At 36.4% G+C, this 144,179-nt stretch overlaps 1 protein-coding gene across 4 annotated transcripts; it reads right to left on the bottom strand.

Moving 5' to 3' along the window:
• Positions 1 to 30,372: 30,372 nt before the first annotated feature.
• On the bottom strand, positions 30,373 to 123,852 carry LEPR (leptin receptor; the record flags this gene model as incomplete). 4 transcript variants are annotated; one of them, XM_082613092.1, is made up of 20 exons in its annotated part: positions 123,558 to 123,852; positions 123,203 to 123,247; positions 96,776 to 96,835; positions 91,562 to 91,891; positions 89,528 to 89,651; positions 74,782 to 74,990; positions 70,743 to 70,888; positions 68,812 to 68,956; positions 66,445 to 66,735; positions 66,168 to 66,285; positions 63,479 to 63,678; positions 60,736 to 60,884; positions 59,549 to 59,708; positions 59,349 to 59,431; positions 56,310 to 56,526; positions 55,306 to 55,488; positions 53,781 to 53,876; positions 52,293 to 52,395; positions 51,279 to 51,354; positions 30,373 to 31,200 (listed from the first exon to the last, which is right to left on the bottom strand). In XM_082613092.1, exons 3-20 carry the CDS (start codon positions 96,813 to 96,815, stop codon positions 30,373 to 30,375), a joined length of 3,498 nt encoding a protein of 1,165 aa, XP_082469218.1. In that variant the 5' UTR covers positions 96,816 to 96,835; positions 123,203 to 123,247; positions 123,558 to 123,852. The 4 variants fall into 4 exon arrangements, with proteins under 4 accessions (XP_082469218.1, XP_082469216.1, XP_082469215.1 ...); XM_082613090.1 differs by lacking the exon at positions 30,373 to 31,200 and adding an exon at positions 31,966 to 34,229 and having other exon boundaries at positions 96,776 to 96,851; positions 123,558 to 123,848; XM_082613089.1 differs by lacking the exon at positions 30,373 to 31,200 and adding an exon at positions 31,966 to 34,229 and having other exon boundaries at positions 123,558 to 123,848.
• Positions 123,853 to 144,179: the final 20,327 nt, after the last annotated feature.

The following is a 144,179-nucleotide window of genomic DNA, read 5'->3' as shown; positions in this document are numbered from 1 at the left end:
ACAACTTAGCTAGTTTGGTTTCGGATGGTCTCTCTGAGGTGAGGAAATCAATTTGAGCAGAGATCTGCCTGAAGTGAGGCAGTGACCCACGAACACACTGGAGCATTTCGGGTTCACAGGTCCTAAGTGAGAACCAGGATGTCAGTGTTCTGACAGTCTGACTCTCAATATGTTCTTATCCAGGTTAATTTATCTGACCTCTTGACAAGGATCTTTGTGGGTCCTCCTTATTTATGTTTTTCTTTAGCTTTCTTTAGGAAGAGCAAAAAAATATTCATGCAGCCCATTTTAACATATATTACTGCCATGTTGGAAGAAATGTAATGTTTTTCTTTCTACAAAGACACTAACTTATGAATTTCCATTTCTTTTCTGCTGAGAGGATACAAACATTTCTTTGCCTTTCCTCTGCCTTACTCCCCTCTTTTCCACATTTCTCTTTGCCCCAGAAGGCTGACCTGTATGGACTGCAGCAACAGGGCTCCAAGTCCTCTTTCTCAGGATGGGTTTGACTGGTTGAAGCTCTGAGAGGAAACTGGAGGGAGATGAGGAGAGCCATGCTGATGTGGTTATTCCCTGGATCTCTCACTGAGGGGAGCTGCAAGGCCTCCAGTTTTCTGTGTCCCTCGGCCAACCCCACTGCTCCTCTCAAAGTGGCTGATTCTCTTTCTCTCTCTGTCTCTCCCTCTCATGTTCTTGGGTGGGAGCTCCATCCCCTCATCTCTTGGGACCCAGGACAGTAACAATTTTTTTGTTATTTTCTTGGCATCCTTTTGAAAAAGGAGACCAAAGTCTTAGAGAAATAGGTGGGTTGGAATGGATATATGATGGGCGACCTGCTCAGGATCTCTTATCATACCCTCCTCAGAGGACTTGAGGACCCTCAATTCACTATCCAAGTCCTTGTGAAGAGGCACCTGCATCCTTGTAGAGCTCGGTGGTGACTCCTGTGAGACTGGAAATGACCATGCAGTATGATGCCATGAAATTGGGTTCCTGGCTTCAATGGGAAAAATAGATATGAGTGTGGTAGAGGCCAGGAGATGACACTTAAGAAAAACAATAAAGTGGCACAAAGGCTACTGTAAGCCACTGGACAGAGAGTTAATCCGAGTATTTAACAGTAGCCTTAAACTAGAAAATGAGGAAAGAAGATAGCTAGGAAAATAAAGAACAAAAGAATGAAGATTTAAGCATGACAATCTATGTCTTGTTCATTGAATCTGGGGAAAAAGATTTATATATTTCATGCAGTCATCTGCATGTTTGAAGGTTTGAGGGTCTAGGGTGAGACCTGTCATCTTAAAGGAGACCATAGGTTTCCAGAAGATTCCCAAGAATCCCCAGCTTGAAGTCTGGTAGGAAGCACCACAGTTGCAGCTGTCATGGTGGCAGTTAGCTCTACAATTGTCCCCCTGAGTGGAGCAGCTCCAAGGCCTTCCACTTGGCCTTTCCCACCATAATAGCTCTCACTCCTTGGGTCGGAGAACAAACATGGTGATTCTGACAGTTACAGAGAAAGTCTATGCCCACTCCATAATCTGGGACTGGGAAAAGAAATAACGTAAATCTGAGGCTCAGGCCAAGACTCCCCCATCACTGATCTCCATAAACTCTAATCCATGGAACACTGTGATGTTTCTGATCTCTGGGAATCAGTGTAAATTCACAGCGAGTATCTAATAACATTTGGAAGATCTGGGTATTTACCTGTCTGCAGTGCACCATTAACTTAGTAAATGGCTGCAGCTTCTCTTTGTCAAGGGTCTTTGGTTCTGTAAACTGGCTTAATTCTAGCAACCTGGTAAGAAGCCGTGAATTTCCACTATGGGTCCCCATGTCTTCTCAGCAAACCCCCAAAGTTTCATCCTATATATGTCAAGCAACATCTTACTAGGGTGCCCATCCATTTCATTTCTAGAGACTGTTATCAGTTAGCCATCACCACAGATCCTTGTGGTTAAAACAATCCTGCAATTCTGCTTTCCCTATCAAATTAGTAGGTCTGACATCACAGAAGAGGAAAGAATGTTCTTTGGTTAAAGGTCTGAGGGTAAACCCAGTCATGGTCTGGAACATGAGAAATATCTGAGGTTTGTTAGGGATACCCACCATTTGAGTTTGTTGATTTCAAGGGAGAGCTTGGGAATTTGTGGTAAGGTTTAAGGTTTACATTGCAGTGCCTATGGATATAAAAAATTTGCAAGGTAATCCTTTAATATTGTATGCAGAAATTTCTCCTTGTGAGTTAGTCAGCATTTGTATTATTGTTTAATTCAGTCAATTTACCCACATGCTTACCAATTTGTTTGCTGAAGAATACATCTTGTATCTCACTCTGTCCTTATGGATTCCATTTCTTTCTTTCTTTCTTTCTTTTTTAAAATATACATTTATTTATTTGTTTGTTTGTTTGTTTGTTTGTTTTTAGCTGCGTTGGGTGTTCATTGGTGCCCACAGGCTTTCTCCAGTTGCTGCGAGCAGGGGCTGCTCTTCGGTGCAGTGCACAGGCTTCTCATTGTGGTGGCATCCCCCGTTGCAGAGCACAGACTCTAGTCACATGGGCTTCAGTAACTGTAGCTTGTGGGTTCAGTAGTTGTGGCTTGTGAGCTCTAGACCACAGGCTCAGCAGTTGTGGCACACGGGCTTAGTCTCTCCACGGCATGTGGGATCTTCCAGGACCAGGGCTCAAACCAGCGTCTCCTGCATTGGCAGGCAGACTCCCAACCACTGCGTCACCAGGGAAGCCCCATTTCTTTCTTAGCAATGTTATTGGGTGGCTCTTTTAACAAAGATCTGTCAGTGGTAAACTCTAGCTGCACTGTTCTTTTCTCTCATGACTTCACAGATATTATTCTATTTTGGTTCCCACTGTTGCTTTTGAGAAGTCTATTTACAGTTTAATTGTTCTTCCTTCGTAGATTGTCATTTTTTCTCTGGTTTCTTTTAGTATCTTTTCTTTGTGTTCATGGTTTGGAAGTTTCATCATATGTCTGGGTATGGATATAGTTTTATTTACAATTTGGCCTTGTGATTCCTGGGTTTTAAGATTCATGTTTTTCTCTAATTCTGAGCCATTGTCTGTCAGACAACCCTTTGAATAGTACTGTTCTTTTATTCTCTTCATTATCTCTTCCTAGAATTCCTATTACACACCTTTTCTCTTCACCCCCATATCTTTTAACTTCTCTTTCATATATTCTTTTTCTTTATTTTTAGGGGCAGCATTCTGGGTAAATGCATGAGCTTTATCTCCTAGCTCACTAAATCTCTCTTTGATTGTATTTATTCTGTTGTTGAATTTTCCATTACTTTTAAAATTGTAATGACTATTGTTTTACTTTCTGGAAGTTAATTTGGTTCTTTTTAGAATCCACATGTTTGATTAGTAATAATGATTTTCTGTGTCACTTTTCATTTTTTATTTTATATCTTTAGTTATTATCAGCATGCTAATTTTAAAGTTCTTATGTATCTAACCTGGTTTTCATTGGGTATTATAACTTATTCCCATAGTGCATGGTTTATTCTTTTGATTGTGAGCTTCTCTTTAGTGAAAGTTATCTGTGGGAATCAGGTGTAGCTCAGTTGAAGGCAATTGCTCCTGCTGTGTACCTTAGATTTACCAGTGGCACTCACTACTTTTTAATTTCAATAACTATATATTTTATTTCTGTAAGTTGTACTTGTGTGTTTTTCAGACCTGCCTGATCTTTGTTAATATCTCTTTCTTATCTCATATATTTTATTCCTTTGTTACTTCAATTAAGTTACTCTCATCCATCTTAGAGTCTGATAATTCCAATTTCTTAAATTCTTGAAAGGTCTAATTGTGATGTTTTTCTTCTCTCTCTTATTCATGGATGGTTGTGTCCTCATGTGTTTCATAATTTTGGACTGTGAGTTCATGTCTGGATGATTTAAATCTATGTAATCCTGTGTAGTCTGGATTGAAGATGTATCCCTCTAGAGTAGTTTTGAATTTGCTTTTGGCAAAAGCTGTAAGGATATTACACAGGACCACATGTATATTAACATCTTGACTTGTTGGTTATAGACCTTGCAAAGGGTGTAAATTTATTTCCCAAACTTGTGCCAGGACAGAACTCTGGTTATAAATTCTCAGGGAAGATTTTTTTCCTACTCATATCCCAGGACAAAATAGACAAGGTTAATGTTATTCCCCCTTGCTAAAAGCAAAATTTTATCTAATATTTTCACTGGTGGTGGAGTCCTTCAAGGAAGGACTAATCTTAGTTCTAAATCTATGTCTCCCAAAGACTTGACATCTCATTTGCCCCTAAGATGCTACTAAAACATCAAACTCCTGTGTTAGACCAGCAAACAGTGCAGAGAATCAACAGCAGAAGTTCAGGTGCTTACAGTTCTGGTTTTCAGTTCCTATTTGTTTTAAGCCCACGAAAATATGCCTTCATTTTTGTGGGATTATCCAAGCATTTAAAAAGATATTTATCATAATTAATGTGTATTTCTAGTTTTTTTAATAAGAAGAATGTTTAACTTATTTAACCTACTCTAATGCTGGGAGAAGAGACCTCCTTCTGCAGTATATAGAATATAATTCTAATATTAACCCTCTAGGCTATGGCTCTTTGTACGCAGCACTTTATCACCACCAACAAAACATGGCTCTTTTAAATGAAGTTCTAGCTTTCCAGACTCTTGTTTTGTCCATAGTCTTAAAAGACTATTATTTTGGCCACAGTCTTAAAAATTTTATTTGGAAAGTCAAATCTGAAAAGTGACCTCTTTGAGCTGTATATATCTTCCCCATTCCCTGGACTAATGAACTTTAGCCCATGACTTAGTGTTAATAGGAACATGGCTGTGGAACAAGGAAATCAGGAAATTACTGGGAAGAAAAAGTATGTCAGGTAATAGTTCACAATATACTGGCTAATAAGGCTTATCTTTTCCAGTATCTTCTTTTTTAAATATGGTTCTCTTTCTTTCAACATTTTATTATAAAAATTTCAAATAGAAAGTTAAAAGAATGATATAATGCACACCTACAAATCTACCACCTGGATTCAATAATTGTTTACATTTTTCTACATTTTAAATGATATGTATGCATAAAGAGATTATATATGTATGTATTTGTATATATACTTACATACAATCATTTGAAAGTAAGTTGTAGACATTTTGTACCTCACCTAAGAATGAAGACATTTTCCTACATAACCTAAGAAGGTTGAACAGTAATTCCCAGATACCATCTAATTTCCAGTCCATTTGTAAATGTCCAAGTGTGTATTATAGCTTTCCCCACACCCTTAACAGTTTTCGATAAAGAGAACACTCTTGGCTGATACTGGATGTTTTTAGTATGACAAAGCTTTGGAAGAAGGGGATGGTTATTTCATTATTTGTACAAAAAGCCCTTGAAAAGAAGGATATAATCTAAATAAATATTCTTCATTTCCCAGTATATGAGAATATTGGAGCTGCAAGAGTCACTTTATCAACCTCAGTTTTTCAGGTCAAATATAAATCTCCCAAACTCAACAAATTTTTATATGCTATAATGTTTCCTATTTAGAATGTTAGTTGGTTCCAACTGCACATAAACTTTTTAATCTTTGCAGAACTGATATTATTACAGAAAATGAATAGTTATACTTTCAATTTAGGCTTTCAAAAACTACCTGTGATAGTCACCTTAGGACTGAGGGCATGGGCACTGAATCTGCCTCTCTTTGTTTCCCAGCCATGATTCATGAATATACACCTAGCTAGCCAGCTCCTAAGGTAGCCACAAGGGGTGTAAGTGAGTTGGTCTAGAAAGCTGATGCATACCCTAGCTGTAATAATGCAGACAACACAAATATACAAAAACACCATCTAGGCCTGATTCACATCAAGCCATTCAGAGCTACAGTTTAGCTCCAGCTAACATTTTGCCATTACTATAAAGCCAATGGCTTCATTTTTCAATTTGTAAATTCCCTGGCATATGCTTCCCAGTGCTTAAGATGCTAGTCTTTAACTGGGTAAGATTTCAAAAGTAATGATCATAATATGTTAGCTATTTAAAACAGGATTAATGGGCTTCTCTGGTGGCGCAGTGGTTGAGAGTCTGCCTGCCGGGTTCGTGCCCTGGTCCGGGAGGATCCCACATGCCACGGAGTGGCTGGGCCCGTGAGTCATGGCTCCTGGGCCTGTGCATCCGGAGCCTGTGCTCTGCAACGGGAGAGGCCACAACAGTAAGAGACCCACGTATTGCAAAAAACAAACAAACAAACAAACAAACAGGATTAACATTACATGTCTGCAAGGAATTTTTATTTTTAGAAAACTAATTTTCTCCTATGGAATGTTTTAAAACCATATAGTTTTCTAGCTGTAAGTGTGCATATTTCTGATGAAGTTAAGGCTGATATGGCTGACCTGCATTTCTATACTTCCAGGTACTACACGGCATGAATCTCTTCCTTCCCAGCCTGATTTTTCTCTCTAAATATTCTCTCTCTTCTGCTATGCTATACTCTCCATGGCCAAAACACCTGTTAATTCCCTTACTCTCCAGCAGGCTTGGCCTACACATCTGGTGGAGCTATTGAATCTATCTGCAAATCTCAGATGGGGGGCCTCCCTGGTGGCGCAAGTGGTTGGGAGTCCGCCTGCCGATGCAGGGGATACGGGTTCGTGCCCCGGTCTGGGGGGGTCCCATGTGCCGCGGAGCGGCTGGGCCCGTGGGCCATGGCCGCTGGGCCTGCGCGTCCGGAGCCTGTGCTCCGCAGCGGGGGAGGCCGCGACGGTGAGAGGCCCGCATACCGCAAAAAGGAAAAAAAAAAAAAAAAAAAAAAAAAAAAAAATCTCAGCTGGGAGCGGTTTCTCGGCTCAGTCTTCATGACCAGAGCACGCAGGGCAGATAGGCTTGTACCAGAAAATGCTGAGAACATATTGCTGAAGTTACTGAAAGGGGAATTTAGGGAATCTGAGGCAGTTAATTTGCTACAAGGACTCTAATGGGTCAGATGCCCTGGAGAAAATGATGAACACTTCTCAATTCAAGTGCCCTCTACTGCAGATCCAATACCTCAGAGCTGAGAAAGTATAGCTGCCTCCTGTGCACCTCTCATCCACTTCACCAGGCTTTCATTTCCTTTCGGCATTTTCCTATTTAAATGACCTCATTTGTTAGATACAATTATCCTTTCCTCTGATGTTTTGATGATATTAGGAAGCGTAAAAATGTGATAATTCTATGTGACACAGAGAGCTTTAGAGCACACAGCACTCAAAGTGATCTTCTACTTTTAAGCTTCCTCCCAACCCTACCCCAGGGAAGAAACAACAAGTAATTCTTTCCACACTGATACCCAACAACTGTATCAGTGGTGGGTGCGTGACTAAAGGCGACATGCATCCAAGCAGAAGAACTGCCTAATAGGAGTGCTGGAAATTAGTGAAAGCAATCAAACTATCTCCCTCTGTTATTCAGAGAGTAGAATACAGAGAAGAGCTTGAATCTACACATATTCAGAAAAAGAGATGCCTGAAAGACAACCTGCCCTGGAGTTGGGACAGAGATCATGAAATTAGCCTCTCCTGGAGCTGCCTCGGTCGCTGACAGGCTTCTGGTTCTGGTGCCAGCTCCAATCTTAATCTGAAGTAGTTGGCCAGATAGGTGGGTGCTCAAGGACCATCACAGGGAAATCAAAAGGGGCAGACTAAGAGCCCAGGTGCTCAGTACTAAGGTAACTAAGAATGTAATTTTTCAAAATTAAATCTAAAGTATCTCCATTCATTCAAATAATATTAGTTTTGCAAAGATGAAAGATTTTACATACAGTTGGAGCCAACTAAAGTAGTAAGTAGGAAAGATTCTTGCATATAAAAACTTCTTGAGTTTGGGAGATTTACATTAGGTCTGAAATAGTAAGGTTGATAAAGTGATTCTTTTGTAGCTCCATTATTCCCAGAATAATTGGGAAACATACCATAGAAGATCTATCTGGTTAAGGTTATTTCCTTAAAATAAACACTTATTTCCTTAAATTCTCCTAATTATTCTTTGAAATCAAAGAGCTTATCTCACTCAGAGATATACAACACCTTAAAGTAATTAGATAATGTCCAAGACTAAATAAAGTATTACATAAAGCAGAAGTGGGGAATCTGCTTTAAACAGGAGGGTAGACTAGAGATTCTCAAACAAATAGACATCCCACTGCAAAACACTTAATGCTGGACAAAAAGTTAGTGAAATCCTCAAGGTCTTAAAACTTGACCAGGGAGCTGAAACAAGAAAAATAAGAAAATCAAAATCCAGTTATTAAATTTAGCAAATAAAAATATAGAACACCCAGTTAAATATGAATTTTAGGTGAAAAAAATTATTTCATGGGACATGCTTGTACTAAAAAATTATCCATTGTTCATCCTAAATTCATATATAACCGAGTGACCTGTATTTTATCTGACAACACTGTCCCAGGACCAAATGGTTACTGCTTATATGCTACTGGGCTGAGGCTTTGTATTTGCAAACAGTGGGGGCTAAACCTGGGAGCTTCACACAAAGCTAGGACTCTCTTTCTGTCCAAGGGAACCAACAGGGAAATATGTCTGTCTCTCCTACATCTCTGATTAGAAAAAAAATGCATAGCCCTAGTAAGTCTCCCCATGAGAACATGGACTGGAATTCAATTTGTATTTACAGTTTGGTGGGTGAAATTAAAGTTCTAAAACCTTGGTAGAGCCCTTGACTCAGAAGACGATGCAAATTCGCTCTGAGGGAAAGCATGTTTAACTCAGATCTCTTATAGTTTCCAAAAATAAAGTTCAATCAAAAATGATTCCACAGGGCTTCCCTGGTGGCGCAGTGGTTGAGAGTCTGCCTGCTGATGCAGGGGACACGGGTTCGTGCCCCGGTCTGGGAGGATCCCACGTGCCGCGGAGCAGCTGGGCCCATGAGCCATGGCCACTGGGCCTGCATGTTCAGAGCCTGTGCTCCGCAATGGGAGAGGCCACAGCAGTGAGAGGCCCGCGTACCACGAAAAAAAAAAAAAGATTCCACAATTTTAAAAAACATGCAACAGTAAACAAGCCACTATGAGTTAGAGTTAACAGAAATAACAATAGATTTAGATGACCTAGGACTTCAAATATTGACATTATCAGCTACGGACTATAAGGTAATTACTAATAAGCTACATTAAAAATAGATATTGAGATTTTTAAAATAAGCATAAAACAAGATACAATAAAAATGCCTAGAAGATTTGAAAGAGAATTCAAGTTATAAAATAATGTCATTGAAATTTAAAATTCAATAAATATTTGATACAATAAGGCTAGGCTACTCTAACAAAAAGATCCAACAATAATTCAATGCCTTAAAGGAGACTAAAGTTTACTTTCTTCCCACATAATAGTCTGAGGGAATGTTCAAGGTAAAAGTTGAGCCTCTATTTCATTTGACCATTCAGGGATATACTATCCTCCAGGTCCTTGTTTTCATCTATAGTTGTCATGGGCTCCAGATAGCTAGAAGGGAGAAGAGAAAATGGAGGAGTTATGAATAGGCCTTACATTTCCATCCTGGAAGTGGTACACTTCTATTCTGTTCATGTTTTATTGACAAGAACTTAGACCTAAGTGTGCTCCTTGGTAATTCCTCCTCTCACCCCTCCCCAACCCACTGACCCCAGGCATACATTGTCCTACTTTCTGTAACCATAAATTACTTTGAATTTTCCAGAATTTTAAATAAATAAAATTATATGGTATATACCCTTTTTTTTTTTTTGGTGGTGGTGGTGGTGGTGGGGTTGGGGTCTGGTTTTTTTCACTCAATAAAATTATGTTAAGATTCATCCATGTTAGGATGCTAATAGAGATCATCATACAAAGTGAAGTAAGTCGGAAAGAGAAAGACAAATACCATATGATACACTTATATGTGGAATCTAAAATATGACACAAATGAACCTATCTACAAAACAGAAATAGAATCACAGATATAGAGAAAAGACATGTGGTTGCAAAGGGGGAGGGAGTTGGGGGGAGGGATGGAATGGGATGTCAGGGTTAGCAGATATAAGCTGTTATGTATGGAATGGATAAACAGCAAGGTCCTACTGTATAGCACAGGCAACTATATTCAGTATCCCATGACAAACCATAATGGAAAAGAATATTTTAAAAAAGAATGTGTATATATATATATATATATATATATATATATATATATATATATATATATATGTATGTATAACTGAATCACTGGTGTACAGCAGAAATTAACACAATATAGTAAATCAACTATACTTCAATAAAAAAGATATATCCATGTTACTGTATATATTACAGACGTTGGTATATATTAAAAACGTTAGTGCACAAATCTTTGTATGAACACGTGCTTTTATTTCTCTGGGTGAAATGGCTAGATCATATGTGAGGTGTATATAACATTTTAAGAATGTTAAAGCAACCTTGCAGGTTTGGAATAAATCTCACTTGGATATGATATATAATTCCTTTATATATTGTTGAAATAATTAGGTAAAATTTTATTAGAAATTTTTGAATTTACATTCAGGAAGGATGTTATTCTGTAGTTTTATTTAGTCGTAAGGTCTTTTTCTTGATTTTGGCATCAGGGAAAACTGGTTTTATTGCTTTCATGAGTAGGGAAAAAATTCCCTCTACTTTCATTTTTCCTGAGGAATTTCTGTAGAATTAGTATTATTTTTTCCTTAAATATTTAGTAGGATTCACTGGTGAAGTTAAGTGGGCCAGGAATTCTCTTTGTGTGAAGATTTTTAACTACAAATTTAATTTCTTTAAGAGTTATTACGATGTTTAAATTACCTATTTCTACTTGAGTGATCTTTGGTAGTTTGGGTCATTCAAGGAATTTGTCCATATCATCTAAGTATTGATTTTACTGAGAAAAGAATGTTTATAATATTCCCTTATTTTCCTTTTGATATCTGCTGAAACTGTTGGATATCAATCATCTCTGTCATTCCTGATTTTGGTAACTGTGTCTTCACCTTTTTTTCCTGCTCAGTCTGGCTAGATTTTATCAATATTATTGGTCTTCTTAAAGAACCACTTTTTTGTTTTTCTTTCTTGTTTTTAGGCCTTCTATGTCATTGTTTTCTGCTTAGGTCTTTATTACCTTTTTGCCTTAAAATATACCGTGTCTGATATTATTATAGGCACTTCAGTTTTCTTTTAATTAGTGTTAGTGTCATATAACTTGTTTCATCATTTTACTTTTAGCTTATTTGTATCTTTATGTTTAAAATAGGTTGCTTTGATCAGGTGTAGCTCTTACATATTTCATCTTGATAAAAGAAACTATCAGAAAAAACCTACTGAAAATATTATATTTAACAGTAAATTGTTGAAAGATCCCCCTGGTATTGGTAATGAGATAAAGATGCTTCTTCTCACCACTTCTATTCAACATTATAATGGAGGAGCTAGCCAGTGAAATAAAACAAGAAAAAGAAATAAATGGATTAAGAATGTATGAGAACAGGGCTTCCCTCGTGGTGCAGTGGTTAAGAATCCACCTGCCAATGCAGGGGACATGGGTTCGAGCCCTGGTCCAGGAAGATCCCACATGCTGCGTAGCAACTAAGCCCATGCTCCACAACTACTGAGCCTGCACTCTAGAGCCCACAAACCACAACTGCAGAGCCCACGTCCCACATCTACTGAAGCCCACACACCTGGAGCCCATGCTCCACAACAAGAGAAGCCACTGCAATGAGAAGCCTGTGCACCACAACAAAGAGTAACCCCCACTCACTGCAAATAGGGAAAGCCCACATGCAGCAATGAAGACCCAATGCAGCCAAAAATAAATAAATAAAATTTTAAAAAAGAATGTATGAGAACAAATAAAACTGTCATTATTCACAAATTAAGTCATTGTGGATGTAGAAAATCCAAAAGGACCTACAGACCTTTTATTGATTAGAATTAATCAATACATTTATAAACACTATAAGGTTTGTATACAAAACCAAATGTATTCCTATATACTGACAATACTAATAGGAAATAAATACTTTTAAATTTTATCACTTGTAATAGCATCAAAAAAGCAACAAACATCTAGTAATAAATCTAAGAAAATTATATATGAACCTCCACACTGAAAAAAAAACATTATTGAGTCAAATTAAAGGAAATCTAAATGAATGAAGAGCTATACCATGTTCATGCATTGGAATATCTGATACTTCTGAAATATAAAGTCAAGGAAATTCCTCTCAAAATTTTTGACACATTGATTTGGGAAATTAACCAACTGATTGCAGTAAGTCCCCTACATATGAACCAGTTCCATTCCAAGAGTGCATTTGTAAGTCCAATTTGTTCATTAGTCCAACAAAGTTAGCCTAGGTACCCAACTAACACAATCAAATATATTGTACTGTACTGTAATAGGTTTATAATACTTCTCACACAAATAATACATAAAAAACAAACAAACACAAAAAATAAAACATTTTTAATCTTACAGTACAGCACCTTGAAAAGTACAGTAGTACAGTACAACAGCCGGCATACAGGGGCTGGCATTGAGACAGCAAGCAAGAAGAGTTACTGACTGGAGGAGGAAGAGGAGGTGGGAGGTGGTAGAGCTGAAGGATCATCAGCAATAGGAGATGGAGGGCAAGCTGCAATTTCACTCATGCCTGATGTATGTTGATGGAACGCATGTTCGCATCTTTGAAAGTTCACAACTTGAAGATTCATAGGTAGGGGACCTACTGTATAGGATTTGTATGGAAATATAAAGGACTAAGATCAGCCCATGCAATCTGAGAAAGAACAAAGCTGAGGGACATATTATCAGATATCAAGATTTATGGTAAAGCTACAGTCATGAAACAATATGGATACTGGCACGAGGGCAGACAGAAAATAATGGAACAGAATGGTGTCCAGATACAAGCCCACACATAATATGTTTAGGACAAAGTGATACTATAATTCAGTGAGGGAAATGATAGTTTCTTCAATAAATGGACCTGAGTCTATTATACCATGGGAAAAAAATAGAGATTGTGGTAAGCAGAGTACTAAGGATGGTCTCCCATGATTTCTACTCCCTGGTATCCATGCCTTTGTAAATTCCCTTCCCCTTGACTGTTGGCAGGACCTGTAACTTGATTTTAATCAATAGAATATGGCAAAGGTTAAGGGATTTTTTAGAGGTTATTAAGTTCTCTAATCAGTGGACTTTAAATTAACCAAAGGGCAGATAATCCTGAGTGGACCTCACCTAACCAAGAGAGCCCTTTACAATAGGATCTAGGGGTGAGCAACCCAAACAAGCCAAATATCCCCCTCTCCCTAGCTGACTTTGAAGAAAGAAGCTGCCATGATTCAAAGCTGCAAGAAAATTAATTCCGCTGTTGTATTAGCTTGGAAGAGGACATCGAACCTCAGATGAGCCCCTAACCCAGTTTACACCTTGATTGTAGCTTTCTGAGTGGAAGATCCAGCTAAGCAATTTCAAGGACTGCTGACTCATGGAAACTATGAGATAATAAAATATATGTTGTTTTAAGCTACTATATTTATGGTGATTTGTACACAGCAATAAAAAACTAATACAGAGAATTTAAACTGATACCCTACAAAGAAAACAAACAAGAAAAACCAAAAAAAAAAAAAACTAACTCTAGATGGATTGTGAAAATAAGTAGAAGAATATAACGATGATCCTAGGATAGGTTAAAAGTTCTTAAACAGAACTCCAAAAATGCTAACCATTGAGAAAAATAATAAATTGTACTATATTACAATTATGTTTGCAAATTCACATATGTGACAAAATATTCACATCCAGAATATATTTTAAAAATTTTACAAATCAATTGAAAACAAAAGCAAATGACCAAGTAGAACAAATAGGCAGAAGACTTAGTCAAATACTTTTACAAAACAGATTATCTGAATGACCAAAACATATAAGAAAAGATGCTTAATCTCATTTCTCATCAGAGAAATGCAAAACATTGGTCTACCATACTATTACGCATTCACCCAGATGCCTGAAATAAACAGACAATTGCCATCATCTAATGAGATATCATGGAAGCCTGGATTAGAATGGTGGTAGAGGGACTTGAAAACCATTACAGATTCAAAAATATTCCCTGACAGCCTTCCCATGAATTTACAGTGCCTTGAAATATCAGACTTTGAGGCCGTAGACAAAATATTTAGTAAAAAGATTTCCATAAAGATAGGCCATCAATATTCATTTAATGTACTCTGGTGTCTTGTTTTATAAGTATATCATTTTGCTTTAAAATATATACATATAAAACTACCTCTATTTATATACACACACACACCCCCACACACACAGACACATATTTCTCTCCGTCATGTACCCCAGTGTGTTGCCAAAATAGTCTGTCTGAAATTGCAAGCAATTCTCAACCAATCTGAGACTCTTAAGACTAAATATTCTGCTTATGTTTTGCTGGACCACACAAGTAGTATGAATTTTGACCCCAAATCCATGTGATGGGAAATCTGAGGACAGAAATCTGAGGGGGACAGAAACCTGAGGTAGGAATACTCAGAGCAGCTTTTCTTTTTCCTTTTCTTTTTTTCGACTCAGTCCTTAGCAATGGCTGAGATAAAAACGTAAGCCCCACCATGTTTCTCTGCTGAGCACGATTTTATCCTGTTCACCTCTGAGGTCCTTAACTCATGGGAAGGTCTCTCCACTCTTTTTCTCCCTAGATGTTGCCCTTTCAAAACTAGGTTAAAGGTCATGGAGATCAGTTGACTCCAAAGCTAGCATACTCTTCTGGGGTTTTCTTACTATCTCTTCAGTGTAACCATACATTAAAATGATGTTTTAATCTAGCATTTTTTTTTAGCTATGCTATATTGGAAGAGATTTCTCTGAACATCTAGTTTACTGTATTGATGAATAAAGAGAGCTTTTATGTTATTTTTGAGAAGGAGATACATATATACAAATAATAGTAATTTGCTAATAGACAGTTGTTTCCAGCTGATAAAATAAGAAAATTAAAGCAATATCTTGATGTTCTTTAAAGTGTTCCATGATTTCCAAATGTTCTACACCTGAAAAAATTTGATAAAAACTGAGATAAAAGAGAAAAAACAATGTTAACAATTATTGTCAACAAGGCTAGTTCTTTACAGTATGAACATATACTCTGTTGTTGAAACTGAGACACTTATAAGATTGAAAGGCGTCTCATATATACATAAAGGGAGAGTAGGCCAGGCACAATGAGATGGATAATCACCTTATTTATAACTCCACATCTAAAGCACAAAGTTTAGCTCACCTATCACATTTCTATTCTCTAGTATCAAAGGTGAATTCTGGGAAGAGTTTAATATTATAGGTATGAATTATTTGTCTTTATTATTTAGGAAGATAAAAGTAATATTTTGCTCTCAACATTTAAAAATTGACAGATAATCTTGGGCAACTAAATACTGCAGTGATGACATTTTTCAGTATTTTTATCTTAACTCTGAATGAAATATCAGAAGAATATTTTTTACAAAAATTTAATTAAACAACAGTTGGTCTAGAAAGATATCAGTGAGGTAAAATGAGCAGAGCTGAGGGATCCAGCCATCCAGATATTAAAATATTGAGCAGCTGGTGATAATTAATAAACTTAGTAGTAGAGGAAAATAGATTGAACAATCAACAAAAAAGAATAGAGAGCCCGGAAATAAAAATACACTTGAGGATTAGTAGGTGATAAATGTGGCATTTTATGTGAGAGAAAAAAAGTTTTTTTTTTTCCCAGAAACAAATTGTGTTGGGACAACTGATTAGCCACTTGGAAAACATAAAAGCTAAATCATTATTCCACTCCTTATATCAAAATTAATTCCAAATAAATGAAAAATATTAACCCCAAAATAACAACATAAATATAAGAAAAATTAATTATCAATGAAGTGTTAGAATTTGGTATACTTTTCTAAGTATGATGCAAAACCCAGAAGGAATGAAGGAAAAGTTGAAAAATGTAATAATGTAAGAATGCAAAATGTATGAATGGAATAATACTACAAAGTCAAAATATAAGTGAAAAACTGTAACAAATGTTTCAATATATGAGAGAAAAGGAAAAGCTTTTTAATAAAAGAATTATTGCATACTTCTAGTAGTAGCCATGACAGAGTCTTATCAGATATACTCTCCCATAAGCAAGTATAAAACTTAACACAACTGCTTTCTGGCATTAGACAGAAGCTATCACAAGGAGATGAGGGAAGGAAGCACATGGAGAAACCCCATATTTAACATGGCTTTCTCCCTTATTCTCTAAGCACAAGAAAATTAGGCCCAGAAGAGAGCATCGGTGTTTCTGGGAGTGTCAAAGTTTGAGTGGTAAGGCAGTTGGTATTTAGAGGGCAAGATACTCAATAGGAACAAGTTGTTAAGAATCTTCAAAACTCCACAAGAGGTGGGGTTCTTTGGGTCCTTGACCAAATTCTAAGCTGTGTATTTACTGGGTGAAACTCTAATATCCCTAGTTGAAAAGAGCTAGTTGTGAATTAAGAGCTGATTAGTAATAATAGCACAATATTGGGGAAAGTTTAGAATTTCATCCCAGCCATAATGAAAAGACATTGAACAACACCCAGGAGATTTAGTTGTAACTCTAGAAAGGTCATACCTAGGAATAATAGTAAAAACTAAAACCTAGGATGGGACAAAACTGAAATATACCCTCCTCGAGTAGCCTAAAACAAATGTAAATAAGATCCAAGTGATCCATAAATTCTTTAACTGCCCAAAAGAATGAAACTCAACATTTGGAGGGAAAAGATAACACAATCCAGAGCCCCTACAGCATATTATTCATAATATCCAGCATACAAGCAAAAATTACTACATATATGGAAAAAAACAGAAAATCAGGAGATAAACCAATTAATAGAAGCAGGTCCATAAATTCACACATTGAAGCTAGAGAAACATGTTAAAATCATTATAATTAACAAAAAGGAAATAGAAGAAAATATGGACAAAGTAGAGGAAAAGTATAACATTTCAAGAGACTATTAAAAGATATAAAAAATAATTAAAAGAACAAGAACACATTGGATAGTTTTAACTACACTCTATTCACAGAAATGACATTAACTAGTGACCTCAAAGACAGATCAAGAAAAAATAAACAAAACTAAGAATAAAGACAAAAAAAGACTGGGAAAGAAATAGACATGTGGACCTAGACCAGAATAACTAACATGTGACTCAAGAGTTTCAGAAGGGGGCACAACTAGGGCACCTACCAGGCACCAGTGAGGGGACCACAGACACCTAAAGGGATGGGAGGAACCCCCAGTGACCAGGTAGGATGTGGGGCATGGGGGGATTGAAGGGGGAGGAGAAGTGGAGGGGGGATGGGGCTGGTGCCCCTGAGGGGTGGCTGGGGGAGGGGAAGGGATCCCACACATGAAGGGGGAAATTGGGGAACCATTAAGAGGGCAGAGGATCAAAAGGGAGTGTGGCCAATTTTCCCCTGCCCACTTGGGCCCCCAGGAACCTGCTGAGATCCTGGGCCTGATCCTCTGCCCACCGAGACACCCTCCAGCCACGTGTGTCCTGAGGGAGTGGGAGGGAGGGAAGGGGGAGCAAAAGTAAAGGCCAGACCTCTGAGACTGACACCCCTGAGGGGTGGCTGGGGGAGGGGAGGAGTTCCTACACCCAGCGGGATCACCCACAGTTTGGGGTCCAGCAGTGATGGGGGAGACCCTGGGGGAGATGGTGGGGGAGTGGTGCAAAGGAATGGAAGGGAAAGCGGCCAGTGTTTTCCCTGTCCACTTAAGCACCGGGGAGGCCTCTGCCCTCAGAGCCTCCCTCCTGCTGTGCAGAACCAAAGCCCCGCCCCTACACCCCCACCCAGGGCCCTACCTCTACACTCGGAGACCCCCTTCAACGTGCTGGGCCTAAATCCCAACCACACACCCTCACTCAGGGCCCTACCTCCAAACTCAGGAGCTCCACACTCCAGAGGCCCTCCTTTCTACATGCTGCATCTCCCCTTCCGTGCAGGTACTAAGTAGAGGCCCCCGCCCCACACTTGAACGTCATCCTGCCTAGGCCCAGCCCCAAGCTCAAATGTCACCCCCCACCCACCTAGACCCCTCCCCACCCTAAACCCCGCCCCACCTAAGTCCCACACCCGCCTAAACTCTGCCACCATAGCCAAGTCTTTTTTTTCTTTCTTTCTTCCTCTTTTAGATTGGGATTCTGTTTTACCTTGTTGATTCATTGTTGTTGATTCTTTTATATGGTTATTTTTCCTAATAAATCTTTATTTTTCTAAGTTTATTTTATTCTTTATACTTTGTTATTGTTCTCTCCTTTTGGCTTGTTACCCCCCCCCCTTTTATTTTTTCCTTTTTTTTTTTTCTGTTGTGGTTTTATTTGACCTTGTTGCAGTTTCAATTATAGTTTTATTTTACCTAATTTTTTTTTTTTTTTTTTTTTTTTTTTGCGGTATGCGGGCCTCTCACTGTTGTGGCCTCTCCCGTTGCGGAGCACAGGCTCCGGACGCGCGGGCCCAGCGGCCATGGCTCACGGGCCCAGCCGCTCCGCGGCACATGGGATCCTCCCAGACCGGGGCACGAACCCGTATCCCCTGCATCGGCAGGCGGACTCTCAACCACTGCGCCACCAGGGAGGCCCTACCTAATATTTTTTTATCTTTCTAATTTAATTTTGTTTTTTATTCTTTGATATTGTACTGCTCCTTTTTTTCTTTCTTTCTTTTTTACCATGCCACAAAGCTTGTAGGATCTTGGTTCCCAGGCTGGAGGTTGGGCCAGAGCTCCTGTGGTGGGAGCTCCAAATCCAAACCGCTAGACTAACAGAGAACCTCAGACCCCAGGGATTATTAATTGAAGTGAGGCCTCCTGGAGGTCCTCACCTGGCTGTATGCAACTTCATTCAAACTCCAGTGCTGGACTTCTCAGCCCAAGCAACCAGTAAGACAGGAATATAGCACCGCCCATCAAAAAAAAAAAAAAAAAAAAGAAATGGCAAAAAATATGTTACAGACGAAGGAGCAAGGTAAAAACCTACAAGACCAAATAAATGAAGATGAAATAAGCAACCTACCTGAAAAACAATTCAGAGTAATGACAGTAAAGATGATCCAAAATTTCAGAAACAGAATGGAGAAAATACAAGCAACATTTAACAAGTATCTAGAAGAACTAAAGAGCAAACAAACAGAGATGAACAACACAATTACTGAAATTTAAAATACTCCAGGAGGAATCAGTAGCAGAATAACTGAGGCAGAAGAATGGAAAAGTGAGCTGGAAGATAAAATAGTGGAAATAACTGCCATGGAGCAGAACAAAGAAAAAAGAATGAAAAGAATTGAGGACAGTCTTAGAGACCTCTGGGACAACATTAAATGCACCAACATTTGAATTATAGGGGTCCCAGAAGAAGAAGATAAAAAGAAAGAGTCTGAGGAAATATTTGAAGAGATTATAGTCAAAAACTTCCCTAACATGGGATAGGATATAGTCAATCAAGTCCAGGAAGCACAGAGAGTACCATTCAGGAAAAACACAAAGAGAAACAGGCCAAGACACATATTAATCAAACTATCAAAAATTAAATACAAATAAAAAATATTAAAAGCAGCAAGGAAAAGCAACAAATAACATACAAGGGAATCCCCTTAAGGTTAGCAGCTGATCTTTCAGTAGAAACTCTGCAAACAAGAGGGGAGTAGCAAGACATTGTTAAAGTGATGAAAGGGAAAACTCTACAACCAAGATTACACTACCCAGCAAGGGTCTCATTCAGATTCAATGGAGAACTTAAAAACTTTACAGACAAGCAAAAGTTAAGAGAATTCAGCACCACCAAACCAGCTTTACAACAAATGCTAAATGAACTTCTCTAGACAGGAAACACAAGAGAAGGAAAAGACCTAAAAAAACAAACCCATAACAATTAAGAAAATGGTAATAGGAGCAAAAAAATTGATAATTACCTTAAATGTAAATGGATTAAATGCTCCCACCAAAAGACATAGACTAGCTGAATGGATACAAAAACAAGACCCATATATATGCTGTCTACAAGAGACCCACTTCAGACCTAGGGACACATACAGACTGAAAGTGAGGGGATGGAAAAAGATATTCCATGCAAATGGAAATCAAAAGAAAGCTGCAGTAGCAATTCTCATATCAGACAAAATAGACTTCAAAACAAAGAGTATTACAAGAGACAGAGAAGGACACTACATAATGATCAAGGGATCAATCCAAGAAGAAGATATAACAATTGTAAATATTTATGCACCCCACATAGAAGCACCTCAATACATAAGACAAATGCTGACAGCCACAAAAGGGGAGATCAACAGTAACACAATAATACTAAGGGACTTTAACGCTCAACTTTCACCAATGGACAGATCACCCAAAATGAAAATAAATAAAGAAACACAAGCTTTAAATGATACATTAAACAAGATGGATTTGATTGATATTTATAGGACATTTCATCCAAAAACAACAGAATACACTTTCTGCTCAAGTGCTCATGGAACATTCTCCGGGATAGACAATATCTGGGTCAGAAATCAAGCCTTGGTAAATTTAAGAAAATTGAAATTGTATCAAATATCTTTTCTGACCACAATGCTATGAGACTAGATATCAATTATAGGAAAAGAACTGTAAAAAATACAAACACCTGGCGGCTAAGCAATACATTACTAAATAACCAAGATCATGGAAGAAATCAAAGAGGAAATCAAAAAATACCAGGAAAAAAGTGACAACAAAAACATGACGGCTCAAAACCTATGGGATGCAGCAAAAGTAGTTCTAAGACAGAAGTTTATAGCAATACAATCCTACCTCAAGAAAAAAGAAAAATCTCCAAAAACCTAACCTTACACCTAAAGCAATTATAAAAAGAGGAACAAAAAACAAACCCCAAGTTAGCAGAAGGAAAGAAATCATAAAGTTCAGATCAGAAATAAATGAAAAAGAAACGAAGGAAACAATAGCAAAGATCAATAAAACTAAAAGCTGCTCCATTGAGAAGATAAACAAAATTGATAAACCACTAGCCAGACTCATCAAGAAAAAAAGGGAGAAAACTCAAATCAACAGAACTAAAAATGAAAAAGAAGTAACAACTGACACTGCAGAAATACAAACGATCATGAGAGATTACTACAAGCAACTATGTGCAATAAAATGGACAACCTGGAAGAAATGGACAAATTCTTAGAAAAGGACAACCTTCCAAGATTGAACCAGGAAGAAATAGAAAATATAAACAAACCAATCACAGGCACTGAAATTGAACCTGTGATTTAAAATCTTCCAAAAAAAAAAAAAGCCCAAGACCAGATGGCTTCACAGGCAAATTAGATCAAGCATTTAGAGAAGAGCTAACTTCTCACACTCTTCCAAAATATAGCAGAGGGAGGAACACTCCCAAAGTCATTCTATGAGGCCATCATCTAAAACTAAACAAAGATGTCACCAAAAAAAAAAAACTACAGGCCAATATCTCTGATGAACATAGATGCAAAAATCCTCAAGAAGATACTAGCAAACAGAATCCAACAGCACATCAAAAGGCTCATACACCGTGATCAATTGGGGTTTATCCCAGGAATGCAAGGATTCTTCAACATACGCAAATGAACCAATGTGATACACCATATTAACAAATTGAAGGAGAAAAACCATATGATCATCTCAATAGATGCAGAATAAGCTTTTGACAAAATTCAACACCCATTTATGATAAAAACTTTCCAGAAAGTAGGCAGAGAGGGAAACTACCTCAGCATAATAAAGGCCATATATGACAAACCCATAACCAACATCATCCTCAATGGTGAAAAACTGAAACAATTTCCTCTAAGATCAGGAACAAGAAAAGGTTACCCACTCTCACCACTATCATTCAACATAGTTTTGGAAGTTTTAGCCATAGCAATCAGAAAAGAAAAAGAAATCAAAGGAATCCAAATCAGAAAAGAAGAAGTAAAGCTGTCACTGTTTGCAGATGACATGATACTATACATAGAGAACCCTAACGACGTTACCAGAAAACCCCTAGAGCTAATCAGTGAATTTGGTAGACTAGCAGGATATAAAATTAATGCACAGAAATCTCTTACATTCCTATACACTAACAATGAAAAATCTGAAAGAGAAATTAAGGAAACACTCCCATTTGCCATTGCAACAAAAGAATAAAATACCTAGGAATAAGGTATACCTAAGGAGAAAAAAGACCTGTATGCAGAAAACTATAGGACACCGATGAAAGAAATTAAGGATGATACAAACAGATGGGGAGATATACCATGTTCTTGGATTGGAAAAATCAACATTGTGAAAATGATTATACTACCCAAAGCAATCTACAGATTCAATGCAATCCCTATCAAGCTACAAATGGCATTTTTCACAGAACTAGAACAAAAAATTGCACAATATGTATGGAAACCCAAAAGACCCCGAACAGCCAAAACAATCTTGCAAAGTAAAAACAGAGCTGGAGGAATCAGGCTCCCTGGCTTCAGACTATACTACAATACTACAGTAATCAAGACAGTATGGTACTGGCACAAAACCAGAAATATAGATCAATGGAACAGGTTAGAAAGCCCAGAAGTAAACCCATTCACATATGGTCACCTTATTTTTTGATAAAGGAAGCAAAAAGTATACAATGGAGAAAAGACAGGCTCTTCAATAAGTGGTGCTGGGAAAACTGGACAGCTATAGGTAAAAGAATGAAATCAGAACACTTCCTAACACCATACATAGAAATAAACTCAAAATGGATTAAAGACATAAATGTAAGGCCAGACAGCATGAAATTCTTAGAGGAAAACACAGGCAGAACACTGTGTGACATAAATCACAGCAAGATCCTTTTTGACCCACCTCCTAGAGAAATGGAAATAAAAACAAAAATAAACAAATGGGACCTAATGAAACTTAAAAGCTTTTGCACAGCAAAGGAAACCATAAACAAGACCAAAAGACAACTCTCAGAATGGGAGAAAATGTTTGCAAATGAAGACAGTGACAAAGGATTAATCACCAACATATACAAGCAGCTCATGAAGCTCAATATCAAAAAAACAAATAACCCAATCCAAAAATAGGCAGAAGACCTAAATAGACATTTCTCCTAAGAAGATACACAGATTGCCAACAAACACGTGAAAAGTTGCTCAACATCACTAATCATGAGAGAAATGCAAATCAAAACTACAATGAGGTATCACCTCACACCTTTCAGAATGGCCATCATCAAATAATCTACAAACAATAAATGCTGGAGAGGGTTTGGAGAAAAGGGAACCCTCTTGCACTGTTGGTAGGAATATAAATTGATACAGCCACTATGGAGAACAGTATGGAGGTTCCTTAAAAAACTAAAAATTGAACTACCATATGACCCAGAAATCCTACTACTGGGCATATACCCTGAGAAAACCATAATTCAAAAAGAGTCATGTACCACAGTGTTCACTGCAGCACTATTTACAATCGCCAGGATATGGAAGCAACCTAAGTGTCCATCAATAGATGAATGGATAAAGAAGATGTGGCACATATATACAATGGAATATTACTCGGCCATAAAAAGAAACGAAATTGAGTTATTTGTAGTGAGGTAGATGGACCTAGAGTCTGTCATACAGAGTGAAGTAAGTCAGAAAGAGAAAAACAAATACCATATGTTAACACATATATATGGAATCTAAAAACAAAATTGTTCTGATGAACCTAGGGGCAAGACAGGAATAAAGCCACAGATGTAGAGAATGAGCTTGAGGACACAGGGAGTTGGAAGGGTAAACTGGGACAAAGTGAGAGAGTAATACTGACATATATGCACTATGAAATGTAATAATAGATAGTTAGTGGGTAGCACCTGCATAGCACAGGGAGATCATCTCAGAGCTTTGTGACCACCTAGAGGGGTGGGATTAGGAGTGTTGGAGGGAGACGCAAGAGGGAAGGGATAGGGGGATATACGTATGCATATAGCTGATTTACTTTGTTAGACAGCAGAAACTAACACAACATTGTAAAGCAAGTATACTCCAAAAAAGATGTTAAAAAACAAGTTTCACAAGGGAAGGATAAATGAAATGGGATGACATTGACATGTGAAGAAATAATGGCTGAGAATTTTCAAGTCTAATAAAACCTATTGGTGGTCAAATAAAAGAAGCTCAATGAATACCAATCTGGACAAGTAAAAAAGAAAGCACACCTAGACTTATAATAGTCAAACAACTAAAAACAAAAGATAAAGAGAAAAATCTTAAAAACAAACAAACAAACAAAGAGAAATTACCTTAAGGAAACAACAATTAAAATGACGGCTAACTTCTCAACAGTAACAATGGACACAAGACACCGGAAGACAATAAAAAGACAACTTACAAAGATGGAAAATAACTGCAAACTTAGAATTCAATATTGAGCAAAAATATCTATCAAAATTGAAGATAAAATATAGATGTTCCCAAACAAAGCCTGAAAGAATTTGTCACAGTTGATTCATAGTACAAGAAAGTTCTTTAGGATGAAGGGAAATTATCCCAGATGGAAGCACAAAGATGCAAGAAGTAATAAACAAACAGTACAAAGGGGAAATTTGAAAGACTCGGTACTGCCTAAAGCAGCAATGTAACAATATTTTAGACGTTTATGAAATACACAGAAATAGGAGAGGGATTCGTTAAATGTCTCTCAAAATTATTACATTTTAGAGAAGTGCAAGATAAACTCTAAGAAACCCTTACACAACCATCAGACTGACTAAAATTCAAAAGGCTGACAATATCAATGTTGATTCGAAATTGGTATATAAAGCAACAGAACTCTTCTACCTTACTGACAGCAGTGTAAATTAGTATGTATTTACATATGTATTTGGCAGTATGTATCTATTAAAGCTAAACTAAAACCTATCCTGTGATTCAGTGATTTTACTCAGATATGAAGTGTGTAAAAATTCATTAAGCTTACACTGAAGACTTGTGTACTTTACAGTACATAAGTCATATCTTAATTAAGAAAACTTAGATCACATAATATGAAAAATAATGATAAGAAAGCAATAAAATTATAATAGCCCAGTAGAAAATTAGGCAATGAATAGGAAGCTAGAGAAAAACAAATGGCTTATAAACATGAAAATATGCTCAACTTCATTCATCAAGTTAAAATTAAAATAGCAAAAAGATACTTTAGACAATTTCAGTTGGTTTCTTACACTTGAAACCAAGAGTCCTGACAAGTAGATTTGTAAAAGTATGCCAAGGCATAATTATGTATGAGAATGCTCACTTCAGTATTGTCCATAAAAGTAAAAGATTAGAAACAACCTAAATGTTCACCAATTTTGAACCGTTTACATAAATCATTGTACTTTGATATAATGGAATAACTATGTAACCATTAAAATAATAAAGTAGGTATATTTGAGTTTCTATGGAAATATCACCAAGATATATTAAGGGAAAAGGGTAATTTTATAACAGCAAGCAGAATATGATCCCAACTATATAAAAACTTTAAATGTATGTGGTATAATAATAACAGGTTATTTTTAGGGAATAGGAACTAAAGGTTGAGAGTGGAGGGAGAAAACAATTTTTATTTTATATTTCCATGTACTATTTGAAATTTTTATGTTCGTTTCATTTACATTTTAAAACTAAGCAAGAAGGAGAACATATCTGAATCCTAGCCCAAATACTAGCCCCCAAACTAAAATTGCTAGAAAACTAAGTGATGAAACAAATGTTCACAAATGACTGTAAATCAAGATTTCTAAAGGAAGTAAAGAATCAAACTACAGAGCTCTTGATGTTTAAAATGAGTAATTTTTCATTGCAAGTGGCTATAATGCCAGCAAGTATTTAGTGTGGGTGATATACTGAGAATACAGAGAGAATAACAGTAAAGAGAGTCAGCTGGATTTAAAATGTTTTTAAATCCCTTCCAAAGGCAAGGCATGTTTGTAACAATTTTAAAAACACAAATGCTAACAATGGGTAAAAATAATATAGTAACTATTCACATAAAATACAAGGATTACTTCATATTTTTCAAATCTTTGCTGAAAGCAGTAGCAGTAATCATACAAACATAAAATAATCCTAAAATAACTTAAATTCATAAAAATTTTATTTGGACTTTCCATTTCTCATATTTGATCTCATATCAATTCCAACATTGCTTATGATTTATAATGATAAAAATTTCACAGTCATAATTTACACATCTTTCTTTATGACTTTAGGGACAAAAAGGAGAATTAGGATAATTAAATTTTATAAAACAATTAGTGATGCATGTCTCAGCATTTATGTTTATAATGTTTATTAACATACCAATTGTGACTAAAGAGAAAGTGTTATCTGCTTGCCAAATACTTAATGATAAGTTTAAAAAGTACAATATCTACAATATAAGTATTTCACTACAAAATTAAATATCTTCCAAATTTTTTCTCAGTTCAGACTTTTTGAATGGACATGTTATTTAAAATATCCTGTCAAAGATCCTTACAAAATTGAATTTGATGCCATACATTTTACGTATAATTAATTTTGAAAAATAGACAACAACTTCCCACAATAAATATTGATTGATAAACTTTGTATAAAAATATTTCATTCAATATAAAAACCCATGGAAACCATTTCTTGATGCTCATACAAATGCAAGTAGGAATATTTCAGTTCTAAAGCAGTCTATTGTATTCTAAGCTGCTCTCCCAACATCATGATGAGGTACAGGAACACTTTCCAGCTTTAAACAATTGTTCAAGAAGGAGTAAAACGACTGACTTACCCAGTTTCTTTTTATAAACAGTTCTTCACATTTTTGGTAACTATGTTTAAATTTTTTTCTCAAATGTGGCTTCTTTTAATCATAATAGAGTGGACAATTTTAATTTTGTGTTTTAAAATTTGAGACTGTGTTTTCTCAATAGTAAATACTTTAGAAGAGTCTGTAATTATCAAGATGACCCTTGGAAGATGAAAAGTAGAACACATTTCTTTTAAAAACTACAGGAAATAATTTAGAGAGAGGGTTTTTTTCAGCCAAGTCTACGTGACATATGGTTGCAGTATGTCTTGATTCATTTAGCACGTTGTCCAAGCCCACGGGAGACCCGTGGGCACAACTCTTACAGCCTAATCTTTATATTGTGCCAACGAAAGTAGCTTTGGAATCTGGTATCAATTTGTGGAGGACGTTTATCTTCTCTCAACTTTTGAGTAGTTAAAATGGATATTCCTAAGAGAATATGACCATATGTTTGATGTATGGAAAGAGGGAGTTGGTTTTATTGGAAATGGATGAGAGGAGGTAGAAGAATGTCATGCTTAGGGTCATAAAACCAGGATCACCCACTAGTTTGGGACTTTCACCCAGGTCTTTTTACTACTCGAGACTAGGTTTAAAAACAAAAGACTATCTGTTCCTATTCCTCTTGTCACTATGTAGCTCATCTCTAAATGGAAACACAGGGCTCCAATAGGAGGCCCCTATTCATACTGATGTGTATCTCATCTTCTTTCTCCTTCTTTGTTCTTGGGGGCTTTAACCTAGGACATCTATAATCTCATTAACCCTGACAAATGATTTATCTTCAAACAATCTGTTTAAACTTGAAGCCATAGCTCAAATTATTAATTTCTGAGTTTATTTTCATGAAGCTCAGATTTAGAGAGATGGATTCACAGCTTGTGTTGCAATTTTAGGCCTTTAAATGTAATACTCAAAATTCCAGATTTATCCTAAGTTTAAAAGTCCAAACCTATATTTCAGCTCCTCTCTCCCTTAAAATTTTTTTACAGAATCTCTGCAAAGAAATGGAGAATATCTAACCAAACTGAAGTACAAAACATTCTAAATTTTCATCTAAATGGTAATTTTCATAAAGACCCAATAATATACAGTAATACATACAGTGAAATGAACTTTTGAAAGTGAAAATCAGAGCCCTAGCACACTGACAGTAAATATGATCTAAATTTATATATACCAATAGGCCAGACTGCACCACTTCAACCCGCTCTATGAAAAGAAAGTCCCTTGGAATTTCAATTTCTGAAATGTTCCTGTTTGTTTGGGGAACTGAAGCTGCACCAGAATGGTATCAGTGATCTCAGGTTTAATGTGCTGTCAAAAAATTCCTTTAACTCAGACCTGCAGCACTACGGTGGTCCTGGGACGTCTGAATTCACTACAGAGTACACACAGCATGGCAAAACCTTGGGCTGACTGGAACATTTATCAGTTTCTCTTCCCTCTTGTTCTGGGTCCCACACCACAGGAGAATGGGAGGATGTCATATCTCAGAGGACTTGCTCAGTGTTTAATCTCTAATTATATGCAGAATTGGGGCAAAATGTAATTTTCTATCTATGTATATTCTGTGAGCAGTATTAAAAATAATGGTCAATTTTACTAAAGTTTCCATACATGTCATAATTCTGTTTCTGAAACTATAAATCACTGAAAAATCATTGAAAAAAATTTTTTCTCTCTTTATCTTTGTATAGAACTAATTATTCAGTGAGTTGATGTGGGTCCTCTACCTTTCTCTTGTAAGAGAGTCACTGGTTGAGTGTATGAGATCCTGAGATATCTCAACAATACTTATGGCATGAAACAGCTTTATTGATTTCTAGTTGGCAAATGATCATGAAAGGTGTGAAAAAATATCTATCAATTGGGGTCTGAACAGCTCATTTCATATGGTCACAACTGGAATAGAGACAGGGGGAGGATTTTATTTATGGTAATAGTAAATCAGTGGAATAGTCTCTCAGTCTAAGTATGAAACTAGTGATGTTTAACAACTCATAGGAATATTTCTGAGGACTGAAGTATTTATTTTAATGATACCTATAATCTTGAAATTCTTACTTATTGCCATTGAGCAACTATCTCTGCAGGTTCCTTAGTTTGTTGTTCAATATGCTGTCTGGGTTTTCTTGCAGTACCAAGAACTGAAATAAACAATAAACATTAAAGTCTTTAAAGGCAAAGACAACGTCTGTGTAATTCTCACTTAATTTTCATCCAGTGTTATATTTCTACTTAATAAATTTTATTTGATTACAAGTCAGTTTTTTTTAATGGATGATAATGTAAGGTATGGGTTAAAAACATAATCACTAGCATTAAAAAGATCTGGGTTTATATATGGATTCCACTAACTCTGTGACCTTGGGCAAATTACTTATTCTTCTAATCTTTAAAAGGAATGTAATAGTAGTACATGTCTCATACAATTATTTCAATAATTAATTGAGCTAAAGTATGAAAAATATTAGCACAGTGGTTGATTTATATACAGGAAGAATGCTCAGTAAGTGAGGTAAAAAACAGTGTACATGCAAGTGGGAATGGGGAAGATGATTCCAGAGTGATACACAGTAACATTTAGCAATCTAACTGTAGCAGAAAGTGAGCATTTCAACATTTTTTATAGAGAAGAGGTGAAGTAGACATTATGTTTTCATAAGGGCTTGTGTTCTCATCAAAATACTTGTTGTGGGTATCACCATTCTAACATGTAGTTTCACTCTATGGTACAGATCTTAGATTTGATACATAAACATTTGTTTTCTGTATATCTTCACAAGTATATCCCCTAGACCAGGGCTAAATCATCTATCTGCAACATTCAGTTGAGTGCCTACCACAGAGTAAGCACTCAGGGAAAGTATGTTAAATAGAAACATCTTTAAATCACACAGTTTAGTAGCACAAAATACAAATACATTGCACACTTTTAAAATGCACAAGGATGCCTATTAGGTATAATTGTGTGTATGTGTAAATTAGTGCACAGCAAAGACAACTCAAGGTAAAATAACCACACCCTTGAAAATACAGTTACATTTCACAAGTGTTAGTGTGAAGTGTTCTTTCAGATGTGAGTGTAATTCAGATGACTAGCTCTTTCCACATGGGTTCAATGTTCAAAGAAAATAGTATTGTTGGGTTTATGGCTAGCTAGACACAAGCCACTGGAGACCTTCCCAAGGTGCTGATTAATCATTAGAAGAGTCGGTCTACACTGCTAGGCTCTTGAAGGCTTTCTCACATTTTTTGTCTATATTACTGAATGAGGACAAACAGATACCATTAGTTTTGAAACAATCATTTTCAAATTTGCCTCTGACAGTTTTCTTTTCTCTCCCCTAACCAACACTATAGTGGAATATATTACCCTTCATATGACTCATTGCATCATAAATCTGAGATGTGTCTGGAATGAAATTAGACAGTTAGGTCACACATCTTGTTTTCCACTATTTTCTGAGTCTGAGTAGAACAAGTCTGAAATTGAGGTATGTAAGATACAAAAGTCTTCTGATCAGAAGTTCCTAAATTGAAGTTATTTTCTACAAGGTGTGAGCAACTTTCTTGGAGGATTCTGATGTCGGTGAATAAACAGTGGGATGGGAATGGGGACAACACTCTTGACTCATCAGTCAAAAGCACATCACTGTCTCTCTTTTTGATTGAAGTGACTCCTAAATAATAGACAGACTTTTCGTCATTATTTTCTTCAGGGAAATTTCCCTCGAGTTTCAAAAGTTCATCCAATCCTCCTGAGAATGGAAGGTGTGGTGAAATTATATTGGGATGCTGATCTGATAATATAAAAAATGCCTGGGTTTCTATCTCCCATGAGTTATTAGAGAAAGAATCCTTAGGTAGAGAATTGTTGCTAGAGAAGCATTTGCTGACTGAGCTATTTACAAGCCCTTGCCCTTCCTCAGTTTCACCTGATTTAGAGTTGCTGAGCAGGGTGGCATATTTAACAGAGGGTTGTCTCTTGCTTTCCTCCTCACAGGTTATCTCTGTGCTCTCAACCTCAGAGAAGTGAGCATTGCTGCATTGGTCACTAATACAAATAGAACCCTTTTCAAGATCCCGAGTCACCAAAAGTAGAGAGACTGTAGTTGGTGGTACCATCTCATCTTTATTTTTCCATGATGTATCAACACTGATATCTTCTGAAATAGTTTCAGGCTCCAAAAGAAGAGGACCAAATGTCACTGATTCTGTATGCTTGATAAAAAGATGCTCAAATGTTTCTGGCTAAAAGAAAAGACACATTTTAATACTCAATTGTGTTAATTTTTTTTCTTTTTGCTTCACTGTGATATCATGGAAGAAATAGAAGTGTGAAAGGTTAATACCAAAGGACATAAGTCAAGCACAAATTAACTGGTTTTGGTCTGAAATAAACAGATCAAAAATCATAAGGGAGAGGCAGTATAAGATAGTGTTTAAAAGTGGGATGAGACAGACATGAGTCATTCTGTTTCTATGACCATGGATAAGCACATCAACCTCTCTGCCTTTCAGTTTCCTCATCTGTAAAATTGTGTTCAATATTTACTTCATGGTGTTGTGCAAGGAATAAATTAGATAGTGTCTGAAAGTGCTTAGCTCTCAATAAAGATTGGTTACTGTAATTAGAAAGTGCTATCTTCAGAAGAATTCTTAATATTTTATAGCAAATTACACGTCCATGAACTAAAAAATTTAACCCAAGTTTAAAAAGTAAATTGATATAAAATTGAATGAGCAAAACAACTTGTCCAAAGATAGCTAAAATAAGTACTCCATGACATAATATATGATATGAAGGTAAACTATATGTGGCCTTATCTGCCTTACATCATACTAAAAATCTGTTTATGACTATCAGAAAATAAGAACTAAGAATATCTGTTTGTTGAAAACAATGAAGGTGAAAGAGATGATCACAGACTTTTAAATTACCATTCCTTAAAAATAACTTCATATAAAAATACAAACTATAGGACACGTGGAATGAAGACAAAGATGCAAAACAAATGTACATCATATTTTTTATAAGAACAGTGGTTACATCACAACAAAAAATCCTGCCAAGCAGCTACAAGCAAGAATCTGTGCACAAAAAAAAGCTCAACTCATACAATGTAAACACGTTGAAAAAATAAATGCAAAATAAAAAATACTGTAGACACATCACATTAAAAAATTAACACAACTAAATGAAGTGCTATAGAAAATGTGCTCAATTTTTTGTTATATATATAATTAAACTTTTGAATTTTACAATTTTTAAACTAATAGAATGAGTTCAGATTTATTGCTTGAAATAACAATATAACCGACTATTCTTCATACTGGCAAATATATTCCATATAAAAACACAATTCATTTAACATAGTTTTGAACTCTTAAATGAAATATATTGGTGATTATAGCCAAAAAGGAATAAATATATGAAACACCAACTATAATGGAATAGACTTATACAGATATTAAAATACTGCATAATAACAAATACTATATTAACACAACCTTTTCTCTTATTCTATGAATATAGTATGTGAAGAGAAAACTGTTCCTGTGCCTATTTTCTTTCTGACAGAAATATATTAGATTTATAATTTCCTTCAAATATTTTCTTGCTCATTTTGTGTTTCTTAAGGTTATGACTATATATGTATTGAATTTCTTAAAATTTAAAGTAACCTAGAAATTAAGATCTCCAAATAAAGGAATGTCGTGCTATCAACATGAAAACAAAAAAATACAAATAGCACATAGCATACAGTCAAACTCACAGCTGTTCTTCAAATGACGTGTTTGGAATATTTCATGCCCTCTAAAACTTCATAATTGGTAACTAATTATTATGTCAAATAACTTACATGTCTTCAAATGCATTTGATGAAAGATTTCACTAATAATTAAGAAATCACATATCCATAAATTATTAAAGTATATTTTATAAATGGGTCACAAACATTTATTAAAAGTATGTTTATTAAAAAATCATTTCAATCACCATATGCATCTAATTTTTCAAGATTTTAGAACAGTCTGGAAGCATATTGAATATGTATTCAGCTGGTAAGAATTAAAGAATATCCTTTCATATTTTCACACTTCAATTTTACATTACAATGTCTATTTAAAGTTAGTGAAAGGGGAAAGGAGACATTCTTCCTGATTTCGGGGGGGGGGTTAGATTCAAATCAAACTATGAATGGAATCTAAATGTAAGTAATATATATGTAGCCTAAATCTGAGTATTATTTGGGTTCATCAAACAGAGGCTTTGGTTTATTTTGAATGTGAGCAATATACCTCACAAGTTAAATTCATAGAAATAGCAGGTGGTCTTTTTTTCAGGTAGAAAAGTCCTATGTTTGCCTTGAACTAGTTCTAAAAACTCCAGAGAGTCTCCTTTTTTGCATCACTGCCCACTTACCTGACTGCCAGAAGCTTTGGGTGGTTCAGTGCAAATAAATTAAATTTAGTAAAGAATTTCATGAGGAGGTTGAATTGGAGGCTGATGTGTTTTCTGATCTGGTCAATTTGACCTGGATATGTCAGGTCATCCTGATACAAACTGTAACTTCTATTGGCCTTTGACCAGAACAAACTGTCTTTCTTTGAACTGAAATGGAAGTTAGCACTTAAGCCATTTTTAAGGCTATTGAAAATGAAAATTCCTATATTGATCAAAGTTAGATATACATAAAAGCTATCAATATAAGACATTCAAAAGAATACCCAAATGGGTCAGTTTATAGGCTGAAGTGTCTAAAAGAATATAAAATGGACAATTTTGGACATAAAAATATGAACTAAATATTTTGACTGCATTCTATATTTAGAGCCATTGTATTTGCAAAGCTATGTGTCAGAAGTTGCAGTTTTCACCTAGTCACAGCATAGTCTACTATATATTTGATGTCTAATAAATCTGTGGTAAGAGCAACAGTCATAATTCTTTAACATTTCATAACCAAATGACAAATCAAAAGCTAGATATCATAAATATTACTTTTTAAACTTTAGATGACTTGAAAAGTAATCATACATCCAAACTGAATTAGACTCAGACGTACACCTTGAGCCCAAATTTACCCATCTATTTTAAGTTCTACATCAACATAATCCACCATATTTTAGTTCTCAATAGTTCCACCAAAATTTTTTAGATTGTCTCCCCTTCTTCAAAATGTAAAAATCTTCTAATACTCTATAGAATGTTGGGAAGTTGGTAGATTGGGTTCATCTGTAGTGATCATGATTAGACTTCAAAGAATGTCCATTCTCTGTTCAGATAAAATAAAACAAAATAAGAAAGAAAAATAAAAAATATCACTCAGAAAGCAAAAGATAAAAGATTTCAAAAAGATGTTCTGTCAAGCATGAGTTCTGGATTATAAATTCTTGTGTTATACTACAGTAATGCATGTTTTTAGGAAAAGATAAAATTCTGACTTAAGGTGGCCTCTAACATTTTCTTAATGCATGCCCGAATATCACACTCTAAGGACACTCTTAATGATCCCAGAAAAGGAAAAACTGTAGAGGAATAACAGAATAAGTAGAATGAGAGAAAAACAAAGAGCTGGAAAAATAAAAAGGAAGTAGAGGAACAGCACTATTAAAGAGTTTGGAACAAGAAAGAGTAAAATAGTGTATCTCTGAAAACAAATATTTAAAAATTAAAAGAAAGAAGAGTTGAAATAGTGAAGAAGAATAGAACGACAGAATCATTATCATGATTTTTTTTAATCTAGAAAACTGTTCTAATAAATCATCTGGTCCACATTTCTCCCTTTTTATAGACAAAGCAATCAAGCATTAAAGTTGCACAGCTAATTATAGCAGAGTGAGACCCCTGACTTTTTTTCTACTCCAACAAGCTTTCTATAATACAATGGAAGATGAAAAGATATTCCAAACACAAGTAAGGAGGAGAACATGTTGTTTTGCTTTTTCTATTTGTTGTCATAGATTTGAGCTGATTAAATTCATCCTCTCTTCTGGTTCCTTATAACCCAAGGACATATATATAGATATTAAGGAGAATAAGAAAATAGAGAAAACTGAAGTCATATTTTAGGGATGTGAAATATATACTTCTAAGCCCAGTCATGTGCCCTTCTAGAAAGAACTTCTTACTCAAAGCTGTACCAGATCTTCTACACTTCTGTACGGCCATTCTAGCAATTTCAGGGATGCTCTGCCTCAGATCCATGAGGATAGTGTTCTGGGAGCTTGTGGGTTGCTGAGCTTCTTATTTGGAGAGCTAGAACAGGCTGAGGAATCTAGGATGGTCTTTGAACCACAAGAAAAAAATCCATTTGTTTTTAGATTTAACACTCTTAAGTAGGGTGTTAAGTGGAGTACACTCTTCTGGAAATGGTCATAAATGTAGACAACAAAGGAGCAGGGTTAGACTCCTCCCACCTCAAATATAGATGGTTTGGATTTAGAGGAAGAAGGTAATATTTTAGGCAAAAATGCTAAGGAAAAAGGTAAAACAAAAACAAACTGGCTACAGTCTTTTAAACACTGCGAAATTTGAATTAGAAGAAAAACAAGGTTATTGACCCACTGCAATACATTTTCCTACCACAAGAATTCAACCTTTGTTTAAAATTTTTATTTTTATCCTCTCTAAAAACTTTTTAAGAGATTCTGGTTTTTTTCATTTATTTTATTGGAGTATAATTAATTTACAATGTTGTTAAAAATTCTGATTTCTAAAGTATCATGAGAAATGGTGTAGAGAAGTATTCTCGTTCAAGATGGCAGTTTGAGCATATATATTTCTCTCTTATCTCTGTAGAGACTCTGTTAGGATGAAAGTATATGAATAAATCAAATATATACCCACAACAAAGAAGATAGTCTGAGAAGGTTAAGAGGGAATGAGATTTTGAATTTCTAAAAGATGGAAAACCAAAGGAGATGAACAAAGGAAGCTGCAGGTCAGAATATCTCCAGAGTGGGCTATAGCTGAAAAAAGACAGTTTGCCCTGTTGAATACAGTGGAGATGGGAGGAAGGGTGATGGGGAGCGAAAAAATGGAAGGTAAAAACACAGGAAGAAGTGAGACATCTGGCTGAAAACTGGAAACTCTGCATATGAATGGGGATCTTCTAACTCTGCTGCACATGGAAGGGCCTTCATACTCTCCACACCCAAATTGAGGTTTTATTCTCAAAAGTAATTAAGAAATTATCTGGGAAGGAGACCTTCAAGATGGTGGAAGAGTAAGACGTGGAGATCAACTTCCTCCCCACAAATACGTCAGAAATACATCTACATGTGGAACAACTCCTACAGAACACCTACTGAACGCTGGCAGAAGACCTCAGACTTCCCAATAGGCAAGAAACTCCCCACGTACCTGGGTAGGGCAAAAGAAAAAAGAATAAACAGAGACAAAAGAATAGGGATGGGACCTGCACCTCTGGGAGGAAGCTGTGAAGGAGGAAAGGTTTCCACAGACTAGGAAGCCCCTTCGCAGGCAGAGATGGGGGGTGGCGGGGGGAAGCTTCAGAGCCACGGAGGAGAGCACAGCAACAGGGGTGTGGAGGGCAAAACGGAGAGATTCCCGCACAGAGGATCGGTGCCGACCGGCACTCACCAGCCCGAGAGGCTTTTCTGCTCACCCGCCGGGGTGGATGGGGGACTGGAAGGTGAGGCTCGGGCTTCAGAGGTCAGATCCCAGGGAGAGGACTGGGGTTGGCTGTGTGAACACAGCCTGAAGGGGGCTAGTGCACCACAGCTAGCTGGGAGGAAGTCCAGGAAAAGTCTGGAACTGCCTAAGAGTCAAGAGACCATTGTTTCAGGGTACACGAGGAGAGGGGATTCAGAGGACCGTCTAAACAAGCTCCAGAGACGGGCTCGACCCACAGCTATCAGCACGGACCCCAGAGATGGGCATGAGACGCTAAGGCTGCTGCTGCAGCCACCAAGAAGCCTGTGTGCGAGCACAGGTCACTGCCACACCTCCCCTCTGGGGAGCCTGTGCAGCCCGCTACTGCCAGGGTCCCGTGATGCAGTCACAACTTCCCTGGCAGAACACACGGCACACCTCAGGCTAGGGCAGTGTCATGTCAGTCTCTGCTGCTGCAGGCTTGCCCCACATTCCGTACCTCTCCCTCACCCCATCCTGAGTGAGCCAGAGCCCCTGAATCAGCTGCTCCTTTAACCCCATCTTGAGTGAAGAATACACGCCCTCAGGTGACCTACATGCAGAGGTGAAGCCAAATCCAAAGCTGAACCCAAGGAGCTGTGTGAACAAAAAACAGAAAGAGAAATCTCTCCCCAGCCTCAGGAGTAGCGGATTAAATCTCCACAATCAACTTGATGTACCCTGCATCTGTGGAATACCTAAATAGACAATGAATCACCCCAAAATTGAGGCAGTGGATTTTGGGAGCAACTGTAGACTTGGGGTTTGCTTTCTGCATCTAATTTGTTTCTGGTTTTATATTTAACTTAGTGTAGTATTTCAAATTTATTATCATTGGTAGATTTCTTTATTGATTTGGTTGCTCTCTCCTTCATTTTTTTTAGTATATAGTTTATATATATTTTTTCCTTTTTCTCTGTTTGTGACTCTGTATGTGTATGCTTCTTTGTGTGATTTTTGTCTGTATATCTTTGCTTTTACCATTTGTCCTAGGGTTCTGCCCGTTTTTGTTTTTGTTTTTTTAAGTATAGATTTTAGCACTTGTTACCATTGGTGGATTGGTTTTTTGGTTTGGTTGCTCTCTTTTTTCTCTCTCTCTTTTTTAAATTACTTTTTAATTTTTTTATTTTAATAATTATTTTTTATTTTAATAAATTTATTTTCTTTTTTTCTTTTTTTCTCCCTTTTCTTCTGAGCCATGGGACTGACAGGGTCTTGGTGCTCTGGCCGGGTGACAGGCCTGTGCCTCTGAGGTGGGAGAGCCGAGTTCAGGACATTGGTCCACCAGAGACCTCCTGGCTCAACATAATATCAAATGGCAAAAGCTCTCCCAGAGATCTCCATCTCAACATAAAGACCCAGCCCCACTCAATGACCAGCAAGCTACAGTGCTGGACACCATATGCCAAACAACTAGCAAGACAGGAACACAATCCCACGCATTAGCAGAGAGGCTGCCTAAAATCATAATATGGTCACAGACAGCCCAAAACACACCACTGGACACGGACCTGCCCACCAGAAAGACAAGATCCAGCCTCATCCACCAGAACACAGGCACTAGTCCCCTCCACCAGGAAGCCTACACAACCCACTGGGGGCAGACACCAAAAACACCAGGAACTACAAACCTGCAGCCTGCAAAAAGGAGATGCCAAACACAGTAAGTTAAGCAAAATGAGAAGACAGAGAAATACGCAGCAGATGAAGGAGCAACATAAAAACCCCCCAGACCAAACAAATGTAGAGGAAATAGGCAGTCTACCAGAAAAATAATTCAGAGTAATGATAGTAAAGATGAACCAAAATCTTGGAAATAGAATAGAGAAAATACAAGAAACATTTAACAAGGACCTAGAAGAACTAAAAAGCAAACAATGATGAACAACACAATAAATGAAAAAATTCTCTAGAAGGAATCAATAGCAGAAAAACTGAGGCAAAAGAACGGATAAGAGACATGGAAGATAAAATAGTGGAAATAACTACTGCAGAGCAGAATAAAGAAAACAGAATGAAAAGAATTGAGGACAGCCTTAGAGACCTATGGGACAACATTAAACCCACCAATATTCAAATTATAGAGGTCTCAGAAGAAGAGAAAAAGAAACTGACTGAGAAAATATTTGAAGAGATTATAGTTGAAAACTTCCCTAATATGGGAAAGGAAATAGTTAATCCAGTCCATGAAGCACAGACAGTCCCATACAGGATAAATGCAAGGAGAAACACACCAAGACACATATTAATTAAACTATCAAAAATTAAACACAAAGAAAAATATTAAAAGCAACAAGGGAAAAACAACAAATAACATACAAGGGAATCCACATAAGGCTAACAACTGAACTTTCAGCAGAAACTCTGCAAGCCAGAAGAGAGTGGCAGGACATATTTAAAGTGATGAAAGAGGGCTTCCCTGGTGGCGCAGTGGTTGAGAGTCTGCCTGCCGATGCAGGGGACACAGGTTTGTGCCCCGGTCCGGGAGGATCCCACATGCCGTGCAGCAGCTGGGCCCGTGAGCCATGGCCGCTGAGCCTGCACGTCCGGAGCCTCTGCTCTGCAACAGGAGAGGGCACAACAGTGAGAGGCCCGCGTACCGCAAAAAAAATATAATAAAAAAAATTAAGTGATGAAGGGGAAAAACCTACAACCAAGATTACTCTACCCAGCAAGGATCTCATTCAGATACAGCAGAGAAATTAAAACCTTTACAGACAAGCAAAAGCTAAGAGAATTCAGCACCACCAAACCAGCTTTACAACAAATGCTAAAGGAACTTCTCAAGGCAGGAAACACAAGAGAAGGAAAAGACTTACAAAAACAAACCCCAAACAATTAAGAAAATGGTAATAGGAACATACATATTGATAATTACCTTAAATGTAAATGGTTAAATGCTCCCACCAAAAGACATAGACTGGCTGAATGGATACAGAAACAAGACCCATATACATGCTGTCTAAAAGAGACCCACTGCAGACCTAGGGACACATACAGACTGAAAGTGAGGGGATGGAAAAAGATATTCCATGCAAATGGAAATCAAAAGAAAGCTGGAGTAGCAATTCTCATATCAGAAAAAATAGACTTTAAAAGAAAGACTATTACAAGAGCCAAGGAAGGACACTACATAACGCTCAAGGTGTCAATCCAAGAAGAAGATATAAAAATTGTAAATATGTATGCACCCAACATAGGAGGACCTCAATACATAAGGCAAATACTAACAGCCATAAAAGGGGAAATCAACAGTAACACAGTCATAGTAGGGGACTTTAACACCCCACTTTCACCATGGACAGATCATCCAAAGTGAAAATAAATAAGGAAACACGAGCTTTAAATGATATATTAAACAAGATGGACTTAATTGATATTTATAGGACATTCCATCCAAAAACAACAGAATACACTTTTTTCTCAAGTGCTCATGGAACAATCTCCAGGATAGGTGATATCTTGGGTCACAAATCAAGCCTTGGTAAATTTAAGAAAATTGAAATCATATCAAGTATCTTTTCCAACCACAATGCTATAAGACTAGATATCAATTACAGGAAAAAAATCCGTTAAAAATACAAAAACATGGAGGCTAAACAATACACTACTAAATAACCAAGAGGTCACTGAAGAAATCAAAGAGGAAATCAAAAAATACCTAGAAACAGATGACAATGAAAACAGGATGACCCAAAACCTATGAGATGCGGCAAAAACAGTTCTAACAGGGAAGTTTGTAGCAATACAATCCTACCTCAAGAAACAACAAAACATCTCAAATAAACAACCTAACCTTACACCTAAGAGAAAGAAGAACAAAAAAACCCCAAAGTTAGCAGAAGGAAAGAAATCATTAAGATCAGATCTGAAATAAATGAAAAAGAAATGAAGGAAACGATAGAAAAGATGAATGAAACTAAAAGCTGGTTCTTTGAGAAGATAAACAAAACTGATAAACCATTAGCCAGACGCATCAAGGGAAAAAGGGAGAAGACTCAAATCAACAGAATTAGAAATGAAAAAGGAGAAATAACAACCAACACTGCAGAAACACAAAGAAGGATTATGAGAGATTACTACAAGCAACTATATGCCAAAAAAATGGACAACCTGTAAGAACTGGACAAATTCTTAGAAAAGCACAACCTTCTGAGACTGAATCAGGAAGAAATAGAAAACATAAACAGACCAATCACAAGCACTGAAATTGAAACTGTGATTAAAAATCTTCCCAAAACAAAAGCCCAGAACCAGATGGCTTCACAGGCGAATTCTATCAAACATTTAGAGAAGAGCTAATGTTAATCCTTCTCAAACTCTTCCAAAATATAGCAGAGGGAGGAACACGCCCAAACTCATTCTACGAGGCACCATCACCCTGATATCAAAAAAAGACAAAGATGTCAAAAAGAAAGAAAACTACAGGCCAATATCACTGATGAACATAGATGCAAAATCCTCAACAAAATACTAGTAAAGAGAATCCAACAGCACATTAAAAGGATCCTACAACATGATCAAGTGGGGTTTATCCCAGGAATGTAAGGATTCGACAATATACGCAAATCAATCAATGTGATAAACCATATTAACAAATTGAAGGAGAAAAACCATATGATCATCTCAATAGAGGCAGAACAGCTTTTGGCAAAATTCAACACCATTTATGATAAAAACTCTCCAGAAAGTAGGCAAACAGGGAACTTACCTCAACATAATAAAGGCCATATATGACAAACCCACAGCCAACATTGTTCTCAAAGGTGAGAAACTGAAAACATTTCCTCTAAGATCAGGAACAAGACAAGGTTGTCCACTCTCAGCACTATTATTCAACATATTTTTGGAAGTTTTAGCTACAGCAATCAGAGAAGAAAAAGAAGTAAAAGGAATCCAAATCGGAAAAGAAGAAGTAAGACAGTCACTGTTTGCAGATGACATGATACTATACATAGAGAATCCTAAAGATGCTACCAGAAAACTACTAGAGCTAATCAATGCATTTGGTAAGGTAGCAGGATACAAAATTAATGCACAGAAATCTCTTGCATTCCTATACACTAATTATGAAAAATCTGAAGGAGAAATTAAGGAAACACTCCCATTTGCCATTTCAACAAAAAGAATAAAATACCTAGGAATAAACTTACCTAAGGAGACAAAAGACCTGTATGCAGAAAACTATAAGACACTGATGAAAGAAATTAAAGATGATACCAACAGATGGAGAGATATTCCATGTTCTTGGATTGGAAGAATCAACATTGTGAAAATGACTATACTACCCAAAGCAATCTAAAGATTCAATGCAATTCCTATCAAACTACCAATGGCATTTTTCAATGAACTAGAACAAAAAAAATTCACAATTTGTTTGAAAACACAAAAGACCCTGAATAGCCAAAGCAATCTTGAGAAAGAAAAATGGAGCTGGAGGAATCAGGCTCCTGGACTTCAGACTATACTACAAAGCTACACTAATCAAGACAGTATGGTACTGGCATAAAAACAGAAATACAGATTAATGGAACAGGATAGAAAGCTCAGAGGTAAACCCATGCACATATGGTCACCTTATTTTTGATAAAGGAGACAAGAATATACAATGGAGAAAAGACAGCCTCTTCTATAAGTGGTGCTGGGAAAACTGGACAGCTACATTTAAAAGAATGAAATTAGAACACTCCCTAACACCGTACACAAAAATAAACACAAAATGGATTGAAGACCTAAATATAAGGCCAGACACTATCAAACTCTTAGCAGAAAACATAGGCAGAACACTCTATGACATAAATCACAGCAAGAACCTTTTTGACCCACCTCCTAGAGAAATGGAAATAAAAACAAAAATAAACACATGGGACCTAATGAAACTTAAAAGCTTTTGTACAGCAAAGGAAACGATAAACAAGACGAAAAGACAACCCTCAGAATGGGAGAAAATATTTGCAAGTGAAGCAACTGACAAATGATTAATCTCCAAAATTTACAAGCAGCCCATGCAGCTCAATATCAAAAAAACACACAACCCAATCCAAAAATGGACAGAAGACCTAAATAGGCATTTCTCCAAAGAAGATATACAGAAACCCAACAAACACATGAAAGAATGCTCAATATCACTAATCATGAGAGAAATGCAAATCAAAACTGCCATGAGGTATCACCTCACACCAGTAAGAATGGCCAACATCAAAAAATTTACAAACAGTAAATGCTGGAGAGGGTGTGGAGAAAAGGGAACCCTCCTGCACTGTTGGTGGGAATGTAAATTGGTACAGCCACTATGGAGAACAGTATGGAGGTTCCTTAAAAAACTACAAATAGAACTACCATACGAACCAGCAATTCCACTACTGGGCATATACCCTGAGAAAACCATAATTCAAAAAGTGTTATGTACCACAATGTTCATTGCAGCTCTATTCACAATAGCCAGGACATGGAAGCAACCTAATTATCCATTGACAGATGAATGGATAAAGAAGATGTGGCACATATATACAATGGAATATTACTCAGCTGTAAAAAGAAACAAAACTGAGTTATTTGTATTGAAGTGGATGGGCCTAGAGTCTGTCATATACAGTGAAGTAAGTCAGAAAGAGAGAAACAAATACCGTATGCTAACACATATATATGGAATGTAAAAAAAAAAAATAAGGTTCTGAAAAACCTAGGGGCAGGACAGGAATAAAGACGCAGATGTAGAGAATGGACTTGAGGACACAGGGAGGGGGGAAGGATAAGCTGGGACGAAGTCAGAGATTGGCATGGACATATATACACTACGAAATGTAAAATAGACAGCTAGTGGGAGGTGGCTGCATGGCACAGGGAGATCAGCTCGGTGCTTTGTGACTGCCTGGAGGGGTGGGATAGGGAGCGTTTTGGGGAGACACAGGAAGGGGGAGATATGGGGATGTGTGTGTATGTATAGCTGATTCACTTTGTTGTAAGGCAGAAACTAGAACACCATTTTAAAGCAATTATACTCCAATTAAGATGTTAAATAAATAAATACAAAAAAAAAAAAAGCAAATTATCTGGGGAGGAATCTAGTAGCTGTGAGGTACTGGTGTCTATGACCATATCTCTCCTCATCTAGCCAGAGCCCTGTCCACCCATGTAGGCCAACAATCCCTGCTTATGTGCATTATGCTCTCCCAGTCAGCCTTTCTATTATTTCATTCTTAAACATGAAAGAAAAACAAAGGGTCTCTAGATATATGGGGAAATTGTGAGATTAAAAAAAAATAAAGTCAAGATATATAGGAGGAGAACAGGATCCTAGCAGAAACAGAGAATTCAGGGAATAGAAGAAAATAGAATTTCTAAAACAAACAATGATCCTCTAAATTGGTACTTCTAGTAAGACTTAAGAAAATATTTCATGCATAAAACCAGGACAGAATACAATGAAAATGAATACTTGGAAATTTAAAAATATAAATAGCAAATAAATGTCTAATAGAAGCACTGAGGAAAACAGGGTATGGCAAGGTCTCAAACATAAAACAAACATATTAGAGAAGTGATAAGAAATATAGAAGATCTATGCAGAGGGTTCAACATCCATGTAATACAGATACTAGAAAGAGATCCAAAAAAATAAGAGGAGAGGAAGTTATCAAAGAAATAATATAATTGCTTAGAGTTGCCAGGAGACATGGAATCAAAAGTGTCTTCAAATGAGGACAAAGTTACATGAAAAAGAACCCCCTTAAATAGGTTTAGACCTATCTCTAAAATTTTAGAACATCAATAATGGGGAGGATATTTTAAAAGTCAGAAATCTGCAAGTAACCAGTGAGGAGTAAAAATCAGAATGGCATCTGACTTCTCAGAAGTGATACTGATGCTAGATGATAAGGCAGGAATTTTCTCAAAGTTTTATTGGAAAGGCTCGTCGACCTGGAAATTGATATTCCACCAAACTGTCAAGCGAGGAAGGCACAATAAAAAGAATTTCATGCATGCACAGACTCCGACTTACACAATATTTCCTGGCAGGTCATATAAGGAATTAGTTAATTAATAAGGAGGAAGGGAAAAATATCTAGAAAACAGTATCCATTAGAAACCAGTTAAGGGAAAATTCAGAGTGATGGCTTGCAGCAATTTTAGAAAAGGCCTAATCCAGATTGCAGTAGGAGGATAAAGGGTTTCCTGGACAGGGTGCCCTGGGAACAGGTCTCAGTGAAGAAGCTTATATAATAGCAGCACACAGAAGGTTAAAAAAAAACATTTTTTTAAGAAGCAATTAGAAACTCCAGAAAAAGCAAAACAAACACAAAACAAAACATAAAAACTAAAAATGAAGCCAAGTAAAATTTGGCACAATTTAAATCAACAGGGTGGAATGTTTCTAAAATTTTTTTGAAAAACATTCTCCTGTGACCTGTCTCCTGGAACCACCAAAAACTGTGGTAATATAATCACATATTACTTGCTTCTGCAAGGAACAATATTTACATACTCATAACAATGCAAATGCAGTTTATTGGGTTTTTTATTTTTTTAAATGAACCCATAGACAAACTATAGCACAGAACATATTATCAACCCTGACTTAAGTAAAAGTGTAAAGTTACAGTTGACAGAGATTGGGAAGTGGAAGGAGAAATGGAGGGAAGGGTAAGAGTGCTAATGTCTTTATTTTATTAAAAAGAAAAAATGGGGGAAGGGGAGCTCCAAGAAACAGTCTCTATTTCGTTGATCAAGAAATGGAGTTTAAGAAGATTCTTCTGAGGTTGCAGAGTGATTACTGAAGGAACTGAAAAAAGTGACAAACTATATATGGTAGGAGCATGGGGAAAGAAGGGGAGAAAAAGTATGTGTATAAGTAAATCCTCATTATAGCCAGAAATTAGTAAATAATGTCTACATTTCATAATGCTATAAGCATATTATTTTTAGAAATATAAAGGTGACCTGCCAGAAAAATTAAAAGCAAACCAGTTTAAAGTAATGGCACTTGGGAAGCAAGACTAAAGGTAGAGAAGGGTGCAGAAGAGACTATACTGTCCAATAAATGTTTTTCCATACTATTTCACTATTAAACCATGCACACTAGGCATACCGTAATGCAAAATTATTTTTTTTAAATAATGGGACATATCAAGGCATATACTCCCAGAGAACAAAGAGACATATACAACCATGTGTCCTGTAGCATTGTTTGTAATAAATAGAAAAGAGTTTTCTATCTATCAGCAGGGGAATGGATATATGAATTGTGGTATGTATTCATAGGATGAAATATTATGGATCAAATGATTAAACTAAATGAAATATATCAACATGAAGATATCTCGAAAAGAATGCTGAGAAAATAATAATTTTTGAATGATATGGGAGATGTATTAACAATAACCAAATGTATTATTGTTCATTGGTCATGGATACATACATGCAGGTGTAAGAAAAAAGGTGTTATATAAAAGCATGAACTAGACAAATACATGCTATATTCTTGAAAGTGGGTGCCCTAGGAAGGGAAGGAGAGACCAAAACTAGTAAGGGCAACAAGGAGGACAAACTTTATCTATAATTTTTATTAATAAAAATATATGAGGCAAATATGAGAAAATTTTAAGATATTGTGTTAGTACACAGACGTTTTTATATTACTCCATTTTATGTACTTATATTGTCTTAAAATAATTTTAAAGGGTAAAAGGAAATGGAACATACAAAAGAAAGAAACTCAAGGGGAAATTATGTGAGAGAATTTTCATCACATATGGTATCATCCTATACTAATGTTGTTTTAAACAAATGTGGGGTTTTGGGGAAATACCTCAGAATACTGGCTTTTTTCATCTTTGATTTGAGTACTTACAGGTTTAGATTTTGATTTACTATAAAGGGAAGGAGAATGACAGCTTAAAAAGTGGAAGAAATTAATTAATTTTAGGGGACATTTTAGAAAGCAGGTTTATTGTCTAGAAATTACAGGTATAGATAAAAATCAATGTTCAAAAAGATCTGAATTTGAAGAACAAATTAAGGGAAATAGTTTATACAAAAATTATTACCTCCTTTTAAACAATACTGTATTTGAATCGTTTTTAAAAAACAATGGGCTCCCATAGTCTGTTTGCTTTGCAATGCATTGTGGGTTTTTTGTTTGTTTCCTTTTGTTTTAGAATTGGAAATCTCAAATTTTGCTTATCCATTTCATCATTTGATGGATATTTGGGTTGTTTCCATGTTTTGACCATTATGAACACTGTTGCTATGAACATTCATATACAAGCTTCTGTGTAGATATATGACTTCATTTCCATTGGATATATACCTCAAAGTGGATTGTTGGGTCATATGGTAATTCTATGTTTAACTGTTGGAGAACTGTCAGACTATTTTCCAAAAGTGCTGCACCATTTTCACATTCCCATCAGCAGTGTAGGAGAGTTACAATTTCTCCACATTCTCACCAACACTTATTATCTGTCGTTTTTATTATAGCCATCCTAGTTAGTGTAAAGTGCTATCTTGTGTTTTTGGTTTGCATTCCCCTAATCGCTAATGATGTTGAGCATATATATATTCACTTGTGCTTATGGCTATTGGTACATCTTCTTTGCAGAAATGTCTATTCAGCTCCTTTGCCAATTTTTTTGCGTGTTGATATGCGTAACATAAAATTTACCATTTCAACTATTTTTAAGTGTATAATTTAGGGGCATTAAGTACATTAAGCAATACATTGTTAATATGGAATTGATGGCTAGGGTATCAATGTGAGTCCGATGGACCTGAGTTTAACCAAGATTTTCACACCTACAGGCTGGATGATCAAGACAAGCTACTGAACCACTCTGTGCCTCAGTTTTGTCATCAGAAAATATAAGGCTATTAGGTCTACGAGAGAATTAAATAAAATAATATGAATATGAAAGTATGGAGCAGATAGTAAATTTGTCTTGTCCTCTTTAGAAATATAATGTGAATTATACTATATTACTTTTCCCTAAAAAATATATTTTAGTTATTTAGGAGATTAAAGTAGAAGATGAAATTTTAAGAAGTTATTGAATTTTAGAAGATTAGATTTTTATCATTAGTAAAACTTTTGAAATTATATTCTTCTTTACTCTTCAAATATTCCTGATATATTCCAAAAACTGATTTATTCCTAATTGTGTACCTGTTAAACCCTAGTAATAAACTAAGCATCTTGAGGGCTAGTTATGCTTAAAGAATATCTTAACAAGATTATGAAGGCTAACACTGGCAAAAGTAAAAAAAAAAAAATCAGTCTTACAAATAAAGACATTCACACCTACTGTACTTAAAAAATTCTTCACACTTCCTCAGTTTACCAGAACCTGGGGACATGTGATGATATTTCCATCTATTGTATATGTCTGCCAGATGATCTGCTGTGGCATTACACTCCTCCTCAGGGAGCTCAGCGGGGTAGTGCATAGGCTAAAAACAGTCACTGACTGAACCTACATCCACCAAGTGGTTCCTTTGTGTTGGGCATTTTCTGGAAAAGGGAAAAGCCATTTGGTGCAGGTTCATACTGCATTTTGCTGAGGTGGGCCTAATCATTTCCCTGCCCTGGTAAACACTTAGAAACCATTTTCCTGGTGGTTCATAGAGGAGATTTCAGAGCTTAACATATTGAAGACAGAGTGTTTTAGCTTCTCTGAAAGAGAAAGTAAGATTGTAATAATGCAGTTATTATAACAGTAATAATGCAGTTATTCCCTGCATTTATATGTACTGACATGGTGAAGCTTTTAAGTTTTTATTTAGATAGGTATTTAGATTTTTTAGACAAAACTCCTCTCACACTAAAAGAAGAAAAAAACCCAATATTTAAGAAAAATCATCTCCTCCTTACTCTTTGTCTTTTAATCTCCCTGCTTTCAGCTTGCAAATGTGCTAAGGTACTTCCTACCACAGGGCTTTGTATTCACCAGTGGACTTGCTGGGCTCTACCCTCCACCACAAATCCTAGTTAATGACTGCTCATCTTCCAGATCTCAGCTCACCCCCGTCCCACACACGACACTCAGCACACTGGGCCCTTTCTTTCACAACACATAGTTTATCATTATTAGTGTCTGTAATATTATCATAATATATATTACATATAACATATATAATGTATATTATTTGTTATTTCAGTTATAAATTGATTAATGCTTATCTTCCCCATCAACTGCACGCTCCAAGAGTTCCTGTTTTCTGACCATTTTAACCCTAAGGCCTAGCATAGTGACTGGCATAGGATAACTATTCAATAAATACCTCTTGAATGAATGGATGGAATGAATTAATGAATTTTAAAATAAATAAACCATTTTAGAGAGAGAAAAGAAAAGTTCTTTCTATTCTGCTTTTAACCAAGTCACTCCTCTATGACCTCACTGTCTTAGATGGTAAGGAGAATCTCTTACAAATTGTTTTCCCAGAGCCTAGCAACATCCTAGACTTACATGTAAATACTTATTTTCATTTTGTGCTTGCTGAATGAATGACAAACAAATACATATGGCTGAAGTATCACTATCACTACAATAAACATCACTGTAAGAATTCATAACGGAAGAGAAAGAAGAGGAATAAATACTTTACTAATTGAAAAAACCATCAGCTCTGCTTTAATGAAAGGAGACTCCGTGTCTTACAGTGAGTAAGGGCATAGCTGAGAAGTGTATGGGTGTGGGGCTGGTTAGATTCAGGCTAAGTGAAGTTTCTATAACAAGAATGACCATATGTAAAACTACACTGCTACCATGTTTGAAGATATGGCACTGTCTCTTCCGCTGAAAGATTACAATTTAAATGTCTGCATTATTTTGCCCACATTATTACATATCTGTTCACTCATTCATTCATCAGTAAACTGTAGAGCAGTGTTTTCTAACCACAAATCATATCCGTTAGTATGTGAATGAATGTAGAGGGTTGTAACCAGTATTTTTGAAATGAAACAGAATTTTGAAAACAGAGGGTGTTGCAAATAGTAAAACTGTTTTGAGCATCTTTTGTTTCAGTTTTGCACATTATCTACATCTACTCATTTACTAGGTTGCAAGGTAAAGCATTTTTCTCACTGTGGGTCATAGTCAAAAAAAAACAAAAAATCAAAAGCCAGAGAGAACACTTACTAATAGAACAGGCTCCAAAGTCAGACAAATTAGAAAACTAAGCCAGACTCTAAAACAAGTTACTTAACCATTATAAGCTTTAGGTTTTTTCTTCTATAAAATGGAGATTATAATACTTATCCCACAGGGTAACTGAAAGAATAACATAAAACATGTAAATATGTAAAATAATGATAACTAATATTTGTTGAGACAATACTATGTTAGAAGTACTATCTTCTTTAGTCCCCCAAACAACCCAATGAGGTAAGTTCTATTAAACCTCATTTTACAGGAGAGGAAACAGAGATACTGAGAATTGAAGTAAAAAATCTTAATGAGTGTAAGAATATGTATCTCAGTGACTTGCACATAAATAAATGGACATTATTATAAGATATCAGCAAGTCATTAATAAATCCTGACCCTAGTACTTTGCCTTTAGCAGGAGAAGCTCAACAATAGTTGTGATTGGTAAAACACAGCCCTTGAACTCAGAACACTCTTCACAATAAAAAATAAAATGCTCCAGGAACTTAAAGGGGGCAGAAATTCTTCTGAACTACATTTGTTCACAAAAGGCTTGGGGAAAGAAGAGCTTAGAGCAAGGTCTTCATTGACGTGGAAGGGTCTGTAGAGGTGAGGAGAATAGTATAGGCATGACTAAGGCCCACGGACAGAAACAATGAAATCTGTAGGTTGACAACAGACTGTAGAGAGAAGTCATTGAGTACTTGATCTTGTAACTAAAAGAAAACCACTGAAGACTTGTAACAGTGACTAATGATGACACAATTATTGAGACTGCATAATAACCTCCATATGATTATTGTTCAAAACAGCGTGAAGATATTTTGCCATGAAAATTGAATTCTATTTTCCCAATTTTAAGGATGGAAAACCAACCTTGCTTCAAGGGAAATTATGGGAATTAATGATACATTTGTTAAACTCTAGAGTTTTCTGAGAAATTCTATTATAAAGTGCAAATTATTTGATTAGAGTTGACTGTCTCATAAAGTAGCTTGAAAGGAACTATCTTCATAAATGTAAGTTTTATTATGATAATTGCATTTTTCAGATTGCAGTATTTGAGGAAAGGATTATTTATATAGCTTTTAATTGATTTAAGTAATTATGGAGATAATTACAAGGGTTAAAAAATATTGATTCCAGCCTTTTCCTAAGGACAATCAATTTATACCAAAAAAGTATATACAAATATTTGTTCTCCACCAGATTTGACTCTAATATTCTAATATTTATTTTATTATATACTGTGACACAGAAGAAAGATATGTATTTGTTAACTCAGATGATAAACTACCTATTGAATTTTTTTGTCCCGGTTTCAAATCCCTGCATCTTGCTATTCTTGAAAACAAATAACAGATTAAATAGACTCATATTAAGATGAATTGAATAAAATAAGATTTAAACCTTATCCTTAAAATGTTTTAAACCTTAAAAATGTTTGAAGCTCTAGAAGGCATATAGCATCTAAAATGTGATCTTATATATTCTGGGGTTTAAAAAACTGAAAAAGGGACCTTCTGAAAATTAAGTCCTTGTGCCCAGGAACAATTCTTGGGGTTTGGAACATCTTCCCAAAACAGCTTTTTCATCCTACAAAAGATAAACAAGGCATTATAAGTAAAGAAAAACATTCACATTGAAAATGTTAACAGTTAATAAATGTACAAACTAGAAATTTATCTACCAGACTGGTTATGCCTCAGTAGGATAAGATTCACTTTCACATGCTCTACCATGAAGATCTCTACCAACTTTCTGTCTAGACCAAAGTTAATGATCACTATAATAAACATAGCCAACTCTTATTGAAAACTGTTTGCCAGGCACTGTGCTAAATGCTTTGCACAGGTTTTTCTCAGAGAAAATTAAATATTAAATATGGCCATCAATTGAGTTTCAGAAACAATTCTACTGGATGTGGCCCAATCAGCTCACTTGACTGAAAGGTAAATTCAGATTGTAAAATCACTTTTCCCTATTCACTGCTAGAAGACAAAATTTTCTGTAGAGATTTGGCATGTGTGAAATAACCTCAATGGTCTGGACCTCTCAGCACAGAGTAATGGGGCACCCGAAGAACCATCCAAGAAATTCAAGGCCATTTGCCAAACCAAACAGAATGGAGCCACTCAGCGCTGACGTTTAAAAAGCAGAATACCTACTGACCATAAGTGAACTGACGGCTTCAGATAAATCTTCACCACTAAAAGTTCTCAACCTTGATTGTACAACTCTGAAAGCTATTCTTCTCATCTCTAAGAACATACTGTCTAGGATTTCCTATTATAAGCTTGTTATTTCATGAATGTATATACAGTAAAAAAAAAACCACAAAATCTAATTTCTTCCCTGAGGCTTATGTGTACTAGCAAAATGGAGTGTGGTTTCCTGAAATCAGGCTTTTTCTTTTTATGCCATCTCATTGGCATCAAATATATATAAAAATATTTAGAACACTTTAGTGTTTCTGATTTGGATTTAAAATCAAGGTTTAAATATGTTCAAGATTTTAACACCAAGTACAATACCTTTGGTGTGATATTAACAAGGTTCCAAGCAATAAGATGGAAGAGGAAATAATTATTGGCACAATTACATATAGACCTGCATCATGCTGGTGTTTTTCATCATCTGAAAAAGAAAAAAATTCACACAACACTGAAGCTTGAGGAAATAACACCTTTCTGGATCAGAAATTATAATAGACTTTTTTTCTGATTTCAACATAAATCTGAATGACCTTTAAAGATATAAAAATCAGAAAGAGGAAGATAAAAGTATAGCTTTGACCACATTAATAAAATTATTATTTTGGTCAGAATGATGCTTCTTGTAATTTAGCAAAACATTTTTTCAAAAGTATTTATTTGCCAGCTCTCTCCATCTGGTCACTTTTAGGTTATATGAGTCCAAGTGTCAATAAAAGTTGTTATGATGACTCTTTGTTTCAGCATCTGCTTTTAGAGGAGGCAACCTACAACACCCACCAACCTCTACCTTGCTCACTCCAGACACATTGACCTCCTTACTGTTTCTTGAACCACAAAGCATGCTCACTCTTCAGGGCCTTTGCACTTGCTATCCCCTTGCAGAAATGCTCTTCCCTTTTGTTCTTGCAGGGCTTTACCCAAATATCACCTTCACAGAGAAAAAGACCATTTTTGGCCATCCTTACTAAAGCACCACATTTTAACTCTATCCCTTCATTTTATTTTGCTTCATGCACTTATTTCTATCTGACATTATATTATACATGATTTGTTTATTATCTGTCATTCTTATTAGAGTACTGGAGTTTAAGCTCCATTTAGGGCACAGACTTATGTTTACTGTTCAATCCCCAGTGCTTAGAACAGTGTTCAGTGTATATTTGTTGAACAATACATGAATGAAGCTTTATAATTATTTTAATTCTAAAACCAGGTGAAATGTTTCTCTCTTGAAATTTCATTATTGGGTTGCTTGGATTTGAAGACAATCTGAAAAGTAATAGCAAAATCAAAATGTTCCCACTTCAAGTACAGTAAGGTGAATCAGAAATATAAGACACCCTGTGGACTTTTTTCTATAATTATTGCTACAGTTTTATTTTTAGAAAAAGATTTCCTTTAGAAGATGATTAAAATTTAAAAACTCATAAATATGAGTCAAAACATATTGTTTGGGGTAGGTATATTTATATTAATTGTACAGAAAATTAATATTTTTCCAATTAATCTTTATGATGATGTATTTTATTGTATAGCTGGATACTTCCCTTTATTTATTTTCCATCAACTTTTAGACTGAAATTTTTACTTACCAATACAAGAATACAATACCACGCCTGATTATTCTTCTTACCACCACCATGGAACCATGTACCCTTACTTCAGTCACCCATGAGGCATCTACATAAGACTCTGGGCTATTCCATGATTCCATCAGAAAGAAAATAATCAGATGGCAGCATTACTGCTAGCTAAGGAGGAAACCACACATCTGTGTAAAAAGAAACTAAAAGTAAACATTTTTACCTTGGGTGAAACCATCAATTATCTTCGGTTTCCCCACTCCCTCCATAAATATTGGGTAAAGACTGAACTGATACTTCTCAATGGGGATAAAATGATCTGAGGAGAAAAAATATTTTAAAGAGTCATTCCCACTGAATTAATATAAATGAGTGAAATCTATGTAAAAAAAAAATGTTAAGTGACTCTCTCTTATATTTCCATGGATGTAAAACTGATGACTTATGGGTTGAAACTGATGGATTAAAAACTGATGATTGTTACCTATGGATTGAAACTGATAATTAGGGAGTTTCAAAGACAATCTAAGCACTACCAATTCTACTGTAATGACAATAATTTCACAAATAATGTTTTAAAATCTTACCCAAAGATAGAAGATTGCAATTTTTAAAGGCATGTTCCAGTGATAGCCGGTTTGTTCAAGTTCAGGGTGTAGGAGTTGTTTTATTTCCCTTTCCAGGACAATACACTCTACCTCCTAAGACCAAAGCCAGCAATATTCCCTTTTCACAAGAATTTAGTTTATTTAGCCTCCCCATTCAAGGCAGCTGGGAGACTAAAGTCTCATGAAATCCCATGCAAAGAAGATGGGAGTGGGGACCAGGAATTACCTTATATATCCAGGTGTCTAGATCTATGGAGGATGATCATCTTCATAGCAAAGCTCAAAATGGATCTATCAGTGATCTATCATTTTTACAAATGCTAATAAGATATAAATATTATTCCACAAGAGATAAATCTCTTTGAAGCACAGAGAGTAACCTCCTAGACAACAGTATAGTAATGAACTGGATTTAGTTCTCTATCAATAATTTGTTTCTATTTACCTTGATGCTAAATTCTAGGGTCTTTGCAATGAAATAGAAGTAGGTGCCTTTGGGATGATGTTGTAAATAAGAACACGGCAATCCTTAGCTTCCCTGCTTAAACCTTACTCAGACTCAGAGACTCTGTATTGTGCACTAATATTTTGCATTTTAATCACCTTGTGGGGTAACTGGTCTACTTTGGGAATATTATGCTGGCTTATGATCCTCAGACCTTCAGCCTGGCCCTCCCACTCATTGTTAGTGGCATCATAAGTTGGTACACAATTTGGGAAAACAATTTGTCAGTAGATATCAAAAGCCATTAAAATGGTTTTTTAAAAAGGTTAAGCTGGAAGCAACATAAATGTTCTCAAATAAATAAATGGTTTATGTAGATTCTGAAATAAAATGCTATACAATCATTTAAAAAATAGTTATAAGGATTGTGAACAAAATAGAAACATGCTTGTGATATATCAAAGGAACAAACCATAAGAAAAGTGGTAGATGATATGATTACAACTATATAAAATATTTAAATGGAAAAGGATCAAATGAAATAGAATTAATTGTAATAGGATGACAATTTAGGCAGCAAGATCTATCATCTATATTTTTGAAGTTTTCATTAACTGTCTATGTTATTTGAATTAATAATCTGTAGCATCATACTAATCCATAGGAGAAACTTAATTAAAGTACAGTAAGCTTACCGTGGACATAATACTTCTTAACAGAGGAAGGGATTCTAAGCCATTTAATTTCATTGTCTTCATGAAGAATTTTCCACTCAAGAATAAAATACATCGGATTGTAATCACTGGGTGATAGCATCCAGGAAAGAATTACACAACTGCTGTTTAAAGGATAAGCACTGAGTGACTGCACGATATTTACTGTGGGGGAAAGAAGGAAATTTAGTTTTAAATTCAAAATTAATGAAGATCTCCTAATTGCCTTTAGGAACATATAACCTACTGAAAAGGGGAGAAGGAAGAGAAAGCAGACATTTATACAAATAAATAAAGCAGACATTTACACATGGCAATTATTTTTGTATCACAAGAATCATATAAGCAGAGAGGTGTGGGAATATATGCTATGAGGAGAAATAAGATTCTACCTAAAATCCAAAAAGGAGATTTTTGGATATGGTCAAAAGGTGTTCTCTACTGTAATACTGTACAAGCCTATTAATCATTCTAATTCCCTCCAAATCTTCTCTCCCGCTGATGGAGTCGTGCTTTCAAAGAACAAATCTGATCATTTTAACAACCCTCTCCACAGGGTCCCACTTAAAAGCCTCCAGACTTCCGCATGTGAGAACAAAATTCCTATCATGCCTACAATTCCCTGAGAGCCATGCCTCAGAGCCTCTGTCAGCCTTTCTGGACTTTTTTTGCACCAGCGCCAATCCGGTCTTCCTTCATATCCTCTCCTGGACCACAGGACTTTTGGTCAGATTTTTCCTCTCGCGGGAGCGCTTCCCCCGACCTTCTGGGGAAGTTTAGTTCCTCTACTGTATCCTCAAGAAAGCTTCTCTGACCCTCAGTACCAGGTTAGGCTCTTATTTTCTTTTCTTTCATAAACTTATACTCCTTTCCTGGGAACACTCGTCTCAGTTTGTAAATAGGCACTAACTTGCATGATTATTTGATTCATGTTTGTCTCATCTATTGGACTCTGTGAATGCAAAGTGAGGTGTACCTTTTCTTACCTTTGCTCGTGGGCCATGAGAATGTTAAATTAAAATTTGCAGAAGAAGCACCAATTGAATTGATGGCCAGAACGGTAACAGAGTGTGCTTGCTCTGTCCAAAGGAAAGTGAATTTAGTGTGATTTCCTACGTCTTCTGACCATGTTCCATTGCGGGAAGTATGATGTTTCACCACGTATCTTCTCACACTGCACAATGAGTCATTTTTCATCAGGGGCTGCGGTAAACATAAAAATTGATTAGCTCAAGGGCTACAGTGCTTTTTATACTGACTGAGCTCACGGAAATCCTATTAAACATTTCCCATTGGTAAGCAGGGGTCAGGCCAGAGCAAGCACTGCTGAATTCAAGGCTGAGGTATGGGGGTCTGACCACAGTCTCCCTGAAGCCGTCTGGGTGGCTATGGAGCATGGGAAACTTATCTCCCTCCTTTTGGGGTTTTTTTTTTTTTTTTTAAGACTCAAAGACTAAATAATGAAGTATGGATACAAATAGGACACTTTTCTACCTGGAAGTTTCACTCTAATTCTAGAGAAAAGAAAGACTGAAAGAGGGTTGAGAGTTTCTTCATCTAAAAAGCAAAAAAGGAATAACCCTCTGTTTTCATAAAGCAACAACTAGAGAGAGTTGAAAAGATATTAATCCTGGTGAGACTGGTCACTCATTTTCTTTCTTCCCTTGATATGCAGCCCCTTCCAGTAACAGAGGCTATCAGGACCGTGTACATGGAACCCCAGAATTTGTGCCTTTAGTTAAAAAAAAATCATACCAGGTCATTAATGATTCAGTGTAAAATATATAATTAGTCCAACTGTATTCATCCATTCTACAGAATATAACAATATGTCCCACTTCCCCCATCACCTTCATCTGTTTCAGGTAAGATTTAAGTGCTACCAATCCCTTGTAAACCCTTAGAAAGCTTAACACAATAGACTAGAACAGTGCTTCTCAATTTTTGTCACTGAGATTCTTCTAAGTCAGAAATTGAGAAACATAAATACAAACAAACATAAATATGTCCCTGCAGGGTGTGGAAGAACCTGGGTAGGTAGTGAGTAAGACTTTAGCAGCCTCTGCAACAAATAAATGTCTGAAAAATCATGCAAATTTTGCATTTTGTTTTTTAAAAAAAATCTATGTCAGTTTTCATATACAAATATTTACTTTTGTAACCATCAAGTAAAATTGATGATAAAGTCCTCACTTTCTAGTCCTACAAGCTGCTCTAGGCTCATCTTGTGTTATTTCCTGCCCTAGCCCTATAACCAAGCATTTTTTCACAGAGCCCTAGTTCCTTTTATTGGAGGATAGTATTAGAAACAAATGTGGGAATACTCCTTACTACCAGAATATGGATTTCTCAGCTTACAGATCAAGGAAATACATCTGTGTATACTACATCTGTATACACACATATCTACGAAAATTTCTAAATGAATCCATCTGTATCCATATTAAGCTAAACATGAGTTCATACTGATGTCTCCAATCCTAATCCATTACCACATGGATCATTCCCATCTTCTCCTTGCTTGTCTGTAACCAATTCAACAGTGAGAAACCTGGGTCCTTCCTACCATCCATCATCCAATGCTTAATTGTTCAATTCCAGTTTGCATATCTAATGATACAAGAATTGTTAACCCATACCTCGTGAGAGAGATGACTTTATCAACTAGAATACAGTGGTTATGTACAGTTTCTTTTGCCTTTAGTCTTAAGAATCTACTCATTAACAAGGTTACCTAGGCCTGAAGCTTTTTCTCCCAACTCCTTCAGTAAGACTGTTCCACACACTTGTAATACAGTTAGTTTCTCTTATTGCAGTCTGGATTCCATCCTGGGATTCTCCAACCTCCTAACGATTTATCTTTAATTTGTATACACTAAGGTTTCTTCTTTGTGGTATAAGGTTTTATGAGTTTTGGCAAATGCATAATGCTATGTACTCACCAGGACAATATTATACAGAATAGTTTCACCATCATAAAAAATCCCCTGTTCTTCACCCATTCAAACCTTTCCCCATCAACCAAATCCCTGGAAACCATTGATCTTTTTGCCATCTCTACAGTTATGCCTTTTCTTGAATGTCCTGTAAATGGAATCATAATGTAGTCCTATAGGCAGCCTTCTAGCACTTAACAACATTCATTTAAGAGTCATCCATATCTTTTTGTGGCTTTATAGCAGTTTCTTTTTATCACTGAATAATATTCCATTGCATGAAAGTAACAAAGTTTTTTGTAAGAAGCTACCAAACTATATTCCAAAGTGGCTGTACCGTTTTCCATTCCCACCGCAAAGAATAAAAGTTCCTGTTGCTTTGCATACTAGCCAGCAAGTTATTGTCAGTTTTTTTGGATTTTAACCATTCTAATAAGTGTGTAGTGGTATCTCATTGTTGTTCTAATACGTATTTCCCTAATGACAAATGATGTTTGCTATGGACTGAACGTTTGTGTCTCCCTAAAATTCGGACCAAAAGAAATACATTCACTAGGGATAGAAATCAATTCATTTGGGGGAGAGAACGCTTTGAAAATTTCTAAGCTGTATACTCATTGTTTTTGGAAATATCCGTTGTGTATTTGCCATCATACAAAAAGAATAATCTAAATGCCCTTGAGATATGTAGGGAAGGCCACGTTTACTCTGTTTAGAATTAAATACAAATGGAATTTTTGGACTTGAAGGAGCACTAGATATCATCCAGTCCAATGTTATATTGACACAGATGAGGAAACTGAGGCTGAAGGGTCTAAGTGACTTTGTCAAAATAGCACTGATTAACTATACTATGTTAAGCCAAGAATAGAATTAAAGTCTCCAAACTCCAGGCCAGTGCTCCCTCCATTCTACAACTTGGTTCTCTGTAATCACTTCTCCAAATTGAAATAAACTTGGGATTGCAGAGACTAAAAATGATAGAATTATTAAGTAAGTCTTTTATACAATGAAGTCTTTTTTACAATGAAGCAAATCTTTCAAGAGTGTAGAAGTAAAATTTAAGAATAACACAAAAATCAGGAATACCTTCCAAAGCAAAGTGACATTTCTCTCTTTTTTAGTTTTGTCTTCATTAATTATTCTCCAAAATTCAGGTCCTCTGATAGGAACTGCAAAATAACAAGGAGCCCAAGTTGTACATGTGTTCTTGGAAGGATTACTTTTCAGTCACACTGGAAGCACATACTTATGCATTTTTAAGACACATTCACAAAACCTTTGCAAACCTTTTATATCCGTGACAATTGTGTAGGCTGGAGTACTCCAATTACTCCAATATCCCAGTCCATCCAGCCTCTTACAGCGCACCTGGACAGCATAGACTGCACACAGGTCTGACACCGGGAAACTGGCAGATTTTAATTTTGCATCATACACCTCAAATACCTATAAAATAAGTCAAACTATTAGATTGATCATTACTAACACATATGTAGCTAAAGGGCCCTGAAGTGCATTTTATTTTAAACCCTAACACTATTCCAAAATTAAGAGAGAACTGACTTTGTGTTTTCTGGCTTTATAAATACTCTTATTAGGCTTGAATCATGAGCTCCTTCAAGTTAAGGATTGCCTCAGTCATCTTGTTATTTCCATCTCGTGACAAGATTTGGACTGGCCCACTTACAACTTCACTTCCCAATCACTCTTTTAGCCTATTACTAATCTCTGTCCACTAATCCTCTATACACCAAGATGTTTAAGAATTTTAACCTAGTGGTTAGATAGGGCCTGCTGTAGAGAATCTCTGATATTCAGTCTCCTCAATAAGCAAGTAAACTGTCACATTTATTACAGCTGAACTCATTGTGATCTAATTCTATTCTAGGGTTCCTGTTATTTCTAGGTCTTTGCAGGCTGCCATCAGAAAACTGACATAGGAAGGCATCACATGCACACTTGCCACTATGGGTATGATTCTGGTTGTTTGATAAAAGCAGCTTCTTCCAAAATGTGTCCCATTGAACATGTGTGTACTAAAGAACATTGTTAAAGGGAAAAAGATTCCTTAGTAAAATGAGTTTGAGAAACATAGGATGAAATAAAGTCACAAATGTTTTTTAAATTCAGGACTTCTCTAAACCTTTAATGTGTAATATACCATGATTCTACACTAGGGACATATGGTGATTCAGGGTTCCTTAAACTTTATTAAGCCATGTGACCTTTCTTCATGAAACATTGTATGGGATCAATGTACTATAAAACACATTTTGGGAAATGATAAATAGCAGGAAAGTTCATTTCTTAAAAGGGTTAAATTAGATCAATCTATTTAATAAAAAGAGCTATGGAATACAGGAGGATGTACTTTTATGCCAATAAAATAAACCTTATGCAATAAAATTCTTAAACAGTTATAAGACATAATACTTAGTGAGGCAAGCTGAAGAAATTTCCAGGTAAAAGGTACCTTCCATTGTACTTCTTTTCCACTTAAACCATAGCGAATCTGGAACTGAAGATTATTCTCTGGAAAGACTGGCTTCTCCCAAGATATTTTCAATAATCCAATTTTTACAGTAATTTCTGCTTTCACACTAGATGGAGGCAGTGGTTTCACTAGAAAATTTTTTTAAGTATTATATAACAGTAATTTAAACAGTAACAATATTTTTAAAATGTTATTATGATGTTATAATCTTCCATATCTTTTATTTATAAAGTAACATCTCTTTCTCAAAACCTTCTCCTTCATTATCTCATTTGATCCCCTACAACTTTATGTGATACATAAGAAAGGGATTATCTCTATTTTGAAAATAGAGAGGTTGATTGAAAAAAGATCAATTCATCGTCCATGTCACTCTGCACGTTAATTGTAAGACCCGATTAGAAATGGAACCATTGGCTCTGCATGCAAAAGATACCATACTGATCACATGAGGAATATCAGTAGCAAACTCTGTTCTACATAGAGCTTTACTTAAAAGCAAAAAACTATACACCGCATTCATTTCCACATGTGTTTCAAAATCTTCCACTGTCTGTTGTTAGGTATTTCTAGGTCAAGGTCAGAGGAAGTCTTGCAGAGTAAAGCCTTGGTTCTCTACAATCTGAGGAAAATAAACTTTTTAAAGGGTAGAAATAGAGGCAAAGATGAACAGAACAGCAAGGGCTTTAAAAAATAATAAAAGGCAACATGCAAACTCAACGTATTTGGGAACTAACATCTCACAGCTCAACACAACAGTGTGAAGCTCTGAAGCTACAGACTTCATCAACAATACTTCTTTAGACTGTTGATGATCAAAACACCTAAACTTTTTAATTACTATAGAGTATCTCATGCTTATTCAATTCCTCATATGCCAAGAAGACGTTCTTCACCAACTAGTAAGATGACATATATTTCATCTCTCGAAAAGATAATTCCTCTTCAGGAAAGGAAGTATGAGCATTCAAGAGACCCAAACACATTAAAGCTGTGATTGCACTTGACGGAATCATATGGCTATCACACGTATATATTCCATGAATATCTAGTTTATAGAAAGAATGCTTTGAAGTACAATGGTTTATGTGATACCCACAATACCCACATTAGGGAGGTATAAGGAGCTTTCCACATTCTATAGGTGACAAAATAGTCACGGAGCACTTAAGTGACTAGCCCAAGTTTACAAAGCTAATAATAAGTGGAGCTGGCATTTGGATTCCAAAGTTGAATTTTCACATTGTTTTCTAGTACTCAGTAGGCAATATAAGCACAATTTAAATATCTTATGTTAGTAATGAAAAGAATAACATCAAAAATTGTTCAGGTATCGAACTGAATCCATGTTGCAATTGTCATATAATACATGTGAGGGTATATCTGTGCATGTCTGTAGGGTAGGGAGGTAGGACAGTTCCTTGCTATCTTAGTATATTTAGTACCAGAGAAGTATTGCTTACAGTAAACTCACTTAAAATGGAACCAAACTGGGCTTCCCTGGTGGCGCAGTGGTTGAGAGTCTGCCTGCCAATGCAGGGGACGCGGGTTCGGGCCCTGGTCTGGGAGGATCCCGCATGCCGCGGAGCGGCTGGGCCCATGAGCCACGATTGCTGAGCCTGCGCATCTGGAGCCTGTGCTCCGCAACAGGAGAGGCCGCGATAGTGAGAGGCCCGCGCACCGCGATGAGGAGTGGCCCCCGCTTGCCACAGCTGGAGAAAGCCCTCGCACAGAAACGAAGACCCAACACAGCCATAAATGAATAAATAAATTTAAAAATAATAATAATAAAAAAAGGAGAACAAACCACTCAAAAGTCATAAGGAGAGTGTGTTAAAAAAAAAAAATATGTTTGGAGAGAAGGAAAAAATGTTAAAAAAAAAAAAAATGGAACCAAACTAAATTGGAAGGAGTGGTGAGAGGGCAGATCAATTAACTGGGACTTCATATTGAAAAAATTTTTTTAATTATGACAACTTTATGCTATATTTAACAAAATATAGATTTGAATTCAGATGTGTACTAATTATTTGAAAATACAATGGATCAAAAGTTAATTTTTGGTACAATTCCCTAACAAAATATTATATAGCATCAAAAGATACTCTTCTACATTTGCTGCAAAATCATAAATGGATCATTTCCCAAAGATTTCACAGTGATACTTAGAGTAATATATCAAAATCTCCAAAGGGTCTCTTATTCCTTTGAAATCAAAATATCCTTTTAAAAGAATGTTTAAAATGTTATAATGGATGTCATCATCCTTGTCTATTTTCTCTTTATTTCATTTGAGTTATTTTGAATACTTTGCTCCTACCCAGCCTTACAAATTAAAGCCTTGAGCTATGACTACTCAGATTTAAAAAACTGTCAGAATATCCAAATTAAACTTTTAGATTAAAAGCATCAAATGTTTTCATAAGTACATTGGGAAAAAAACATAAAATAGTGCATTATTTAGAATAATATTACTACTAAATTTATACCCAGTGATCAATATAATTCATCAAATTATATGCTGAAAATCTTCCTATTATTGATTTAAAATAAAGCCAAAAGTGTAAAACTTTCTAAAGCTAATTGTCTTTTCAATTCCACTGTAAGTAGGAAAAAAATTTTTTTAATCTAGTGTGATCATAAAATTCAACAGTTACCCTGAACCAACCTGAATCCAAATATGCTAATAAAAATGAAGACATACATATAGTTTTTGACATACCCACGGAATCAGGAATGACACATGTTGGTGGAGAGTCCAGTGAACCCAAGGAGTGATTAATTCTAATCCACATTGTATAGCCGGATAATAGAAAGATTGGCTGAAATAGGCATTCATAAAAACCATCTCTCTGCAAGTGGCAGTCTTTGGGTTCAGATATGGGATGAATAGATGGAACATCAGAACAGTAAAGGCTGCTCCTTAAAAGATACAAAAACAATCAATAAATATACAACACTGATGAAAGCAATATTTGAGAATTCTGCTTTGTTGTTTAAAATAGACAGTTTTTGCTCCATCTAAAAGTAGTTGTTCTTATTAGAAAGGCATTTTTGAATTCTCAGCTATATCACAATCTTTCCATGAAAATAGAAAATAACCCTTCTTAAATATTTCACTAGACAGTAAGTGGGTATGAAAATGAAATAAATGACAATGTTCTAACAGGGAGGTAGGGATCCAATTGGAGATAGAACTTACAACACTTTGGAAGCTACGCTAATATTAAAGCGAAGTGATCGAATTTTTAAAATAAAGATCACAAGTGGCAATGGGGAATTCCTGAGATGGAAAGGAAGATAAATTCCTTGCACTTTAAATTCCACAAAACAAATTGAAAACATAATGATAGTAAATTGTAGCTTAATTGACATTGTCCTAATCTTTTCTAGTTCAAAGCAATATAATTAAAATAATATCAATTATTGACTTCTATATGGATCATATAGTCAGGTATATCACTTATTTTCTCAGAGAAGAAAATTAGGAAAATATATTTTTATCACTACATCCCAATCAACACTCCACCTCAGAGAATACAAAGCATTTCTCCTCTTCTTTGCAATAGCCCTTCTGCCATTATTTGCTTTAAATATGGTATTTAAGTGGCTAAAGTAGCAGTTACTGTTTCCATAAGAATGGGAGTAAGGTTACAAAAAAATGAAAAATCTATACTTTTCTGTCTCTCATTTTCCATTTTTTTGTGACACCTTTTTCTTCCTATTTCCTCAAAATGATAACTGTTTGTGTGTGTGTGTGTGAATCAGTGTGGTGGGTGGGGTTAGATGAGAAAGAAGGATGAAGAGTCATTTGTGCATAAAAAATAAGAACCATGACCTTGTACAGAAGCACACTAATAGTCCACTTGGAATCCAAAGGTTAGCATAATTATCGTCACGACAGATATAACCATTTATTGAATGTTTACCAGCAGAAATCATATCACTTAATTATAATTAAATAAAATGTCATTAATTCTCACAGAAACCCTGCAAGTCCTATTATTCATTCCATTTTACAGACAAGGAAATTGAGGCCTTAGAGAGGTTAAAAAAACTTGAACACGTATATTCAGCTAGTTTCATGGTTCTTCTATAAATATTAGGAAGATAAATGAGTCCAAATGCTTATGGAATAGTTGTCCACAAACACCATTTTAATGTGAAAATGCCATGGAAAGAAAGTAAAGACAGATTACAAAAGTAAAATGGTATGCCATGAATATTCTATTGATTTTAAAGTTCTCATATCAGGTAAGATGAAGACAGATATTATTCCCACGTGAGAAACAAAGAAATTGCCTCATTTTTTTCTAATATTACTTAAGAATAGACTGGTAGCATTAGGAATAGGAATCGAGCACAGTATTTGAGGAAATTGATTTTTTTCAAGCAGAAATTTTAGATTTTAAGAATAAATGAGCACAAGCTCTACAAATTGAAAGTCCCAGTACAAACTGAGATAGGGTGTTTAAGAGTAGTACACACACTTGAAAACTACTAAAGAATGTTATAAAAATTGTCCTGATCAAGAGTGTTATTATTTTAGATAAAGGTCTCTGTAGAGAGAAGAATACTAGAGGAAGACGATGACTTGAATTCTTTTCAAATCAGAGAACGGTAAAAAAAAAAAAAAGCCACACAAATTACTCTTTACTAGAATTGTTTAATCCTTATTAAGTAAACAAAGTTATGGTTACCAAAGGGGAAAGGGCGGGGAGGGAGGGATAATTTAGGAGTTTGGGATTAACAAATACACAGTATTATATATAAAATAGATAAACAACAAGGATTTACTATATAACACAGAGAATTATATTCAGTATCTGATAATAACCTATAATGAAAAGAATCTGAAAAAGAATAGATACATATATATATATATAACTGAATCACTTTGCTGTACACCTGAAACTAACATAACATTGTAAATCATCTATACTTCAATTAAAAACTAATAATAATCTTACCTATTTCTAAAGACCATTCATATTATCTCTTACAATATCTGTACCACTACCTCCAACCTTTTTCTAAAACATTAATCTTCAGCAAATGATACGAGGCTTCTATAATCCTTGATATTCTCCTCTAGCCAATTCTCCAAGTCAAATTAAAATGTATAGACATTAATTTTTTGGATTTCATTTATTAACTAAAATACAATTGTGGAGAATTAACTGATCATCAGAAAAAAATAATCTGAAGCAAAAACAAATTACAATCTTTTTGTGTGTGAATTTTTTCAAGAATCACCAATTTATTTAACCCTCTAAAAATTTCCTAATTAAGAATATTCTACCTTCCTCTTTCGGGAATAAATCTACAAGACTACTGCTATGGTGATATTTTACAGGAGATGTTTATCTCACCATATCCACAGAAAAATACAACAGCAAAAATATACATACCTCTGATACCTCAACTGCAAAGTGCTTCCCACAAGTGATTGGATTGCACTGGGTGACCATCTGCAAGTCATTTTAGTTAAGTACCCATCAGTTTCACATGATATATTGATATTGACATCTATTTAAAACACATTAAAATATTACTATAAAGCAAACACACCAAAACATTTTTAATGAAAATTAAATTTCCTTAACATCTTCAATGGGACTCTAAGATAGAGTCCATAATAAAAATGTATCTCATGGAATAAAATGAAGAAAATCCCGGGATTCTTACCAATCACATATAACTCAGCATAGCGATGGTGGCATTCATGCTCATTGCAGCAGTACACTGCGTCATAGGTGAACTTTCCTCGGGGTTTGGTTGCATTCAAATTAGGAAAAGTAACTTTGCTAACATGTTCACCCACAACATCATACTGGCTTTGGGGAACTTTCTCAGCTAAATTCATCCACCAAACAATCTTTTTTGAGGCAACTATCTTGTTTTCATTTTTATAGATGCAGTGAAAAGAAACGTTAGACCCAACAGTTGTCAGAATTTTAGGTGGAAAGTATATGACATCTGTAATGGGGAAAAAAAGGTAGGATGTTAGATGAAGACAGAAAACATCACGTAAGCAATTGATACCATGTAAAAAAGATTCACAAGGCATTCAGGATTATACTGCCCAAAATAAAATGAGTGTGCTGAGAGACTGCAGAACTGTAGCTGCCTGTTCATGCACAATTAGTAAGTGTCCCAAGCATTCCCATTCCCAAGTGACTTGAGCCTCCATAAATGTCCTCAGTATTTTCTAAACACAGAGACTTATGCATTATAAAATATGTTTTAGAGAGTAATTGTCACTTGCTAACTGATAGGCAAAAGATTAATGAAAATGAAATGTAGTCTAATTCTACAATGGTATGTCTTCCATCAGACTCTGCTTTCAGAATCAGTGAACCTTAGCGCAAGTTCTTAAGTCAAATCCCTGCAAAACAAAATCTTGACGAATAAATGGTGATAGCCACTGTCTCATTTGGATACATGAAAATTTCAAGTAAGCAGGTAGAGAAATAAGCTTTAAATAAGAAAACTTGTTAGGAAATGTAAAATCAATGATGCCCCAGTAAACAAAGTGGCAAAACTGTAAATACTGTTCTGTAGTATCATTTTAAGTTATTTAGTGCCGATACCCTGTGGTTGAGGACAAGGGGAATCAGTATTTTTCTAAAATATCATTTTTAATGCCTACACACTATTCCATACTACTCTTTCAGTCTCCTATTTTTGGAAACATAGTTTGTCTCTATGTTTTATTAGAAACAATAAAAATAAATGAATGTTTACACAGGACGAAATTATTTCTGCCATAGTGTATTACAAAAACAGGGTATTTCATTTGTACAATTTAAGGTAAGCTATTTTCTGCTGATAGAATATGAATATCTGTTTTCATACATATTTGGATTACCCTCAAAATAAGTCCAAAAAAACCTTGATTCGTTTTTGTTATTTTTCTCTTTTCAGTAATAGCATGCTAAACTCCAATGCCTTTATATTTATAATTCATATAAGATATTTGCATCTTGTATGTCTACAGTCAAGCATAAACAGGAAAAATTTTATTTATTTATTTATTGTAAAATAAGGAAACAATAATGATTTTCTTCTCATGATCAAGTATCAATACCTTTACAGGATCTACATTAATAAATTTTATTTAAAAAGGAAATTCTATTGATAAATATTAGTGAATTACTCAAAAGAACATAAATTATGGATCAAAACATTTTAGATAAGTTATTTTAAAATGTGTTATCATAGCTCCAGAAAATAGCTTTTAAAAAAATTCTTGGAGCAGATTACCTATCTTTCTTTAAGGATAAAATATTTTCTTTAACCTGGTATAAGCAACATTATAAAATATGTAAGGTAACATTGCAGCAGATAAAGCCTTGCTGCCAATCATTTATTTAAGAACCCAGTCATTGGGGCTTCCCTGGTGGTGCAGTGGTTGAGAGTCCGTTTGCCGATGTAGGGGACATGGGTTCGTGCCCCGGTCCGGGAAGATCCCACATGCTGCTGGGCGTATGGGCCCGTGAGCCATGGCTGCTGAGCCTGAGCGTCCGGAGCCTGTGCTCCGCAACGGGAGAGGCCACAACAGTGAGAGGCCCGCGTACCACAAAAAAAAAAAAAGAAAGAAAAAGAAAATTGAAAGTAAAAACTCTGAAAAGCAAGCATCTGGAGTGAAAAGAATTGCTTAATTATATAATATGTAATACTCAAATAAAATTTTAATATTTAAAAATCTATGCCAAATAAATATATCTGATTTTCAAGTGTAAATTCAGGAGCTGTCAATACAAGTAGTGTTCTGAATTTGTAAATTTGGAACTATTATATTAACTCTATCTTTTGGGTAAGAAAGAGTAATTCAGCAAGATACTGCTATGGATGCACATAAATGTGGGAGCTCTCACACAAGTTTTCATTAACAGGTTAAAAATTTTAATTGTTCAAAATTTAAATTAAAAGTTAATATGGTGTTCCTCCTTTAGGTTTACTGCCACAAAATTTAAGATGCATATAATATGACAAAGGCAAATTCAGGAACCATATTCCCCTGTCAGTAGAAGTGACTCTTATAAAACCTACCTTGTGTGGTAAAGGTAAGGGGGGTGCTCCAGTCACTCCAGATTCCTGGGCCATCCAGTCTCTTGCTCCTCACCTGAACTTCATATGAAGACCCAGGAAGCACACTGTCTACTAGCAGAGATGTAGCTGAGACAATCTCATCAGCCTGTTAAATATTATTTGAAAATATCAGAGCATCAGGTCGGTGTGAAACCTTTACCAAAACTGATCGCAAGCAGGTCTCAACTAATCTCAAAGAACTAAAATCTTACAGAGTACTTAGCTGGTCACAGTGAAATTTAAAAGAGATCAATAACCCAATAACAAATGTTTGACTGACAATAGTCAATAAAATTTTAAATAGCCTGTAAGTCCAAGGAAAAAACTCACAATGATAATCAGCATTTAACTGAATGATAATGAATATTGACCTCTCAAAACTTGAGAGATACAGCTAAAGTCAGTGGGAAGCTTCAAGCCTCTGCTGACATCTGTAACACACACGGTAGAAGATGATGCACGGGGGTGGACAGAGAACTATAAGCATCCTAGAGCAAAGTGTCACAGAAGGAGAGCATGAATAATTTTAAGGACCCAAGGCTGATGATCAGCTATAGTGAATCAAAATATCCAAGAGACCTAACTGCATGAAACAACCAATGATGTACTCCAAAGATATTGAACTCCCTGCTCATTAGACTGTGGAGCACCACAGACTAAAAATGGCGAAAAGCATCAGAAATGCATTAAACAATTTCAGATCACCTGTAGTTAAAATCCTATTATCTCCATTTTACAGATGAGAAAGCTAAAGCCTAGAGAAGCCTCAACTGCTTTTTCCATACATGACACCAGATTCCCATTCTGTTCTTTATGAATATAAAGTCTTAAAAAATTAGCCCAGATCTGAAAAGACAAGTTTTTACCTCTAAATTCGATAACAATTAGTTTCACAAATTAAAGTACCAAAGTCTCTGCATGGCCCACAAGGCTCTTTATGACCTCCTCCTCCCCTCCCCCTCTTTGATCATCCACTAATACTATTGCCCTCACTCACCACCCTGGCCTCCAGCTTCTCATCCAGCTTAGGGCCTCTGAATTGCTATTTTCCCTATTTAGACTCCAATTCTCCCAGATATCTACATCACCACTTCCTTCAAATCCCTGCTCAAATATCACCTTCTCAAGGAGAGCTTCCCCTGCCTCCATTTAATATTTCAACCCACCCTCTCCCACTAGCATTCCCAAGCTCCCCTCATCCTGTTCTACTACACAATGGATCCTGAGTTCTTGGCACCTAGTAGGCGCTCAATACTTACTGAAAGAATGAAAAAAGGATTTGACACACTATACATGTTTGTACTGCATGTAAACAAATACATTGAGCAATAAGGAAAAATAAGGATGACATGTAAAATCAGAAACCAGAGAAGGTCTTTAGGTGAAAATATTATAATTATGAATTCAATAATTCTGTATCTGGACTTCTTGTAGCCATTAGTTGTGCGTGTGTGTGTGTGGTGTGTGTGTGTGGTGTTAATGAGAGGGAGAGGGAGAAGGAGTGAGAGGGAGGGTGAGAAGAGAGAGAGAGAGAATTAATCTAATATACATAAACTTTTGGAAAAGAAACTTTTCCTCGCAGTAAATTCTGGGAGGAATTTGTCATGCTCCTCAAAATATAACATGGATCTACATGTAAGACATATTGAGTAACATCAAACAATTTTTCTAAAATCATTTTATAGAAGATGCAGAAATGCTGTATATATGCTCATTTCTTATGCTGCTCTTGAATGAAAGCCAATGGTATGATATTAAATTATGACTGATTCTGCTCCAGAAGCAGTATGCACATTTGATATGCAGAGGTGTTCTGTATAGGATTCGGAGGGGGCCTCACTTTTCCTTAATTGCTTCTCAATTTTTCATTTTATTTACTAAAATATACTTACTTTTCTCATATTTTTTGTAGAATTCTCTGAATATTTCACTTGATATTGAAGTTGAAATGGTACCAATGTTGGGCTGGACCAAGAAATCTTTAAATTACCAGTATCTGTGATTTTCATACACAAACCTAATGGTGGATCAGGCTTCACTTAAGAAAAAAAAAGAACACTTTTAAGTCATGTAATTTTCATGGTAATCATAAAGTGAAGTCAAAATGAGTTTTTAGCATATCCTATTCTTTCAACTAAAGCGTCTTTATTCAAAGGCTACTTACAGAACCAAAATATTGGTTCTACTCCTGTACCTTACTATAGCAATCCATGTATCTTCATTTCCTTCTCCCTATATGGTAAAAACTATAAATCAGTAAATGATGTTATTTTGATAAATGTGAATTCCTGCTATAAAAAAGCCTGCCGTACTTTATTTAACCTAGCTTTTGCCATGCTTATTTGAAGCCTCCCCTGACAAAACCCACTGTTTTAGCAAACGACAAGGGGAAAAAGTATATTACAGAGCACTATTTGGAAAATGCATATAAATTTTGCATGCAAAAATCAATGCACATATTCATGCAGATTCATGTAAATATGCATGCAAAATTCAGTATATTTATTACTTTTAAAATACAACAAATCCAGATATACCCATTCAAACAGCCCAAACCATGCACAGTTTATATGCAGTAAACACAGCATTAGCAGGCCCTGGCTTGTCACACCAGAAATGGGGATGGAGTTTCTTATCCTAATGGGGTATTTAACTCAGTTTATAATTTCTGAGTTCACGTGTATATGTGTTTTTATGTACGCCTATGCATTTGCGTATATTCATACATGGAGATTTGTTTGTGTGTGGCTTTAAACATAGAATATAACCTTTAAATCATTTGTAGAAACAACGCAAACAATAAAGGATTGATTCATCCCTTTAAGGGAAATCTATACAGCCTTTAAAAATCATATTAGAGAAGAATATTGAAAATGTTTAATACTGTTAGTTTTAAAAGTTTATTAAACAACATCTATACTTGGATTCCTGATTTATTAAAATTTACAAATTAAAGGATATTTGTAAATACATATTAAAATAGAAATAAATGCCAAAATAATAGATAATAAATGAATAAAATAATTTTTCTTCTTTGTGCATCTCTATGCTTTCAAGATTTTTGTGATTAACAGGAATTACTCATGAACACAGAAATCACCATTACACTGAAATATTTACTGACTTTTATTTTCAAGAAATAAAATGGCACATTCTTTACACATTCCATATTTTCATGAATTTAGTCATAGTTTTTTTTTCTTTCCTTGAGTCAAAATTAAAGAAGTTTTTACTTTCTGTGACATATTACAAATTGTAGTTACTTTAAAGCAGGGATATCTAAACTCTAAAGTCCAGAAACAACAGGTGAAATTCGCTGAGTTCTTGTGACAAATAAGACAGAAAACAAAGACACCAAAAGAAGTGAAATCATAAAATTATAAACTATTTTACATTTCCTATTTGCACACATATGTCTTCATATTAGAAATCTAAAAATAAATCTTTCCCTGGACCCCCTATGTACTCAGTCCCAGACCCCATCTACCTGCTTCTTTCAGAGGAAAATTCCTCCAAAGAGCTGGCATACTCACTTTCTCCACTTTGCATCCCATTTTCCTGAGCAACCTATTCTGATCAGGTCTTTCTTCTCGCTAGTCCACTGAAAATACTCTTACCAAGGTCACTACACTTTGCCAAATCCAATGTCAACTGTCTGATTCATTTTACTCCATCTCTCAGCAGCATTCCTACTGCTTGTTCCATGAGTAGCTGTAATACTTTTTTCACTTGGCTTCCAGGTCACCACACTCCTTTACTCCTCTTTTCTCTCTGATCATCCCTCAGTCTTTCTCTCACTGAACTCTAAATATGTGATCTCATACAATCCCATAAACATCTGTATGCTAGAGACTCCCAAATATATATCGCCCCTGAACTCCAGGCTCATATATCCAACTACATACTCAACATCTCTTCGGTTTCTAATAAGCATCTCAAACATAATATGTCACACACCTAATCCTCTCTAATATCCCCATCTCAGCATCTGGTACCACTATTCTGGTACCACCCAGGTCCAAGCCTAACTATTATCCTTGATTCCTCTCTGTCCTTCACATTCCATACCCAATCCACTAGAACGTTCAATCAGCACCATCTCCTAAATAGATGCCAAGCCTGATCATTTCTTTACTTCTCCACTGCAACAACCCTAAGCCAATGGGACAATTCCAACAGCTTCCTATCTGATTCCTCTGCTTCTACTCTTGCAACTATCCTTCCTTCCTTCCTCATCAATTTCTTTCTTCACATGCAGCATAAATTTTAAACATATGCATGCTTACACATGCACACACACACACACCCTTGATCATATCACTCTCCTGGTTCAAAAGCCTCCACTGCAATTAGAATAAAATCCAAAAGTTGTAACCCTGGTTTATGGTATGACCTGGACCCAGATGACTCTCTAATCACATCTCTAAATATTCTCCTACTTCATTCACTCCAAGCAAAAGAGTCTTGTATTTGGTTCTTCCAACTTCCAAGCTCATTCCATCCCAGGAATTTTGTGAGTGCTATTCTTCCTGCTTGGAGCACCTTTTGTTTTTGCATGGCTATCTCTTTTCTTTCAGCTTAAATGCTATCTCCTAAAAGAGGACATCTATAACTGAAATAATAGCCCCTACACCTGACATTCTCCATCACACAACTTCTCTTATTTCTTTCATAGCACTTTTTTAGATATTATCACATATACCCCAATACGAGGAAAGATTTTTTTCCCCAAAATCATCTGAAATAAGACAAAATCATTTTTAAGGTTCTTATAAAGTCTATCGCAGCAACTGCTCTTAACTACTTTACTTTTAAAAACAATTTAATTCAATGCTGGCTCTAAATATTTCTAAATATCACCTGATAGAACTGGTTTTAAAAAGAGAAAATGATGCTACTTTATAGATTTTGTATTTTTCCCTGTGGTATAACGTCATGACTGAATTCCTTGGATATCATTGTAATTACGTTGTGGAGATCACAAATATATCCCTAGAGGACAAGTTATTTTAAAGTCCTAATGTTAAATATGATGTTATATGCAGATTCAAAAAGTGCTATTTCCTCAGTAACTTAGACAGAAGTGAAGGTAAAGCTGTGTGGGAAAGTGTGTCTGATACTTGGAAAAGTGGCTCTAGTGATGTCAAAAACAATGATGCAGAGATGCATATAAAGAGTTTGTATACAATCATTTCAGGAAATGTAAATGTAAAATAGTAACACCGTTAAATTATGTATCATATGTAATATATAATTTAACATACACATACAAAGCTGACTTAATAAATTAAATAGTTTGTTAACATTCGCCTATATTAGTCACACTGAATAACTGAATACACTGAATATATGTAATTATACATTCCAGTTGATCAAATAAATTGGGAGAATCTTTGCACTGAAAAAATGGGCCTTTGCCTATTATTTGAGTTTTTCTTAAGGTCAGATTTGTACAGCAAATTATTTGTTTACATTTTTACTGTTTCTCTCTGCCCACTACTGTCTGCCCCTGTTCTGTGAGGCATTCACCATTGTTTTCCCAGCTCCTAGGTCAGTGGCTGACACCCATGAGCCTCTAAGAAATGCTTACTGAAGGCATAAATTCAGGTAAAAACAAGCTTTCAATTATTTTCAGAAATAGTTATCCGAGATGTGAAAAAGTAATAACTAAGCAATAAATATCCATTAGACAGATCCAGGATTTAAAGAAATCAAACTGTTTTCAAAAAGAATTTAAGTTACAATTGCAGAGATATCTATACTGCTGTTAAATCATTCCAGAAGCTGCTTTTAATACTCCCTAGAACTACACTTACCATCTTTAGAGTGTTAGTCAATGCAAGATAAGCTAGTGAAAAATTTTGTAAGCAATCTTCAACCTGTTTGTATGACTGATGTTGATATCTATTATCTTTTTTATGCACAACTTACCAACATTAATGGGCTGAACTGACATTGGAGGTGAGTGAAAAATTACTCCACCAGATGTGATTTTCAAATACATAAGAAGGGTGTAATTGATTTTGACTGTTGGCACGGGCACACGACATTCACAACTTTCATGAATGCTGCAGTTGCACTGAACAATCTGAAAACTGCTTTTCTGGGGGAGCAGAGGCGACTCTTCTAATACTTCAAGCCTATATGGAAAAAGAAGACCTAAATATTAACACAGATGTGAAAGCACTGGATATATTTAAAATGTAGGACACAATATCCAAATTGAGGGCAGCTATTCTGCACACTCAGCTTAAAGAGCATCTGGGGAAAAAAGATACATTATAACAAGGATACAAAGACAAGGGTTAAAGCAGGTTAGCCATCAGAAATAATATAAACAATGGGCTTCCCTGGTGGCACAGTTGTTGAGAGTCTGCCTGCCGATGCAGGGGACACGGGTTCGTGCCCCGGTCCGGGAGGATCCCACATGCCGCAGAGCAGCTGGGCCTGTGAGCCATGGCCACTGGGCCTGTGCATCCTGAGCCTGTGCTCCTCAGCAGGAGAGGCCACAACAGTAAGAGGCCCGCGTACCACAAAAAATAAAATAAAATAAAATAAAATAAAATAAATAAAAAAGAAATAATATAAACAAGAAGACAGTGAAGAACTGAAAGGAAAGAAAAATTGTGATCCTAAACCCTATATGCAGTAAAAATATCTTTCAAAATAAACATGCAATAAAGGTTCTTTCAGACATGCCAAAATGGAAATAACTCATTATCATCAGACCTGCATTATAAAAAATGCTAAAGGAAGTCCTTCAGGCAAAAAGAAAATGATAGTAGATAGAAGTCTGGTTCCACACAAAGAAATGAAATTTAACTAAAAGGGTAGATATTTATTGACTGATTAAGGCAAAAATAATAACCGTGTAGTGCTGGGTTTATAACATAGGTAGAAGTAAAATGTATGGCATTAGTACCAAACTTGGGGAAGGGGGAGATCTGTAAGTACACAGTTGTAATGGTCTTCTACTATACACAAAGTGGTGTAATAGCAGCTAGAGGTATAATATCAGTTCGACTATAATAAGTCAAAGACCTATATTCTAAATCCTAAAGCCACCACTAAAGTAATAAAACAAGAAGTTACAACTAATAAGCTACAATAATCAGCCATTGGAGTATGAGTGTAAAGACAGAAAAATAGATTAATGGAACAGAGGAGAGGCCAGCACCTATATGTACAATCAATTTTCTACAAAGGTACAAGCAGTTCTGTGGAGAAAAAGTAATCTCTTCAATAAATTGTGCTGAAACAGTGGGATATCTACATGCTCCCCACCCCAAAAAGCAACTTTAATCCATACCTCCCACCAGATCTAAAAATTAATTCAAAATGGATCATCAATCCAAATGTCAAGTCTAAAGCTATGAATCTTTTAGAAGAGAATATGGGAAAAAATTTTTGTGGCCTTGGTTTAGATAAGAATTTCTTAGATGCAACACAAAAGCATGATCCATAAAAGAACAAATTGATATTGTTATAAAGTAGAAACTGACACACCACTGTAAAGCAATTATACTCCAATAAAGATGTTAAAAAAGAAAAAGAACAAATTGATAATTGGACTTCTATCAAGATTGAAAACTTCTGTTCTTCAAAAGACACTGTGAAAGATAAAAAGTAACAAAAGACAAGCCATAGACTGAGAGAATACATTTGCCAGTCATCTCTCTAATAAAGGACTTGAATCCAGAAGATATAAAGAACTTTCATAACTCAATAATAATATTAAAAAATCCAATTAAAAATAGGCCAAAATGTCAATAGTCACTTCTCCACAGAATATATAAAATGAAAAGAAGCATGTGAAAAGAAGCCCCAAATCACTAGTTATTCAGGAAATGCAAATTAAAACCCCAATGAAATACTACTATCCACATATTAGAATGGTCAAAATTGAAAAGATTCATCATATCACATATTGAAGAGGTATGCAGGAACTGGAACTCTAATACACTGCTGGTAGGAATGTAAAATGATACAACTTTGGAAAACAGTTTTGCAATTTCTTAAGTTGTTAAACATACACCTACTATATAATTTCCATACTCCATTCCCAGGTATTCATCCAGGAGAAATAAAAGCATATATCCTTACAGAGATCTGTACAGAAACAAGTACAGAGAATTGTAGCAGCTTTCTTTGTAAGAGCCAAAACCTGTAAACAACTCATTTATCTATCAATAGGTGGGTAGACAAACAAACTGTGGTATATTCATATAATGGAATGCTACTCAGCAATGAAAAGGAATGGACTGCCAGTAGATTCACACAGCATTAATGAATCTCAAAATAATCATGCCATGTGAAAGCAAGACAAAAGTTCTGTAGGAATGTATTTATATAAAATTCTAGAAAATGCAAAGAAACCTGTGGTTACAGAAAGGGGCAGATCAATCATCGCCTGGGGACAGTGGGGGATGGGAGGCGGGGCTGGTGGTAGGGTACCACAGGTAGGAGTAGAGGGTGGGATTACAAAGGGCAAGAAGAAATTTTGTGATTGACAATAGATTCATTTTCTTTATTATGGTGAAGACTTTATGAGTGGTTTCATATATCAAAACTTATCAAGTTTACACTAAATATGTACAGTTTATTTTATATTCTTATATGTCAAAAAAAAGCTGTTTACAAAAAAAAAAGAAATCTAGGGAAAAGTTTTTAAGCAATACTTTGCCTATCACTGTAAACCTACAAATGAATGGGTTAACTTTAAAAAATAACTGTAATTATCTTATAGGGTTACCCAACTCAAGGCACAGAGAATAACAGCATGCAACCAAGACACAAACAGTTGTTATTTCTGATTTTTTCGTGTTTGTTTTTTTAATCTGCCTCATCCCATGGAGAGTCTAAGCCTTGGTATAAATGAGAAAACTTTAGGGTGGAAGTTCATGGCAGGGGCCGGGGGGGATCCATGCCTCATATTCCCTGTCTTGCTTGAGCTACCCCCATTCTGTCCATAAACACCTGCTGCCTCGTATCCAAGCCACTGCATGCTTTTTAAAGAACCTGGGGACAGGGAGAGAGCATTAATATTTAGGCATGATCACTGCCTTCAGAAAAGACCTCAGTCCTTTTGGAGGAAAAAGCTGTAAGAGATAAATATACTAACTAAAAATTCAATGTCGAGAAAGCGTTGCTTTAGAAACCGTGCTAACTAGCCTATACATGAGTATTCATATGTAAACACAACATGAGAGAAACGGACCCTAACCTTTCCATGCACACCCCATGAACTATTAAGTGTTTTGAATTATGATAGCTTTTTCAAGTTTCCTGAGCTAGACTTTAGTATTCCTTTAGTCCTAAAAAAAAAACATCAATCAGGAAACAACATGTACAAGACATTTTAATGTGCAAAGCAATATCCTGGGCACTGTGGAAGGGATATTGTTATTGTAAGAAGCACACTAAATTAACATTGAGACCTAAATCAGGTTTTTCTGTTAGCTTATGAACCATAAGACCATAGACAAGTAAGTTCATCTTTGTGAGCCTTGGTCTCCTTAAACAGTAAAACAGAGAAAATGCCTGAACCATCTGTCTTTATAAAGTTGTTGTGAATATAAAAGACAATTACATAAAAGTATTTTTAAAAACTTTAAAGGGCTATACACCCATGAAATTCCATTTTGAATTGGAGGTGGAATGACTTAGCACTTTCAACTTTATCTAAATCTTTAAACAAATCCAATGAAATGTTATTTTTAAAAATATCACGCCGTGGCTTTTATGTGTTTTTCAAATATTAAAATAAAAGCTTTTATCAGAAGAGTATGGAACAAATTAAATGAATTGTGGTATTTATGTCAGAAATATGCTTGCAGCTTGTATTATGTTTTGACTGAAGAACTCCCACAATTTTAAGCCACAAATAGAACTGAACAGAAAACAAGACACATATACTCCAGTAATATTTTTTAAAGGATAGGAAATTCTGGTGATATTTTTCTTTTTTAAAACAAAAAGAAAAGTTAGAATTACACTGTCTTACTTTACATGGTCTCACCAATGACATCTTTTTCTAAATATAGTGGACATTTGTAGAATACGGATGATTACCAATGAAATTAACTCTGTGGTTTCTCTACCACTTCACTGTTGTGTTCTATTTAATCAATCTATTTTCATTTTCTTTACAATTTAAATATATGCAAATATATATTCATAATAATGACTATATACAATGATTATATATTATATAGTATGTATATATACAACATATATTGTAGTATTTCATAATTTGTGTTTTTTTAAAAAAAACAAACTCCATTCAGTAATTTCCCAAACCACTCCAACAGATAACCCTGTCATGAAAGTCTAAGAATGAACCTAAACCTAGTTTTCAAATGCTCTAAACAGGGGTGAGAAACCTGCAGCCCAAATAACACCCGTTTTTAGAAGGACTTCTTACACTAACCAATGGTTTAAAACAATACAAAGAAAAGAGGAAGAATATTCCATGATTCATGTAAATTATATGAAATTCAAATTTCAGTGTCCATAAACACAGTCATGCTTATTCATTTACATATTAATTGTGACTACAAGGTTGTGATAGAGACAGTATGGTGGGCAAAGTCTAAAAATATTTACTCTCTAGACTTTTAAGAAAAAAATTTTTAATCCCAACTATAGGCCAAAAACATTTTGTACTCCCTACAGGTGGGTATTTGATGGGCAGAAGACACAAAAATAAGGAAACCATATTAAATATATCATCAAATTTCATTACATATTTGCAATGTACACGAAACACCTTGAGGATCACTAATTCAATTTTTCAAACCACCTTATTAGTTCCCTTATGAGGGAACTAATATCACCTACTTTACAAGTAAAAAACTGAGCTCAGAGAGAACGTAGACCTGGAATTCATCTTAAGTCTCATGCTTCCATGTTCAGTGCTCGTTTCATTACACCCAAGCTGTCTTATCATTACAAGCTGTCTTATCATTACAAGATAAGTTTCACTTTTACCATTGTCATTTTATTTAGGAGATTGATAAAGACTTTAATGGCCACAACTAAAGAATAATTATAATCTGAATTATGTTAATATTTCTATAAATCAGAATATTAGAGAATTACAGAATTATTTCAAATTATTTTTTCCTTGAGGAAAACATTAGATATTTCTCATATTTATGACAGCAGAAGTTTTTCCAATTTTGTGTGAAACCTGGAATACACCAGCCTTGTTACTTGCCAAAGTCAGCATAAGAACTTCTATTACCTTCCAAAAGATTTTTTAAAGTTTTAAGTATTTATGAACATCAGGGGCTTCCCTGGTGGCGCAGTGGTTGAGAGTCTGCCTGCCGATGCAGGGGACACGGGTTTGTGCCCTGGTCCGGGAAGATCCTACATGCCGCGGAGCGGCTGGGCCTGTGAGCCGTGGCTGCTGAGCCTGCGCGTCCAGAGCCTGTGCTCCGCAACAGGAGAGGCCACAACACTGAGAGGCCCGCGTACCGCAAAAAAAAAAAAAAAAAAAAAAGTTTTAAGTATTTATGAACATCAAATGATACTTTAAAATTTTGATAATACTACTTTTAAACCATCAAAATTTTATAGTATAAGTTAAAATGATGATCAAATTTTTAAAATAAGAAAGAGATACACTGGCTTAAAATAACCAAAACTTAAGAATTTCTGAAGTTCTTGAAAAATGTTTATGCAGCAAAATATTTTATGCGTTGCCAACACACACACACACACACACAGTGTCACTATTTATTTAATTTCTCTATATGTGAGTAAACTTTACTTGCAAGTGAAAATAGTGAAAAAAATGGTCAAATAAATTTTAAATTTGGCTTCTTTGCAAATTTCACAATTTGGGCAATATTTCTACTCAAAAATTAGATATATAATTAGTACTGAAATTTCATCTTTTAGCCACAAATGGTTTATAGAAAGCACATTCTATCATCTGACCTTTGATCAAATTACTTGTTCCCCCAAAATTTTTCTATGAATATATTAATGTTTCTCTAAGCAAAGATCTATACTAAATTATTATAGGAATAACACCAAATGAGTGTTCTTGATTGTGACATAAACTGAGAGCAAAACATAGTGGGCAAACTAATAAGCATGAATTAGAAAATTTAGCATTAGCTTTGTGTATAATTTAATCAATTCACATTTCAAATCTCAGACTGGTAACCTATACAAATGTTACTCCCCAAAATCTAGTTTACCAATCCCAAGTAATTTCAAAGAACAGGTTAGTGTTCCAGACTAGTTTCATCATAATAGACTCCTGGACCCTCCATGGAGAATTCAGTAGGTCTGGGGCCAAGGAATCTGTTTTTAATAAGTGTCATAGACCAGCAGTTCTCAAAGTATGGTCCCCAAGCCAGTAACATCAGCATCATCTGGAAATTGATAGAAATGCAAATCCAGCCCAGACCTCATGAATTAGGCCCAGGTGAGAAGTTGACTTAGATGTATTTCATCAAGGAGACAAATTTAAGAAGTATTCTGTAAAACACAAAGTACTCGTCAGATGTACAATATCACCAAACAAACGGAAAATCAACAAGGATGAGAGGGAGGAAGAAAGAAAATAAAAAAGGAATGCAAATGAAAACAAATAGACCTAAATGTACATCAAGTTAACAATACAACCACCTGAGGCAGAAGGGGAGGGGATATCCTAATTAACTTCAGAACACAGAATTTTAGCAAAGGCAAAATGAGTCTAAACAAACATTGCACTCTAGTTACCCTATTTGTTTTCTATGGTGGTATGGCTTAGCTGTTCCAAAACTACTTGTGTGTATTCTAGGACTGAGCAACTAGGTAATATATTGTTGGAAAGGGAAGCAAGATTTCTCACTGCTAGAAAAAGGAGTTACAAAAAAAAAAAAGAAAGGCTAGGATAGATCCTGTGGTTTTGAACTAGAACAAGAGACATTAGTATTGCCAGAACGAAATCCAACATTCTTTGGATTTTAATATGCTTTTAATATGTATATATACAGAGATATAAAAATATAGACTTGTGAGTATATACACATTATGTGTGTACTGTGTGTATGCATACATATAACTAACTCTGTAGCTGAGAGGGCCTAGAAACAATACCACCCAAGTAACAGTGAGCATCTAGCCCCCTGATACCACTTTGTAAACATCATTCTCCAACAGAAAAGAATCAGGACTCCTTGGGAAAATGGCTGATTCCAGTGTCAGAGCAGGAAAAGTATAAAATCAACCTGAAACATCTTGTAGTGCTAGAAAGTAAGGAGCCCTATTTAAAAAAAAAAAAAAAAAAAAAAAAAGATCTAACACATCAAAAGGACACAGAGGCCAGTTTACATAAGCACCCACTGCCAAATATGGGACAGTGTGAGCAATAAAATAAATAATGATAGTAACTAAATATAGCTCACAAAATAAAATAATAATCCATGAGTCCATCTTGATAGGAAGGAAGAAAGGAAGGAAGGAAGGGAGGGAGCGAGGGAGGAGGAAAAAAGGAGGGGGAAGGAAAGAAAAAAGGTAAGAGAAAAAGAATGGAAAGTGTACTTCTCACAGAGCCTATCACTGTGGCCTGCACACACTGTTTCTGAATTAAATAACACTATGCCTAAAATGTCCCAATTAACATTGAGCACGTTTGTTTACAAATAATGCATCTTTCTTCTCTAAAAATTTCAGTTGTTCTTTTTTATATTGTCAATTTCTCTCCTCATTATGTTCAAGTTTTCCTTCATATCCTTGAGCATGTGGAGCATGCTAAAACTAACTGTCTGCTAATTCTATTATCTCTGCCATTTCTGGGTCTGCTTCTATTGTCTATTTTTTCTTTTGGGGTTATGTTTTCCTCTTCCTTCATATATGTACCATTTTTTACTGGATGCCAGACATTGTGAATATTACAATTGAGTGTTGGATTATGTTGTTTTGCCTTAAAGAATGTTGGATTTTGTTCTGGCAATCAGCTAAGTTACTTGGGTGACTTAAGTGTGAACCTTTTAAGCTTCTTTTAAGCTCTTTTGAGGGGAGTATAGAATCGCCTTGACTCTAGGGCTAATCTGGCCCCACTTTTAAAGTGTGGCTATTATGGGGTTTCTACTGAATGTCAGTGATATTCAACAAGGTCTCTCCAAGTCTCCCTGTTGGAAACTTTCATTATTCCTGGCCCTGTGTGACCTCTGGGAATTGCTTAGATAACAGCTCCTGGTAGTTGTTCTCTTCCTAGAAGTTTTCTTGCCCAAGATCATAGACAGATGGGTATTCAGCCAAAGAATCAAGGGGACCCCAGTGCTAATTCCTGTGTACCTCCCTGCTTCAGGTACCCTGCCCTATGAATCAAGCCCCCTTTTACCCTCTGAACTCTTCTCTCTGTCTCCTCAATCCAGCAATATTGCTGGGCTCTGCTTGAGTTCCCCAGCCTTGTGCCATGTCCTGGAAATTGCCTCCAGCCCGGAAAACCTGAGTAAAATAGAACTTACTTTGTTTCCTCCTCTCAGGAATCATGTTCTGTTCTGCCTTTGTCCAATATCTGAAAATAGATGTTTTCTACTTTTATCGACTTTTCTAGTTATTTATGACAGAAGAGTAATCCTAGAACTTATTATTCCCTCATGGCCAGAAGTCACTTTTGCTGACTTTTTATATTAACTTCTGAAGATATATATTCACATAGTTCAAAACTTGGTTTTCTTTAAAGGGAGTAGTGAAATGGGGTGATTACTTGATGGAAATGTGTGATCAAGGAAATCTGTTTTAAATGGGAGTTACTGCAGCATGTGTATCGGCTGAGAGGAAAACTTGATGATGCAGGAGAGAGAGGGAATAATTGCCGGAACAAAGTCCTTGAGTGACAACAGGGGATGAGACTCAAAACACAGAAGAAAGGGTTCATTTTATATTGGAACCCAAAGAATTCATCAGCAATTAAAGAAAACAAGGAAACTGCATAGGCACTGACATGAGCAGGCTGGTAGATTTTAGTGAGAAAAGCAAAAACTTGAACCCGCCCCCTCCACCTCCTGCTTTCCCAGTGAAAATCAAAAACAAGGTCATCAGTGGGTCTCTCTGGCTCTCTCTAAGGGAAGCCAGCTGCCATGTTGTAAGGTGCTCTATGGAGAATACACAGGACAAAGAACTGAAGAAGGCCTCCAGTCATAGCCTGGGATGAACTAAGGCTTTCTGTCTAGTGGCCCATGAGGAACTTGGAAGCCTAGGGAGTGAGCTTGGAAACAGATCCTCCAGAAGTTGAATCTGGAAATAACTGCACTCCTACCTGACATCTGCATTGCAACCTTGTGAAAGACCTTAAGGCAGATGTCCCAGCTAAGCTGCACCTAGATTCCTGACCCACAGAAACTGTGAAATGATGAATGGTTGTTGTTTTAAGCCACTAAATTTTGGGTAATTTATCATATGGCATAGATAGCCAAGGAAGATACTGGTACCTGGAAGTGGGATGCTGCCATAACAAATACCTAAAAATGTGGGTGTGGCTTTGGAGCTAGGTAATGGACAGAGGCTGGAAGTATTTGGAGAGGCATGATGGAGAAAGCCTAAAACACCTTGAACAGACCGTTAGTAGAAATCTACAGTTTGAGGACACTGCCAGTGAGGACACAAAAGGAAGTGAGGAACATGATATTGGAAACTGGAGGAAAGGGAATCTTTCTTACATCGTGGTTGAAAGCTAAGTAACACATCTGCAGTTCTGTGGACAGTGTAGAATGTGCCTACTGATCTGGTGATCTATTTCAGGAGATCTCCAAGCAAGTGCTGAAAGTGCCTCTTGGTTCCTTACTGTTTCAAGAGGAGAGATATTCATTGACAAAAGGGCTGTTAAACAAAGGAACTAGTACTTGAGAGTTGTAAAGTTCCCAGCCTCTCCAGATGGCTAAGGATGTTTGAAATGGCTTCTAAGCAAAGATCAAAGAGAAGGCAGAGAAGAGCTTATTTCTAAGAGACCTGTGGGCTTTTATCTAATGGAGTGAACCCCAGAAAGATTCCCAGGAGGCTGTGTGATCTTGTGAGAGAATTACAGTAGCAGAAACACTGCTAGCTTAGACTGAAGGAGTACAAAATGAAACAAAGCCACTAGATTCCCAAAATTGTGCCAACCGGAAGCATGCTGAGAAAACTACTCAGCTGCAGAGATGTGTAACTTTTCATAAAAAATGGAAGGTGACTCAGAGGGCAGAACCAAGTGTCCAGAGAGTAGAGCCAAGGGGCATGAAGATTTACTCCTGAGGTTGAGGTGACAGAGGGAATAGGCCTGACATGACGGGTAGGGGGAGAGATGGTCAAAGAGTGGAATCCTTGAAACTGAGATTAGAGAAAGAGCAAGCTTATCAGCAATGACAAGATCCATGGGAATGGGTAAGCTAGGTTGGATGAAAAAGAGAAGAGTAAAAGTAAAGTTTTCAAGAAATTGAAGATCATCCAGGTTGATGCTGAAATCACCAAGAATGCTGATAAGAGTGACAGTGAAGAGACAAAGTAAACTAGGTATTAGCAGTTACAAAAGTCCAAACTCCCTGGACGACCCTTGCTTATTCATCCACCTTGATTTCTCATCATTCCCCAGCTTCCCAACCACAGAACTTTTCAAGTCCTCAAATGTCTATATGTGACTGTGTTCCTTTGCAAATGCTCTTCACTCTCTCTGGCTCACTCTTCTCTGCCCCCTTATAATCTAGGCAGATACTTCTAGCATATGTTTCTGAAAATCCCCATATTTATTACATCACAGCATTTTCAAACTTTGTTATGTTCTTTGTCTTACTATCAGCTCCAAGAAGGCAAGGGTTGAGTCTGAGTTGTTTAACACTGTTCCCTACACTCAGCTCAGTGTCTGATGTACACATAGGCACCTCACAAAGGAAGAAGAGGATTTCCTTCCTAGGTCTAAGAGAAAATTCAAAAATAACACATTTGTACGGTATCTCTCCTTCAGTTTCTCTGACAAACATTAATATCTGACCTTAAACAATGCTTTCCCTTAAGGGACATATTTATAGGGCTTTAAATCCCTTATAAACATTAGGTTTTAGTTCCTTTTAAATACATACTTATTTACATGGAAGCATTTGAAAGACTTCTCTCATGAATTCTCTAATGTCTTGGGGAGGTGATTTTGATGAAAAACTTTTCTATAGTAACCATCCTTATGGATTTCCTCTTCCACAGAGGTTTCATTTGTTATATTGGCCAGCTCTTCCTCCTGATCTGAAGAGTCTTGTTTAAATTTTTGGATATATATTGCCCAAAGATGCACACAAAAATAGAATTCAAGGTGGAAATAGTATGTGACAATTGGTAAAACTAACCAAATCATACAATGGAGAGGACAATGAAAATGGCAAGAAAAAAGAAAAGAAAAGAAAAGAAAATGCTTCTCAACTTGCATGCACTTAGGTTTTCCTGTATTAATATTTTTACAAACCTGAGTTTGAATAAAAGCAGGTCAAAAGAATCTACTAAATTCATCATATGAGCAAGTTGAAAAATCTATTTAGTTTATCATAATTTTCTCATTTTCCTAGGTCTTACCATTTAGATGAACAGACCAATGACTACTTAGCTGACTGAAGTTCAAATTTGCAGCTGTAGCTAATTTACTATGCAATTTTGTAATGTTCTGACATATTCATATATAATATCTTTTTCAGAAAATGCAGACCTCAGACATAACTATGGCCTATACATTATAAAAATTATAAAATATAAATCCTTACACATAGTCACAGAGCTTTAAAACTGAGCACATTACCCTAGCCCACTGATGTTATTTGAAATTCTCTTGAATAGGCACCTAGTGAGATTTTAATCATCACCCAAAGTATTCAGGTCATCACAAAAATGTACTACATTGCAAAGGAATTCTTTTCTCTGAGCTAAAATCTGTCTTGGTTAATAAAGCAGGAAACTTTCTGCCCAGACTTCAAATATATCCTCATCCACCACAGTGCTTCCTTTCTTCTCTCAATACGTTTTAAGACCAACCCTTCATCTGTGCTCTTTTTCTGGAACTTGCCTATTCAACCATTCACTCTCTGTCATGTATCTTCAATGGGTCCCCTTCTACCACATCTTCAATTTCTCTCTCCCTGCTGGGTCATTTTCTATAGACTAGAAACAAGCTCATTCCTTCCCATCCTTTACATGTTCACCTTTGGCTGTGCATTGCCCATTACTCCTCCACCTTCCCACTTTACTACTTCAGCGAGGCTTCTTGGGCCTCTAGAGATTTATAGCCCAGTCATTCTGTTGTGGACATTTATCCACTTGGCTGCCCAGCATCTGCCTGGGAAATCTACTCTTCTGTTAGGCTGAAACACTAGCAGCTACAGCACATTCTCACCAATCAGATACTCCCATTCAAGACACTGGCCCTAACGAGAATTGTACTCATTAAAGCAACAGGGGCTAGCAGGGGCTTCTAGATTCATCTAGTGACCAGCATTAGAGGTGGTAATCATCACAGAGACACTCAATGTCCAGATGTGACAGCAGGGGCACCTTATCTGGGCTACTCCTGTGGGGTGACTTTAAGAATTAGTTCAGGGAATTCCCTGGAGGTCCAATGGTTAGGACTTGGCACTTTCACTGCCGGGGGCCTGGGTTCAATCCCTTGGGGAACTAAGATTCCACAAGCCTTGCAGCGAGGCCAAAAAAAAATTAGTCCAGCAGTCTAACATAAGTTATAAATATTAACTACAGTCTGATAATCAGTACATAATGGGGATGGTAGCAGCTATGCAAATTTTCTTCTAAAATTTGTCTTATTTACCTTTACACCAGAAATTTTCAAATTTTAGTTCCATCAGATTCATCTAAAGGGCTTGATAAAATACAGATTGATGGGCCTCACCCCCAAAATTTCTGATTCTAGTTCTGGGACAGAGTTATCAAATTTAAATTTCTAAAATATTTCCAGGTCATGTTGATATGCTTCTCAATGCTACCTGCCCACATATTTTTGTTATTAGCTCTTATTCATTCCTGAAGTTTCAACTTAGCTATCTCCTTCCTTGGGAAACCTTCACTCCTTTTGCCACCAGTGCTCTAGACATCCCCACATAAGGCTCTCACACCAGTCTTGTGCTCCCACATCTTCATGTGCCTACCAAGTGCACATCAGTAACCACTAAAACTGAAACCCTATTTTGATACATATTTGTACATATCTGTCCCAACCACTAGCCTGTGAGTGGCTCAAGGACAGAGATCATAACTATTCTTTTTTTAAAAAATATAAGACAAAATATATATTTAAAACTAAAGGCAAGATACAAAACAAAGAAGAATGTTGTATAAAGGTTAATAGTAAAATACATCAAGAAGATGTAACAACCAAGAACATAGATCCACCCAAAAATATAGTCTAAAAATACATAGAACAACATATGGCAAAACAGTGAGAATAAATACATAAATCAACCATTGCAGTTATTTTTAAAAGTTGAGGTAAAATACACATTTAGTGGGGCTTCCCTGATGGTGCAGTGGTTGAGAATCTGCCTGCCGATGCAGGGGACATGGGTTCGAGCCCTGGTCTGGGGGGATCCCACATGCCGCAGAGCAACTGGGCCCGTGAGCCACAATTACTGAGCCTGCGCGTCTGGAGCCTGTGCTCCGCAACAAGAGAGGCCGTGACAGTGAGAAGCCCGCGCACCGCAATGAAGAGTGGCCCCCGCTTACCACAACTAGAGAAAGTCCTCGCACAGAAACGAAGACCCAACACAGCCAAAAATAAATAAATAAATTTATTTTAAAAATTCACATTTAGTAAAATCTATGAATACATCTTTTTCTTGACATCTTTGTTTCTTTAAAATTTTTTTACTGTGGTAAGATATACGTAACATTTACCATTTTAAGTGTACAGTTCATGACATTAAGTACATTCACATTGTTGGGTAACAATCCCTACCATTCAACTTCAGAACTTTTTTCATCTCCCCAAACTGAAACTCTGAACCCATTTAAACAAGAACTCTTCATTACCCCTCCCCTAGTCCCTGGTAGCCATCATTCTACTTTCTGTCTCTATTCATCTTTATATGGACAGTTTCTAGCACACTGCCCCTTAATTATATGACCTCAATAACTGCAGAACTGAGGGAGGTGAGTGACATTTTTCTTAAGCATCAAATAAAAGAACAAATGAGAATGAATTTTAAAGAGTTAAAATTCAAATAGAAATGGTATGTATTATCACTGGAATTATTAGAAAACTTGAATGACATATTAGCTGTTAGAATCGTAAGTGTATGGCTGTTTGAAACCACCATCGTGGCTCTCTACCTAGCACAAATAAATAAAAAGCACTTAGATTTTTAAGATAATAAAAAGATCAAATATGAGAGAAAAATCCACCAGAAAAAGAAATATAAACTATTTCCCTTTCTCCACTCAAATATCTAAGACTACTGAATTGAGTTCACGCTTCTTTGAGAATATATGCCCATCCATATCTGCAATGCTTTGCTACCTGAACCAACATGAGGAGAAAAGAGGAAACCTAATGGAGAAGAAGGTTGTATAAAAAATACAGAAATGTACATTGATATAAAAGGAAATGCAGAGATAGAAGAGCTTTCATAATCTACTTCTGTATATGGAAGCTCTTGCATTTCAAAAAAACTGGTGTCATGGAAATGTCCAAATTTATTTATTTGGTACTTACAGAAGATATAAAAGATGGACCTTAAGGTCATAATTCTTGAAAGGACTCTTAAATAATGACTCCATATAACAGATGAATAATTTCAAGTCCTCTTTCATCCAGCACTGTATGTTCCAGTTTGCACCTGAATTAAAAATAAACTAAATTAAACCCGAGAAAAACATTCTGAACAACTCAGTGAAAGAGAAGAGCTAAATTAAATTTACCGGTGTTCTGATACAACTTCCACTGCCCATTCTGAAAGAAAAAGAACAGGCTCTAACTGATCATATATGTTTGCCCATTTAGTCCCTTTGGCCTTCAGTTTCCTTTTTCATAAAGTAAGATAATTAAATTCAATTATTGTTTCTCAAACATTTTTAAAATCCTGAACCACTTAAGTAGGACAGAAGACCCTAAAACTCACCTAGCTCAGTTCATCCTCACTTTCCAAGAGACAAGAGAACATGAAATATCAAGGTACAAGCAAATTTGGGGCAGTATTTAAGTGTCTGCTTTAGCAATAAGGCATGGAACTAAGATGCATATCTTAAATTCTTGTTATTGTAATATTATAGACCCCACATACAACTTATGTGAGTATATTTCACTGTACACTGAAAAACTCACCTGACAATGATAAACTATTAGTGATTTGTAATTTAGAGAGCAAGAATAGCAATAGTTGAAAATCATGACTAACTTAAGACAACACTAATACTTATCTTTAAGCACCACTAACATATTTCCCCATTTGAAGGATTTCTAGCTAGTAGGGACTTTGCATAGGTTGAGCCCTATGAAATAAACAGCCCATATGGCAGAATATTAAATGGAAATCCTGAATAACCACCACTTAACCTAGTAATTTTAGTTACAAAAACTTAAACTCATTTAAAAATAATGAATTATTAGCCTTTATATATATACGTAAAATTAAAATCTGCATCAAAATCATTTCACTTAATAATCGAAAAAAGTGCTAACATTTTTTGATCATTTCACAGCTCATCACAGGGACCCTAACATTTTAAGTTCATTCTTAGTATATTTAATAATCATTGGAATGGCTAAGTTAAGTTCCCTTACAAATTAAAGAAGTGTGTCATTTAAAATTAACTTAAACGCTTATAGTCAGTTGGAGACACAGGGAGTTATTATTTCTAACTTGTTTTAAAACTCTGATTTCATTGCAGTTATGCTTTATCCTTACTCCTAACCTGATTTCAACAAACTGAGTGTTTCTTCCATCTAATCAGTGGTGCTTTGGTACTCCAAGGGACATCTGGCAAAGTCTGGAGATATGTTTTGATTGTCACAACTGGGGAGTGAGTGTTAACAGACATTAAGTGGGCAGAAGGCAGGGATGCTTCGAACATCCCACAATGCACAGAACAGTCCCCGATAACCAAGAATTATCTGGCCCACAATGTCAATAATTTTGAGGTTGAGAAATTCTGACTAACCCTACATAGGAGTGTTATATTATGTACATCTTTATTTTCATACTGTAGGTCTCTACAGTGCTATGTCAATTGTCTCTGCTCTATTTAGCTTTTCCAGAGGCTTGGAGATAATTTTGTTGTTTAGATTTCCAGATGCAGAATTATTAACAACATGAGCTACATTTAGTATGCATTACACTTAAACAACAAGAAAAACCTTGATTTGTTTTTTTTTATCTCTCCTTGGTTACAGAGAGATTCCTTGCTTGCTTTAACTAACTCAACAGTATTATCTGCCATTTGATATTTTATCTACTTAACAAAAATAAGTTGTTCTTTTTCTTTTTTAAAGCCAATTTAGAAGACTACAAGAAATGTATTTTAAGGTTTAAAAGTTCCCTCATTACATTTTTATTTTATTTTTTAGGGGATAGAAAATAACTGGGGACTTATTAGTTTGGTCCTAATTTTATTACTAATATAAAATAATAATGTGTGCTCAGAATCACATCCATAAGACATCTATTTCACACACAGGTTTCAGAGAATAGAACCATTTTGTTCAATACAGTTAAGTAAGAGGTAATGCTTGGAACATTAAAATACTCACCTATTTGTTGAAAAACTAAAGAATTTACTGTTGAAACAAATGCCTTCCCTTCAGTGTTGTCTGCATGTACAGAGCAGTTTTTATCTTCCTCGCTCCAAAAGCAACAGTGGAAAGTTGTTTTGGATGATACGTTAGATAGGTAGGTACCGCTTGAATTAAGTTTAGTTTCAACAACTGCCTCATAATGTCCACTCAAATTTGAAGTGTTCTTTGAGATTCCAGCAGGCAAGAGGAAGTCATATGTTGTATTTGGTGGCATGCAAGACAACTTAAATTTCCAGGGAGTAATTGGATACGCCAAGTTAAATGCAGTTATCACATAAATAAATTCTGTTAGGACATTTAAAAGACACACAGAAAAGCAATTAATCATTTTGACTAGACATAAATAGGAAGTATCTAAGATTAAGCCACGTAGTGCTCAATAGTAATTACTTAACTTTCTAAGTGTTCAATCAGTGCCTAATGCATAGCTCTGTGCTTCCACTGAACAAAGTGTTACACTTAAGAGGGTGAATTTATTTATAGAGGTAACCTCACTTCTTAGCACCCCTTTTTGGAAATTCACACTTCATTTTCCTCATTAATCTAACATCTCATATTTATATTTTAATGATAGGAAATTATAGCTAAATATTCCAATTTCCTTTTCTAAAAAATAAATTATTCTAATGAACTTCCAGCATAAATGATAAGTATCTGGATGTGCAATTATATAAGCAAATATTAACGTGCTGTTTTAATATTTCTTAATGAGAATAACACCAAAATGTTAACACTACTTTCACTGAGTGCTTTTAGAAAGGGTTTGTCTTCAACATCAGGACAGCTGGATGATTTCCTGAACCTGCCCATGGTTCTCCAGATATATGACATCATATAAGACATGTCCTTAATGCATTCTCCAATAATTGATGCACAATGACAGACTTCTTACAGGAAATGTCCACTGCTGATTAAAGATAATTTATCACTTTTTAGACATATAAAATTAAGAACAATTTTATAATCCTGTACCCCCCACAAAAATCCTAAGAAGTGATACCTGTATTTTAATGAGTAGTTGTTTGATAATAAAATAATGAATTCTCCATAATTCTTTCTTTTTTTTTTTTTTTTTTTTTTTTTTTTTTTTTTTTTCTTTTTGCGGTATGCGGGCCTCTCACTGTTGTGGCCTCTCCTGTTGCGGAGCACAGGCTCCGGATGCGCAGGCCCAGCGGCCATGGCTCACGGGCCCAGCCGCTCCGCGGCATATGGGATCCTCCCAGACCGGGGCACGAACCCGTATCCCCTGCATCGGCAGGCGGACTCTCAACCACTGCGCCACCAGGGAGGCCCCATAATTCTTTCTTTTATAAGTTACCCTAACGATCCAACAGCTGTGTTTCCTCATATACAAAGTAATGAAGAATGAAAATTCTAAGAATTTTTCATTGATTTGTATAGAATGAGACTTCTGAAGGATTATGGTAAATGTAAAAATGTAAGAAAATAGAAATTTTTTTAAAAATTCACAAAAGTATTGTTCTACATTACAAAAGTAATACATGTAAAAATATTCAAATACACAAGTGATGACTGTTAACAATTTGGTTTCTAGAACTTTCTATTAACATTAATTAATATAAACATGTATCAGATGCAAAAATTAAGGTAAAAATTATTAACATGACTAGTATTATTTTTCCCACACTGATAACAATTAGGTATTATAACATCACCAAAAGTGAAGCCTCACTGCAACTATGTTCTTTGGACTTCAATCCTTCTAACATTTATTTCTGAAATTAGAACTCACTAAAAAGAGAACTGGGTATTTCTTTCATTTTACAAAACCATGAATATGTATTGGTACTAATTAAAAGCATTATATTTCCTAGCTTCACATGGAAGATTCGGTTGGCTGAACTGAAATTAGCCTAAAATCCTCTAAGAAGTATTTAAAACTTAAAATGTAATAATGAATGTCTTAGACATAGTAACTACTGAATCAGTTTAATTAAAAGATGATTCTATTTTGTTTACATGCTTCCTTTGCAAATGATATTTCTTTCCCTCCAAAGAGGGAAATATATATTCATCTGAAGGCATATGTTATCATGTTATCACATGACATCTGTTATCATCCTATCATATGTTATATATCAAGGCCCCAGACCTCTTCCAATTCACAAAGCTTGACCAAACCACAAACCTTTTGGAAAGCCAATGTGAAACATTAGCATGGAGCCTAATAAAAATTAGATAGAGGGGCTTTCCTGGTGGCGCAGTGGTTGAAAGTCCGCCTGCCGATGCAGGAGACACGGGTTCGTGCCCCGGTCCGGGAAGATCCCATATGCCGCAGAGCAGCTGGGCCCGTGAGCCATGGCCGCTGAGCCTGTGCATCTGGAGCCTGTGCTCCGCAACGGGAGAGGCCACAACAGGGAGAGGCCCACGTACCACAAAAAAAAAAAAAAAATTAGATAGAGAATATAAGAGAGAATGTTACCACTCTTTGATAGCCCCCTGTGGTCTAGTTTTTCTGAGATCTGTAACAGTGGAATTATCCTGTATATTTTCAGTAAATATATATATGGCTAAAATGACAAAGAACAGTATATATAACAAGGAAAGCTCCAAGCACTTTTAAAGATTGGAAGTTTGGGATTGACATGTACACACTGCTGTATTTAAAACAGATAACCAACAAGGACCTACTGTACAGCACAGGGAACTCTGCTCAATACTCTGAAATGATCTAAATGGAAAAAGAATTTGAAAAAGAATAGATACATGTATATGTATAACTGAATCTCTTTGCTGTACACCTGAAACTAACACATCATTGTTAATCAACTATATTCCAATATAAAATAAAATTTTTTTAAAAAATTAGAGTAGCCAAAAAGATGCCCAGAACTAGCTGACACACAGGTAATGGTTGCTAGAGAAAATAGATTTTGTTAAAGATAGCTTGACTTTAATTTCAAAAACTTGGAACACAGTCTAAATAGATGATTTGAGTTTAAAAAAAAATCAAAATATCTCTAGAATGCTGTAAGAAACAACTGAGAATAGTACAGTGCGGAGATTAAGGGCACTGACCCTCTGAGCAGTGGAAAATTTGCATATAACTTATAGTTGGCCCTCCTTATACATGGTTCCTCTGCATACACAGCTCTTCTGCATCTGCAGATTCAACTAACCTTGGATTGTGCAGTACTACAGTACTTACTATTGAAAAAAATCTGAGTATAAGTGGACCTGCGAAAACCCATGCTCTTCGAGGGTCAACTATATACTCAAAAGTCACTGGCATTGTGTGACTACTTTCCAACAGAAGCCTGCTATGCTTCACAGAAATTTAAAACACAAGATTCTAAAAAAATGTCTATTAAGCTTTCTCTCGAGGATATTTGAGAGACAGGAATAGGTAAGAGGAAGACTAGTATACATTTAATTTTTGAAAGCATTCTTCTGGTGAGAGTCAAGGTGGGAATTCCCAAGGTATACACCATCCCTTGATAACATCCCCTTATAACATTATCTTGTCATTGTTTACCAGAGTCATAATGGGGAATACCATTTAAAATGACATTTCCTTTCCATTTTAGAACAAATCCGTTATTCTGTATGGTAGCCATTTATTTTAAATATTATCACCAAATATTATCATTCATAATTTAATAATGCTACATTTGCTAAATAAAATTAAAATATTTAAATGTCATGATATCTTGTTTCCAAGTATGTATAAGGGTGTTAATGTGTATGTATAAATATTCTGAACTGTAAAAGAAAACCAAGTTAGAAAATAAATGATGGGCAAGGAGGAAAAAATCTGCAAAACATAATAAATTCTTAGGGCTTGTGATGGTTAATGCTATGTGTCAACTTCACTAGGCCCACGGGGTGCTCAGACATTTGGTCAAATGTTAATCTGGGTGTGTCTGTGAGGCTGTTCCTGGATGAACCAGTAGACTGAGTAAAGCAGATGCCCTCCCTGATGTGGGTGGGCCTCATCCAATCAATTGAAGACCTACATAGAACAAAAATGACTGGGTAAGAGGGAACTCCTCCTGTTTGACAGGCTTGAACTGGGACGTCAGTCTTTTCCTTCCTTTGGACTCAAACTGAAACTTTACTCTTCCTGGGTCCCAAACCTGCCGTTGTTTGGACAGGAACTTACACCATCAGCTCTCCTGGGTCTCCAGCTTGCCAACTGCAAATCTTGGGACTTCTCAGCCTCCATAATCATGTGAGCCAATTCCTTATAATAAACCTCATCCTAGATATATATAAATCCTATTGGTCCTGCTTCTCTGGAGAACCTTGACTAATACAGAGCTAAATATCTACATTTTAGAAATTTCTAAAAATCAATTGAGACAAATAAAATCCAACAACAAAATAGTCAAAGTATGTGAATTAGAAAATCACATAAAAAAATAGAAATGGTCACTAAACAGTACTCAATCTCACAAATAACCAAATAAATAAAATTAAAGTGAGATGTTGTATTTTGCTTTGACAGGGCAAAAAGGTAAAAGAATGATAACATGCATCTTTGGCAGGAATACAATGGAATACCACTCATATACTCATGTTGGGACTGCAAAAGGCACAGAGCTTTGTGGAGAAGATTTCACAGTATCTATCAAATTCAAACATGTGCTTACTACTCAACACAGAAATTCCTCTTTAGGAATTAATCTATAGAAATACTCTTCCAAATACACAAAGATATATGTATACGAATTTCAATGTAGCATTATCTGTTATGGAAAAAGAAATGTCTATCAATGGGAATTGTTCAAATAAATTTATAATTTAAGGTACATTCATACAGTTCGTTGTCATGCAACCATTAAACAAATAAGTAAATCAGTAAACTCTGGCAAGAATAGTTGTGATGATAAATTGAAAAGCTGTTAAGTGGAAAAAAGAAAAATGCAGAATGTATAGACCAGTTCTATTTTTGCAACTAGAGATATGAATGTGTGTGTGTGTGTGTGTGTGTTATGTTCCTGGGAGGATACACATCACATTGTTTCCAGGAGGTTGGAAAGAGTTTTCATTTTCACACTTATACGTTTGTTTGGTTTGCATTTTTAACCATGAGCAAGAGAATTCCTAACTGGAAATGGGAAATTTGATTAGCCATTAAAGGAAACAGCATCTCTAAGGGCAAAATCTCTACCTCATATATGGATATTTAAAAAGCAAATAACTTACCCCAATGTAACAAAGCCACACAGAATTTCTGACAACTCATCTTACTTCAGAGAAGTGCGCCTGAAAAACAGCAAATCTAAAACAAATACACACGCACATAAAAAAAAACTGACATATACACAAGCTGTCTGTGGAAAAATATAAAAGGAAAAGGATTATAATTAAGAATTCTTTAAATTGTAATCCTCTATTATACTCTGGATCAGTATCAGTGTTTAACATTAACGTAAAACTGTAAGTTATAGATTCATTCCTATGCACATGCTATTTTACACAGTTAAAACATAAGCGATACATTCACACATGGCTTAATCAAAAAAATGGCAATGTTCCTTTATGACATGACAAACCAGGACAGGTATCACAGATGAGATTGAATTTTTAACTACAGAAAAGTGCTCACGATGTTAATATGTACAGCGGATCTAACATTATAAGTATCACACTCTTCATTTTATGTGTGTGCTCAGTTCTTAAATTTCTCTTATTTCCTAAAGCCTTTATCTTCACTATGATACTACAAAGCCAAATGATTATAGCATAGGTAATGCACTGCACATTTATTTCCAATAAAGACGAGGAAATTTTCCCATATGCTTTTGGAAACCCCCATTCATTTGCAAATGAGGTAATATTCATTCACATTGGCAAGTTATCAGTAATTGAAGGAAAGTCTGATGGCTTCATATATGCAGATGATAGGGATGACTTCAGAGACAAACTTTCCCATGAGTTCTACTGAATTTGAATATATTATGAATAAGATTATTTGTACTACTATGTTAAAATATTGGACTTAGATTTGTAAGGAAACACTAAAGGCTTTTGATGTCCAAGTCTTTTTCATTATCTCATATTTGGAATTCAGTTCACTATATGAAAATTAATCTGAGGTAAAATGCCCTGAATTAAGCATCGAGAATGTTGGGTGCCAATCAAGGCTCTTTGTCTAATCAGCTATAGGACTTGGGACATCACCACTCTAGACCTCAGGTTCCTCATCTTCAAATCAGACTGAAGGACGATCTCTACAATCCCTTTCAGAGCTGCCTATGATTCTGGGGAGACTTTGGTTTAAAACAGTAATCACAGCTTGAGCACAAAGAATATTATAAAGTATTGAGTGAGAAACATGTCTCATAAGTCATATTTGAGAACTGGTAGCATGTGATGAGCAAATAGAAAAACGTGTTTGTTTAGTTCACAACTTACATGACTCTTAGGAAAAAGATGGATGAGTATGACCATTTTGTAGTCTTGTAAATTTGTTTGTCAGACTGAGTTTTTCACCAGGATTTTGGCTCTTTACACACTTGACATCAGAATGTATCTTTAGGGTTTCTAGAAATCGGTTCAGTGTGCAATCTTAATTATCTAATGGTATTAAATGTGTGCAAAGTCCTCCCAGTTTTTTTATGCTATCTGTTTCTGATACAGCATTGTCTCATAAAACAAACCCAAGGTCAATTTCATAATCAGGATGTGTTATAAATGCAACACATCACTAGACTAAGTGTTTCGACTGAACTGACTAGTGACTAAGTAATTCAGTCCAACAACTGATCTGACTCACTGTTAACTCAACTGTTCTACTGAGTCAAGTGGATCAACAATACATCATATTGTTCTTCCTTACATAAGAAAACCATTCTTTTATTTAATGTTCCAGGTGAAACACAAACTACTCTTAGGTTTGAATTCTTGCAATCAGGTTTCACTCTTCTATAACAGAGTAACAATCACAAGTGTAAAGAGGGCATAGCCGTAACATTGAAGAGACTGTGAAAGGTGATATTTACATAGACACAAAGAAAGAAATATTTATATCCACCCTAAATTGTACCAGAAAGGAATATACAAGGAGGTCTATAAAAACGTAAATAATAGGGAAAAAATGATGTATCTTAAAACTGTGAGGAAAAAAATCAAGCAAAGGGAAAAATTAATGGTAAGATGACCAAAATGAGTATAATATACAAAACGCCATTAATTGAAATTCATTTCCTACAGATGAGCTTTTAATTTGTTTTAAGCTTTTTTTTTAATTCAGAGAACTTAAAGTGAAACCAACAGTTTAGGGGGAAAGTACGAATAATCTAGGAAAATAATCTAACACTAAGAATAGAAAGAAATTTTGCCTGAGTAACTTCATAAGATAAAAAGTAACATCCTCATAGGTATCCTAACAGCACCGAGTTTCACGGGAATTTCAAAATTCAATCATTTCTCACTCCCTCCACTGCCAACACCCTGCTCCAAGCCATGATCATCTCTTCCCTGGACAATCAGAGGGGCCTCCTAACTGGTCTCCTGGCTGCAGCCCTTGCTCCCCAATTCAGTCTGTTTCCAGTGCAGCAGCCAGAATGGTCTTGTTAACATATGGGTCAGCCCATGTCTCTTTTCCAAAACACTGCAGGGCTCACCTTTTCACTCAGAGTAAAAGTCCCAGTCCTGTGCAACACTACAAGGTCCTGGATCTCTAGTGCCCCTCTGACTTCATCAACTGCTGCTCTCCCCTTTGCTCGAGTCACCTTCTCAGAGGAGCCTTCCCTGAACAGCCTACTTAAGATTCCAATACCTTCCCCACCCCATCATGTCATATCTGCTGTTCTGTTTACTTGTCTTCTCCTTATTACTTAACACTATCTAACATGAATATGGTTCATTATTTTTCTTGCTTATTTTCTAACTCTTCCTGCTAGAATGTAAACTCCTCTAGACCAAGGGATTTTTTGACTGTGTCCTTTTCATGATATCCTTCCCACATAGAAGCCTGCCTCTCATACAGGAGGTGCTCCATATATAGTAACTGAATGAATGAGTGAAGAAATGAATAAATGAGTGTCAAGATAAGACTCTTTCTTGAAATATCCTTCGAAATAGGCTGGTGGATCACACCAAGACAAAATTGAATAAAAGCAATCTTTAAAAGAGGCATTCTAATATCATCCAGATACAGCTCTTTGAGAAACTGTCATAATATCAGAGAGAACTTCAGAATGGTGATTCCTAACTATTTTTGGATCATTGACCTTGTTGAGAATTTGGTGAGAGCAATGTACCAACTGGCAGGAGGAGGCACATATACCTAAAATTAGGGCTATAATTTCAAGGGGTTAATAAACTCTCTGAAATTTATCCAAAGCTCCCAGATTAAGAATTCCTAATGTAGGTAAATGAAGTGCACATCCCTCTATAATTATAGCTCCATGAATTGAGTCATTGATAGACATCAAGTTATGAGGAGCTTGAGATAATACGGCCTAGCATTTCTCCTGGAATGTAATCATTCTATGTTGACAGTTAAAAGGAGTAATGTGTCTTATCTGAAATATCTGAAGAAATCTTTAGTAAATTATACAAAGATTCACCCATAGTCTGATCTAAACGACACATCCATTATATCTGGATGTACAGGCACTAATTCAATTTGCATAATATACCAAACATAGTAAAGCATATTAAACATATCACTAACTCTTCAGTTATTACTGAACTTAAAACAAAAGGAAAAATTAAAATCTGTATTCTACATAAATTATTTTATCAGACTTTAATATCTATTGTAGAGAATTTTTGTGTTATTTTTATGTATCAAATTCTACTTATATATAAACAGAATAGTCTCAATTAGTGTTTGAATGAATCATTGGGCAGAAAAGAAATTAACTACAACTTTCTCCAATGATGTCAAAAAGTCTCTAGATTTGTAGAAAATTTTACGAGTAAGAAAAGCAATTCTGGCAATGCTGTTGTTTTGATGAACAAACTCAATGAGCTCCATCTGCCACTAATTTTTGCTATTACTTTCTGCTAGAGAAGCAGCCATGTATCTTTCACCTAAATAACAACATTTAAGCATTTTATTTAAATATAAATGAAAACCACTCTTAGAGTGTCAAAATTTAGCAAATATAGCCTGGTCTATTTCTAGTAACCTCATTATTTTAAGTATGTTTACTTTTATTTCTTCACTTAGGAAGGAAATTGGTCATGTTATTCCCATTAAGTAGCTGTTACAGACTTAAATTAGTTTTTTAATTAAAAAATAAATTTCTTCCTTCATCCTGGTATAAGCATTTGTCCCTTTGAAAACATAATTTCGAGCTCTTTAATTCCTGATATGACTCTAACTGTGTGTTCTTGTTGCAAATTAATTCCTTGAAATTAGAGTAATAAGCTATGATTTATTAACCTAGGTACCAAAGTCAACACAGTTGAGTCAAAATAGGCATCTTATCAATGTGAAAAGTAACTTAAAATCTGTACATAAATCAACTCATTTAAATATTAGTTGAATACTTGGTAAAATGTAAGTTATTACATGGGGTGCTACAAATACAGAAATTAAGAAGAAATCATCATTTACTTTAAGAAATAATATTATTTTTAAATTTTTATTTTATACTGACATTATTTTATTATTTTACATGTCAAAGTACTATAATTCCAGTATGAATAAAGTGCCATGGGACTTCAGATTCAAGATGGCAAACTAAACAAATTGATCTTCTTTTTCTCCTGAGATGCCTTTAGAATTATAGTAAAGTCAATCCACTTAGAACAGAGAGAATGATGGGACCAGCAACAAAAAAGAGATTTAAACAAACTTCTGGAAGATGAAACAAAGACTAACAAAGTAGAATGAAGGAAGGAACTACCTAGGACATTTGGGTAAGGCTCTGTCATCAATGAGGAAACAAACTTGCTTGGGGGAGCCCTGGATGTTGGATAGTTTGGTCTCTATATGTAATGTTTGACTTCTTTATCCCCTCATAAACAGCAAAATCTAGCTCCCTGTAACTGTCAGTGGAGTGGTTTACAAACAACAAAAATCAACTCTGGCTAGTTTAAGTAGTGCCAACTGAAAACTGTCACTTGCCATCTGGAATGAAGTCATTAGCCACTGTAGTCGCTGATCTTCAACACACCCTGAAGTGAGTTCAGGGTGGAGATCAGGAATGAGGCACTCTGTGCTCTGGGAAAACCTGGCAGAACAGGCCTCCAAATAGTTAGATATTTTCAGAAGACTTTATGAGCCCAATTTCTTGCATCTTCTCACATCTAGAAAAGCACAGTCATTAACGGAGACATCTGATCCTCGTGACTAGCAGCTACCCTCTGCCAAAATGTGTGCTTGATTGCACGTACCCCCTTCACCAAAATCACATATATACTGCCCCCTGCCACACCTCTTCAGAGCAGTTTCTTAGAGCTGTATGAGAGACTCTCTCCCGGGCTATAGTGCTCATTTTGCCCCAAATAAAACTTAACTTACAACTCTCACATTGTGCATTTTTTTTAGTCAACAGTAGAAAAGGAACTTACTAAAGATTACTGGGTACCCCACAGAACCTCAGCGAGGACCAGAGAATCCAGCCACACAGTCAAGAACCATACCCAATATCTAATGTAGAATTGCTCTAGAAAAGACAGCCCTGACACCACAACAGGACACTGTATGTTATGACTGAAACCATAGTGCCTACTACCTCTGAGTTCTTCTGAGCTCATCTGTCCCTTCATGTCCCACACTTCTCATCTAAAATCTGGCATGAATGCCTCTAAGTGGTAAAACCTAATTCACAATCTACCTTCAGACAGCCAGAAAACTTGGTAAAATATGGATCTATGATGTGGGGAATTCCCCAAAGACAAACAAAGTATTCAAAAGTGTCAAATGGCCAAAGAGAATAAATAATTGTCCTTTATACTCCTATATGATAAAGGCGGGGGGAATACAAGTTATCTGAGGAGAACTTGGGCTTCTAGTATAGGCTTGGCACCAACATGGTAAAGACCTTATACATCCTGACACTTAAGGGGATAAGCCTTCAGCATAAATGGCAGCTCCTTACTCAAGTGCCTAAAATGAAGCCTGTCAGATGGCAAACAATGCCGATACACTCAGAATTCACATTCTTCTTATTTCTTCATGTAAAGCCACCCTGAATGGAGACATGAGCTAAGACATGAAGAAAGTCTTCAGCATAATGGAAAAATTTTGTAAAAAGAAAAATAGAAAAAAGAAAACCTACCACAGGGGACACAGAGATAAATCAGAGAAAAAAAAGTAGCTTTAACAAATGTTAAAGAGGACGTGTCAAGACTTTGCACCCATAAACTCAAAGATTGTTCTGACAAAGGAATATCAGAGGAAGAAAGAGCTTTGGGGGAAAAAAAAGGAAGAGTTGCAAAAATTTTTTTCCAATGGAAAGGTTAGAAAACACATTTGCATAATTAATTCCTCCCCAAGGTGGGGGGAGGGGAATAAAGTCAAGTGATTCATATCTAACCAATAGCATTTACAGAAAAAAAGAATAAAGAGAAAATGATCAGTGAAATAATATAAGAAAATTTCCCAGGGCTGATAAGAGACATAAGTCTTCAAACTGGAAAAAAAAAAAAATTCTACCAAGTTCCAAGAAAGAGGAATGGAAAAAAAATCCATTCCTAAGCATATCATTAAGAAATTGCAGAAGAGCAAAGGAGAAGATAGGAAGAGTTTCCAGAGAGAAAAAAATCACTAAAGGAATGATAAACAGAATTAAAACAAATGTTTCATCTCAAAACACTGAATTCTAGAAAACAATCCAGTAATGACTGATGGAAAATTATTTATAGTTTAAAATTCTATTAGCCAATCAAGCAAGTATCAGAGCAGAACAAATATATTTTCAATAATGCAATGGTTTAGAAAATTTATATCCCATGAATCTCTTTCTCAGAGGTAATTTTATGACGTATTCCAGCAAAATGAGGAATAAACCAAGAAAGAGGGATTCAGGGACTCAGGATACAGGAAAGCTTGACTACAACCCAGATGATGACCCTGCAGACTTGAGAATGAACTCTCCAGTAGTAGATGGGGTACAGATGACCGCTGAAAGGAAATGGCCAAGAAAAAGGTGAGGACAGAAGGCAACTTAATGCATAATATGATTCTGAAGATGCAAAAATTTGAAAATAAAACAAACAAAAAACCAGAATAACACGAGGGAAGAAAGGAAGCCTTAGTTCAAAATTGAAGCCACTAGTCCAAATAAGAATATGCATTCAATAAGCTTCAAAAAGAAGAACAAAATGGATTCCAAAACATAAAGGAAATGAGTAAAAAACTTAAAATTCAAGACATAATGAACAAGGCTCACATATCTTTTCCCAATAAGAAAAAATTCAGCTAATTGGAAAAAGCTTTATTAAAAAATCCTGATCTAAATAAATAAACTTTTTGGCCTAACCAATAGACAAAAATGAAAAATTTAATTGCAAATATTAAGCATAAAATATTCTCACTGTACAGCTGTCAAAATTGGAGTGGTATAATTATAAAAGGTGAGAGGGCAAAGGGTGAAATATCCCAACCTCATAAAGTAGGGAGTCAAGAGAAACCATCAGTAGTGAATGGAACAAGAAATGGTCATGGAATTATAAATGGAACCAATAAAAGAGGTCAGAAAATTAATATAATTATATGTAGAGGAGGGTTAGAGAAAGAAGGTGAAATTAGTAAGCTAAATTCTTTCCTATTATGGTACCTGTTTAAAGTTGATAAATGAAAAGAAAAGGAAAAAAAGTCAATATAAGCATATTATTTAGCCCTACAGATGTAGCCAATGGAGGAAACAAACCCAGAAATGATTAAAGTTAGTTGTTCTCAAAGTCAGGAATAAAAAAGTGAAGGGAGTGGGGCAAGGGACCACTGTGTTTTATTACAGTAGGTTTTTGTAACCATGTGCATGGATTCTTTTCATGTAAAATTATTATCTTGTCCTTTTAATTAAATTAAGTGTTAATGGATTTCAAAGAAAGTAGCTACTAACAAAGTCCTAGGAGCTAACTAAAGGTTCACAGAAATGACATATTAGTTGAACTCCAAGAAATACAATACAAAGGGAGAGAGTAGTATTGTATTTCCTCTATTCTAAGATTCACAATATTTTAACACCTCTGACACCAGGATCCTTGTTAAAATCGATGTCATCTTAAAACCACTGATGGCCTGGTAGCAGCTGTGATCTCGTTGTCATTGATTGCATACACAGAAACCTGGGATGCTTTTCTAATGACAGACTGGACAATTTTAATCCATCAATATTTCAGTTAACAAACTATTTAAAGACCATTTGAGGAAGGAAGGAATATGAGCCCTGTGTGCTATCTGAAAACCTACTGTGGAAATCTTTTGTGAAGATCAATATAGAGCCAGCATAAAATTTACAAAATGGACCAACTTAAAAGAAAATCTTGGAGATTGGTTCAAGATGGTGGAGTAGATGGATGTGCTCTCACTCCCTCCTGTGAGAACACCAGAATCACAACTAACTGCTGAACAATCATCAACAGGAAGACACTGGAACTCACCAAAAAAGATACCCCACATCCAAAGACAAAGGAGAAGCCACAATGAGATGGTAGGAGGGGCACAATCACAATAAAATCAAATCCCATAACTGCTGGGTGGGTGATTCACAAACTAGAGAACACTATTACCACAGAAGTACACCCACTGGAGTGAAGGATCTGAGCCTCACGTCAGGCTTCTGAACCTGGTGGTCCGGCAACGGGAGAAGGAATTCCAAGAGAATCAGACTTTGAAGGCTAGCAGGATTTGATTGCAGGACTTCCGAAAGGACTGCGGGAAACAGAGACTCCACTCTTGGAGGGCACACACAAAGTAGTGTGCACATCAGGACCCAGGGGAAGGAGCAGTGACCCCATAGGAGACCAAACCAGACCTACCTGCTAGTGTTGGAAGGTCTCCTGCAGAGGCGGGGGGTGGCTCTGTCTCACCGTGAGGACAAGGACACTGGCAGGAGAAGATCTGGGAAGCACTCCTTGGCATGAGCCCTCTCAGAATCAGCAATTAGCCCCACCAAAGAGCCCGGGTAGGCTCCAGTGTTGGGTCGCCTCAGGCCAAACAACCAACAGGGAGGGAACCCAGCCCCACCCATCAGCAGTCAAGTGGATTAAAGTTTTACTGAGCTCTGCTCACCAGAGCAACAGCCAGCTCTACCCAGCACCAGTCCCTCCCATCAGGAAACTTGCACAAGCCCCATAAATAGCCTCACCCACCAGAGGGCAGAGAGCAGAAGCAAGAAGAACTACAATCATGCAGCCTGTGGAACAAAAACCACATTCAGAGAAAGATAGACAAGATGAAAAGGCAGAGGGCTATGTAACAGATGGAGGAACAAGATAAAACCCCAAAAAAACAACTAAATGAAGTGGAGACAGGCAATCTTCCAGAAAAAGAAATCAGAATAATGATAGTGAAGATGATCCAGGACCTCAGAAATAGAATGGAGGCAAAGCTCGAGAAGATGAAAGAAATGTTAACAAACACTAGAAGAATTAAAGAACAAATAAACAGAGATGAAGAATACAATATCTGAAATGAAAACTACACTAGAAGGAATCAATAGCAGAATAACTGAGGCAGAAGAATGGATAAGTGACCTGGAGGACAGAATGGTGGAATTCACTGCTATGGAACAGAATAAAGAAAAAGGAATGAAAAGAAATGAAGACAGTCTAAGAGACCTCTGGGATAACATTAAATGCAACAACATTCACATTATATGGGTCCCGAAAGGACCCAAGAAAATATTTGAAGAGATTATAGTCAAAAACTTCCCTAACATGGGAAAGGAAATAGCCACCCAAGTCTAGGAAGAGCAGAGAGTCCCATACAGGATAAACCCAAGGAGAAACAAGCCAAGACACACAGTAATCAAATTGGCAAAAATTAAAGCCAAAGAAAAATTATTGAAAGCAACAAGGGAAAAATGACAAATAACATACAAGGGAGCTCCCACAAGGTTAACAGCTGATTTCTCAGCAGAAACACTACAAGCCAGAAAGGAGTGGCATGATATACTTAAAGTGATGAAAGGGAAGAACCTACAACCAAGGTTACTCTACCTGTCAAGGATCTCATTCAGATTCGATGAAGAAATCAAAAGCTTTACAGACAAGCAAAAGCTAAGAGAATTCAGCACCACCAAACCAGCTCTACAACAAATGCTAAAGGGACTTCTCTAAGTGGGAAACACAAGAGAAGAAAAGGACCTACAAAAATAAACCCATAACAATTAACAAAATGGTCATAGGAACATACATATCGATAATTACTCTAAATGTGAATGGATTAAATGCTCCAACCAAAAGGCACAGGCTTGCTGAATGGATACAAAAACAAGACTCATATATATGCTGTCGACAAGAGACCCACTTAAGACCTAGGGACGCATACAGACTGAAAGTGAGGGGATGGTTCCATGCAAATGGAAGTCAAAAGAAAGCTGGAGTAGCAATTCTCATATCAGACAAAATAGACTTTAAAACAAAGACTATTACAAGAGACAAGGAAGGACACTACATAATGATCAAGGGATCAATCCAAGAAGAAGATATAACAATTATAAATATATATGCACCCAGCATAGGAGCACCTCAATACATAAGGCAACTGCTAACAGCTATAAAAGAGCAAATCGACACTAACACAATAATAGTGGGGGAATTTAACATCTCACTCACACCAACGGACAGATCATGCAACAGAAAATTAATAAGGAAACACAAGCCTTAAATGACACAACAGATCAGATAGATTTAATTGATATTTATAGGACATTCCATCCAAAAACAGCAGATTACACTTTCTCCTCAAGTGCACATGGAACATTCTCCAGGATACATCACATCTTGGGTCACAAATCAAGCCTCAGCAAATTTAAGAAAATTGAAATCATATCAAGCACCTTTCCTGACCACAACGCTATGAGATTAGAAATGAATTACAGGGGAAAAAATGTAAAAAACACAAACACATGGAGGCTAAACAACACGTTACTAAATAACCAAGAGATCACTGGAGAAATCAAAGAGGATATCAAAAAATACCTAGAGACAAATGACAGTGAAAACACGTGATCCAAAAACCTATGGGATGCAGCAAAAGCAATTCTAAGAGGGAACTCTATAGCTATACAAGCCTACTTCAAGAAACAAGAAAAATCTCTCAAATAAACAATCTAACCTTACATCTAAAGGAACTAGAGAAAGAACAAACAAAACCCTAAGTTAGCAGAAGGAAAGAAATCATAAAGATCAGAGCAGAAATAAATGAAATAGAAACAAAGAAAACAATAGCAAAGATCAATAAAACTAAAAACAGTTTCTTTGAGAAGATAAAAAAAATTGATAAACCATTAGCCAGACTCATCAAGAAAAAGAGGGAGAGGACTCATATCAATAAAATTAGAAATAAAAAAGGAGAAGTTATGGGGCTTCCCTGGTGGCACAGTGGTTGAGAGTCCGCCTGCCGATGCAGGAGACACAGGTTCGTGCCCCGGTCTGGGAAGATCCCACATGTTGCGGAGTGGCTGGGTCCGTGAGACATGGCCACTGAGCCTGCGTGTCTGGAGCCTGTGCTCCTCAATGGGAGAGGCCACAACAGTGAGAGGCCCGTGTACCGCAAAAAAAAAAAAAAAAAAAAAAAAAAAAGTGAAAAAAAAAAAAGGAGAAGTTACAATGGACACCACAGAAATACAAAGCATCCCAACAGACTACTACAAGCAACTCTATGCCAATAAACTGGACAACCTGGAAGAAATGGATGAATTCTTAGAAAGGTATAACCTTCCAAGACTGAACCAGGAAGAAATAGAAAATATGAATAGACCAATCACAAGTAATGAAATTGAAACTGTGATTAAAAATCTTCCAACAAACAAAAGTCCAGGAACAGAGGGCTTCACAGGTGAATTCTATCAAACATTTAGAGAAGAGCTAACATCCATCCTTCTCAAACTCTTCCAAAAAATTGCAGAGGAAGGAACACTCCCAAACTCATTCTATGAGGCCACAATCACCCTGATACAAAAACCAGGCAAAGATACTACAAAAAAAGAAAATTACAGACCAATATCACTGATGAATATAGATGCAAAAATCCTCAACAGAATACTAGCAAACAGAATCCAACAACACATTAAAAGGATCATACACAATGATCAAGTGGGATTTATCCCAGGGATGCAAGGATTCTTCAATATACATAAAACAATCAATGTGATAAACCATATCAACAAATTGAAGAATAAACACCATATGATCATCTCAATAGATGCAGAAAAAGCTTTTGATAAAATTCAACACCCATTTATGATAAAAACTCTCCAGAAAGTGGGAATACAGGGAACCTACCTCAACATAATAAAGGCCATATATGACACACCCACAGCAAACATCATTCTCAATGGTGAAAAACTGAAAGCATTTCCTCTAAGATCAGGAACAAGACAAGGATGTCCACTCTCACCACTATTATTCAACATAGTTTTGGAAGTCCTAGCCACGACAATCAGAGAAGAAAAAGAAATAAAAGGAATACAATTTGAAAAAGAAGAAGTAAAACTGTCACTGTTTGGAGATGACATGATACTATACATAGAGAATCCTAAAGATGCCACCATAAAACTACTAGACCTAATCAATGAATTTGGTAAAGTTTCAGGATACAAAATTAATGCACAGAAATCTCTTGCATTCCTATATAGTAACGATGAAAAATCTGAAAGAGAAATTAAGGAAACACTCTCATTTACCACTGCAACAAAAATAAACAAATAAAAATAAAATACCTAGGAATAAACCTACCTAGGGAGACAAAAGACCTGTATGCAGAAAACTATAAGACACTGATGAAAGAAATTAAAGATGATACCAACAGATGGAGAGATATACCAAGTTCTTGGACTGGAAGAATCAACATTGTGAAAATGACTATACTACCCAAAGCAATCTACAGATTCAATGCAATCCCTATCAAATTACCAATGGCATTTTTTACAGAACTAGAACAAAAAAATCTTAAAATTTGTATGGAGACCCAAAAGACTCCGAATAGCCAAAGCAGTCTTGAGTGAAAAAAACGGAGCTGGAGCAATCAGACTCCCTGACTTCACACTATACTACAAAGCTACAGTCACCAAGAAAATATGGTACTGGCACAAAAACAGAAATATAGATCAATGGAACAAGATAGAAAGCCCAGAGATAAACCCACGCACCTATGGTCAACTAGTCTATGACAAAGGAAGCAAGGATACACAATGGAAAAAAGACAGTCTCTTCAATAAGTGGTGTTGGGAAAACTGGACAGCTACATGTAAAAGAATGAAATTAGAACACTCCCTAACACCATACGCAAAAATAAATTCAAAATGGATTAGAGACCTAAATGTAAGACCAGACACTATAAAACTCTTATTGGAAAACAGGAAGAACAAGCTTTGACATAAATCACAGCAAGATCTTTTTTGACCCACCTCCTAGAGTAATGGAAATAAAAACAAAAATAAACAAATGGGACCTAATGAAATTTAAAAGCTTTTGCACAGCAAAGGAAACCATAAACAAGACGAAAAGACAACCCTCATAATGGGAGAAAATATTTGCAAATGAATCAACGGACAAAGGATTAATCTCCAAAATTTACAAGCAGCTCATGCAACTCAGTATCAAAAAAAAAACAAACAACCCAATCCAAAAATGGGTAGAACACCTAAATAGACATTTCTCCAAAGAAGATATACAGATAGCCAAAAAACACATGAAAGAATGCTCAGCATCACTAATCATGAGAGAAATGCAAATCAAAACTACAATGAGGTATCACCTCACACCAGTCAGTGGCCATTATCAAAAAATCTACAAACAATAAATGCTGGAGAGGGTGTGGAGAAAACAGAACCCTTTTGCACTGTTGGTGGGAATGCAAATTGATATAGCCACTGTGGAGAACAGTATGGAGGTTCCTTACAAAACTAAAAATAAAACTACCATATGACCCAGCAATCCCACTACTGGACATATACCCTGAGAAAACCATAATTCAAAAAGAGACATGTCCCACAGTGTTCACTACAGCACTATTTACAATCGCCAGGACATGGAAGCAACCTAAATGTCCATCAACAGATGAATGGATAAAGAAGATGTGGTATATATATACAATGGAATATTACTCAGCCATAAAAAGGAACGAAATTGGGTCATTTGTAGAGACGTGGATGGATCTAGAGACTGTCATACAGAGTTAAGTAAGTCAGAAAGAGAAAAACAAATATCATATATTAATGCATATATATGGAACCTAGAAAAATGGTACAGGTGAACTGGTTTTTAGGGCAGAAATTGAGACATAGATGTAGAGCACAAACGTATGGACACCAAGGGGGGAAAGTGGCGGGGGGGTGGGGGTGGGGGTGGGATGAATTTGGATATTGGGATTGACATGTATAGACTGCTGTGTATAAAATGGATGACTAATAAGAACCTGCTGTATAAAAAATAAGTAAAACAAAATTCAAAAAAAAAAATAAGAGTCCACAAATAGCATTCCCCTTGGCCACAGTCCCCCTCTCCCAAGGGAACAGATGAAAAAAAAAAAAAGAAAATCTCAGAAACCATAGTGAAGCATTCTTTTTTGAAGTGCTGTATAGCAAATAGTCTTGATAACCCAGAGTATGATACCATTTGGGAAAATACTGACATCAACAACACTGAGTTGAAAAATGATTCAGAAAAACCAGAATCTGAATAAGAAAAAGAATTCCTTAATGGATTTCTTTGACTTTTACTTTCCTTATGAGAGTGATATGATTTAAACAAAATCTTTACCTAAGTAATTCTAAAAGAGCTCTTTCAGTAGATATAAAACAAAAATTTTAAACAATGAGAAAGCATTGTAAAGTAAATAGGCAGAGCTTTTTCTTTCTTAGCAGTGCAAAAGCAGTGGTGTATCTTAAAAATCCACAATGTCTTCGATTTAAAGAATTACAACTAACTAGAAAGAGTGGTAACTAGAAGGAATCAGAGATTACTTTTAATTTGGATAACTCATAACAGATTTCAGAGAGGAGTGAGGATTTAACTGCCTCTTGAAGAATGGGGAGGAATGTGAAGCATATCATAAGTATTATTTTAAAACGTTTTCTTACAGAACTTTTTCTTCTCTCGGATCAGACCTGTAACCAGCAGTGTTACTGCAAGACACCCAGGTCACTAGAGAAATACTCAGCTACCTCCTGGGTAGGTCACGATCCTAACAGATAACATCTTCGTAATATAACAGCAACTACAATTATCAGGTGCTTATTATGTATGTGCCAGTACGTTTTCTCTCTGTTTATGCATAAACACATATACACACACACACTTATATGTGTGTGTATAATTTATTTTCTCTTTCATTTCCTACACACTGACTAGTTTGGTTCAGAAACTTTGTTGGTGCATACAGAAGTCTAATTATTTGATTATCTCATAGGTTTAGACACCCAAATAACACGTGCTAGTTAAAGTAAAATGAGAAAATATAATTCTGAGAAAAACTAAGTGGTCCTACGCCTTCACTAAACAGCTCTTTGGTAACAGCTGTTCTTAAACATGAGTTCACATTTTAAAGCCTATTATAATACCATTATAGACGCCGCTGAGAATCCTTACTTGGATCACATCTTTAGCTATTATCTAGTACAACTAGATAAAATATTTATACATTTCCATAAACATTATAGAAATTATTAGCCCAAGAGTAGAGTCGGTCAGTCAGTCTGTCAATCTGTCTTTCTCTCTTCCCCCCATTCCCTCCCTTCCTCCTTCTCTCTTTATCTTTCTCATTCACTGTTATACACACACATATATATATACAGATTTGTAAGTCTGTATTGCTTCTGAATTTTCTCTCTAATTGGCAAGGACTTAAAAATTAATATCAATGTCACAATGCCCCTTTAGGGTGTCTCCATTTGGGTCATTTTTATTTGCTAGTCCATAGTACTCTAGTCTGATTTAAATAGGTCCACAGGGTACCAGAAAATTTCATTAAAATAGTTCTCATATGCGTGACTCTCCTTTAAGACCATCCACGGACAATGGTTCCCACAGCTCTGTTCTCTCCTCAGCGAGTCTCCATGCTACGCTCAGCAAAACCACAGCTTTAACACAGCCGACTGGACCACTTAAAGATGCTAATGCCAGGCAAAACTGAAAGTGGTCTGTATTCACTTTGGAGGACACTTTATTGGTATGATAAAATTGTATAAGTGGGAAGAATCTGGCCTATCATTTCTATGGAAGAATAAGTGACGTGCTGACTTTCATTCAGTGAGAATCAATATCCACAAAAATTTCACATAGCCTACCTTAGACATATTCAGTGTTCACATTCTAGAAAAGATTTTAGGGACTTCCCTTGTGGCCCAGTGGTTAAGGATCTGCCTTCCAGTGCAGGGGACGCAGGTTCAATCCCTGGTTGGGGAACTAGGATCCCACATGCCACAGGGCAACTAAGCCTGTGCGCTGCAACTACTGAGCCCAAGTGCTCTGGAGCCTGGGCACCACAACTAGAGAGAAGCCCACACACTGCAACTAGAGAAGTCCACGCACCGCAACGAAAGATCCCGCATGCTGCAATGAAGATCCCGCATGCCACAACAAAGACCTGACGCAGCCAAATAAATAAGTAAATATATTTTTTAAAAAAGATTTTAAACTTCCAAGTTGATGGCACTTAAATTTGACAGGGATTTTTTTTTTTTTTTTTTTTTGCTGTACGCGGGCCTCTCACCGCTGCGGCCTCTCCCCCTGCGGAGCACAGGCTCCGGACGCACAGGCCCAGCGGCCATGGCTCACGGGCCCAGCCGCTCCACAGCATATGGGATCCTCCCAGACCGGGGCACGAACCCGTATCCCCTGCATCGGCAGGCGGACTCCTTGACAGAGATTTTTTTACTACATAACCAGTATTTCTCTGTCTGATATTTCTTTTTTTTTTTTTTTTTTTTTTTCTTTTTGCGGTATGCGGGCCTCTCACTGCTGTGGCCTCTCCCGTTGCGGAGCACAGGCTCCGGATGCGCAGGCCCAGCGGCCATGGCTCACGGGCCCAGCCGCTCCGCGGCATATGGGATCCTCCCAGACCGGGGCACGAACCCGTATCCCCTGCATCGGCAGGCGGACTCTCAACCACTGCGCCACCAGGGAGGCCCTGATATTTCTTATAAACATCTACTAAATCTCACTTAAAAATATTACAATGGCATTAATCTCATCTTTAAGCTTGGCACATCAGCAGTGTGGATTGAAGGGTTACAAGAGTGAATATTCCTGGTTTTCATTTTAAAGCCAACAGGAAGCATGAGGATAATTATAAGTCAGAACTACTGAAAAAGGTTGTTAAACATATAAATACATATTTTAAAGTAGTATCCCTTTAATAAAACCCTACAAAAACAGAAATATAACTCAAGAGAATCACTCCAAATTAATGAAAGCATCCATTCAGCAGGAATATATAATAATTTTAAATGTGTACATGTAGTATAACCTCAAAATAACATATGTTTATTATAATGTAGCTTTGAAATGTATATGGTGAAAATTCAGAGTACCGCAAGGAAAAAGACAGATATCCACATATATGGTAGAAAATTTTAATACACTCTCCTAAAGAATGAATAGAACAGCAGACACAAATACATGAGGATATATGAGAATGAAATAATACTAACAAATGATAATGGAACAAAAACATTAACAAATTTGACATACATTGAACTCTGCTCCCCCAAACTGTAGACTGCATATTATTATTATTATTATTTTTTTTTTTTTTTTTTTTTTTTTACCGGTACACGGGCCTCTCATTGTTGTGGCCTCTCGCGTCGCGGAGCACAGGCTCAGCGGCCATGGCTGACGGGCCCAGCCACTCCGCGGCATTGTGGGATCTTCCCGGACCAGGGCACGAACCCGTGTCCCCTGAATCGGCAGGCGGACTCTCAACCACTGCGCCACCAGAGAAGCCCGACTGCATATTATTTTTAATCACCAATGGGGCATTTACAAAAAACTGACCATGTACAAAGACATAAGTCAAGTTACAAACAAATCCAAAGGACTAAAATCATACAGACCACGTTCTCTGTCCACGGTGTTTTTAAAACAGAAAAAAATAGCAAAAATATAACTACACAAATGCCATATATTAGGACATTAAGAAAAAAAGTAAGCCACTGGGCAAAAAAGATATAATATATTTTAAACTGATGATAGTGAAAAAAGCATCTCAAAACTTAAATTATTTCATGCAGATAAAGCAGTACTGAGAGGAAATTCAAAGTCAGAAAGAAACATCATTCTTAATGTGACATGACTTCACCTGTGAGCACTTCAGATCAACATTATACCTGAGGTCCTAGGCAAGGCAGAAAGAGAAGTGGAAAAGTTTTAAGGATTATAAAGGAATAAACAAAACTCATTATTCATGAATGACAAGAAAAGTGGAAAATCCCGAAGTATCTATATGTAAGCTGTTTAACTTAATTACAAAACTTAGCAAGATTGCTGGTGGAAAATATAACTACCTAAAACCAAGCATTTAAAACCCTTCCCAACTTATTATATGAAGCCAGTATTACTCTGATACCAAAACCAGACAAAGACATCACAATAAAAGAAAACTATCGACCAAAATCCTTTATGAATATAGATGCAAAAATACTAGCAAACCAAATCCAGCAATGTATAAAAAGGATTATACACTATGACCAAATATGATTTACCTCAGGAATGCAAGTTTGATTTAAAATGTGAGAATCAATCAACATATCAATCATAATAATAGAATAAAAGACATGATATGTCCATAGAAAAAGGGTTTGACAAATTCCAATGCCATTTCATGACAAAAACACTCAACTAGGAATAGAAGAGAACTTCTCCAACTTGATAAAGCTGCATATGAATAACCCATAGCTAACATCATACTTAATGGTGAAAGACTGGTTGCTTCCCTGCTAAGATCAGGAACAAGACAAAGTTATTCACCTGCACTTTCTATTCAGCTAGAGGTTTTAGCCAGGGCAATTGAGCAGGAAAAAGAAATAGAAGGCATCCAGATTAGAAACAAAGAAGTAAAACTATCTCTATTCTCAGATGATGTATGTAGAAAATAATAAGGAATTCACAAAAACTATATTGCACCTAATAAATAAGTTCTGCAAGGCTGCAGAATACAAGATCAATGTACAAGAATCATTTCTACTTCTGTGCATTAGCAATGAACAATCTGAAATACAATTAAAACATAATTCCATTTCCTATAGCATCAGAAATAATAAAATACTCAGGAATATTTTCAACAAAAGAAGTGCAATTATTTGTACACTGAATGCTATAAAACATCACTGAAAGAAATTAAAGAATACCTAAATAAATGGTAAAACATCCCACGTTCATAGACTGAAAAACAATTTTATTAAAATACCTCCCAAATTGATTCAATGCAATCCCTTCAAATTTATAGAACATTTTGTATATATATTGACAAGCTGATTCTAAAATTCATATGTATTGATATATGCAAGGGAATAGCTAAAACAATATTGAAAAAGAAGAACAAAGTTGGAGGATTCACTTCTGATTTCAAAACTTGCTTCAAAGCTACAGTAATCAAGACAGTGTGGTACCTGGTATAAAGATAGAAATATAGATCAATGGAACAGAGTTGAGATTCCAGAAGGAAACCCTTACATTTTTGGCAAAATGATTTTTGACAAGACACTTAAATATGGGGAAAGAATGGTCTTTTCAACAAATGGTGGTGGGACAAGTAGATACCCAAATGTGAAACAATGAAATTGGTCCTTTCCTTCATTCCATATATTCAAAGTAATCAAAAACCTAAACATAAAAGCTAAAACTCTCATATTCTTATAAGTAAAACACAGAAATGAAGCTCTGCAACCTTGAATTAGGTAATGGCTTCTTAGACTGAAATTAAGTATAAAAATAGATAAACTAGACTTAAAGTTAAAACCCTTGGGCTTCAAAGGATACCATCAAAAAAGTGAGAAAACTCACAGAATGGGAGAAAATATTTGAAATCCTATATCTTAAAAGCGATTGTACACTATATAAAGAACTCTCACAACACAACAATAAAAAGACAAACAATCCAATTAAAAAATAGGCAAAGAACATTTCTCATAAAAAAGATATATAATGGTCAATAAGCACATGAAAAGGTGCTCAACATCATCAGTCATCAGAAAATGCAAATCAAAACCATAATGAGTATCACTTCACATCCACTATGATAGCTTAATCAAGGTTCTGAATTGTGACAAATGTTGACAAGGAGGCGGAGAAATTGGAACCCTTGTACATTGCTGGTGGGAATGTAAAATGATGAAAACTGCTTTGGAAAATAGTTTGGCAGATTTTCAAATGTTAAACATAATGTTACATATGACTGAACAATTCTACTCCCAGGTATATACCCAAAAGAGATGAAAACATACATTCACACAAAAACTTGTATGCAAATATTAGTAGCAGCACTATTCATAATAGCCAAAAAGTGAAAACTACCCAAATGTCCATCAACTGATGAATGAATGAACAAAATGTGATATATCCATATAAGGGAATATTATTTGGCCATAAAAAGAATGAAGTACTGATCCATGATACAGCATGGATAAACCTTAAAAACATGCTAAGTGAAAGAATCTGTTCTCTAAAGTCCCCATGATTTTATTCATACAGAATGTCCAGAATAGGCAAATCCATAGACACAGAAAGTACATCAGTGGTTTCCAGGGATCAGAGGAGGGGGCATGGGGAGTGAATGCTAAGGGGTACGGGGTTTCTTTTGGGAGTGACGAAAATGCTCTAAAATTAGATAGTGGTGATGGTTACATAACTCTGTTAACGTACTGAAAATCAGTGATTTGTACACTATAAAAGGATGAATTTTATGATATGTGAATTATAGTCCAATAAAGCTATTATTTTTAAAATACTTTTAAAGGTCAAGTTTATCTCTATATGGCAGTAACAGAAACACAATGAATTTTTTGAAAAGATTCATTTAAAATAACTTCAAAAATATGCAGTTCCTGTGAATAAATCAAACAAGAAGATGTTCAAGGACTCCTAAGGGAAAAATTAGACTATGTTTACATTTATCATGTTAGAGAAGACCTAAATATATTGAGAGACAGTCATGGATTCTAGAACTGAATATTTACAAGGTATCAATTTCTTTTTAATTGTTTATAGACTCAAAACAATCTCAATAGAATCTCCATTAAATTCCTAACAAATTTTTTAGAACTTGACAAACTGATTGAAAAAATGTATATGGAAAGATAAAGGGCCAAGGAATGCTATAGCACTCCTGAAAAAATGTCACCAAGTGGGAGGATTTACTCCCCTACCTACCAGATAGCAAGACAGTTTAAACCCGTAGTAATTACAGAAAGAGGTCAAAGGAACAAATACAGAGCCCCAAAACAGCCCCACACATATTATCAACTCTTGATATTTGAAAACGGTAAGTACTTGTTGTTTTAAGCCACTAAATTTGGGGGTAACTTGTTACACAGAAATGGGTAACTAATACATTGCTGCTCACCAGTATTCTCAGATTTATTTTTTCTTTTAGAGCAGAGGTTAACCTTCCCCACCTCCTTGAAGTTAGGCATACCATATGACTTCTTTTGCGTCTAAAGTATGAGTGTAAATCATTCATGTCATTTCCAGATGGAGGCATTTAAAGCTAGTTCATGATTACCCACACTTTCTTTTCCCATACCATACCAACTGGGAAAGTCCTGTGTTCCAGATTGTACAGCTACAGAATGACAGAGGTTCCCTGAATTTAGACCTGACAATAGTTGCCCTGGAAAGTTGCCTTAATCCAGAGGAAACTTTTCTTGAATGAAGAATAAACCTTTATTGCATTAAGTCAATGAGATTTGGGGATAATCTGTTACCGCAGCATAACCTAGCCTATTTTTACAGATACTAGGCTCGATCTCACTAGTAATTGAAGAAACAAACAGTAATGATACAATACATACCTATCAGATGGGCAAAAATTAAAGGTCATGATAATACTAAATTTTGGCGGGGATTTAGAGGAATGAAAGTAGGAATATAAATTGGTGGAACCATGCTGGAAAAGTGTGACATTATCTAATAGAGCTGATACTGCAAGCCCTGAGTTCTAGTAATTTGACGAGCAGTTTTATACTCTAAAGAAACTCCTGCATCTAAGCACCAAGACATTTGTAGAAGAAGAATCGTAGGTGGTTTATTTATGGTAGTGAAAGAAAGAAAGGGACAGAAGGAGGGAGGGAGGGAGGGAGGAAGAAGGAAGAAGGGAAAAAGGGAGGGAGGGAAGGAGAGAAGGACAGAAATGACCCAAATATCCTTAAACAGAATGAGTAAAAAATAAAGGTATTATATTCACATAATAAAATATATCCAGTAATGAAAACAAACAAACAACATCCACTGTCAGCAACAGCATTCAATCATCAAAAAAAATTACTGAGCTCCCCTTATATGCTGGGCTCTATTTCAGGTACCAGGCTCTATTGTGGAGCAAAACAGGAAAAAAAAAATCCACCCTCATGGAGTTTGCATTCTAATAGAAATGAGACAGGAAAAATGGGACAGGAAACATGATTAAGTCATACAGTATTTTTAAAGGTAGTAAGTACATGCGGAAAAGCAAAGGAAAGGGGAAAGCGTTTTGCAAGGTAAGATGTACAATTTTAAATGTGATAATCAGAGTAGGCTTCATTGAAAAGGAGACAACTGAACAAAGATTTAAAAGAAGTGAAAGTAACAGAGTAAGTCCTGTGGTATCTGGGAGAAGAGCGTTCCAGCCAGAGCAAAGATGGTCCCTGATATACTCAAAGAATAGCAAGGAGACCAGTGTAGCTGGAACTGAGTGAATGAGAAAAACAGCAAGAATTGAGATCAGATAGGTAAATGGGAGAGAAAAAAAACAGGTAGCACCTTTATAGGTAATTCTAAGGATTTGGGTCCTTTAAGACTTTACTCTGTATGAACTGGAAAGGCACTGGAGATTTTGGAGGAAAAAAGTGACATGATCTGAAATATGTTGCAAGAAAAGAGCTCTAATTGCAATTTTGAGACTGGATTATGGAGGGAAAAGGATGAAAACAGGGAGACCAGTTAGGAGGTTCTTGCAATAATCCACGTGGAAGATGGTGTCAGCTCAGACTAGGATGGCAGCCATGCAGGTGATGAAAGTAATTATATTCAGGAATTATTTTGAAGATAGAGCAAAGAGGACTTCCTGACACATTACATCTAAGGTATGAGGGAATGGGAGATATCAAAGATGACTCCATGTTTTGGGGCATGAGCAACGTGAAGGATGAAGGTAGGGAAGGCTGCAGATAGAGTGGGCTTGGGCAAGATGAAGATTCCATTTGGAGCATGCTGAACTGGAGATGGCTACTAGACATCCAAATGGAAATGTTGAGCAGGCAGGTGGACATAGAGGTCTGAAGTTCAGGGAGATAACTCAAAGCTTGAGCTATCATTTTGGAGGCATCAGTGTACAGATATAGAGATTGCATGAAATCATCAAAGAGTGTAGAAAAAAATGAGCTCCCAAGGACTACAGCTTAAGATATTCTAAGGTTAAATCCTCTGAGAGCAGAAGAGAGATCAGCAAAGGGGACAGAAAGCAATGGCTAGTGAAGAAGGAAGAAAAATCAAGAGTACATGGTGTCCTGGAGGTCAACAAAGAAATATTACAAGGAGCAGAGAGTGATAACTGTGACAATGCTACCAACAGGTGAAGTAAGATCAAAGGTGACAACTGACTACTGGATTTGGGAGAGGTGCTGTCACCGGTGACAGTGACAGGAATAGTTTTGGCAGAGTACTGAAAAAAAAAAGAGTGATAGAAGTAGGTTTAAGAGAGAATGTGAAGAAATGAATCAATGACAGGGAATATAGACATCTCTTTTTAAAAGTTTATGCTTTCAAATGGAGGGGATATGGCTTAGTCTCATAAGCATAACAGTAAGCAAAAGAATCTATGAAAGAGTGCCTCCTATATTCATATAATTTTTTTAAGTAAAAGGAAAATTGTGATTAGGAAGGAACAAGCAAGAGGTTTCTGGGTATTGGCATGTTCTCTTACTTGTATGGTAAATAATGGGTATTTGCCTTGTAATTATCTGTTATAATGATTTGCTATATTATTTGTCAACCAGTACATTTGTTTTATGTACTCTTCTCCCTGTGTATGTCATAGTTCAAAAAATTTAAAGATTAATAAGATCATGTGTATGAAAAGACAACAGGTAATATCACTACAGAGTTAAAAGAAGTTTTAAAAAATGTTTGAGGAGGAATATTTCAAATTATAAGCAGACCAAATTTGAACTGAAACTCCAGAAGTTTATATGTACTAGGTCTGGCCAGGAGGCGAACACTTGTGCCTTTCTGCTTTAATTAAAAGTGGAATTTGTAAATCACATAAAAATCTTAAAAGAATTAGAGCAGACTGTAAGCCCTTTTCTTCATTTTTAACTCCACAGGACATGTTTTTTAGTATGTGTTTGGCTCTCAGTAGGAAAAATGCAGTGCAATATCTGCCAAGGCAATTCTTTTCTTTTTCTGGATATTTTTTAAGTTTTATTTCTAAGACCCCTTGGGATACTGCACTTCACAAACACAAAACTTTTCGTTATATAATAGTGATCTAACTGTGAAGACACACTGGTTTTTTTTTTAATTCATTACAAAAGAGGAATAGAGCTTCTGCCAACCATGATGGCTCTCCCAAGCCATGAATGAGTTGGACCATGAGCAGATCCATCCACTGTTTTCAGTTGTTTTCCAACAAGCGACTAGAAGCCAGGATATTTGAGTTCTGCTACTCTCTGTTCATTCAACAACCAATTTCTTTAACATTCTGGGCATCTCTTTCAAAGGAGATGATCATCTACATCACCAGAGACTATGATGGAAGACAAATGACTGAATAATTGATGACACTTCCAGTCCAAAGGTGAAAAGGCAATGAAAATAAATTTAAATGTGTTCATAAAAGAGTACTTCAAATCTACTCCACTCTTCCAAATGGAATACAAAGCACATGCTAGGTGCAAACACAGTGTTTTATTTTAGATCAAAGCCACCAAAAAGAGCCAGAGACACTTCTAAACCTATCGCAAATACTGATGACTAAGTCTCAAATAATTTTGAATTACAAGGAACAACAAAATCTATGCTAATATTCTGTCTGCTAAAACAAGTCAACAGTTGTTTGTTGTTTTTTATCAAAAGGAAATAAAAATCTCGCTGACACTTTATAGTACACACTTCTTGTACAACTTTGTGTGTGTCTGTGTGTCAATTCCTAATTTCTGGTTTATCTGTTTAGTTAACTCTGCTATTTTTCGAGGATTCATCCCAAGACAACTAAAATGCATTACTAAAATTGGCACCTTTGCTACTGAACTTAATTTCAGAGAGGCTCTAAAGTGGTCTGAAACCATTTTTTTAATATCCTGCACACAACTTCATGCTAAAAAGTAACACTGTTCAAGAGCAGAAATTGATAGGAAAGGTGCAATTTTTGTTTTCCTCTAAAACAATGTTTATTTCCTCCAAATATACAATACTGAAAGTGAATAAGTACTATACTAAAGCCACATGTTTTTGTTGCAGTGTTGCAAATATTAACTTCAAGTTGAACATGATTCTTTAAGCTAGACTCAGAGATGATCTAAATATTTACATATAAACTACATATTTCTGAGCTCTTTTATAAGTGTTTTTCTCTTTAAGTTTTGGTTGGAAAACCCTAAAATCATGAGTCATAAATGCATATGAACAAACATGCCAAGATCAGTATACATTTTTAAAATTTCATGAAATTATGAATCTAGCAATGTTTGTAACATGTTAAAAAGTTAAAGAATTATAAATTGTTAAGTTGGGAAACATCTTAGATATTATTAAAAGGCCCTCAGAACTTGACAGATGAGGAAACTGAGGCCCAAATAAACTAAAGTAACCATAGCTGTCACCATAAATGGCAAATCATACCAAAAGCCAGATGTCCTGACTCCAAGTCCAGAGCTCTGAAAGAGCTATTTGTTTCAACATACTTTAATACTTAAGGAAATGAAAGTTAACAGAGGACACTCCAGGCAGCCCCTCAATATAAGGAACTCCCTCAGGCTTACAAGAGCCAGTCTCCTCTTCTGCTTGCAAACCCAAGTCCTAGAAATAACACCCCCAAATACCCACTTTCTCAAATGGCCTCATCCTACCTGGGGTTTCCAAAATGATTCCTCGGTTGGGTCTCTTTTTCACATCCCTACAAGTCCCTTTAAATAAGTGCTTTGGTTGGGATTGGGTTTTCTTGTTTTTGTTTTGTTTTATTAATTTGCTTGGGGAGAGCCAGAGATGGTGGAAACAGAAGCTCCGGGCTAAACCATCCCTAGAGCACATTTTTTTTTCTTTCGTCATCCAAACCAACAAATCCTTCCTCCGGGCCCCAGGGCTTACTGGTTTCCGTCGCAGTCCCTTCAGTTTCCAAAGTAGGAAGGAGACCTGGAAAAGAAGTTGGCCAGGTGGCACTTCCTTTCGGGGGCGCCCGGCAGGTGCGCACCCAGGCTGGGCTGGCTGCCCTCGGGCGCGCGCCCCGACGCGCCTTGCCCCGGGGGAACGAGAGCCCCCGCCGCCCCTCCCGCCTGGCGCGGGACCCTCCGGTGGCGCCGCCGGACCCGCCCCGGCCTCCCGGTCCCCAGGTGGCCAGCGGGCTCCGGCCGGCCACGCACGCCCCAGCGCCCGGCTCCTCGCGTGGCCGGGAGAGGGAAGAGGTGGCAGAAGGGGGCAGAGAAGAGAGAGAGTTGGGTCCCACCTCGAGGCCCAGGTCCCACCCAGGCGGAAGCAGAGATGGCGGCGGCGCGGGGGCTCGGCCGGCTGTAGGCTCTGCGGTGGGGCGGCTCCAAACTCCCTGCCGAAGGTGCCGGGCAGCTGTCAAGAGAGAGGAGGCAGCGGAGTGTGGAAGGAGGGGCTGAGAGGGAGCGGAGGGAGAGGCGGGAGTTGGGGGAGAGAAGGGAGGAAAGGCCGGGTCGCCGCCCGCGCGCCCCGCGCCCTCCGCCACCGCTCCCGGGGCGGCAGGAGTGGCCCCTGAGCCGCCAGGGCGGCCGCGCAGGTGACGGGGGCGGCGGCGGGGATGCGGCTGCGCGTGGCGGCGGGCCTGGGGGAGGAAAAGCTAGGAGTCTGGGGAGAAGGACCCTCTGCCCGCAGGGAAGCCGAGACTCGAGGCGAACTCGGCAGAAAGGTGGCGCCACTACCTTACCCAACTGTCAGCTACCGCGCGCCCACTCTGAGCCCGGGGGTCTCAGGCCCTGGACTGGGCCCTGGGGTTCCCTCTGTCCCTCCCACTTACAGACTTCCAGGCCTCTGTGCATCAGGTGTGCAAAATGCTACAGTAGAGATTGTAATAATCGGGAGGAGTGGGAAAGGAAAGTGAAGTGGAAAAGACCAGAAGTAGTGAGGTAGTGAGTTTCCTGTCACTGAGAATGTTTCAGCCAAGCATTTTGGTCATATTTGTCAGGAAGGCATGATTCGTTTCAATCTTGAAATTCAATGGCGTTTGACGTAGTAAGTAAAAAAAAAAAAAAAAAAAAAAAAATCCGTCCTTGAACAGTCTGATTCTGACCCCAAAGTAATAATCATTTTCTTGCTCTCCACTCAAAATGTTCACTCATTGATTTATTCATTAATACATTTTTGTTGAGGCCCTACTGAGTGCCACACAATATGCTAGGTGCAATTATTATGTTCCTTGAACTTGGAGTTATGACAAGCAAGTATGCATATAATTACCAGTTGTGATGGATGATATGAAAGAAACCAACAGAGTGAGGAAGAAAGAATAAAGGGGAATAGAGCACTCTGGAGTGGGTGGATGGTTCATTTTCAACGGAACTTGCCTAACATCCTCATAGGAAGAAGCATCAGAGACACAGAAAGAACTTAGCCCAGAGATGGGTAGAGCCAGAAGCAATGTCTCCCTGCTCTCTGACCTAGACACTTGGCCAACTTGTGGAGCTTTGTAAACGGAACTTTTCCCCCAGAGGAATATCGTCCCAGGGTCAGTATCACTTTAATGGAGACAAATGTCTTCACTGGATGAAAATAAGAATTGGAGTAGAAATACTGACTTCCTCAAATTATTGTGAAATAAAACAACCCAAGAGAATCCTTAATGAGATAGTTGCTATGAACTAGCGTATTAGTTTTCTAGGGTTGCCTTAACAAATGACCACAGGCTCAACGCTTAGTACAAGAGAAATATATTTGTTCACTATTCTGGAGGCCAGAAGTCCAAAGGGGAGATATCGTCAGGTCCATAGACTTCCCCAAGGCCTAGGAGAGAATCTTTCCTTGCCTCATGCAGCTTCTGGCGGCTCCAGGACTCCATCAGCTTATGGCTAAATCTCTCCAACCTCTGCCTCTATCTTCACATGGCCTTCCTCTCTGTGTCTGTGTCTTCTTCTCTTCTGTCTCCTTTAAAGACATTTGTCATTGGAATTGGAAACCATCCAGGTAATCCAGGGTGATCTCAGCTCGAAATCCTTACTAATTAAATCTGCAAAGACCCCTTTTCCAAATAAGGTCACATTCACAGATTCTAGAGTTTAGGATGTGGACATATTTTGGGGAGAAGCCACCATTCAACCCACTAAAGCTAGTAAAATAATAGGAGCCAAAATCATTGCCTACTGTGGAATCAGGGTGCCATTCCAGGACCACTATTCAAAATTGTACTGATACTAAGCATAATTAATTATTTTATTGTGAACTGCTAAAAATGTGTCATTAAACCTGGGCTTATGAGGAGTAACTGTAATAAGGAAAAGAAGTACAGAGGCTCAAGCCTTTAATTCATGTCTGAGTCATAGGAAATATTTGAAGGCCAAGCATAGCTTGCCAGAATCTACCATTGTTAAATTAATACAGAGATACACTCCACATCCATATGTATGGATTTCTGATAGTGTGATCTAATACTGAATGTCTGCTAGGCACCAGGCTCTGAGTCATGAGCTCCTATGCAGCTTACGTTCTAGGTTATGGGACACGTTTGAAACTCATTTCCTCTGGCACAGTGTCTGATGCATACCTGAAACTTGATAAAGAGTTGTTGAATGAAGAGATGAGTACAAATAAATCACTATCAATCAACTAGGCAATTATCACCACACTGAAAAACATCTCCATAATAAGAAGATAAGATTCATTAGAGCAAAACAGATTAACACCGTGACTCATTCAGTATTTTCCTGAGTGAAGGAAAAATCCCTAAAAGGAAACCTTTGATTTAAAAAAGAAAATAATGAGATCACCTATCTTCTCTTTTTAAAAAAAATCAATATGTGCCTATTTACACAGATACAAATCCTGCTGGGAACAATCAATCATAACTGAAGTTATGGTTACTGAAAGTGAATAAAATATTTTGTCCAAGTATTTTGGTTGATAGTTTCAACTATTAATTTCATTATATTGATGCATTACTTCTTGAAACTCTTTACAAACAATGATTTCAATGACTCCACTCTCTCCTGGTTCACGTCTTTCCTCTTTGAGTTTCCTCCTTGCTCTTCTACTCTTACAATTATAAACCATCTACCAATATGTTACTATCTACTAAACTGAGTCCTACTCATTGACTTACTTGGGTCATGAGCCCATCTCTGAATCAGTCATGGTGGCCAATAACTTCGAATATGATGACCGTACAGGTGTGAGTCACCTGTGCACTCCTGGAAAACAAGAAATGGGAAGAGAATTGATCTCACTCTAACCAAATAACTTACAGTGGGGGAAAAGTGGTACCTCAAAATAAAATTAGGTTGATCTTACTGAAGGAGCAGTGGGCGAAAAAGCCCAGATACATATCCACTACAGTAGACACTCAAAAAGTTTTGCTGTGAACTGAACATAGTTTTAATTGAAACAGTTGACACTTCACCGTTTTTATGGTGTTCTAAATGTTTCATAGAAAGTTATTTGTAAAGAAATGACAATTGTGACTATTGATTATGTGTCTGATTACCACACAAATCTTAAAATTTTACATTTACAAGGACTTTGAAAAATGTTTTTATATGCATTGGAGGCCATATATTCAAGCACGTGGGCTCTGGAATCTGATTGTCTAAGTTTTTATGCACACATATTATGAAACATTGAATAAGTTCCTTACCCTCTTTCTGTCTCAGCTTCCTTTTTTGTAAAATGGAGATGATAATAACCACCTCACTGAAATGTCATCAGAAGTAATGAGATAGCCACTATGCCTTTAGAATGGTACTTATTACCTAGTACTCTATTATGCTTGCTTGTTATTCATCTCATTTAGTCTTCAAACATCTCTGGAAAACATTTTGGTACATTGTTGTATGCTGATAATTTATTTTTCCCTTAATAGATAATCAATATCTATTGTGTATCAGGTACAATTACCAAGATAAAGAGCATGGGTCCTTTATTCCCAAAAAGAGTAAAGTGAGGATTCCCAAAGTTCAACCAGGTTGATGTAGGGCACTCCCTTCAGGGGAACAGAGGGTGGAAAGAAAGGCACAGAGGAGGAAAGGCATGGTACCTTAGGGAAATTCAAGCAGTATACTAAGACCTCAGGGTATGTTCAGAAAAGTATACCTGGAAAAGTACTTAGAAGTCTAATAGGAAGAACTTTGAAGGTCATGTGGATGTTTAAGGTCATCTGGACTTTAACCATTATGCATGATGAAATGTTGAAAACTTTTAGACTTAGGAATTATATTTTCAGGTTTGTAGGAAGGAAAGCACATCCCAGGTGTGTTAAGTATGGTGGAAAAGGTAGAAGATAAGCCTAGAGCTAGGGATAACAGTGAAGAAACTAAGCCATTGCAGTAGACCAGTGCTTCTCAAACTTCAGTGTACAACCAAATCAATCTTGGGATATTTAAAACACAGATTCTACTTCAGGAGTGCTGGGGTGAGACCCTGGAGTCTGTATTTCTAATAAGCTTCCAGGTGATGTCAATGCTGCTAGTCCCCAGTAGGACAACAGACTACTTAAATACCACTAATGCCATTGACAACAAAAAGAAATTTATATGTAATGGACATCAAACTTTTAAATCCTCATGGAGAAATAATTTGCAGCTTATACAACTGCTAATTGAAGAACTATTACGTACAGCAAGCTAATAAGGTAGAATTATTTTATTTTGATCCTTAAATATCTCTGAGAATAAATCCTTTTAAAGTCTGAATATCCAAATGAAAATTACTAGGGTATATGTGAGGAGGCAGCTGGGTTAATGAAAGAAGCATAATAGAGTATACTGTGATGGTTTCTTTATGTGTCAACTTGGCAAGGCTACAGTCCCCAGTTATGCAATCAAACTCTAATCTAGGTGTTGCTACGAAGATATTTTGTAGATGTGTTTAAAGTCCATAATCAGTTGACTTTAAGTAAGACAGGTTATCCTAAATAATCAAGATGGGCCTGGTTCAGTCAGTTGAAAGGCCATAAAAGCAGAGCTGAGGCTTCCCTTTTGAAGAAAAAATTCCACCTGTGGACAGAAGTTTCAGACCATGACCAAGAGTTCTAGCTTGCTGTTCCTGGCAGTCTGCTCTATGGATTTTGGACTTGCCTGGCCAGGCCCTGCAATCACATGAGCTTTGCAATAAATATCTTACTATGTATCTTCTACTGGTTCTGCTTCTCTAGCTGAACCCTAACAAATTTTGGTAACTGGAAGCAGTGTGCTGCTATTAAAAAGACTGAAAATGTAGACATGGCTTTGGAATTGGGCAGTGGGCAGAAACTGGAGGAATTTCAAGGAATATGATGGAAAAAACCTATCTTGCCTTAAACAAGCTGTTAGTAGAAACATGAATGTTAACAACTCTGCTAGCAATGACTCAAAAGGAAGTGAGGAAAATGGCAGAAAAAAACATATATCACCTTAGAGAGTGCCTAAATCATCACTTATAGACTGTTGGTAGAAATATGGACGTTAAAGTGGCTGCTGGTGAAGACTAAGAAGGAAGTGAGGAACATGCAATTGGAAATTTGAAGAAGGTGGATCCTTTTTATACAGTGGCTGAAAGCTTAGCAGAATTGTGTCCTGCAGTTATGTGGAAAATAGAACTTGTATACAATGAAATTGGACATACAACTGAGGAGCATATTCAAAGTGTTGAATATGCATCCTGGCTTTTGCTTACTGCCTATAGTAAATTGCAGAAAGAAAGAGGTGAATTGAGAAAAGAACTCTTTTTTTTATTTTATTGAAGTATAGTTGATTTATAATGTGTTAATTTCTGCTGTACAGCAAAGTGATTCAGTTATACATTTATATACATTCTTTTTTAATATTCTTTTCCATTATGGTTTATCATAGGATAGTGAATATAGTTCTCTATGCTATAAAGTAGGACCTTGTTGTTTACCCATTCCATATATACTAGCTTACATCTACTAACGCCAACCTCCCACTCCATCCTCCCCCAATCCCCTCCCCATTGGCAACCACAAGGATGTTCTCTATGTCCGTGAGTCTGTTTCTGTTTCGTAAATAGGTTCATTTGTGTCATATTTTAGGTTCCACATATAAATGATATCACATGGTATGTGTCTTTCTCTTTCTGACTTACTTCACTTAGTGTGATAATCTCTAGCTGCATCCATGTTACTGCAAATGCATTACTTTGTTCTTTTTTATGGCTGGGTAGTATTCCGTTGTATATATGTACCACATCCTCTTTATCCATTCATCTGTCGATGGACATTAACATTGTTTCCATGTCTTGGCTATTGTGAATAATGTTGCTATGAATATAGGGGTGCATGTATCTTTTTGGATTACAGTTTTGTCTGGATATACGCCCAGGAGTGGGATTTCTGGATCATATGATAATTCTATTTTTAGTTTTCTGAGGAACCTCCTTACTGTTTTCCATAATGGCTGCACCAACTTACATTCCCACCAACAGTGTAGGAGGTTCCCCTTTTCTCCACACCCTCACCAGCTTTTGCTATTTGTAGAGTTTTTAATGATGGCCATTCTGACCAGTGTGAGGTGATACCTCATTGTAGTTTTGATCTTCATTTCTCTAATAATTAGTGATGTGGGACATCTTTTCATGTGCCTCTTGGCCATTTGTGTTTCTTCTTTGGAGAAATGTCTATTTAGGCCTTCTTCCCATTTTTTGATTGGGTTGTTTGTTTTCCTTTTTGTTGTTGAGTCGTATGAGCTGTTTGTATATTTTGGAAATTAGGCCCTTGTCAGTCACATCGCTTACAAATATTTTCTCCCAGTCTGTAGGTTGTCTTTTCATTTTGTTTATGGTTTCCTTTGCTGTGCAAAAGCTTTTAAGTTTGATTAGGTCCTGTTTGTTTATTTTTGTTTTTATTTCTATTGCCTTGGGAGACTGACCTAAGAAATCATTGGTACAATTTATGCCAGAGAATGTTTTGCCTGTGATCTCTTCTAGGAGTTTTATGGTGTCATGTCTTATGTTTAAGTCTTTAAGCCATTTTGAGTTTATTTTTGTGTATAGTGTGAGGGTGTGTTCTAACTTCATTGATTTACATGTGGCTGTCCAACTTGAGGAAAGAACTCAAACAAAAAGGAACCAGGGCTTGATTTGAGATGTTCTCAGCTTATCCAGTTTCAAAAAAAACACAAAAATTAAGAGATTCACTACCAGGAAAGCATTCTGCAGAGAAAAAGCCAAGAATGTGGCTGGTCAACCTTTGGCTAATACGTCAGAAAGATTAATAAGTCAGAGTATTCAGTCCCACAGATCTCTCTGGAGAGATTGACTCATAGTTCCCCTCAAAGCTCCAATATAGAGATGGGATTATCTGGGGAACATCTATAGACAAGCCTCTGTTCTTCTGGAGTGAATTCCTTTAACATATGCAGGAGACCTCATAGATTCTTGACAATTTTATACCAGTAGAAACACTGCCAGCTTGGAATTAAAGAGAGCATACAAAATGGAAGAAAGCTGTTGGACCTCCAAATTACCACATACAGGAAACAGGCTGATAAAACTACTCAGTTGCAAACACAGCTCATACAAAAATCCTGGAGCCCACTACAGACTTAATGAATAAAAGCCTCCAGATATGGGGAAACAGAACTGTGTATTTTTTTTAATATCTATTTATTTATTTTTGGCTGCGTCGGGTTTTAGTTGCAGCACATGGGATCTTCACTGTGGCCCAGGCCTCTCTCTAGTTGTGGCACATGGGCTTAGTTGCCCCGCAGCATGTGGGATCTTAGCTCCCCGACCAGGGATCGACCCGTGTCCCCTGCGTTGGAAGGCAGATTCTTAACACTGGACCACTAGGGAAGTTCCCAGAACTCTGTATTTTAATAGGCACGCCAAATGAAACTAGAGAAAAATTGCTTTTGGAAGCAAGCAAGAATTACAGTTTATCTCAAACACTGGAAAGACAATCATCAAAAGATGTGGTAGTTTTTTCTGTATATAGCTCCTGTAAACCAAACTAAAATCAGTGAATAGAAAGCATAGGTAGCTAAATTTAAACCAAATCAAAGAAATAACTTTCTAGCTCTCACACCCATTAGAAGTGAAATGGGCTTCCTGGTGAGTCCAGGCCAACAAACTAATCCAGAATCAAAGCTTGAGTATCAAGGTTCGGCCTTCTTGCTGTCTTCAACAAGAGGTAATGTTTGATCACATCTCAAGAAAGATCAACTACAAGAATGGATGGGAAATGTGGTTTATTATGTTTATCTCTAGGCTGAGTTTCCTAGTGATTTGTGAAGCTGTTTATAGAAGATGAGAAACTAAGGAGACTTCTGTCCAGGTTTCATAGCTATTTGTCTTAAGAATTTATTTTAGCTTATCAATTTCATGATATTTATTTCTGAAAACATTTTGACTGCAAACTTAGGGATTAACAGGCAATGTCCCATGAGTGCTCTGATCTAAATATGCATGAATGGCCTGAAAATAGAGTTGTACTTATGTTGACTATTATTCCTACCTGGAACAATTGTCATATGAATACTGAGAAATCACATTTTTCTTATGTGAGATACAGGTACATATGTATTCTGTAGGTAATGCTCAATAAGTTAACTGCATAATATATATTTATCTTTCTCTTTTCAGTTGTAAACTGTGCTTAACAGGATGATAATGAAAGGAATGATAAAAATATCAAACATTCAAAAAATTTTTTTCCACCATTCAGCTTTATTTTAGTGCTGGTTTTTGGTTCCCCATGAACTGCATGAGTGATCATCTTGGCCACCTGACTAGAGCCCCTTGAGGACTGGGCACTGTGGGCAGAATGCCTCTGAAAAGAGCTGAAGATAAAGGAATCATACTTATCTTTAACATCACTGGGGAAGGCCCAGGCTGAGGGCAAGGAGAGGTTCCAGTGCCACCTGGGGAGAAAACAGGAGAGGCTCGGGCACCAACTCCTAGTGGTCCCTCAACCTGGTGAGACATTAAGTCCTTCATCACTAAATATTTTTAAATAGAGACTAAAAGACTGTCCATCAGAAATATTGTAAGACAACATTGGGTGGGAAAGAGGTTAGACTAGAGTGATGGTAATTAAGGCCCCCAGCACACCGAATAACCTATGATTTGGAGCTGCAACTTCAGAGTATTTATATGTAGAAGTTTTGTGTATAAATGATGTTACATAATTTAAATGTTACCTACCACCCACAGTACAGTTGAATCACAAAGCATAAACAATTTTTTTCCCTCTAAAGGTGACGATTGCTTTACTTACTTTGCCAGCATCTGTTCTTCATTGTATCTAGGTCTATCTATTTAACTATCTATCTGTCTTATTTTCAATCCAGTTGGCGTAAATCAGTAAACCTAAAACAAGAAAATTAATTGATGCAGATTGTTTAAACATACATACACAGGCTTTGACTTTAACCAGTTCAGTTAAGCATTCAAAGAACCACTAAGTAATTTGACAGCTTATGATGTGTATGCATCATAAGTGGTTAACAAGCAATGAAAGAAAACACTTTAAAAATTTAGAAAGGAAATTAAAGAACAAGTAAGAGAAATCTAAATTTCCAAATATTTAATAACCAGGATAATTAGTATCAACTAATAAGGTTTGGTTATCTCAGGTGCTAGCATTTTCCTTAAATGGATGATATTCAAAATTCCCCTTACTAAAATGCTATCTTCAGGCCCAGAATTTATCCTAAATTATCCAGGGCACATAGTTCCTGTAATACTCATTATGTAACACAATATTCTATTCATATAGTTGTCCATAAATGCTTTCTGAGCGAATGAAGCATTTCATGAAAGAGACACAAAGGGAATAAATATATACAGAAAAAATGAACACTTCATTGTTAAGTTGCAAATTATAAAAAACAAATACTAATGACAAGGAAGTTTAGACATTAAAATATTTTAGGCAATTCTTATGCTCTTTTAAGTAGTTTTAAAAAGGTTTTTTGGGGTATAGAAAGAAAAAAACATCAATTTATAATAAAAAATTAAAAGGGTATTTAGAAAACCATTATACGAACACCAACCTACACACAAATGACATATCATACCTTCTAGGAATTTTATGTCCCATATAATATTCTTAAGGTATAGCCCTGATCATTTTATGCCCCTTTTCAGTATCTGTGGTTCTACACCGCCTACAGAAAAAACATACATATAAAATCAGTCTGGCATTCAAATTTGTTTTTAGTGTATCATCTGAGATTCACTTTACCAGTGTTTTCTTCTACTACAGAGGTCAACTCATTTTTTTTCACTTCTTGCTTTTGTTCATGCTATTCCATCCTGAATGTGTTTCCTTCATTCCACATCACCCTTCCTTCAACCATTACCCACCACCACCCTCTGTGGGTTGAAATCCTAGCCATATACCAAGATCCAACTCAACTGACCCATCTTTGTAATCTCCCAAACTGGAGCTCTTCTATCTATGGCCTATGATCATTTGGCAACTTATTTAGTCTCTATTTTATAAAGAAACACTCTCTGATTCGTCTAATGGTTAGTTGTGCGTATATCTATATAAAATGCCTTGAGGGCAAAAGTTGTGTCTTATAAATGTTTTGTTCTGTTTTTAATCTCCCAAAGTGTTTTTCACATTATCTTGGATGTAGAAATTGCTCAATTAATATGCATTGGACTGAAGTATAAGAAGCAAATCTTGTAGTTTTTCATTTGCATAATTAAAAGGAACAAAAACAAAAATGTTTTTTTATAAGTACTTTACAATGATTATTGACTTATTGCACTGTTTAAAAGTCACATACCAGAGGGGGATTTTTATTCTAAATTTCCAAAGCATATATATTATAGGAATTATATATATAACATAATCTCAATGGATTTTAAATTATATATGCATAGGAAAAAAGAAAAGAAATACACTGAAATGTTTCCAGTGGCTATCTTTAGATTATCTAATTTAGGAGATTGTTTTCTTAGTTATTTGTACCTTTCCAAGTTATCTAAAAGGATAATATGATCAGAGGAATTGTAAAATCATGTGTTCTTTGAAAACTATTCCTGAGAACTAGAGCCATTCAGATGATCCTTAAGGCCTGGGGTAGCCCAGTTACTGTCAGGTGCTGTTCACTGGCTAGCAGACCAAATCTGTAACTCCTTTAGGCTCCTAATCTATTGGAACATCTTTTTTTTTTTTGCTCTTTAAAATGCTACCAGCATAAATAAGGGAGAACTGTATTACCCCCAACTGCCTAAAAAGGGAGAATTGTATTACCCCCAACTGCATAAAAAGCTATATAACACCAATGAAACTCCCAGCAGCTATTTATTTTTATCTTTTAAATTTTCATACAGTTTTAAAATTTACTTTACATTTACAATTATTACAAAATATTGGCTATATTCCTTGTGCTGTACAATACTTCCTTGCACCTATCTAAACACCCAATAGTTTCACAGCAGCTATTTAAACTGTGACCTAAAAGCTATTATGAGTTGAAAGGCAAATCAATTGGATTATTTATTTACAATTTACTACCAAGAATAAAACTTATTTCACTCCAACCTTTAAATTAGTACCAGAACCTGGACTAAAATATGACTTTTCCTCAAGGAATTTATCTTTTACATTTTTTCAGTATTTCATGCTATATCTTCATATTTATTATCTATTTACCTCTTTACCAGAAGTGGGCATCAGGGTGTGAGAGAAATTACAAAGTTCTCCAAATTTTATGCTTAAGCTAAAGTATTTACTTCCTTGTATCTGAAAGAATACAATAAGAAGTAAAATTAAGAGAATAAACGTGGAGATATTACTCCTCGACGGTTGCCTGAGGGAGGCTTCTATGAATGAACAGTTGGCTAGAATCATTTCAGAATCATGCAGCTAAATGACGTTTTCATAGAATTGTGTTTCAGTTTAAGTCCCTATGGACCTTAAAGAAAAGTGATCAATATATGTGGTAATCCTGATGATTGGTACTCACATTCTATAGGCCAATTTTCACATAGCACAAAGCACTTTGTCCTCTGCAGGAGTATAATGGGATTTAAGAGCAAACAGCACCAGGGTATTTGCTGGCCTATAAACCAAGTCTCATAGTTAAGCTGTTGCAAAGTTTACAAATTTACAATGAAAAAGACTAAGTGTTGTGGGGTTTTTTGTTTGTTTTTTTCAGAGCCCAGATTCTAGCTCTGAGCTACTAAGTTGTTAAAGACATAGTATCCTCTTCATTATTTTAGTTACTTGCCTTGATCATATCAATGTAACAGTAAGGAAACCTTTATTAGCCTGGTCCTACCAGAGAGATACCCAATACAAACAGATTATAGAGGACACTTACTATTTTATCAGCAAGCTCCCCTTCTCTTCTTCTGGTCAAAATATTTCCTTTTGGCAGAGGAACTGCTCTTCCCCGACTCCAGGCACGTGCATCTAGTTGGGGCTGCCAGTTATAGCATTCTGGCTTCAGAGGCTATGTAGCATGTCATCCGAGCTGGATCCATCATAGACTCTTACACTCATGGCTCTGTAATTGGTCAGTGGGGTGGGAACATGACTAGAGAAAGGCCAGTCAAGGTTGTTCTCTAAGGCTTTGCCAACAGGAGATGGGATGGGGGTTCCAGGGGGTGGGAGTCAAAGGGGTGTTCGAGAGCTTTTTCCCCTCAGATGGTGAATCTGTGTGGTTGTGAGCTGCAGCTGCCAGCAGCCAGGTCCTCTGCCACATGACTGAACACAGTCTATAGTAGAAGACAGAATTTGAATTTGAAGCCACATAAGCAGGTGTTGAGAAAGTGTGTCAATTATTTTTATGCCAGTGAGCTTAATTTCTTCAATGAAGTCCTGTTTTACCAACTAATAGAAGCTAAACCCCAAAAATCGCGGGTCCTATTTCCTTTTCTTAACTTCTAAGCAGGGGACAATTGGAGGGGAAGGAAAACAGGACCCAGAATAAGCAAAGGTCCTGATCTTTGTCATCTGTTGAATTTGGCATCTGTTGAATCGTCATCCTGTCTGTTTTTCAGGTGTTGATCTACATGGGTCCATGCCAAAGGTCACTTCAGGATCAATGACTCTCCTTGCTTGCCCCTGAAGGCTTTCTGAAGTACACTAAGAGGTGTTCACCAAATACCACTCTGGCACCTTGGTGAGGCTTTACAAGGCCCAGAACCATTCTCTATGCTACTCTCAGGAATTATTCTACTGCTCCTATACCTTAAGTGAGTCAAGTTGGAACTCTACAAGGCTGCTTTAGATTTGACTGCCTTCATCACACAGCAATTCCTATGTACTACCCCATGCTGCCCCAAGTTGCCAAGAGCCCCGCGGCCTTCTCTCCACCCCCAGCTCTATCTAGGTTAAAGGGCAATGGCTCTTCCTACTCTGTGATTCCTTGGTTCTTGGAGTCCCCCTAGATTCACTGGGAGTGTCTGTTACTGCTCTCCCTTAGGGTTCAATCCTCTGATATAAACTTCATAGGGTACTTCAAAATTTTTGTTTCAATTATAGATTGGATGTACTTGATATGATGAAACATATTTGATTTAAAATACCAATAAACAGGGCTTCCCTGGTGGCACAGTGGTTGAGAGTCTGCCTGCCAATGCAGGGGACATGGGTTCGTGCCCCGGTCCGGGATGATCCCACATGCCGCGGAGCGCCTGGGCCCGTAAGCCATGGCTGCTGAGCCTGCGCGTCCAGAGCCTGTGCTCCGCAACGGGAGAGGCCACAACAGTGAGAGGCCCGCGTACCTCAAAAAAAAAAAAAAACAATAAACACAAATTGTCATTGTGTGTTGCTTAGTGATGGAGTCATCTACTGGGTGCAGGGCCTCTTTCTCAGGGGTACACCGACTTAGCTCTCCCTGCTTCCCTCTTGTTGTTCTTCTTTTCCCCCTAACTTGGGAAAGCTCTCTTAATGTTCAAAGCTTGAATTGGCTCCTGGTCGGTGTTTCTGAGACTCAAACACAGCCTGCTATAACATCTCCTTCTGTGACAATGGACACAAAAATGCCCATGAATGGAAGAGGGCTAAGGGGTAAATACCTGGGAAAAAACATGGCAGGTAATATATCAAACTATTCCTCCACACAGGCCACATGAGGGAAAAGTGAGTCTTGATGGTACCTAACTCCTGGCCCTAGGCACTGGGTCCCCGCCATGAGTGCCAGCTCCTGTCTTCCTGAAGCCTCGCTGATCAACTTTTCTTTTAATTCTGTGAACTTCCTCAGGATCTTTCCTTAAGTCTCTTTACTTATACTAATTCAATCCAAATTAGCTAATCCAACATAATAGCTTAGCCAAGAAGGGGAATTTTTATTTCATGGAATCAGGTAGAATTGAACAGTCAAATAATAGAAGGAGCAGACATGTAGCTGGTCTTCAAGAACCCTAAAACCACTAGTAATTTCTCTATGTCTTATCTCTGCTTCCCAACAGGGGTGGGCTTCATTCCCTCTTACTGACTAAATCTCTCTACAATGTAGGAAACATAGTTACTGACATTCCCAGGCTTTGCATCTATTGGTCTTTGCCACCAGATAAAGGAGGAAATATATCAAGGTTTACAGTTTCTATTCATTTGTTTCAGTGGTAGAAATGTAAAGAGAATGAAAATCCTTGAGTTTACCAATTCTTCTTTCATGTTATGTGAACAATAGCTTGTGTTTGGATTTTAACTGTGTGGAAAAAAAAAATTCTTCTCTATGACAAAGCCCTTCTAAAGCTCCCTTTTAAAAGTATATAAAGCAGTGGGAAGCAGCCGCATAGCACAGGGAGATCAGCTCAGTGTTTTGCAATGACCTAGAGGGGTGGGATAGGGAGGGTGGGTGGGAGGCTCAAGAGGGACCCCTCCCTCTTGGGGATATACGTATTTGGGGATATATGTATGCATATGGCTGATTCACTTTGTTGTACAATAGAAACTAACACAGCATTGTGAAGCAATTATACTCCAATAAAGATATATTTTTAAAAAGTATATAAAGCAAAGAATGAATTTTAAAAGTTGCTTTGTGTCTTTTCTTATGTTAAATGAAAAAAAAGAGAAAGTAATGAGAATAAAAACAAAAGAATGTTTTTAAATGGATGAAAACAAACAAGCAAACAAAACCCTAATCACATGGTAATGCCTTTGCAGTCCAAATAAAATGTGATAAAATACAACAAAGAAGGATATCACATTCCCAACATAGAATAATTTTAAAGTCAAGGAGACTGAACTGTGATAAATATATACCCTATGTTCCTCTACCTAGCCCAAGCACAGGGCACTTCAAAGATTGTGTTTCAGTTATATACTGGCTGTACTTGACATCATGAAACATACTCCATTTGAAACACCAATAAACACAAATGTCCAATGCGTGTTGCTTAGTGATGGAGTTGTTTATAAATGAGCTTCTGTAACTATAAAAAGACAAATGTTTCTGGATCTGTGAAGATAGAAGTTCTAAGTCACTATCACCAAAACTCCACAATTGATGGAAGAGTATTTTCAACTTCTTGCAAAAACTTCCAGATGCACACATATCTTCTTCCTCTATCCCTTCCCCAATCAGATATCCAATGACATGCGATACTGAAAGATGCAGAAGATAACCACTTCAATTTTTATAGTCCCTTCTATTTTCCCCTAATACTGTGTCCCTCTTTATCAGGAGTGGGACAATCAGATATGCAAACAACAGAACCCCAGTAACTTGAGTGCCTGCCATGACAACTTTCACATTGGCAACTTTCACTAGATTTGTAGATTCTTGTGGTAAGATGAGTTACAGCTGAATTCCCTGAATGTTTCAAAGTCAAATACTCATTTAGATCAATGGTTCCCAGACTCTGGATTTCAAAAGTGAAATTTCAAAAATGTGTGGTGAACCAGCATAGGTTTGCCAACTTTTTCTTTGCCAAGTAAAGATTTAGGGAAAATAATGTTCTCTCCTATTCGCACCCCTTCACAAAATAAAGGACATTTTAAGGCCAAAGTAGTATGCAGGACATTATACCAACTTTTTTAAAAAAGAAGCAGTGGTCATCATTTCCAAGTACAAAGAGTAGACAACTATGCACTGTTTCCATCATCATTCTGACAGGGAACAGATGGCATCTTCTAAGGGTTAAACTAAAAATATTTCAGTGAAGAGACTATTTACTGAGGTGCAAGCAAAAATTTTTAAAAAGCCAACAAAAGATGATGAGTTATCCAGAGACTAGCCACAGCAGGAAGCCATTACTTCCTTGGGGCCTGAAGGGCTGAAGAAAGAAGACAGTGTCTCCAGAGCCAAGTGAGAGCTGGAGATGACAGAAACTGGACTTAGGACAAACGCAGCCACTGCCAGACCCATGATGAAGAAGGGAAAGAGTGGGGCTCACAATAACCTATCTGTCTCCTCCATCCTGCATGAACCCAACTGGAAATCAGAGGGCAAGGGGCCCTGCATATTGCAACTGATAGAGTCAGCCTCAGGGAGCACAGAACAAGTCAAAAAAGGGTGGGAAATGGGTCCACTAGAACATAATGATAATACTCTGGTGAGGGGGACTGGGACCAGACAGAGGGAAGGGTATACATGTGAAGTTTTTTTTTCACTTCAATTGCAGGAAAATTACAAGAGAAATTTTATTTTAAGATATAATATTGTTTGTAATTATATGCTTGATACATTTGTCTATTAGTGGCTCCATAGTCAATAGTGTGACATCAAGTGGTGCTCAAATGGGCAACTTGTTCCAGTACTTTATTTTTACTACACTTATTATTAAAAATTCAATTTCATGTAGGTATAAAATAGAAGCAACACTCAACACTTTTATTTAGTTTGGAACATTTTGAGCAAATTAAGGAATGCCAAAATACAGCCTCTATGCCTTAGAGACTTCTACCCTAGAGGTTCCCAAACTATGCTACACACTGTTAACACTGGGATCTTAAAAAATAAAATACTGATGCCTAGCTCACACCCCAGACATTCTGATTTAACACTATGGGGTGAAACTTGGAATAGGAATTTTTAAATAAATGTTCTATTTCAGTTTTAGATTTTAAAGAAAAGTTGTAAAAGATAGTAGAGTTCCCATATACCTCATACTCAGACTTCCCTGTTATTAACATCTTACATTAGTATGATGCATTTGTCACAATCAATGAATGAATATTGATAGACAATTTTAACTGAAGTCCATACTTCATTCAGATTTCATTAGTATTTAATTCATGTTCTTCTTTTGTTCAAGGATTCCACCCAGGGTACGACATTACAATTAGTCACCACATCTCTGGAAGCTCCTCTTGGCTGTGATAAATTCTCAAAATTTTCTTGTTTTTGATGGCCTTGACAGTACTGAGGAATACTTGTCAGTTATTTTGTACAACATCCCTCTGTTTAATGTTTTTCTCATGCTTAGATCTGTCTAATATTTTTCTCATGCTTAGACCATGGTTATAGGTTATGTGGGAAGATCACAAGTAAAGGGCTATTCTCATCACATCATATCAGGAGTACATACTATCAACATGACATTACCATCCTGAGCACCTGGTTGACATAGTGTTGATCAGGTTTCTCCACTATAAAGTTTCTCTTTTTCCCCCTTTCCCTACTGCATTCTTAGGGAGGAAGTCAATATGTATAACCCACACTTAAGAACTAGGGAGCTTTGTTCCACCTCCTTAAGGACAGAGGATCTATGCAAATTATTTGGAATTCTGCATGGGAGATTTATCTATTCTCTTACAATTATTTAGTTAATCATTTATTTACATTAGCATGGACTTGTGGATATTTATTTAATATTCTGGATTATAATCCAATACTACTTAATTTATTTTATTACTCAAATTGTTCCATCTTTGGCCATTAGGAATTGCTTCCATTGGCTCTTGTCTCCCTTGATACGCCCCATTACCATTGGTATTTTTTTTGTTGGCATGTCTACACATTCTGGCACTCTAAGATGCTTCTGGCTCATCTTGTATATTTCCTTATAATCAGCCATTTCTCCAAGGATTCCTGGTTCCTTTTATTGGAGAATAGTATTAGAGTCAAATATGTGGGTGATACATGTGACCTTGCTTGTAGGCCCTTTCAGCTGACAGAACAAAAAAATAAAATATATGTGCATATAGCTAATCCATATATATAAAATCCCCACATGTATATGTAAACATCTTTATCTATGGTAAGGTAACCATGAATTCATACTTATGTCTCCAAATCTAAGCCATATTCACAGGGATCATTCCTTCCTCCTCCCCTTGCTTGCCCATAAACTCTCACTCCAACAGTAAGAAACCTGGCTCCTACTAGCTGACATCCATTTACTTAATTTTTTAATTCCATTATACAACCATAGTAGTTTCAGAATTGTCAACCCATTCCCCCATGGAAGACTTTATCAACTGGAGTACAGTGCTTATGCACAATTGTTTTTTTTACTCCACTCTTTTCCAAAGTTTTTTAGGTCAGCCAACTTTTCCCCTAACCCCCTTACACTGAGGTTTTATTCATACTTTTATAACATAGTTAGATTATTTTGTCATGGTCTGTATTCCATCCTGAGATCCCTTGACCTCCTAAATATTTTTTTAAATTTGCATACATTAAGGCTCACTCTTTGTGCTATAGAATTCCATGAGTTTTGACAAATACATTGTGTCAGGTACCGCAATTACAGTATCATACAGAATGATTTCACCACCATTATTCTCTGTACTTCACTTACTTAACCTTCCCTCATCTCAAAACTCCAGTAATAACTGATCTATTTATTGTCTATATAGTTTTGCCTTTCCAGAATATAAAGTCATGGAGTATGTAGCCCTTTCAGACTGGCTTCTTTCACCTAGAAATATACAGTTACCATTCATCCATATCTTGTGTGACTTGATAGCTCATTCTTTTTATTGCCAAATAGTACCTCATTGTATGTACATACCAGTTTGTTTATCCATTTACCTATTGGAGGACATTCTGGTTATTTCCAGGTTTTGATGATTATGAGTAGAACTGCTATAAACTTTCACAGGCAGGTTTCTGTGTGGACATAAATTTTCAAATTAGCTGGGTAAATCCCTAGGAATCAATTTCTGGATCATATGGTAATACTATATTTAGCTGTGTAAGAAACTTACCCCAATCTATCTTACAGCTCATGTTGCAGATTTTGGATTATTCAGAAAACTTATTACATTTTTCAATTTTGCACAGCCCCTTCTAGGAAGGGAAGAATATTGTGAAAACATGCCAGTTCTCTTTGGGAAACATGCTGTATTCTTGGATTGCAGTTGGTTTGCTGTATACCACCCAGCCCCCACCATTTATCCTATCTCCTAAAATACAGTGTTTCACTATCATAAACATTTAATAGCTTTCCTTTTCCCACTGGTACCAGAGAGCATCAGGTGCATGTTGACATAGCAAAGGAAAGTACATTTTTGAACTATCTATCAAGTGCAGCTACTCAATGCACATTGGTTTTCCTTTTAGACTAGAATCACTTAGTGTTTCTCTGTCGCACACTCACTGATGACCATTTAACCTTGAGACATACATGAAAGAATCAGACAATTTTCTAATGATGTTGAATTGGAAAGAAAAAGGTACCTTGATTCCTGCTTGTAAGTTTATTATATCAAAATAAAGATACAAACTTTTAAAGAGGGTACTCTGCTGTGCTTGACAACATAGGACACAAGCTATTCTTTGGTAAGCTTTTAAAGAAATCCTTACTTATTTTTAATAGTAAAATATTAAAGTCAAGTGTATACCTGCACATCTTGGGTATTTAAGGAAATGATCAATGTCATTGCAAGGTAACTGGATGCCATCTTCTGAGAATCTAAACTAAACCGAAAACTGGAGAAACACAGGATTAGGAAAGAAAAGCATAGTGACCAAATAATTGCCTTTCCTCCTTCTGTTTATATAATAAATGCACTTATTGTTGCCATGGCAAAGGAGCCAGTCTGTTTCCCGTTCCTCTGTCTCTACCCTTTATTATATCCAACACCAGAAAATGTCATATTTCATCATCACCTTCCTTGGACCATTATGTTTACCCATCTGCTCTGCACTTACTACTCTCCCCACAGTTTCTTTTCATAGTTAATATTTAGTGAAGAAGTGATCTCAGGTGAAGCAAGTGGTTTCAGACAGAGGAATCAGGAAGCAAAGAAGGAGGTAAGGGGAAATATCTCAGCAGTTTTTTTAGCCGGAAGAGCATTCCTAATCTTGGAAAGCCCCCTCAGATCCAAAAGGAAAAAACTCTAAAAATGCCCTTTAAAGCAAATATCACCTTGTTGATAAGCTAAATCAACTTTGTAGAGGTCTATTAGGGCTTTCTAAACTCAGCTATTCTCTTTTGTCATTATTAGGCTGAGTTCATCAAAGCATAAAGTCTAAATTAGGGGAATTAATAATACCACTACTTTAAAATAATCATGCAACACATTGGAGTATTCTGCCCAGTTCATGATGCCACATTTTTTCACGGCCATAACACACTAACATGTTTTTGAAAGATGGTAACAAAGGCCTACAACTACATTTATTCCCCTATTCATTAATTCATTTGTGTATTCAAAAAAATATTTATTAATAGCATATTATGTGCTAAGTGCACTGATCTAACTTGAAATTTAAAATATAAATATGAGTAAGACTTTATCCCTTCTCTCAAAAAGTTTCCATTCCAATCCTGCTATACAAGAGGTAGTTAAATAAACAGGGGGTTTTTAGTTTAGAAAAGAGAAGACTGAACTCGAACAACTGTGCCTGAAAAGATAGTAAATTTAGGAAAATGCCACAATCTGTAGGAAATGATCAGTACTAGTGAGATAGGGTGAGATAAGTGGTTTCATCCTGTTTATATGCCCTGAAGCTTGAGTGTATAAACAATCAGCTCAAATGTTCTTTCTTGTTCATTGCATTCCGCCAATCTTGAAGGCAAAGGGATGAGGTAGCCTGCCTTT

The sequence above is a fragment of the Mesoplodon mirus genome, assembly GCF_964341445.2.
Source record: "Mesoplodon mirus genome assembly, chromosome: 3".
In the NCBI taxonomy this organism is placed as follows: Eukaryota; Metazoa; Chordata; class Mammalia; order Artiodactyla; family Ziphiidae; genus Mesoplodon; species Mesoplodon mirus.
This window is presented reverse-complemented; position numbering and strand designations above follow the sequence as displayed.